At 44.9% G+C, this 144,179-nt stretch overlaps 2 protein-coding genes across 2 annotated transcripts; one reads left to right on the top strand and one right to left on the bottom strand.

Annotated features, from left to right (window-relative positions):
- Window positions 1–59,994: 59,994 nt before the first annotated feature.
- asnsd1 (asparagine synthetase domain containing 1) lies at window positions 59,995–143,632 on the top strand (the record flags this gene model as incomplete). Its single annotated transcript, XM_084311398.1, is given in 7 exon segments — window positions 59,995–60,216; window positions 62,891–63,769; window positions 63,772–63,882; window positions 63,884–63,890; window positions 64,155–64,354; window positions 66,242–66,423; window positions 143,303–143,632. Coding segments are annotated over 7 exon segments (1,848 nt in total). The 3' UTR covers window positions 143,550–143,632.
- Window positions 119,284–129,276, bottom strand: LOC311225078 (uncharacterized protein CXorf38 homolog; the record flags this gene model as incomplete). The annotated part of the gene is made up of 4 exons (XM_084310286.1): window positions 128,895–129,276; window positions 123,106–123,231; window positions 121,448–121,600; window positions 119,284–119,454 (listed from the first exon to the last, which is right to left on the bottom strand). Exons 1-4 carry the CDS (start codon window positions 129,129–129,131, stop codon window positions 119,284–119,286), a joined length of 687 nt encoding a protein of 228 aa, XP_084166412.1. The 5' UTR covers window positions 129,132–129,276.
- Window positions 143,633–144,179: the final 547 nt, after the last annotated feature.

The raw sequence follows: 144,179 nt of genomic DNA, 5'->3' as shown, positions 1-144,179 counted from the left end.
TGTGTAATAGTGTAATAGTGTAATAGTGTGTAATAGTGTAATAGTGTGTAATAGTGTAATAGTGTAATAGTGTAATAGTGTGTAATAGTGTAATAGTGTAATAGTGTGTAATAGTGTAATAGTGTGATAGTGTAATAGTGTGTAATAGTGTAATAGTGTGTAATAGTGTGTAATAGTGTAATAGTGTGTAATAGTGTAATAGTGTGTAATAGTGTAATAGTGTAATAGTGTGTAATAGTGTGCGTGTGTGTGTGTGCGTGTGTGTGTGTGTGTGTGCGCATGTGTGCGTGTGTGTGTGTGTGTGTGTGTGTCTCCACATTATGGCTGTAGTGACTGAGGCACTCTGTACTCTGGCTGCATCCAGGAAGGGATTAACGCAGTAAAGGTTTAGTGAGACAAAGAGTGAGACATAAAAAACGTAGAGGGCTCAGGAGCTAGAGCCGAGCGCTCGTCTGGTTAATCAGAAGATTCCCGGTTCGATTCCGGCTCCTCCCGGCGGCGTGTCCGAGTGTCCTTGAGCAAGACACTTAAGCCCTGCTCCTCCCGATGAGCAGATTGGCACTTGGCATGGTCGCCTCCGCCGTCGGTGTGTGAGTGAATGTGAGGCATAAATTGTAAAGCGCTTTGGATAAAAGAGCTATATAAATAGCTCCTTCTCCCCCTCTTCTCCCTCTCTCTCTCTCTCTATCCATCTTTCTCTCTCCCTCCCTCCCTCTCTCTCCCTTCTTCTCTCTCTTCCTCTCTCTCCCCCTTCTCTCTCTCCATCTCCCTCTATCCCCCTTCTCTCTCTCCATCTCCCTCTCTCCCCCTTCTCTCTCTCTCCATCTCCCCCCTCTCTCTCTCTCTCTCTCTCTATCCATCTTTCTCTCTCCCTCCCTCCCTCTCTCTCCCTTCTTCTCTCTCTATCTCCCCGTTCTCTCTCTCCCCCTTCTCTCTCTCCATCTCCCTCTATCCCCCTTCTCTCTCTCCATCTCCCTCTATCCCCCTTCTCTCTCTCGCCATCTCCCCCCTCTCTCTCTCTCTCTCTCTCTCTATCTCCCTCTATCCCCCTTCTCTCTCTCCATCTCCCCCCCTCTCTCTCTCTCTCTCTCTCTCTCTCTCTCTCTCTCTCCTCTCTCTCTCTCTCTCTCTCTCTCCCCCTCTCTCTCCCCCCCTGGTTGGTTTCCCTTGTTCCACAGCTCCTCCATCAAGATGCCATACAAGTTGGAATCCATCTTGAGTGCTAGAGACCCAGACACACACACACACACACGTACACACACACACACACACACGCACACGCGCACACACACGCCACACACACACACACACACACTATTACACACTATTACACTATTACACTATTACACTATTACACACTATTACACTATTACACACTATTACACTATTACACACTATTACACAAAATTACACTATTACACACTATTACACACTATTACACACTATTACACTATTACACACTATTACACTATTACACTATTACACACTATTACACTATTACACTAGCACACTATTACACTTTTACACACTATTACACACTATTACACACTATAGCACACTATTACACTTTTACACACTATTACACACTATTACACACTATTACACTATTACACACTATTACACTATTACACACTATTACACTATTACACACTATCACACTATTACACTATTACACTATTACACACTATTACACTATTACACACTATTACTACTATTACACTATTACACTATTACACACTATTTGGGGTACTTTGGGGTATTTTGGGGTCTTTTCTGGTATTTTCTGGTACTTTGGGGTATACTTTGGGGTATTTTGGGGTATTTTCTGGTACTTTGGGGTATACTTTGGGGTATTTTGGGGTACTTTGGGGTATTTTGGGGTATTTTACCTCTATCCCCCTTCTCTCTCTCTCCATCTCCCCCCCTCTCTCTCTCTCCATCTCCCTCTATCCCCCTTCTCTCTCTCCATCTCCCCCCTCTCTCTCTCTCTCTCTCTCTCTCTCTCTCTCTCTCTCTCTCTCTCTCTCTCTCTCTATCTCCCCCTCTCTCTCCCCCTCTGGTTGGTTTCCCTTGTTCCACAGCTCCTCCATCAAGATGCCATACAAGTTGGAATCCATCTTGAGTGCTAGAGACCCAGACACACACACACACACGTACACACACACACACACACACGCACACGCGCACACACACACGCACACACACACACTATTACATACTATTACACTATTACACTATTACACACTATTACACTATTACACTATTACACACTATTACACTATTACACACTATTACACTATTACACTATTACACACTATTACACAAAATTACACTATTACACTATTACACACTATTACACTATTACACACTATTACACTATTACACACTATTACACTATTACACACTATTACAATATTACACACTATTACACACTATTACACACTATTACACTATTACACACTATTACACTATTACACTATTACACACTATTACACTATTACACTAGCACACTATTACACTTTTACACACTATTACACACTATTACACACCATTACACTATTACACACTATTACACTATTACACTAGCACACTATTACACTATTACACACTATTACACACTATTACACTATTACACTATTACACACTATTACACTATTACACTATTACACACTATTACACACTATTACACTATTACACACTATTACACTATTACACACTATCACACTATTACACTATTACACTATTACACACTATTACACTATTACACAATATTACTACTATTACACTATTACACTATTACACACTATTTGGGGTACTTTGGGGTATTTTGGGGTCTTTTCTGGTATTTTCTGGTACTTTGGGGTATACTTTGGGGTATTTTGGGGTATTTTCTGGTATTTTCTGGTACTTTGGGGTATACTTTGGGGTATTTTAGGGTATTTTGGGGTAGTTTCTGGTATTTTGGGGTATACTTTGGGGTAGTTTCTGGTATTTTCTGGTATTTTCTGGTATTTCGGGGTAGTTTCTGGTATTTTGGGGTATACTTTGGGGTATTTTGGGGTAGTTTCTGGTAGTTTCTGGTATTTTGGGGTAGTTTCTGGTATTTTGGGGTATACTTTGGGGTATTTTGGGGTAGTTTCTGGTATTTTCTGGTATTTTGGGGTATTTTGGTGTAGTTTCTGGTATTTTGGGGTATACTTTGGGGTATTTTGGGGTAGTTTCTGGTATTTTGGGGTATACTTTGGGGTATTTTGGGGTAGTTTCTGGTATTTTGGGGTATTTTGGGGTAGTTTCTGGTATTTTGGGGTATACTTTGGGGTATTTTGGGGTAGTTTCTGGTATTTTGGGGTATACTTTGGGGTATTTTGGGGTAGTTTCTGGTATTTTCTGGTATTTTCTGGTATTTTGGGGTATTTTGGGGTAGTTTCTGGTATTTTGGGGTATACTTTGGGGTATTTTGGGGTATTTTCTGGTATTTTCTGGTATTTTCTGGTATTTTGGGGTATTTTGGGGTAGTTTCTGGTATTTTGGGGTATACTTTGGGGTATTTTGGGGTAGTTTCTGGTATTTTGGGGTATACTTTGGGGTATTTTGGGGTAGTTTCTGGTATTTTGGGGTATACTTTGGGGTATTTTGGGGTAGTTTCTGGTATTTTGGGGTATACTTTGGGGTATTTTGGGGTAGTTTCTGGTATTTTGGGGTATTTTGGGGTAGTTTCTGGTATTTTGGGGTATACTTTGGGGTAGTTTCTGGTATTTTCTGGTATTTTCTGGTATTTCGGGGTAGTTTCTGGTATTTTGGGGTATACTTTGGGGTATTTTGGGGTAGTTTCTGGTAGTTTCTGGTATTTTGGGGTAGTTTCTGGTATTTTGGGGTATACTTTGGGGTATTTTGGGGTAGTTTCTGGTATTTTCTGGTATTTTGGGGTATTTTGGTGTAGTTTCTGGTATTTTGGGGTATACTTTGGGGTATTTTGGGGTAGTTTCTGGTATTTTCTGGTATTTTGGGGTATTTTGGGGTAGTTTCTGGTATTTTGGGGTATACTTTGGGGTATTTTGGGGTAGTTTCTGGTATTTTGGGGTATTTTGGGGTAGTTTCTGGTATTTTGGGGTATACTTTGGGGTATTTTGGGGTAGTTTCTGGTATTTTGGGGTATACTTTGGGGTATTTTGGGGTAGTTTCTGGTATTTTCTGGTATTTTGGGGTATTTTGGGGTAGTTTCTGGTATTTTGGGGTATACTTTGGGGTATTTTGGGGTATTTTCTGGTATTTTCTGGTATTTTCTGGTATTTTGGGGTATTTTGGGGTAGTTTCTGGTATTTTGGGGTATACTTTGGGGTATTTTGGGGTAGTTTCTGGTATCTTCTGGTATTTTGGGGTATTTTGGGGTAGTTTCTGGTATTTTGGGGTATACTTTGGGGTATTTTGGGGTAGTTTCTGGTATTTTGGGGTATACTTTGGGGTATTTTGGGGTAGTTTCTGGTATTTTCTGGTATTTTCTGGTACTTTGGGGTGATTAGTAGGACCCCCCCCCCCATGCTGCTATGATGCCTGAATTTCCCCAAGGGGATCAATAAAGGAATATCTTATCTTATCTTATCTTATTTGATATCGTTCTCCTTCATTGTGTGAAGTATCACCAGGTTGCCGTGAATCAAACCCTGCCCGGTCAACTCTGATTGGGGTTCCTGACATGAGGTTGAAGTGGGCTTATAGTATTTTTGTCCACCCTTTTTATATAATAAATACTATTGTTTTTTTTGTTTTATCTACTTTTTCTCCCCATTTTTCTATTTTTCTCCCGTCCCCAATTTCGCATTGTCCAATTCTACCCTCCCCTGTCTCGAACGCTGTTGGCCATGCCTCCCACAAGCCGGCTGCAATGTGGACGAAGCCTTGCATCACGTGTCCCCTCCGGTACTCAAGGAGGCAGCCGTCGCATCTTTTCACCTGCACAGCGCGATCTCTCAGCGGCGAGGGTCTGCGTGGGAGGGACACGCCGCCCTCGTCGCTTCCTGATTTTACTGCGCAGGCACACCAACCGACCTGTAGGAGTCGCTGTCCACAACGTCCGATCCCCACCCACCAGCTTCCCACCCCCTAATACTGCCAATTGTATTAGTATGAACGACCAGCCAAGCTGGTAGCAACACCGAGAGCTGGGCTCGAACCTAATAAATACTATTGTTAAATTAACCTACACTCTGTGTCTTTCTTAAAGCTATAGGAACTTAGCGGGTGTAACATTTGTAACAAAACATTTCCTGGTGGGGGACCCCCCGCTTAAAAAGTGGCCTGACTGGGGCTATATTTCCGGGCCCGAATGATTTCCCCAGTCCGGCCCTGCTTGTGCCCTAAAGATAACGATAAGCGCTCAATGAAGAAACCCACTCCTGTTGCCAACAAAAGAGTTTAACATGCAGGTATTGCACGTGCCAATGCTACATTATCCTACCACATGGCCCCTAATAGCCCATAGCCTCAACGACCCACCATGTAGATAGATAGGCAGCAAGAGAGGGATAGAGAAGCCAGGGATTGAGAGGTTGAGAAAGATAACAGAACTTTGAGTTACATCACCGGAACAAGTCCTATTATCTGAATATGTACACATTTCAAAAGATGAAAACTTGAAACTTGAAACTTGTACATATTCAGACAATAGGAGTTGGAAGCGGCCTATAGCCTATAGCCTAAAACTCCTGGATAAGTGTTTTTGGCCAACAGCTAGGCTAGCTGATCCCTATCCGCTTCAATTAATTTGTTCTAAGCTAGGCTAGCTTGCAGTTAGCCTAGTGTGAGATATGCATAGCTTCATCGTTGCCCATTGACTAGCCGCAAGATGGGATGAAGTTGTTGAAGTTGGAATCCTGTTGCAGCTAATGAGGCTATTGTAGAAAACTGGGTTCCGACCAACACAGTACACTCAGAAACAAATCTTGATGCAAAACGCCACTCACAGTGGTCTTTATAGCTTGACACACCTGGGTAAATTACAGCCTTTCTTCAGTGAACTGACAACAGCGCAGGTAAGATAAACCTAAACAACTGGAAACATAAAGTCCATGTTTCATTGTCCAATGCTCCAGACTTTCACCTCTGTGAAAGTCAGCTACTGTATGTAACTACTACCATGACTTGGGTGTCTCTTAGGGCATTGTACCATCTTGGTCATGGGATTCAGATACAATAAGATAAGATATTCCTTTAATGATCCCCTTGGGGAAAATCTATTCAAACCTGTTTTGTGTTCAGCAGAATATAAAAAAAAACATATGACTGCATGACATCAGACTTTATAAATCATGGAGAAATCAAATTCACCAATAAGGGTGATTTGTTTTCTTTTATATTATGTAATGCTTTTCACCGTGATACTTGATTTACTCTGACATTGTTGATGTTTTCTTGCCTGTTTTCTTGTTTCTTAAAATAAAGTTTAGACTTTAGTCACCATAATTTACTGACTTATAATAATAATTAATAATGCAGGACCTGTTGCAGAGGTCTCTTTATTCGGCATGCAACGACACTCAATGTTTTAGTGGTACACACAGCGGTTAGTTTAGCACACACACCGGAACACACACGCATGCATTGTCTCTTTAGGATCGCAGATGCGATTTGTCTCTGCGATTAACCCATCCCATCGTCCTTCCCCCCCAAGGGCAGCCGGGAGCAGACAGGCGTCAACGTGAGCCGCGCCAGGGGACCAATCCAAGTGCTCCTGTCCGTCTTCGTCACGGACGCCACAGCGTTAGCGATCTGTTGTTGTGCATGTTTTTCCATTGGGTTTATCTTATCGGGGGGGAAACCCTTGCGAGCACGGGGAGAACATGCAAACTCCACACAGAAAGGCCTGGGAGATACCCCACCTGGGTACCTGGCATCGCGGAAACCTGGTCCCCAAGCGGGAATCGAACCATGGACCTTCTTGCTGTGAGGCGACAGTGTTAACCACTACACCACCGTGCCGACTTTATGTTGATATAAAGTGTAACCCACATGTTCTACCTAAACTGGCACAGATTTGGGCATTGATTGATTGAAAACTTTAATTAACAGATTGCAGAATGGGTACAGTACAGTACAACTAATACACACAATTGTTAAGGGGATGCAGACCAGAAAAATACTTTCGTCTTGTTTACATCAGGGTCCCCCATGGCATGCAAGATGGCCACAGACTTAACTTAACTTAAAGGGGACATATTATGGAACGTGGGTTTTACCTAATCTTTGTATGAATTTGGCAGTCTGAAATGTTATTTAGGCACTGGGGGGAAATTACATACATAGTTTATGTCGTTTAGCCAGGATTTGGAGTCTTTAGATTAACAGCCCAGACAAGCTGTTCAGAATTATTGCCGTTTATGATGTAATTTACGAGTTAGCTTTGTGCTTTTCTGAGCCAGGACCACTGCCTGCCTAGTTTGTAAAGGTATTATACTCTTAGGTGTGGGGTAGCCAGACAGTGAAGGAAATACCAGTAATTAATAAAACATTTGGTGTATCATCAAGGGAAGTTGCTGGAAAATAAATTATTTAAACTGGATTTAGACTAATTTCTTTGAAGATTCTTCTATAAGATACATCTAATGTAATTATTTTTTATTTTACCTTAACTTAACTTAAAGGGGACATATTATGGAAATGGGTTTTGCATAATCTTTGTATGAATTTGGCAGTCTGAAATGTTATTAAGGCGCTGGGGGTAAATTACATACATAGTTTGTGTCGTTTAGCCAGGATTTGGAGTCTTTAGATTAACAGCCCAAACAAGCTGGTGTCTCTGGGGTACTGCTGTGTAACATCTACATTCAGTGCACACACATCCACATGTCATGCACACACTCACTTTAACATTCACTTCAGACACTTTACCATATTTGTATCTATTATTAATTACTAAAAATATTTGTACTACCTCTCTACCTAATTTTAGCATTTTACATTTATTTTAGTTTTGCATTTTATACTTTAGTATACATATTGTATATTTTGTATAGTGTCTGGTCTTTATTCTTTGATTTTTTTTTATGAAGCACAATTTCAGGAGGGTCATACAGAACCAAGCATTTCACTATAATGTGCATGTACCTATATGTGACGAAAAAAAACTTGAAACTTGAAACTCGAAAGATCTACTCAAGAAGCCTACCACAGCAGCAAAACAATATAGTTGTAGTGCTTATCTTTAACCGATCGGGGGCAGCAGAATGGCAGGTCACGCACTGGTCAAGCTCGTCAAGCTCCGTTTATCCCTACGCGGCTGCGAAAAGAAATAACGCCACGCCGAACGCGTCTATTCGAATACCAACCGGTTCATGCTTCCGCATTCGCGTTTTGCGCTCTGATTGGCCACTGATGTTTCTGGTCGCACCAATCGTGTGACGGCAAGTTATTTCGCAGGTTAAGCGTAGGCACTCTTTCGAAGTTGGTTAAGGTTAGAGTTTGTAGCATGCAGAGGCCTTTAGAGCAGGGCGATAGAACGCCAGCCCTAATTCCAAACTCTAACCTTAACCAACTTCGAAAGAGTCGCCTAAGCTTAACCAGTGATAAACTAAGTTAGGCGTTAGGTAGTTTGCTGCTGGTCGAGGTAAAGCTGGGACCGAGGTTATGGTCGAGGCTAACCTCGTTCCCAGCTTTATCTCGGGTCGAGGCGGAAATGGGCGCGTCACGCGATTGGGCGCACATGTCACATGACCAGAAACGTCAGTGGCCAATCAGATTCGCAAAACGCGAACGCGGAAGCATGAACACACGTCATGTGGTGTTAGTAGCCACTAGCCAGCCAGCTAACTCAGCTTGGGCAAATTAAACTACACTATTACAAACTTTAACGCTACCTTTCCTTCCTTGCATCTAAAATGTCTTCAAAAGCCCAACGAGAGAGCGAACATGTTGTGGAAGGAGAGTCCACGCTTAAAGAAGAATTAAACAAAAAGGTTTGATTGATTGATTGAAACGTTTATTAACAGATTGCAGAATGGGTACAGTACAGTACAGCTCAATACATACAATTGTTAAGAGGATGTAGACCTGAGAAAGACTTTCGTCTTGTTTCCATCAGGGTCCTCCATAACATAGGGCAGCCCATTTATATGGCATAACGTTAGCGTTAGCCCTAGCCGATTTAGCAGCTAATAATAGTGAGCCAACGGCCAACCTCGTGTTAGGTTTGCGATATTTTAAAAGAAAAAATAATGCACTTATATTGTAAAGTACGGTCCGGGTTAGCAAATACTACCGTCTTTGGTCTTGCTTTTATTTACACTGGGATTCAACGGGCTGTGAACCAGCTGACACAGTTGACTCGTAATGTGATGAATGAATGAAAACTTTATTTAACAGATTGCAGAATGGGTACAATACAGTACGGCTCAATACACACAAGAAAGACTTTCGTCTTGTTTACATCAGGGTACATCAAGCAGTAACCAGACTCTGTTAGGGCCCGGGGGTGGGGTCGATCGTGGAGAGTTATCCACCGGCGACGAAGATAAGTTAGCTAGCGTCCACAGGTACCGGTAGCGAGAGGAGGGGAGGCTTACCCTCCTGGAGACAGATAGGGACGGGACATAGAGGGTACTGAGTTACATCGCTCCCAAAGACCTTATACTTGGCACGTCCTCGCGGACACCGAGTACGTTTACCAGGTTACAAATCAAACTGCAACCTGGAGGACCACCGTGTGCCGGAACATTCGCCCGGAGAGTTGGACGGGGTCCAAGCTTCGACCCTCGGGGGGGTCGCGCCGTGCGGCGAGTTAAATCCACTGTTACCCACATTTGCACTTATATAGGATGTTGTATTATGCTCTATTTTTATAAGCTGTATAGGCCTACTGTGTAAATTGATATTGTATTGTATATGGTATTATTATGGTATCCTATAGTTATGCTCTTTGTATTCTACCGTGCCTCTTAATTTTATCTGCATATAGGCTATTTCTTCCTATCCCCTATTTATGCCCTATTTATTGTATCGCCAAGCCGGTAGGATATTGAGTATGACCGATTGAGGAGGGACATGGGAAGACGAGAGGGGGGATTAATTATTGCCGGAAGAGTGTTCCTTCTTAACTATGGTTCAATGTGTTTTGCAAATGCCTCGTCGAGAGGGTGTCTAAAGTGCGTGGTTTATTAAGCCTTTTGTTCCAAGGGCTGTGCCTCTTACAGAGGGTGTTTAATGTGTGGGATTAAACACACCGTGGTGTGTGCAATTGCTGTGCCTCTTACCGAGGGTGTTTAATGCGTGGGATTAGACACACCGTGGTGTGCAGTTGCAGTGCCTCATATAAGAGGGTGTTGTACAATAGGAGCCCTACGGTACCCAATTGGTCCTCTTAATTAATAGATCCTGTGTCCTCGGTATAATCGCTTAGTATAGGTACTTGAATAAAATAAAGTTGTTACTTCTTGTACCCCGGTTGTGAAGTTGGTTATTTCAGGCCGGCATTAGGACAAATAGCAGTTTCCCTGCTAGATAGCAGTTTCTCCTGCTACTGGTATAACTCACATATTTATTACATTGGTGACAGCGGTGGGATATAGAATAAATATGCCTGGAGATAACCAACCGCCGGCTGAGGCTGGCCCAAGTCGATCAGACGCGTCTCCTTCCCCTAGTAGTAATCTGGCTATGTCCCGACCCATTTTTATGCCTGAGACTTTCACTGGTGCCGGCCGGGAATGGTCTGATTGGGCTGAACAGTTTGAAATGGCCGCTGGGGTTAATAATTGGAGCGAATCATTGAGACTAAAATGTATGAGTCTTCTCTTGTCAGGTCGAGCCCGAGAGGTATATGGTGGGTTATCTGCCGCAGCTAAAGCTAATTATGCCTTACTGAAAGAAGCAATGGGTAGATGCTTAGAACCATGTGATAGTGATGATTGGAGCAGGGCCACCTTCTCTTCTCGTAAGAGGCTACATAAGGAGAATATCCGAGAATTTGGTATTGCGCTTCGGAGGCTGGTTGTTAAAGCGTACCCCTCAGCGGACACCCACACCCAAGATTTATTGGCTAAGGATCATTTTATTTCCAATGTTGGGAATGGGGAATTGCGAGTTAGCCTTCGCAGTGCCAAACCTACAACCTTAGAGGATGCCATTAATCTTGCTGCAGAATTGGAGTTGATTAGGGAGTTGGAGGGTAGTAAATTGGCCTCTGATGCACAGGTGCGTGGAGTCACTGAGCAATCTGGGCGTGACAAACAAATGGATACGCTGCTTGGGGTCATAGAGGGCCTGCGGCAGGAAGTTAAGTCTCTGAAAACCACTGTACAGACTATAGCCAATTCAAGCCAATCTGTTCCTAAACCTACACCTACCGTGTCTGCTTCCCTTCCATACTCTGTTAGTGCCCCCATTCCCCCGACTAGACGTGAGGGAGAAAGAGAGAGGGGTTGCTGGGAATGTGGGTGTAATCGTCACTTCAGACGCGACTGTCCTTATTTACTGGAAAACTAGAGGGGGTGTGCACAGAGGGTCCAATGCCCACCCCCATTTCTGAGTCTACTGTGGCCCCTGACAGCTTGAAGGGTGGTTCGGGATATCTCCAAGCTAAGATAGGTGGGTTAGACTGTCATGTACTTGTAGATACTGGAGCTTCTAGCTCTGTCATTCCTAAACAACTGTGGCTCTCTGCTACAAAAGGGGGATGTGATCTGTTAGATTATGTTGGGCAGGCTACAGCAGCTAATGGGGGGGGGGGTGAGCATTCTGGGATGCTGGCAGACGGTATGTCAACTGGAGTCACTCGCGCTGGTAGCAACATTTTTGGTTGCTGACATTCCCTCTGATGAGATTTTGCTTGGATTTGATTTTCTTTCAACATATGGTGCGGTGGTTGATTTGGGAAAGAAACAATGTCAGATAATGGGCAGGAAATTTCCCCTGGTTGACCCTAACCCATCATTAGAGCCTCAGGCTGTGATAGTGCTGTCTGACACCCTGGTGCCCCCACGCAGTGAAATTATTATTTTGGGTCAGGTCCAGAGCAGATGGGGAGATTATGCAGCAGCAATGCTGGAACCCTCCACTTCCATTTCCAAACAGTGTGATGTTTTGGTAGCTCGGGTGGTATGTAGAGTCCAGCAGGGCATATTACCGGTGAGGGTTATTAATGTCACTAATGAGGATATTATGCTAAAGCGTGGCATGAAAGTAGGCACCCTATTCACTGATATTGAAATAGAGGAAGGGGGGGCGGAGCTGCATGACGAGAGGGAGGGGGGAAAAACCTTGCAGCCTTGGACAGTTGATACACTCATGCGTCAGTTTGGCGTGGGGGAGAGGGGTCTTGCCCCTGATGAGTTAAAGGCAGTCAGGGAGTTACTGCATAAGAAACCTCACTGTGTTTAGTCAGGGGGAGACTGACTTAGGCAGGACTCATCTGACCCCGCATGAGATTGATACGGGGGATGCAAAGCCAATAAAGATGCACACCAGAAGGGTCCCCCTCCATTTACAGCAAGAGGTGACGAGCCACTTGAAGCAAATGCTCGATAGTGGGATAGTTCGGCCATCTTGTAGTCCATGGGCGTCTCCCATTGTACTGGTAAAAAAGAAAGGGGGTGGGCTCCGGTTCTGTGTTGATTATAGGAAACTCAATGAGGTTACTAGAAAGGACGCATACCCCCTCCCTAGGATTGATGATGCCCTGGATAGCCTTTGTCATGCTTGTTGGTTTTCCACCCTGGATTTAGCGAGCGGCTATTGGCAGGTGGAAGTAGACCCGAAAGACCGCCATAAAACTGCATTCACCACCCGTCAGGGGCTATTTGAGTTCAATGTGATGAGTTTTGGCCTTTGCAATGCACCCAGCACTTTTCAGAGGTTGATGGACCTAATTCTGGCTGATCTGCAGTGGACTACCTGCTTAGTGTATTTGGATGATATAATTGTATTTGGGCGCACTTTCCATGAACATCTAACACGCCTGAGTGGTGTGCTGGAAAAACTTCAGCAGGCCAACCTTAAGGTTAAACCATCCAAGTGTGACTTGTTTTCAACGAGAGTCCAGTACCTCGGACATGTAATCTCTAGTGAGGGAGTGATGCCAGATGCTGCTAAAGTGGAGGCAGTCAGAGAGTGGCCTGTTCCTACCAGCCAGACTGAGGTTAAGAGTTTTTTTGGGACTAGCCTCATATTATAGGCGCTTTGTGAAGGGGTTTGCTGACATTGCCCGGCCTCTGCACCAGTTGACAGAAAAGGGGAGGCACTTTCGCTGGAGTGAGGACTGTCAGGGAGCCTTTGAGCAGCTCAAGTGTAGTTTGATTACCACCCCTGTTTTGGCTTATCCCGACCCCAGTAAACCATTTATCCTGGATACGGATGCAAGTGACGTGGGGATTGGGGCAGTATTGTCTCAAGAGGAGGGAGGACTCGAGAGAGTAATAGCATATGCTAGCAGGGCTCTTACAAAACAGGAACGTAAATATGCCACCACTAAGAAAGAACTTTTGAGTATGGTAGCGTTTACCAAATACTTCAAGCACTATTTGTTGGGTAGGGAGTTTGTGTTGCGAACTGACCACAATTCTCTCCGTTGGCTTCATAACTTTCAGGACTTGGAGGGGCAGTTGGCTCGTTGGCTTGAACAATTGGCCAATTTCCAGTATAAAATTGTGCATCGTCCAGGCAAGCTACACAGCAATGCTGATGCCCTTTCTAGGCTGCCGGCTTTTTTGGAAAAAGAAATATCTGACCAGAAGGCCTCTCAGGCAATAACAGACAGGGCTGCTGTAAGGATGTGCGCAGTACAGGAAGCTCTGCCTTCTGTAGTGTCCAGTGGGGAAAAAGAGACTGATGAGTTAGCCGATGCACAGATGGCCGATAGTGAGTTAAGACAAATAATTAACTTTAAAAATCAGGTTGGTTCTGGTTCAATACCGGTAGACGCTGGCCTGCAGAATTATGCTACTGTGTGGAGTCAGCTCCAGGTGCAGGGGGATAAGCTGGTGCGGATTCCTCCTGCAAATTCCGATGCAGCCTCTCGGGTACAGGTGGTGCTCCCTCAGTCAATGGTGCCTGGGGTTTTAGAGCAGCTGCACAATGTCTCCACCGGGGGGCACTTGGGGGTGCAGAAGCTGCAAGGGAAAGTTAAAGACCGGTTCTATTGGCCAGGCTGGTTTGGCGATGTCAAGAGATGGGTTAGAGAATGTGTCGATTGTGGTTCAAGGAAGAGTCAGGGGAAGCGGCCATGTGCACCCCTACAGACATCCAGGGTATCTAGGCCTTTTGAACGGGTGGCACTCGACATTCTTGGCCCCCTCCCCGAGACCCCTGGGAAAAATAAGTATATTTTGGTTGTGGGGGACTATTTTTCCAAGTGGACAGAGTCTTTTCCATTGCCTAACCAGGAAGCACGGACAATTGCCAAAGTCTTGACCGAGGAGTGGGTGTGTCGTTTTGGGGCGCCAAGGAGTATCCACTCCGACCAAGATCGTAACTTCGAGTCAAATCTATTCAGGGAGTTATGTAGGCTTCTGCACATGCAGAAAACAAGGACATCCCCCTACCACCCCCAGTCAGATGGCCTGGTGGAGCGCTTTAATCGAACCCTTTTGTCCATGTTGTCTCTCTTTGTGGAGGACAATCAGTTAAACTGGGACACACTGTTGCCTTATGTTATGTTGGCCTATCGTAGTAGTGTGCATGCTAGCACCTCCTTCACCCCATATAAAGTACTGTTTGGACAGGAAATTGTTCTGCCAGTAGATATTATGCTGAAGGTGGGCAATCAGGAGTCCTGTGACTTGGTGGACAATTATGTGTCTAGGTTGCGGGATACATTGTCCACGGTGGTGGAAGCAGTTAAAAGGCACCAGGCCAGGGCCTCGGAACAGCAGAAAAAGTCCTATGACTTTAGGGCCAATTTTCAATACTATTCCGAGGGGGAATTGGTTTGGGAGTGGGCCAAACCTGGCTAGCCGGCGTCAGTCCTCGGGGTCCCCGTTTGGTGCCAGTTGGGTCGGCCATCGATCTTCCAGCCGGGATGGCTCTGCGGGGGGGAGGCCACCACCGGAGGACCAGACAGGCGGTGATCGGGGGCCGGAGGACGCAGAAGGAGCACAGGTGGGGCCAGTGGACCGGATCGGCGGTGATCGTGGGCCGGAGGACGCAGAGGGTGGACCGGAGGACTCAGAAGGAGCACAGGAGGCCCCAGGAGACCAGACCGCCAGTGATCGTGGGCCGGAGGAGGCAGAGGGGACACAGGGGGCTCCCGCTGCGACGGAAGCTGCGCCCCAGTCGGAGGTGGTGGTGTCCAGTCCGGGGCTGCAGGAAGGTCGGCCTGCAGGGTCTGTCGAGGAGGGACGTCCAGTACGCCAGCGGAGGGCACCCTGTTGGTCTTTAGACTACGACATGTCGGCGTAGGACTCGAGGACGAGTCCTTTCTTTAAGGGGGGGGGGGGAAGTGTGATGTGAATGGGCCGAAGTAATGACGTCAGGAGCAGGGACTCAAGCGGCTTCATTATTGAACTCGGGTGTTGCTGATTGTGTGCGGGGATGAGACGCTGAGACTATTGATAAGCCGGTGGGACTCAGATATCGGGGTTGGAGCACGCAAGCAGTAACCAGACTCTGTTAGGGCCCGGGGGGTGGGGTCGATCGTGGAGAGTTATCCACCGGCGACGAAGATAAGTTAGCTAGCGTCCACAGGTACCGGTAGCGAGAGGAGGGGAGGCTTACCCTCCTGGAGACAGATAGGGACGGGACATAGAGGGTACTGAGTTACATCGCTCCCAAAGACCTTATACTTGGCACGTCCTCGCGGACACCGAGTACGTTTACCAGGTTACATTGATTTTAAGCTTTGATTGTACAGCACTTTGGTTGGCTCTTGTGCTTTTAAATGTGCTATATAAATAAATTACTTGACTTGACTTGACTTACAAATCAAACTGCAACCTGGAGGACCACCGTGTGCCGGAACATTCGCCCGGAGAGTTGGACGGGGTCCAAGCTTCGACCCTCAGGGGGGGTCGCGCCGTGCGGCGAGTTAAGTCCACTGTTACCCACATTTGCACTTATATAGGATGTTGTATTATGCTCTATTTTTATAAGCTGTATAGGCCTACTGTGTAAATTGATATTGTATTGTATATGGTATTATTATGGTATCCTATAGTTATGCTCTTTGTATTCTACCGTGCCTCTTAATTTTATCTGCATATAGGCTATTTCTTCCTATCCCCTATTTATGCCCTATTTATTGTATCGCCAAGCCGGTAGGATATTGAGTATGACCGATTGAGGAGGGACATGGGAAGACGAGAGGGGGGATTAATTATTGCCGGAAGAGTGTTCCTTAATTAACTATGGTTCAATGTGTTTTGCAAATGCCTCGTCGAGAGGGTGTCTAAAGTGCGTGGTTTATTAAGCCTTTTGTTCCAAGGGCTGTGCCTCTTACAGAGGGTGTTTAATGTGTGGGATTAAACACACCGTGGTGTGTGCAATTGCTGTGCCTCTTACCGAGGGTGTTTAATGCGTGGGATTAGACACACCGTGGTGTGCAGTTGCAGTGCCTCATATAAGAGGGTGTTTAATAGGTGGGATTAGACACACCGTGTTTTATAATTGCAGTGCCTCATATAAGAGGGTGTTGTACAATAGGAGCCCTAATACTTGAATAAAATAAAGTTGTTACTTCTTGTACCCCGGTTGTGAAGTTGGTTATTTCAGGGCATTAGGACAAATAGCAGTTTCCCTGCTAGATAGCAGTTTCTCCTGCTACTGGTATAACTCACGTATTTATTACAATATGATGGGGAGGGGACTGTACATTAATATACAAAGAAATATACAAACGGTGGGTTGAGAATATATACATACGGTGGGGTGGAGACTGTACATTAGGAGGGGGTGGGTGGGAGAGAAATATACATACGGTGGGGAGAGAATATATACATACGGAGGGGAGGAGACTGTCTATTAGGAGGCGGTGGGGGGGTTTGGACATTTACGGTGGCCAGTTTCGAATTGCAGCCTCCCGTAGGTGCTCTTTAAGAGCGGTTTTGAATGTGGGTAGGGATTTACATTCCTTTACAGCTTTGGATAGGGCGTTCCACATTGATGTGGCATAATTGCGAAACATGTTTAGTCCCTTGTTTGAGCCTAATCTGGGTTTAACATGATTTGTTGAGCTTCCTCTGGTGTTGTGGTCGTGGTATTCACTGACCTTTGGGAAGTATTTTGTACATGGGTACCTTAGTCGTATAGTGTATCTTGTAGACCAGGCCCATTGCAAGTTGCTGTACTCTGTCGTCTACTCTAAGCCATCCTAGGTTGTCAAAGTGGGCAGGGGTGAGGTGGGTTCTAGGGGTAAGGTCAAGTAGAAGTCTGACCAGTTTGTTTTGTGATGTTTGTAATCTTGTTTTTAGCGCCTTTGAGGTGCTTTGGTACCATGAGGTGCAAGCATAGTCGTAGTACCCTTGAATTAGTGCTCCTGCCAGGGTCTTCAGGGTATTCTTGTTTCTTATTCTTGAGGAGATCCAGTACAAGAATCTAGTTCGTTGGTTGACTTTTTTTATTACCTTGGATGCCATTTTGTCACAGGAAAGATTTGCCTCTAGGATGAAACCTAGGTGTAATTTCATCTTTCCTTGTGACAATATTGTCACCCACTCAGGGGAGGAAATTAGGCCCTTTTACTCGCCAAATGCGAGTATTCTTTGTTTGGCGAGTGATTCATGAAGAGCACTCGCCACACTGGCGAGTAGTAAACAAAACAAAAAAATCATTCTGCAATCTGCTGATTCGCTCACTGGCATAAGCCAAACTCTAACTCCCCCCTTATGATTCCTCCCATTTGCGCCTCATAATAATCCATAACCAATTAACATCATCGTTGCGCTCTAAGCTCCTCCAATGAACACTCGCTTTCTAGAAGATGCCGCCCATCTAGGGGAAGTGGATAGACCACTGCATGCGGACCTACAGACTCCTGTCACCGGCTTGACAACGTAGACAAACTTAGACAAAAACACATCAGTGGATGAAAATAATTGCATGTAGAGTCGTCACTTTCGGATATCAGTGCAGTCTGACATGGGGGCGAACAACAGCACGCAACGTGTCTCCTTCGAGTCGGATGAGAATGGCAAGTCAACCAGCATTGGCCGGCTAGCTACCTAGCATGTAACAAGCTACCATAACGCGCGTTCAACATAGTGGGCGACTATACTGAGCGGCTTTGCTTAAATGCACCCGAGTGACATTTTATTATTACCGAATTATTACCGGGTTTCCCCCCATATCACCCACTCGCCCATATGCCCTTCACAGCGGTGATGTTGTCATACTTGTCATTTAGAATACACCTGCTGAACCCCTAGCGTTGACATGAGATTCGATTCCAATGTATTGTCATCATATACAGCACAAGTACAGTACAACCAGAATACGTTTGGCATCCAACCAGAGTGCAAATGTAACAAGTCAAGTTCAAGTTGTTTCATTTAGCTATTACATTACAGTGAAATGCTTGGTTCTTTCACTGCCCAGTCCAGCCCAACCCAGTCCAACCTAGACCAGCCCAATTTTCCCTGCCCAGCCCAGTCCGGCCCGCGTGTAGCTTATTAACAGCGGAAGAGTGCGTCGCGTGCTTCCGCGTTTTCTCTGCCATGACGCCCATGTGACCGCGGCAGCGCGAGAGAGCTGCAGCGCGGAAATAGGCTGTCTATTGCCTCGCGCTGCAGCGCGGAAATAGGCTGTCTATTGCCATTCTCTAAGACAAACTCTAACCTTAACCAGCTCCTTAACAGCGCCTAAACTTAACCCTTCTAACCTTAACCAACTCCGAAACAATGCCTAACCTTAACCTTAACCATGCCTAACCTTAACCATAACCAACTCCGAAAGAATATTGCCATTCTCTAAGACAAACTCTAACCTTAACCAGCTCCTTAACAGCGCCTAAACTTAACCCTTCTAACCTTAACCAACTCCGAAACAATGCCTAACCTTAACCATAACCAACTCCGAAACAATGCTTAAAGTTAACATGCCTAAACTTAACCGGCGAAAGAATGCATGTTAAAAAAAAAAAATAAAATAAAAGAATTGAAGGGAATCGAACTTGTCACCAACAGCAGCACGGCAGCGCTGCCAGTTGAGCTAAGCGTCGAATGAAAAACATCAGGGATTACGGCTACATAATGCCGCAAGCTCTGCCGCTCCGCTCCGCGGCAGAGCTCCGCTCTGCGGCTGCCGCGCTGCCGCGGGGCGTGTCACAGCCAATCAGGGAAAACGCGGAAGCACTCGGCAGCACTCTTCCGCTGTTAATAAGCTATAGGCGTCCAGCCCAGCATCTTTCACTGCCCAGTGCCCAGTTCAGCCCAACCCAGTCCAGAATAGTTCCCTCTTTCATGTTAATATGTGATATCCTAATATTTTGAAGAGTAGAGACGGTGTGATTAATATGTTTTATGCTAATATTGTGAAGAGTAGAGACACTTATTAATGTTTTATGGTAATAAATATTTTAAAGAGTAGAGAGTAGACACGGTGTGATTATTACTATGATTGAAAATTAATTTAGACAAAGACATACAAAGAAGTAATCACAATTAGCGATTTATTTATGGCTGGTAAAAAAATCTGTTTGGCTGGTAAAGAAAATCATATACTTGTCAGTTGGCTGGTAAGCCAAAAAGTTAGTTTCCTCCCCTGCACCCACTGTAACTGATAAGCCGTCGGTCTTGCTGAGTTTGTTATTTGATCCGAAGAGAATGGACTCTGTTTACCCAGGTGTAATGATAGTTTGTTATCAGCGAGCCAGGTGCAGATTCTGCCGAGTTCAGAGCTGAGGGTTTTTTCAACCTGTAACTTGTTCTTGTCAGAGACCAGCAGGGCTGAGTCGTCCGCGAACAAGAACAAGTTGCAGTCACAAGCTGACGACATGTAATTTGCATAAATTAGGAACAGTAGCGGTCCTAGTATGCTTCCTTGTGGAACACCACAGCTCACTGTGAGAGGGGGGGGGTAGAGTACCGTTTACCTCCACCATCTGTTCTCTCCCCTCAAGGTAGGATTGCATCCAGCTCACTGATAAACTATCAAAACCAATTGCTTTTAGCTTGTCAATCAGAATGGAGTGATTGACAGTGTCGAAGGCCTTTTGTAGGTCCAGCATGACCATGCCGCAGTATTTGCCCGCGTCCACCTCGTTTGATGTGGTCGTTCAAATAGAGAAGGCACCTCCCTCAAACTGAACAGTGACATCTCCTTAGCAAATGATCTCAATTCCTTCTATGCGAGGTTTGAGGCTGTGAATTACAACACCAGCCTACAAACCACGGCAATGGGGGGGAGGGGGGGGGGTCTGCTGATGGAGACTCAGTGTTCAGGGTAACAGAGCATGAGGTGAGACGGATCTTTAAAAAAGTGAATATCAGGAAGGCAGCAGGACCGGACGGCATCCCCGGCCGCGTCCTAAAGGTCTGTGCCGACCAACTGGCCCCGGTATTCACTGACATCTTTAACCTGTCCTTGGAACAGGCTGTCATCCCCACCTGTCTGAGTTAAGTCCACTGTTACCCACATTTGCACTTATATAGGATGTTGTATTATGCTCTATTTTTATAAGCTGTATAGGCCTACTGTGTAAATTGATATTGTATTGTATATGGTATTATTATGGTATCCTATAGTTATGCTCTTTGTATTCTACCGTGCCTCTTAATTTTATCTGCATATAGGCTATTTCTTCCTATCCCCTATTTATGCCCTATTTATTGTATTGCCAAGCCGGTAGGATATTGAGTATGACCGATTGAGGAGGGACATGGGAAGACGAGAGGGGGGATTAATTATTGCCGGAAGAGTGTTCCTTAATTAACTATGGTTCAATGTGTTTTGCAAATGCCTCGTCGAGAGGGTGTCTAAAGTGCGTGGTTTATTAAGCCTTTTGTTCCAAGGGCTGTGCCTCTTACAGAGGGTGTTTAATGTGTGGGATTAAACACACCGTGGTGTGTGCAATTGCTGTGCCTCTTACCGAGGGTGTTTAATGCGTGGGATTAGACACACCGTGGTGTGCAGTTGCAGTGCCTCATATAAGAGGGTGTTTAATAGGTGGGATTAGACACACCGTGTTTTATAATTGCAGTGCCTCATATAAGAGGGTGTTGTACAATAGGAGCCCTAATACTTGAATAAAATAAAGTTGTTACTTCTTGTACCCCGGTTGTGAAGTTGGTTATTTCAGGGCATTAGGACAAATAGCAGTTTCCCTGCTAGATAGCAGTTTCTCCTGCTACTGGTATAACTCACGTATTTATTACAATATGATGGGGAGGGGACTGTACATTAATATACAAAGAAATATACAAACGGTGGGTTGAGAATATATACATACGGTGGGGTGGAGACTGTACATTAGGAGGGGGTGGGTGGGAGAGAAATATACATACGGTGGGGAGAGAATATATACATACGGAGGGGAGGAGACTGTCTATTAGGAGGGGGTGGGGGGGTTTGGACATTTACGGTGGCCAGTTTCGAATTGCAGCCTCCCGTAGGTGCTCTTTAAGAGCGGTTTTGAATGTGGGTAGGGATTCACATTCCTTTACAGCTTTGGATAGGGCGTTCCACATTGATGTGGCATAATTGCGAAACATGTTTAGTCCCTTGTTTGAGCCTAATCTGGGTTTAACATGATTTGTTGAGCTTCCTCTGGTGTTGTGGTCGTGGTATTCACTGACCTTTGGGAAGTATTTTGACATGTACATGGGTACCTTAGTCGTATAGTGTATCTTGTAGACCAGGCCCATTGCAAGTTGCTGTACTCTGTCGTCTACTCTAAGCCATCCTAGGTTGTCAAAGTGGGCAGGGGTGAGGTGGGTTCTAGGGGTAAGGTCAAGTAGAAGTCTGACCAGTTTGTTTTGTGATGTTTGTAATCTTGTTTTTAGCGCCTTTGAGGTGCTTTGGTACCATGAGGTGCAAGCATAGTCGTAGTACCCTTGAATTAGTGCTCCTGCCAGGGTCTTCAGGGTATTCTTGTTTCTTATTCTTGAGGAGATCCGGTACAAGAATCTAGTTCGTTGGTTGACTTTTTTTATTACCTTGGATGCCATTTTGTCACAGGAAAGATTTGCCTCTAGGATGAAACCTAGGTGTAATTTCATCTTTCCTTGTGACAATATTGTCACCCACTCAGGGGAGGAAATTAGGCCCTTTTACTCGCCAAATGCGAGTATTCTTTGTTTGGCGAGTGATTCATGAAGAGCACTCGCCACACTGGCGAGTAGTAAACAAAACAAAAAAATCATTCTGCAATCTGCTGATTCGCTCACTGGCATAAGCCGAACTCTAACTCCCCCCTTATGATTCCTCCCATTTGCGCCTCATAATAATCCATAACCAATTAACATCATCGTTGCGCTCTAAGCTCCTCCAATGAACACTCGCTTTCTAGAAGATGCCGCCCATCTAGGGGAAGTGGATAGACCACTGCGTGCGGACCTACAGACTCCTGTCACCGGCTTGACAACGTAGACAAACTTAGACAAAAACACATCAGTGGATGAAAATAATTGCATGTAGAGTCGTCACTTTCGGATATCAGTGCAGTCTGACATGGGGGCGAACAACAGCACGCAACGCGTCTCCTTCGAGTCGGATGAGAATGGCAAGTCAACCAGCATTGGCCGGCTAGCTACCTAGCATGTAACAAGCTACCATAACGCGCGTTCAACATAGTGGGCGACTATACTGAGCGGCTTTGCTTAAATGCAGCCGAGTGACATTTTATTATTACCGAATTATTACCGGGTTTCCCCCCATATCACCCACTCGCCCATATGCCCTTCACAGCGGTGATGTTGTCATACTTGTCATTTAGAATACACCTGCTGAACCCCTAGCGTTGACATGAGATTCGATTCCAATGTATTGTCATCATATACAGCACAAGTACAGTACAACCAGAATACGTTTGGCATCCAACCAGAGTGCAAATGTAACAAGTCAAGTTCAAGTTGTTTCATTTAGCTATTACATTACAGTGAAATGCTTGGTTCTTTCACTGCCCAGTCCAGCCCAACCCAGTCCAACCTAGACCAGCCCAACTTTCCCTGCCCAGCCCAGTCCGGCCCGCGTGTAGCTTATTAACAGCGGAAGAGTGCGTCGCGTGCTTCCGCGTTTTCTCTGCCATGACGCCCAGAGCGAGAGAGCTGCAGCGCGGAAATAGGCTGTCTATTGCCTCCGCGGAAATAGGCTGTCTATTGCCATTCTCTAAGACAAACTCTAACCTTAACCAGCTCCTTAACAGCGCCTAAACTTAACCCTTCTAACCTTAACCAACTCCGAAACAATGCCTAACCTTAACCTTAACCATGCCTAACCTTAATAACCAACTCCGAAAGAATATTGCCATTCTCTAAGACAAACTCTAACCTTAACCAGCTCCTTAACAGCGCCTAAACTTAACCCTTCTAACCTTAACCAACTCCGAAACAATGCCTAACCTTAACCATAACCAACTCCGAAACAATGCTTAAAGTTAACATGCCTAAACTTAACCGGCGAAAGAATGCACGTTAAAAAAAAAAATAAAAAAAAAAAGAATTGAAGGGAATCGAACTTGTCACCAACAGCAGCACGGCAGCGCTGCCAGTTGAGCTAAGCGTCGAATGAAAAACATCAGGGATTACGGCTACATAATGCCGCAAGCTCTGCCGCTCCGCTCCGCGGCAGAGCTCTGCTCTGCGGCTGCCGCGCTGCCGCGGGGCGTGTCACAGCCAATCAGGGAAAACGCGGAAGCACTCGGCAGCACTCTTCCGCTGTTAATAAGCTATAGGCGTCCAGCCCAGCATCTTTCACTGCCCAGTTCAGCCCAACCCAATCCAGAATAGTTCCCTCTTTCATGTTAATATGTGATATCCTAATATTTTGAAGAGTAGAGACGGTGTGATTAATATGTTTTATGCTAATATTGTGAAGAGTAGAGACACTTATTAATGTTTTATGGTAATAAATATTTTAAAGAGTAGAGAGTAGACACGGTGTGATTATTACTATGATTGAAAATTAATTTAGACAAAGACATACAAAGAAGTAATCACAATTAGCGATTTATTTATGGCTGGTAAAAAAATCTGTTTGGCTGGTAAAGAAAATCATATACTCGTCAGTTGGCTGGTAAGCCAAAAAGTTAGTTTCCTCCCCTGCACCCACTGTAACTGATAAGCCGTCGGTCTTGCTGAGTTTGTTATTTGATCCGAAGAGAATGGACTCTGTTTACCCAGGTGTAATGATAGTTTGTTATCAGCGAGCCAGGTGCAGATTCTGCCGAGTTCAGAGCTGAGGGTTTTTTCAACCTGTAACTTGTTCTTGTCAGAGACCAGCAGGGCTGAGTCGTCCGCGAACAAGAACAAGTTGCAGTCACAAGCTGACGACATGTAATTTGCATAAATTAGGAACAGTAGCGGTCCTAGTATGCTTCCTTGTGGAACACCACAGCTCACTGTGAGAGGGGGGGGTAGAGTACCGTTTACCTCCACCATCTGTTCTCTCCCCTCAAGGTAGGATTGCATCCAGCTCACTGATAAACTATCAAAACCAATTGCTTTTAGCTTGTCAATCAGAATGGAGTGATTGACAGTGTCGAAGGCCTTTTGTAGGTCCAGCATGACCATGCCGCAGTATTTGCCCGCGTCCACCTCGTTTGATGTGGTCGTTCAAATAGAGAAGGCACCTCCCTCAAACTGAACAGTGACATCTCCTTAGCAAATTATCTCAATTCCTTCTATGCGAGGTTTGAGGCTGTGAATTACAACACCAGCCTACAAACCACGGCAATGGGGGAGAGGGGGGGGGTCTGCTGATGGAGACTCAGTGTTCAGGGTAACAGAGCATGAGGTGAGACGGATCTTTAAAAAAGTGAATATCAGGAAGGCAGCAGGACCGGACGGCATCCCCGGCCGCGTCCTAAAGGTCTGTGCCGACCAACTGGCCCCGGTATTCACTGACATCTTTAACCTGTCCTTGGAACAGGCTGTCATCCCCACCTGTCTGAAGAAGTCCACCATCATCCCTGTACCCAAAAAATCGACGCCCGCTTGCCTCAACGACTACCGCCCTGTAGCCCTCACCTCCATAGCCATGAAGTGCTTTGAGAAGCTAGTGAAGGGCTACATCTGTTCCTCCCTCCCCATCAACCTGGACCCCCTGCAATTTGCATATCGCCCCAACAGGTCCACGGAGGACGCCATAGCCCATGTGCTGCACACAGCAGCATCACACCTGGACAAGAGGCAGGGGAACTATGTGAGAATGCTGTTCATCGACTACAGCTCAGCATTCAATACCATAGTCCCCTCCAAACTCATAGCCAAGCTCAGGGACCTGGGCTTGAACTATGACCTCTGCAAGTGGGTCTTGGACTTCCTGACGGGCAGACCCCAGGTGGTAAGAGCAGGCAACTGCACCTCCTCATCCATCACGCTCAACATAGGGGCCCCCCAGGGCTGTGTTCTGAACTCCCTGTACACACATGACTGCGTGGCACAGCGGAACAACAACACAATCATCAAATTTGCTGATGACACAGTAGTGGTGGGCCTGATCTCTGCCAACGACGAGAGGGGCCTACCTGGAAGAGGTAGAGAATCTGTCACAGTGGTGTCAGGAGAACTGCCTCTCCCTGAACGTCAGCAAAACAAAAGAGATGATTGTGGACTTCAGGAGGTCGGGGGTCAAGGACTACAGCCCCCTCAGCATCGACGGGGCACCGGTTGAGAGAGTGAACAGTTTCTTTTTTTTTTTTTACTTTGGCCATTCCGCTGGCTCTTTTTTGCGTTTATCGCATTTTCTCTGGTCAAGAATGACCGACAGAAACAGGTTTGAATGGGTACAGATGGGGGGAAGACACTCTGAGAAAGATACGGCTGCAGTCCGGGAATCGAACTCGCTAACCCCAGATCCGTGACGAGCACGGTTGTCCCCGGCGCCGAAATAGCGCTCGAGGTACGCGGTGAGCTACTGGAGCTCCCCTAGAGAGTGAACAGTTTCAAGTACCTCGGAGCCCACATATCCGAGGACTTGACATGGACCACACACATTGACAGTGTTGTGAAGAAGGCACGACAACGCCTCTACTTCCTCAGGCGCCTAAGGAAGTTCCAAGTTAGTCAGAAGATCCTTAGGAACTTCTACTCATGTACAATAGAGAGCATCCTCCTGACTGGCAACATCACCTCCTGGTTTGGGAATAGCACTGCACAAGACCGTAGCAGACTACAAAGAGTGACACGTTCAGCCGAACGCACAATTGGAGGGGGGCTTCCCACCCTCCAGAACATTTACAACAAGCGGTGCAGGGGGAAGGCGAAGAGAATCATCAAGGACTCCAGCCACCCGAACAACTGCCTCTTTGAACTGCTGCGGTCAGGCAAGCGATACCGGAGTCTTAAGGCGAGCACAGAAAGACTCAGAAGAAGCTTCTATCCCCAGGCCATCAGGCTGCTCAACGAACAATAAACACTATGCAACAACCATCAATTGCACATAGCACACACACCCACACGCACACACACTCACTTAAACAAACAACACACTGCAGCACCCACTCTCCACACTTTAGATCACACAAACACACTTTATATTTATTGATAAAGGATTTGCACTACAACTCGTACACCTACTGTAAATTGTACCTAAATTGTACCTCATCCCATTTCTGCTTTGCACTATATAGTATTGTATATTAGTACACTGCATAGTATATTGTTATATGGTAACTCAGTTACGTCTATTATGCATCGAACATTGTACATATGTCTATACTGAACACTGTGACCTCATTTTTTACTTCTAATTTACATGCTATACTATGTTATTTTATTTCATACTTATCTTGTCTTGCACAGTCTCTGGAGCGTAACAGTAAGAAGCATTTTGTATAAAAGTATTCTGTACTTCTGTATGACAACTATTAAAGAAACTTGAAAACTTGAAACTTGGCATGTGTCAGTGGAGTGGGATGTTCTGAAGCCAGATTGGAATTCGTAGATTCGATTTTTTTCCGCCAGGTACTTTTCGACCTGTTCGTAGACTATTTTCTCCATGACTTTCGAGATGGAGGTAAGAATAGAAACAGGGCGGTAGTTGCCTGGGTCTAATTTGCTGCCCTTTTTGTGCAGAGGGGTCACTCTAGCAATTTTGAAGTCCTTGGGTACGTGTCCCTGTTTTATGGAGAGGTTTATTATGTGTGTGATGACTGGGGTGATGGCGGCTGCTGAGTCTCTGAGGAATTTGGAGGGGATGTTGTCATGGCCAGTGGCCTTGTTAGGTTGGAGGGCGCTCAGTTTTTTGAGTACCTCATCGGTTGTTACCATTTCTAGTTTGAAGTCGTCTTTATGTGAGACGCAACTTTATTTCACTAAAGTGCTAATAAGTATAAACGAGACAATGTGCCCGTATCCGAAACTAAAATGTAATTGTTACTTTAGTTGCAGAATATCTGAGTGAAACTCGCCGACACATTCTCATTGCCAAATGACAAACTACACTTTATAAATCAAGTCATGTGATCACGCAGGTCAGCTTTTTATTCGACATCATTTTGAATCCAATGCCTTATGCCAACATAATGCTGTGAAAAATGGCTTCAAATTTGCAGGAATATTTCAAAAATGTTGGTAGTTTTGTCCTCTTTGGAGTCTGACTGCGCACAGGCACTGAGAAGTACATATTCTTACTCTGGGTTACCAGGTTGTGCCTAGGCTGGTAAAGCTATGCCTCCTAAAGTGTGAAAACGGAAGTACAGGAAGTACCGGCTACAGCAGGGGTGGCCAACCCGCGGCTCGCGAGCCGCATGCGGCTCTTTGCCTGTCAATGTGCGGCTCTTCCAAAAAATAAAAATAAAAAATATTATAATTTTTTTTTTTTTACTTTTTTTTTTTTTTTATGTCACTCATTCCACAAGGACGTAGTATAAACATTTAATTTCTTTTTTAAATGGTCCATTTGCATGTTCTTGGTATCTGAATCTAGGGAATTTCTCCACCATTTTTCATCATATTTTCATCACACCGTTTTTTGCAAGACGTTCACAGAAAGGTAGAGAAACGAACTGCGTTCTGTTTTATGGCAATAACGTTCAGGTTTGTGGGAGATAATCCCAAAAAATAAGAGAAATAAAAAAGTTAATCCAGAAGTCAGATGATTGACAGGGGCTGGTGTGAGCTGGGTAGGGTCGTTTTTCAAAATTTGAAAGCCCTGAGTCTCTTCCTTCAAAAGACTACACTCACTTTTGGATGTGCCACTTCCTCCTGTCAATATGCGCCGGTTTCCGACTCAATGCCCTGAGATTTCTATAATCTTATATTTCACTAATAACAGTTAAAATAATTGGTAAACAAACGTAATGCTGAAAATATACACTTTTACTGTATATCTCGGGCTTAAGAGGTTAACCCTGTGAGGCCCAAATTAAAAAGACATTAGCAACTTCAGAGGCCAGAGGGTGGGACATATAAACACATTTACTATCAAATAGCATTGTGAGGCTGAACAACAGGACCAATTGACTATACATGTGCTTAAATGGGAACTATCTTATAAATGGCCTTTTTCAGTGTTTACCATTGTTTCTTAGCTATGTGGATTTATATTAATAGGATCTATGTCTCTAATTCTCATATTGGCGCATTCTTCCAATTCTCCTCTCACAATATTCACCCTCACTGAACTGAGTCATCTGAAAATGTGCATATCTGTGATGTCAGAGATTTCTCAGCTGCATAATAATGTGGCAGTTGGCACCAGGCCACACAGTGGTTGGAGCCCAGCCTCAAAACGGCTTAAGATCTTGAGATAGAAAAATGCGGTTTTTTAGTACTTGATTAGAAATACAAACCGTACGTTAAATCTAGAGGAAGGAAGGATGTGGTACTTACCTCACCATTTGAAAAAAAAAACCTAGGTGTTCCATAGACTCACAGGAATTGTGTAAAAGTGCCCAAATAGTGAAAGAAATAGTAAAATAGTTCCCCTTTAACATTTTTTAAATAAGCATTCTTTTTTTAAATGGCTAAAAGTGATTTTGTAATTTTGCAACCGTGGGTCTCACAGGGTACTTTTAACCCTGTGAGGCCCAAATAAAAAAGACATTAGCAACTTCAGAGGCCAGAGGGTGAGACCTATAAACACATGAAGGGTGCCGTGACTGAAAAAAAAGGTTGAGAAACGCTGGTATATGGTGTGGCTCTTTGTGGTACCACAGTAATTTGTGTGGCTCTTAGTCTCTGACTGGTTGGCCACCCCTGGGCTACAGGCTTTCCGGTTTCGACAAAACAATTATAGAAACGTGTGAAGTGCACAATATTTCCTTGTTTAAGCCACTGCAACGGCTTTGCCTGAATAATTTACTACATGACCGGGACGTTCTAGCTTGTTTGCCGACAGGATTCGGGAAAAGTTTGGTCCGTTCAGAGGCAGCTTCCAGGGGAAGTACATACACCGGAAATTCTACTCTTACACACTTTCGGCCGTAGTGCTTTACCAGTCTTTATCTCACGGAGGAGATAAAACTGGGAACGAGGTTAGGTTGTGCCAGAACTTGAAGATTTAAGTGTAGTGTATGAAAGGGATACGTTGATTTCTCAATCTAATCTGGCAACACATATCGCCATACATGAATTTACAAATGTTGTGACATACTATAGTGTAGCGACCCTGGGATTTGGGTCGGGTGGGTCCGTTCAGCTGTCACTCAACACTCCGCCATTCCGGCGCTGGCGGACGCGCCAGCCACGGGTTGACAGAGTCGAGAGTGCACGGGCTGACTTGGGGAAGGTATAAGAGGGCGGGGCACACAGCGTGCGCTCGCTCTGGGGCATGGGAAATGGTAGCAATGAGTCTGAGTGATACCGCAACCTGTAATGGAGAACTGTTGTGAATAAAGACCTGCACTGAGAACTACCAACCTGCCTCGAGAGTCGTCTTATAACATTGGAAAGCACGAACGTTACATTGGTGTCTGAAGTGGGATTTGAGGCGAAGTATGGACATTAAACGTGTCGGTGGAGAATGAGCTAACGTGGGCTAGTGAGGGCTAACGGGAGCTAACGTCGGCAGCTAGTGAGCCTAGCTTAGCTTACAGTTAGCATCAGTAGCATTGGAAAAAGAGATTGGTCATGTGGCAGGGAGTGCTCCCTCTTCACCAGGACACAGCGGCGTGTCCTCACCCTTCACTGGGGTGCGACAGAGACTGACGGATGAACAAGACCCAGGGCCAGCGGTGAGACAGGGAGTGCTCCCTCTTCACCAGGACACAGCGGTGTGTCCTCACCCTTCGCTGGGGTGCGGCAGAGACTATGACTGATGAATGGGTTATACTGAATGAAAAAAAAAAAAGTAAAATCTTGTAATGGTGATTTCATTGAGGTGTGGGGTATTGTGTTGGGTACTGCGGGGATTTGAGTACTGGTTAGCGGGTATTGGAGTGGAGCTAGCAGTTAGCGTAGCGTCGGCCGGTGGTTAGGTGTAGCCACCGGTAGCGTCGTGTAGCTAGCTGCGCCTAGCATCGTAACCGGTGGATAGGCGACTGTCTCTGTTGTGAGAGGGCGTCTCTCTGTCGGCCTGGAACAGGAGGACGCGGGCAACCTGGAACCAAGGTATTTGTATGGGACTATGGGTAATTGGTGGTTGTTGTCTCCTGTGGCATGACTGAGAGGGTTGCAGCCCGTAACCAATAAGAGCGCTCACGGGCTAGCAGGAGCGTGGCGTCATAACCGGTGGTTAGGCCATAGCCACCGGAAGCGTCGCGTGGCTAGCTGCTGCCCTAGCTTTGCTGCGGGGGGGGGGGGGGGTAATCTTGTTGACTGTGGGTGAATTTGGTTCATCTCTCGGGGCGAGAGATTTAATAGGGAGGGGGTAGTGTAGCGACCCTGGGATTTGGGTCGGGTGGGTCCGTTCAGCTGTCACTCAACACTCCGCCATTCCGGCGCTGGCGGACGCGCCAGCCACGGGTTGACAGAGTCGAGAGTGCACGGGCTGACTTGGGGAAGGTATAAGAGGGCGGGGCACACAGCGTGCGCTCGCTCTGGGGCATGGGAAATGGTAGCAATGAGTCTGAGTGATACCGCAACCTGTAATGGAGAACTGTTGTGAATAAAGACCTGCACTGAGAACTACCAACCTGCCTCGAGAGTCGTCTTATAACGTTGGAAAGCACGAACGTTACAATATGTTTTCCAATTCACTGTCTGTAAATAATTATGCACTTGTGTCTACTGTCACCTTTAGCTGGTATCAAGCCTATGGTACCTTTCTAATGCATTTCTTATAATTATTCAGAACAAGGAGGAGAAAATTGTGGTGGATGAACTCTCCAATCTGAAGAAAAACAGGGTGAGTAATATGTCATAGCCCATAGGAACAAAATCTGGTAATACATTTATTTTGGATGTAGTATGCTATGTGAACGGCAGAGTCAACGTGAACATAATACACTTTTGTATCATTGTAGCAGGAAAGTGGAAATCTTATTTTTTTTATATATATTTTTTTTGTACTTTATTGTGTCAATAAACACTCTACATTTAGAGTACACACACACATAGTCACACATACATGTATGCATACATACCTGTACATACGTAAATATACACACAAATGTACATACGTATATTGTAAATCTTGACACTTTTACCCATCACCCATACAAAAACACATAGACAAAAGGGTGAGTGCCAGTATAGATGTTACTGACTGGACTGGTAAACCTATCCATCCATCCATAGTATCAGTGGTGCGTTATTGAAATCATCTGGGGTGACACGCACCACGTGCACGCGCGCTCCCGCGAATGCGCATTTAATGTCCCCTCGCTTGGGCACAGACTAAAGACAGTGCCTAATTGCCTCTACGAATGGAATGTAACACGTCTTCACAACAAGTTAGGTGTGAATGTGTCTGAGAACGTATTTAACACACCTGACTGTAATATTCATGCTTTGAATATATCTTTACTATATTATTCATGCTGTGAATATATCATTTACGACAGGCGCGCCAGGCGCACCTTGCTTATGTATACCTGACCAGGGGTCCTCACAGGCAGTTGGCTGCCAGCCGTGAATGGAGTTACACTCATGCTGAACGATGCTTACCTTTGAATAAACATATAAACGTTATCTCCTCGTCCTGAAGATTATTCTATTTAATCGAATACGACATGGTGTCAGAAGCAGGATGAACATGGATATCAACGGAGTCCCGTCGCCACGGATGAATTGGGATTCTCTGGACTTACCGGGAGAATGGAAGAAGTTCAGGCAGCACGCGGAGTTGATGTTTTCGGGCCCACTCAAGAAGAAAGGAGAGGACGAGAAATGTAGCTACCTGCTATTGTGGAGCGGAGAAAGAGGGAGAGACATTCACAACACATGGACTCTCAGTGCAGATGAAGCAAAGGTACTGAAGAGCTACTATGACAATTTCGAAGCATACGTACTTCCAAGGAGGAACACAATCTTCGCCAGGTACAAATTCCATGAGAAAACCCAGCAACCGAGCGAGTCATTCGAACAATTTGTCACTGCATTGAAACTACTGGTGAAAGACTGTGCATATGTGAACAATGATGAGATGGTTAGAGACCGCATAGTGTTTGGCATACACTCAGCAAAAGTAAGAGAGAAACTATTAAACGTAGGATCAGACTTGTCGTTAGACAACGCGATAGATATAGCTAGAGCCCACGAGCTAGCACAATCACAGATAAAGAGCTTTACTGGCGCCACGTGCAGCGCGCAGGAGCAGCTCGTGCACGAGGTGCACAGACATGAACAGAAGCATAGCGCTCAGAGATATCGCCCCAGAGCAGAGTGGACAGAGAGAGCGAACAGAGCGAGCGACACAGACACACGTAAGAACTGTGGATACTGTGGGGGTAGAGCTCACAAGGAAGGGGATAACTGTGTAGCTAGGGGAAAACAGTGCACGAAGTGTGGAAAATGGAACCACTTTGCCAAAGTCTGCAGGGCCGGTAGCTTCCAGAAAAAGTCAGTACACGAGATTAGCATGCGCTCTGAGTCAGGAGAAGAGTCAGACGAACTGTATGTAGACACCGTGACAGACAGACGGTTTGATGCAACAGAACAAGCGTTCGCAGACATACAAGTAGGAAAACAGGGCACAGAGCTTAAATTTAAGTTAGACACAGGTGCACAAGTAAATGTAATTCCTTTGAGAGAGTATCACAGTTTACAAGATAAACGCAAAATACAGCCTACCTCACGCAGACTGACAGGATATGGTGGAGAGAAGCTAGTGGTAAAGGGCACATGCACGTTAAAGTGTAAATACAAAGAGCGTGGCATGTTGTTAGACTTTTACATAGTAGACACTCAGGCACCCCCAGTTCTAGGTTTACAGGCATGCCTGAATATGGACCTCATTAAACTAGTATTGTCAGTGAATGCACACACAGATAAACAGTCCATCATGGAAGAATACCACGACGTGTTTAAAGGGATAGGACTATTCCCAGGAGAGTGTCACATCCATATAGACCCAGACGCCAAGCCAGTAGTCTGCCCACTGAGAAGGACACCGATCGCCCTGCGTGGCCGACTAAAGAAGGAGCTACAGAGTATGGAAGACACACAGATCATCGCTAGAATCATCGAACCAACGGAGTGGGTCAGTGCACTGGTCATTGTTGAGAAACCACGCACAGGCAAGCTCAGACTATGTTTGGATCCTAAGGAGCTAAACAAGGCTATCAAGCGCCCGCACTACCCTCTGCCGACACTAGAGGACATCACACCCAGACTAACAGGCGCACGCTATTTCAGCGTACTGGATGCAAGGTCGGGATACTGGTCCATCAAGCTCTCCACAGAATCATCGAAGCTGACGACGTTCAACACACCGTTTGGACGGTACAGATTCCTACGATTACCATTTGGGCTCGCTTCTGCCCAAGACGAGTTCCAACGAAAAATCGACGAGACATACGAGGGACTGAACGGAGTAGCAGCTATAGTAGACGACATCCTTGTATATGGCGCGACCAGAGAGGAACACGATAAGAACCTACATGCAATGATGGTGAGATCACGGGAGAGAGGCGTTCGGCTCAACGCAGACAAGTGCACCATAGGAGCCACCGAAGTGAGCTACTTCGGGCACATCCTTTCAGCTGACGGCATGAAGCCTGACCCAGGCAAGATAGCTGCCATCAAGGAGATGGAGGCGCCAAAGAGCCGTGCAGAACTGGAAACCGTGCTAGGTATGGTCAACTATCTGGCGAAATTCGCCCCGAGCCTCTCCGAGATCAACGCACCCATGAGACAGCTGCTTAAACAATCGAATGAATTCCTGTGGGACGCGCAGCACAACGCTGCATTCCAAAAGATGAAAGACATACTTACCAGTGAACCTGGGCCAGTCCTCATCTACTTTGACCCAGATAAGGAGCTCAGCTTACAAGTGGACGCATCAAAGTATGGTCTGGGTGCTGTGCTGATGCAGGAAGGAAGGCCCATTAGCTACGCATCCAGATCACTCACGGACAGCGAGGTCAACTACGCACAAATCGAAAAGGAGATGTACGCAGTCCTTTATGGATTCAAACGTTTCCACCAATATGCCTACGGTCGCCATGTTATGGTGCAATCTGACCACAAGCCCCTGGAGTCGATCATGAAGAAGCCGATCGCCGCAGCCCCACCGCGGTTACAGAGGATGATACTGCAACTACACAAGTATAACTTCACGATCGTGCACCGCCCTGGGAAAGACATCCCAGTAGCCGACACGCTGTCCAGGAAATCACTCACCTCTCACGACGACGGTCTCAGTGAAGGGATGGACCTTCAGGTACACATGGTGTACAACAGCTTACCTGTACACGACGACAGACTACAGGAGATCAGAGAAACGACAGACAATGACACACAGCTAAAGCTGCTCAGCCAGGCTATCCTGGAGGGATGGCCTGAGGAAAGAAAACAATGCCCCCAGAACATTACCGAATACTGGAATCACAGAGATGAACTATCCAAGACGAATGGAATAATTTTCAAGGGGGAGAAAATAGTCATCCCTACCAGCCTCAGAGGAGATATGCTGATCAAGATCCATGCAGGCCACATGGGAATGGAAAAATGCAAACTGAGAGCACGAGACATCATGTTCTGGCCTGGAATGGGTAGACATATAGAGCAAGTCGTGGAGAAGTGCTCAATATGCCAAGAGCGCCGCCCATCAAACACCAAGGAGCCCATGATGCCTCATCGTATCCCAGACCGCCCCTGGCAGGTTGTAGGGACAGATCTCTTTAACTGGAACAACCAGGACTATGTTGTGACCGTCGACTACTACAGCAGATTCTTCGAACTAGACAGACTTCACAGCACCACATCGGCAGCTGTTATCCACAAGCTAAAGGCAGCCTGTGCCAGGCATGGCGTCCCAGAGACCATAGTCTCGGACAACGGACCACAATACAAGTCTAAAGAGTTCGAGGCATTCGCCAAGTCGTGGGAGTTCACACACGTCACGTCAAGCCCACACTATCCGCAAAGCAACGGACTAGCGGAGAGAACCGTGAAGACGGCAAAATCACTCATGGACAAGGCTAAGGCAGACGGAAGAGACCCGTACCTAAGCCTCCTGGAGTATCGTAATACCCCAGTCGACAACTTCAAATCGCCGGCACAACTGTTGATGAGCCGCAGGCTACGCTCAACCCTCCCGAGCACCAACCAACAGCTGCGGCCAGGGGTAGTAAGCCAAAAAGATGGACATAACAAGCGAGGGCAAAGACAACAGCACCAGAAGAAATACTATGACAGGTCAGCTAGACCGCTGCCCCCACTACATTGTGGTGAATCTGTCAGGCTACAAGAACTTGGACGCTGGAGGCCAGCAGTAGTCATACAACCAGCTGACACTGCGCGGTCATACCACGTTCGCACCCAAGATGGACGCGAATACCGCCGCAACCGCAGGCACCTGAGGGACACGAAAGAGGAACACTTCCAGGACAGCGACGGTATGCCGAGTCCAGAGAGCGTCGATCAACCGCCGGAGACCAACGGCCCTGACCTGCCAGAGGACTCAGAAGAGAACTCAGCTTCATACTACACCAGATCCGGCCGAGCAGTGAAGCCTCTGGACATTTTAGACCTATAAATGTACAGGGTGCAGGCGGATCGCTGCCCTATTATAACACCATTTGCCCCATTGAAAAAAAAAAAAAAAAAAAAGGGGGTGGTGAAATGTAACAAATATTAATGTATGCTGAAATGATGACTTACTATATGTGTTGAATCTATGACCTACTTACCTTGCTTAATTGTCGATATATTCCCATTTTGTTAGCAAGCTACTTCTACAAATAAGAACTGCATATGGTAAGAGTGTTGAGACACGACCAAATAAGCCATGAATACATACCTTATTCACAGCTGAAGTATTCAAATATTAAAGCAGACTATCCAGAATAAGAGGGCACACAATACGAACTGTAATACCTTGATACATGAATCTTTATGTTTAACATATTAATCCTACCTGTTTACATTGCCTGGTCCTGACACAGGTAACGCACTTGTTATTGTTTACAAAGAAACTCTTACAGAGTATTGCACAACCATTCCTAATTTCAATTTTGTTCATAGCTTATTAAGCTTTCTCTAAAAGAAGGAGGATGTAATATTCATGCTTTGAATATATCTTTACTGTAACTGAGGGGTACAATTCCCTGACTGTATTGATAAGTATGGTATCATTAAACCACTACCGCTTTATGTACTTTAACTACTGGCCATACAGTACACGATATCTAAATATGATGAACACTTTCCACAATGAAATCGGTTCCAGTCAAAGGTAATAATCAAATATTTAATGGAGCAAAAGGTACATAGAATATTTATCTTACATTTATCATTTGAATGCACTTGTAAGGCAAATGAGTACTCGTAGGCAAATCAACACTGAATGTCCAATCTCTGGTTACGCAGGAAGCAAGTATACAACCTGGCTCTTAGGGAATTATATCTATGGTACACTTAATGATATAGCGGGATATTCTGGAGGGGGTCCTCCCGGTTGTAAGCCGGTAGGGGGGGTAGGAGAGCCGTCGGTAGTAGACCGTCTGGTCAACGATATCTATGGAGACTTCAAGTACAGAAGACAGTGCAATAGACTCTTGATCCGTAGATGAATACACCTTGGTTCTCTTGTAGGCTGTAGCTCCACAATGAAGAAGAAGCTAGGCGACCTCAGTCTCTCTGAGCGCCGACTCAACTTGACTCCTCTCGGGGGTAAATCCAACACTCACAGGCGTCGGCGATTATCCGCTCCACAAATCACAGTACCAAAGCAAATATATATTCCAGCCGCATAGGGCTCAGCAGTCGTCGGGTAGGTAATCCAGTGTACATGTCCCTCGGTCCTCGCCTAGATCTCCTCGGATGAAAGCGCCATGTGGTCGGCCCAACCTGGATAAGACTCTAGATAACACGAGGAAGCGTTGGAGATGCTGGTCACTTTAGAACTCTAACCGCACGATGCACCATACACGATAGACTATTATTACTTGATAGAAATACGTCGCACTCGACGGTACAGTGCCAAACTCTGACAATTCAGTTATTAATTCGCACGCGGTCTCAATGCTATTCTAAGGCCAAACAGGCCATACTTCACCGCACGTCGTATCGTGGGTGAGGCTTCACGTTCTGTTACTAAGTTGGGAAGAAGGTAAGGGACTTCTACATTTACTTGCGCCATATTTATATGCACAGTGAACAAATAGTGCCACTCTCATTTCGGTAGCCGTATCCCTGAGCGGAGCCGGGGCTAGTACGGACATGTCTCATCGGTACCTTTGAACTTGACGCCAGGGGCTGGTCCCCTGGCGCCTGGTCCTTTGTCCAATAAGAGAATGAACTATTATGGGCTATAGTAGGCTAAAGGGATATTCCGTGCATATGTACAAGGAATATACAAGGGATATCAAACGACATACAAATACTATTCAATATATACCCATAAATAAATATATATATTCGGTTTAATCTGATCCTTCGTAACATTTACTATATTATTCATGCTGTGAATATATCATTTACGACAGGCGCGCCAGGCGCACCTTGCTTATGTATACCTGACCAGGGGTCCTCACAGGCAGTTGGCTGCCAGCCGTGAATGGAGTTACACTCATGCTGAACGATGCTTACCTTTGAATAAACATATAAACGTTATCTCCTCGTCCTGAAGATTATTCTATTTAATCGAATACGACACTGACGACCGGCGCTATTGATATGCAAATAGCAAGTGAGCTTGCACACCGTGCTACCCCGTCCCATGAACAACGCATGCCTGCATAGTATACATCCAATATCCATCCCTACTCGTCCCCACATACATATACAAATAAAAGTTTAAAAAAAAATGTATAAAAAGGGAAAAAGGACTTGAATTATCATTATAGGTGTAGGCATATGGAATATTCCCCAACAATTGGGTAGTAGATCAAACTGCTACTACTACTCTAGTTTTCTATTACTGTTTCATGTTACTTCACTTCTCATCTCAACGCCTGATCTGTCTGTCATCTAATACCTTTCCATAGTTTAAATAAACTAGGGATGCACCGAAATTTCGGCCACCGAAAGTTTTCGGCCGAAAATGGCCAAAAATGGCCTTTCGGCTTTCGGCCGAAAGAGTTTTTTCACCGAAAATATATCACCGAAAAAGAAACAACCTGTAACCTAACGCGTGTTGTTGTGATGATGTCATCAAAACGCGGATTCAGTCAAGGCGGTTAGGTGGCCGAGCGGAGATTGCGTTCGTCACCAGCCCCGGAGCTGAGCTGGATTTGCCTGTTCGAATCCAGCTCACAGCTCCGGGGTTGTCACCAGCTTGGCTGGCCGTCTGCACTGATACAATTGGCTGTATCAGAGGGTGGGAGAAGCTGGCGGGGTGGGTCCGGGTCGTTGTAAACAGCGACTCCTACAGTTCGGTCGGGGCGCCTGCTAAGCGCGGATTGGACGTGAGGGGGATAGTGTGGTCCTCCCACACGCTACGCCCTCTCAATGAGAATCCGCGCTGCCAGGTGAAAAGAAGCGGTGATTGGCTGGACGTGTGTCGGAGGAAGCACGTGGTAGCCTCCACTCTCCCAGATGATCTGACTGTGGGGGGTAAGTGCGCAGCGACCAGGAAGGGACTGGGAATTGGCATACGACTAACATTGGGATGGGAGAAAATCGGAGGAAAAATGGAGAAAAAAAAAAAAAAAAAAAAAAAAAAAGGGAATTCAGTCGTTACATGCGCGCTGTGAGCTCTTCAGTCCTGCGTGTGATACTCCTCTTGGGACTCGGGAGTCGCGCTGTTTCTATGTAAACTCCGCGCGCAACGAGTCCAATAAATGCGTCTTTAACATGCTCATGCTTTATCCTTATTTACTATAATGCCCGTCGCGGTTAATCACTGAGTGATCTAATATGCATATTATTCAGAGCGAGAGAGGGAGGGATTGTGTTTCTCACATTGACCTGTCGCGCGTCTACTGTGCCAAAGTCAAGAGAGCGTGTTCATCTGGGGACTAGAAACATAGATATCTATAGAACACTAGATAGCTTAAGGCGGAGTCACCAGCGTCACTGAACCCCCGCCATCTTGCTCCAGTTAGCCTTGAGTGAGAGTGAGTGAGCTGCACAGACAAAAATACTCATAACTCGCTGAAATATTGACAGATTTACAAACGGGTAAATGTAGATGTAGTTATGATACTGCATACTTATAAAAAAAAAATTTAAAGATGTTTTTTTTACAAACCGCTTGAAATCATAGCCACGTTAATAATGCTTGTAATAAACCAAACCGTTTGTAAATCCGTCAATATTTCAGCGAGTTATGAGTATTTTTGTCTGTGCAGCTCACTCACTCTCACTCAAGGCTAACTGGAGCAAGATGGCGGCGGTTCAGTGACGTCGCTCTCCATTGGCCGGCAGCGCGGGCAAGCTATCTAGTGTTCTATATATATCTATGACTAGAAAGGTGCGCTCAGTAGAGCACAGACGTCCGCCTCTCTCTCGCTCTCGCTCTCGCTCTCGCTCTCTCTGATTGATTGATTGATTGATTGAAAACTTTATTAACAGATTGCAGAATGGGTACAATCAGGCTTGCGTTGTTAATATGGACTGAGCCGGCACGCAGGATAATGACGCCGCGCGCACGGGCGCGCGCACGCGCGACCCCGCGCGCATGCGCATATGTTCCCTCGCGCACATAATAATAATAATACACTTTGTTTGTATAGCCTTTCATACAGAAACTGCAGCTCAAAGTGCTTCACAACAGAAGAAAGACAGGCATAAAATGAGCACATAAAGTGCAGACATATAAAATCAGTTTTTCACATTAGGATCTAACATCCCAACAGGCAACCTTGTTTATGGTTTGATTCAGTTTTAATATAAATAATAAAAATAAAGAGAAGATTAATTAATTATCTACTCAGTCCCAAAGTTTGTGATGTAAATATGGAATGTCCCAAGTTGCTGCTGTTTACAGAGTGTATTGTTGTCCAAAGGTGAATGATGGTGAATGAAGGGTTAAATCAAAACAGTTGTCAATTCCAAACGGTGAGACACGTCCTCATACATCATTCACCTTTGGACAACAATACACTCTGTAAACAGCAGCAACTTGGGACATTCCATATTTACATCACAAAGAGTCCAGACGTGGTTGAAGACACCGGCCTAGCGGCTATTGTTATGATAATGCGAGGTAGCGCCGGGAGGCAGGTAAACACGACGAGCTGAGTCGAGCGCAGCGCGTTCTTGAGTGCACGCGCATGCGCGCACAACCATGCATGTGCGTGCACGCGCTTCTGCTCAAATCTTTAATACTCAGTGAGCTTGCACACCGTGCTACCCCGTCCCATGAACAACGCATGCCTGGATACAATACAGTAGGCTACAGCTCAATACACACAATTGTTAAGGGGATGCAGACCAGAGAAAGACTTTCGTCTTGTTTACATCAGGGTCCCCCATTTTCAATTAATCAGGACATATATGACATACATGACATACAGATAGACAGTACTGCTACATCTATACATTTATGACATACCAGATTTGCAAATACAGTACTGTTTGTGATACAAAAAGACCCATAATAGTGATTATTTATTATTTAAGTTAAGTTTTGCCATAATCATATATTTTTCCATAATCCATAATATAGCTGAACAACATTGGTAAAAAAATCCTATTCTATGAATCATTTTCGGCCTTTCGGCATTTGGTTTTCGGCCAACTGTTTCCTATTTTCGGTATCGGTTTCGGGCAAGAATTTCCCATTCGGTGCATCCCTAAAATAAACCCAATCTTTTTTCCAGCATATTTTCATTCTTATTAATTTTGTAAGTTACCTTTTCCATACTATATATGTCCTCTACAGTTTAGAAATATTTTTTAAAGGGGCATATTGTGAAATTGCCCTTTCTTGTGTGTGGCACTGGCATTGTTTTTACACAATGAGGGGTTGTCCCAAATTATAATTTATTTTATAAATATGTGCATTGTGCCTTTTCTGCAGTTCAGCTTTCACACGAACCCTCCCTCTTGAAACAAGCCATTCAGAATTGCAGCCACAATCACTGTAGTTAATAACATGCGTGATATGTTGATCAAATTGACCTAAAAATGTGTTTCTAACAACATTTTCTATGAACAAGAACATTTGCACTCTCAAGACGGGTCAGGTGCCCCCCAGGGCTGTGTTCTGAGCCTCCTCCTCTACTCGCTTTAAGGCCTCTACATGCTACAGAAACTTCAAAGCAACTGCAACACAACATCGACAAAGCAACGGTGTTGTAGACACTCTGCCTTTATGCTTCTGCAACATCGACGCGCAAAGTTAGTTTAACTAAAGTTAGTTTAGGTTCGTGTTAACGTTAGATAATGTACAAAATAAACGTATTTCCGGTGCTTTTAGACGTCGCTCTTTTATTTTGAAATCCCCCGACCGGAAGTGTTATAGTGTCTGTTGCTAGCAGCTTAACTTCTGTCGCCCGTTTCTGTGCTTTTCGAGCTAACGTTAACGTCATTCGTTTCCAATGGAGAGGAGAGAAAGACCTCGGCTCACATGCAGCTCAAACTACCTGTTGGAATAAATTAATTGATTGATGTTTAACTTGTCCCTGTGTGTGTCCAGTCATTTCGACTAGCAAACGTTGTATTTAACGTTACCTCAGGATACCATTTAGTTGGTTAGCTATGTAGCTAATGTGGATAGCATTTTGAATAGCACCAATGCTAGCTGGCTGGCTACAGCTTTATTTACTAAATTATGGAGGCTTTTTAATCGTCAAGGTAAGAGAGGATTTGTCATGATCAACTGAAGGCGTATGCTATGGAACAATATGTGCTTGGGTTTTCAGAAAAAGGCCAGCTATGTGACGCTAATTATTTAGCATCAACGCTGGCTGGCTACAACAATGGAGGATGGTATTCTCTGCGGGACCAATATTATTCTATGACAGCCCCGCCCCCATTCGCTAACCAACCAATCGCTGCTACGCAATATCAACGCAACGGTTGTTTAAATTAGATTTTGGAGACAGGTACGCAACGTCCTCGCAACACAGTCTACAAGACCCTCTGCAACAACCGCGCTGATGTTGTGTTGAAGTTGCTTTGAAGTTGCTGTAGCATGTAGAGGCCTTTACACACGCATGACTGTGTGGCAAAGCAAAACACCAACACAAGATTGCTATGCTATTGCTGGATTTTGAGTTATATTTGATCTGCAACATCTAGTTTGAAAGTTAGATCTGAATTTCATTTGATGGTACAGGCTCACGCACCACTGCTACAATAATTATCGCATTTGTACCATAACGGCAGCTCGATTGTTACAGGCACAGCCCATTGAGACTGAAACAGAGAGGTATAGACTTCTAGAATGCTTAATATGATTATTATCTTTTTTTGCAAAAAACTTCAAATACACATTGAAGGGGACCTCGAAGACCTATATTAACTTGTTGAAAAGGACTCAAATATGTCCCCTTTACAAAATGTAGAAAAATTAGTGCTGTCAATTGAATAGATTAAAAAAAATTAACTAATTAATCTCACAATTTTCTGAAATTAATCTAGATTAAAAATAGCATTTTTCTATTTAAGACCGAAGCTTGTAACAGATATTTACTTGAGTAAAATCATGGAATGAATGTAAAATCAACACAAAGAAAGTATATTTAGATTCAAAGACTATTTTAATCGCTTTCTTTGAATACAGTTTCTCTCCCAAAAAAATAACAACAAGCAAATATACTGCTGAAAGTTCAGAACATTGAAGATTTTTCACTCCATAGATTAATCTAGATTAATTTATTTTAATGCTTTAAATAATTTAAATTAATCTCCAACGTTAAAGCATTAACTTTGACAGCCCTAAGAAAAATATGAATAACCAGATATGGTATGAGTTCATTTTGGGTTGATTTTTCCTTTTAACCCTTTCACTGCCACACGACAGAAGGTTAACCCTTTACTATCACACAACCGACGGCGATGCTCATTAGCTCCGCGGTTGTGTGATAGTAAAGGGCTAACCTTCTGTATTGTCACAGTGAAAGGGTTAACCGGCTGTCGTGTGGCAGTGAAAGGGTTAATACTGTCTACTGAAGCCTTTTATTTAATTTTCTTTTTTTTTCCTCAGAGAGTTTATGTTCAACAGCGCAACAGTAACATATTCTTCCTGGCAGACAGAGGGCAGATGCTCGGTTCATGCAAAAGTAAGTTGAGTGCTCTAACTATTATGAGGCCTTCACTGTGGAAACACAGTTAAAGGCCAATAGACTTCTTCACTTCTAGAAGCCTGTTTTGTTTAGCATTAGCTGGTACATTTACATTTAGTCATTTAGCTGACGCTTTTATCCAAAGCGACTTACAAGTTCTGTACGACAAGCCATCAGGAAGGGCACAACTCTATCAGCTGAGCAACAATGTTCATCAAAGTGTTGAGTGCTACAGTGTAGGTTAGTTTATTAGGACAAGTGCATGACAGTACGGTTAGTTAGGGTTAGATTTTTTATTTTTTATTTTTTTTTGGTAGCAGCGGTAGCGGCTGCACAGCATCCTGCCGCAAGACCCTGCAGCGCACGGTCAGAACAGCTGAGAGGATTGTTGGTGCCCCCCTCCCCTCCCTCCAGGACATCTACAATACACGCCTGGCCCGCAAAGCACTAAGCATCGTGGGTGACATCACCCACCCCTCACAACGTTTTTTCACTCTCCTGCCCTCCGGGAGGAGAATGAGGAGTCTCCGAGCCAGGACCAGCAGACTGAAAGACAGCTTCATACACCAGGTTGTCAGGAAGCTGAACTCTCTCCCAGCTCTCCCCTCCGCTCTCACACTGCCACCACAGAACCTGGACTACCCCCCACTGACACACACAGACACAAACTCACTGCCACTTTACTGCCATTATTTATTTTAGTTTACTGCCATATCTATAATTTTACTGCCACTATTGTATTCTACTGCCATTATTTATCAGTTATACTTACTGTAACTGAGGGGTACAATTCCCTGACTGTATTAAATAAGTATGGTATCATTAAACCACTACTGCTTTATGTACATTACTACTGGCCATACAGTACACAGGTATATGAGATGAACACATCCACAATAACACGGTTTCACACAAATACTCTGGTTTAGAAGAATATTTATTAGCAGCACGAAGATTATCTTACATTACTTTACTTATCAAGATTGAGAATTGCGCTTGTAAGGCGAAGAATGTGCATGAATAGGTCAAGAGCGTAAGTCCATGAGCATATTACGCAGGAGATAATTAATACCACCTGTATCATAAGAATTATATATATGGTACACTAGTAGGGCAGCTGGAGATACTAATAAGGTCCCTCCGGTTGTAGGCCAGCAGGGGAGAGGATTTGTCGGTAACGAAAGTCTGGGTCAACGATGAATAAGGAGACTCCAGGTACAGGAGACAGTGCAATAATCTCTTGATCCGCTGACGAACAACAGCTATTCTCCGGTATGCAGTGCCGCATGGAAGAAAGCTAGCCAGCCTCAGGCGTCCTAGAGGCGGGCTCGACGTTGCTCCTCACAGGGTAAATCCCACACAATTGTGGGTGTAGACGATTCTCCGCTCCATCAGCTACAGGACCAAAGCAAATCTAATCCAGCCGAAAAGGGCTCTGTAGTCGCCGGTGTAGGTTATCCAGTGTACATATCCACACGGTTCTCGTCTAGGGCTCCTTGGATGACGGCACCAGGTTAAGCCGCCCAGCCTGGATAAGCACACTAGCTCGGTACGAGGAAGCGTTGGTAATGCTGGTCACTGTAGAACGGTAGCCGCACGATACACTATACATAATAGACTATTACTTAATAATAGAATAGGTCGAACTCGACGATCCAGCGTTAAACTCTGACACTTCAGCTATCAATTCGCACGCGGTCTCAAGGCTCTATTTCGGGGCAAACGGGCCCACTTCACAGCACGTTGTATCGTGGTGTGAGGCTTCAACTTATTGGTTAACATACTGCTGTATCCACCTGCGACGTATTTATACGTAAGGTGAACAATCTAGTACCAGCCTTATTTCTGTCTCGTATTCTTGCGCAGAACCGGGCATGTCCAGGCATGTCTTGGCGGTGACTTTGAACTAGACATTGGGGGTATGGCCGTGGCGCCTAGGGGATCGCTGTCCAATAGGAGAACGAAATATTATGGTCTGTACTAGGTAAAAGGGATATTCTGTGTATATGTACAAAGAATACACAAGGGATATCAGACGATATACAAAAACTATACAATATATCTCAAGTAATAAATATATATATTCGGTTTAATCTGACCCTTCGTAACAGCCGCCTCCTAATTAGTCCGCACCTAATTAGATAAGCAGAGACAGATTAACCGCACTGTCCACTACTCAATGTCCGTTGTGAGGAGTAGAGCAATTCACAAAGTCAGTGGGTCATGGTCGTCATTAAGCGAGTCGGGGAGCTTTGGCAACTCTATCAGCCTCGCCACGGGTCGGGTGTATGTCCGCCCCTGGACGAGCACTTCTGCCGCTCTGACCTTTCCGTCGGCACCAGTGATCACTTTGCTTACGCGGCCGGCCGGCCACGCAGCTCGGGGTAGTGACTGGTCTATGACCACGACGACTGTGTCCACTTTTAAGTTGTCCCCGTCCTTGACCCGCTTCTGACGGGCTGGAAGGGATGGTAGGGGGGTTAGGAGGAAGCGGGCCTGAGACTGCTTTGATCTGTGCTTGGCTGCGCCTCCACCTCCTCCGTCTGTTTCTCTTGTTTGCTCTGTACCCCGTCTGAGGAGGGGCCGGTTCCGGCCGCCCCATCAAGGAGTCGCTTGGGGTGCTGGGTTCGAGGTCAGCTACGTCTGGAGCGCAGCTGAGGGGGGTGGAGTTCCGAACTCCCTCTTGTGCCCACGGTTCTCTCACAGGCCTCTCGCCTAATGTCAATAGCCTCTCAACGGGCTGTATGGGAGAGTGGCCGGTGTCGCTCACCTTTGTGTGTAGGCAGCGTGTAGACGTGGGTTGACTGTCAAGTCCGTAGAGGGGGCCCTGGAGCGTCCACCCCAGTCGGGTCTGAACCGCGACTGGGCATCCTTTGGGTCCGATGTGGGCCGCCTCAATTGGGAGAATGAGGTCCGCGTGGTCGGAGCCGATGAGCAGGGTCGGTGTGGCGCCGTCGATAAGCGGTATAGGTAGTTGACGTAGGTGCACATACTTCGCCATCAGCTGTGGGATGGGGTAGGTGTACTGGGACAGGCCTATGTCGTGGCTGGTGAAGACGTTGGTAATACTATACTTGTAACTGAGGGGTACAATTCCCTGACTGTATTACTAGATATGATACTTACTACCACTACCTTTGTACTTAATATTCGGCCACCCAGTACTCGGCATAAATATATTATGATGAACACTGTCACGTAGATGAAACGGATCCAACACAAATGTACGAATTAGAAATAGGTCTTTATTTCTACACAGCGATGGTGTGTAGAGCAAGCACTTAATCAAATCAATCACATTTATGAATGGGAATTAGTATGCACTTTTATGGCAAGAGTATTCGTCGGTATATCAATAGAGAATGTCCAATCTCTGAAGGCGCAGGTGGTACATATACGACCTGGAATATTCAAGGAATAATAGCAATGATACTTCAATGATTATAGAACTGGATACACTAGGGGGAATTCCGGTCGCTTGTAAGACAACTGGAGAAGGGGGGGGGGGTAGAGTCTGGCTGTATCCGTCTGGCCGAGGGTATCCTGGGAGAACCCACGGTTGTGCGGCTCGGTGCCTCAGCGATCCTCGATCCACAGATGAAAGCAGTTGGACTCTCTGTGGGCCGGCTTCCTTCGGTCCACGATGGAGAGACGTGAAGCGACCTCGTCGTGTAGAGCGTCTCCTCACCTGTCGTCCTCTCCGGGGGGGGGGTTTCCAACACACGGCAGTGTTGGTCTTTATCCATAGAATAATCACTGTATACAAAGCATAATCCGTGCCTGGGAAGGCGGGCTGTCGTCGGTAGAATAATCCGGTATGCAGGTCCACTCGCTCGTCGGCTCTGGGGCTCCTCGGGTGCAACCTCACATGGGGTCGGCCACCCTGGATAAGCAGCCAGTTCTCTGCCCGAAACGATGGGGTACTGACTACGATAGTATTCTCACCGCACGAAGCACTACATATGAATAGACTATTATTAGCTTAATAGACTACGTCCAACTCGACGATATAGTGCCAAATATGACTATTCAAATATTAATATACACGATGTCTCAATACCGATGGTAGGCCGAACTTGGCCTTACTCCCACACGTGGCGTCGCGGGGAGGCTTTACGTCTGTCACTCTATTGGAGGGTAAGAAACTGGACTAAAAAGGAAGTCCTACTTTAGTAGCGCAGTATATATACGCACTATGAACAAATAGTACCGTTAGTGGTGCGGTAGCCAGATTCCTACGCGGAACTAGGACTTGTTCGTACATGTTGAGCGGTACGTTTGAACTGGGTCTGGGGGGTATGGCAGCCTGGCACCAAGGTCTCGACCAATAGTAGAATGGAGACTATTATGGGATGTTCAGTAGGCTAGAATGGATATTCAATGCATATTGTACAAGGAATATACAAGGGATATCAAGGAATATTAGAGAATATACAAATACAATTAAATATATATATATAATAAATATATATATTCGGTTTAATCTGGCCCTTCACAACAGCCACCCCCTGATTGGTCCCAGACCTAATCAGTTAAGCAGAGACAGATTAATCGCGTTGTCTATTTACACATAAGGGTTTGCTGTAGGGGTCAGTCAACTTCACAAAGTCATAGGGTTATAGGGTCATGGTCATCATCGATTGTGTCTGGGAGTCGGGGCAGTTCTATGAGCCTCGCCACGGGACGGGTGTAAGTGCGACCCTGGACAAGCACTTCAGCTGCTCGGACCTTGCCGTCGGCACCGGTGATCACTTTGCTTACGCGGCCGGCCGGCCACATAGCTCTGGGCAGTGATTGATCAATAATCATGACGACTGTTCCTTCTGTCAAATTGTCTCTCTCCTTTACCCACTTCTGGCGGGTCTGTAGAGACGGTAGGTAGTGCAGTAGGAATGTCCTTTGTTGTGCACTCTCTATGGTAGTGCAATCATCTATGTTGGGGTCTGCGGAGATAATAGTGCTCAATCCACAGAACACAGGCTTCTTATTCTCAGCCTCCTCCTGACTGGCTTCCCTCGGGATAGGCGTGGGCCACTCTCCTTCCGGGAGCTTTAGGAATGCTGGGCCGTCACTGTAGACATTGCGACGGGTGAGGTCATCTAGGGGGATTCCCCGGGTGATGACGTCAGCTGGGTTCTGTTTTGTATCAACGTAGCGCCACTCTGTTTCTCCGGTTAACTCTTCGGTTAAGTCTTGAATCTCGGTGACTCTGACTCCCACGAAGACTTTGTACTTGCATGAGTCCGATTTGATCCAGGCGAGTACTGTCGTGGAATCTGACCACAGGATTGTTCTAGACACCGGTATGGTGAGCTCACGTTGGATGAGCGTGGCTAGGTGCGCTCCGGCTAGGGCTGCGCAGAGCTCTAGGCGTGGGATAGATTGTTGCTTGCGTGGGGCTATTCTCGAGCGGGCGAGGACAAATGCTGTGTAGATCTCTCCCCCCTCTTCTTGGGCCCGCAAGTAGGCTACTGATCCGTATGCGACCTCTGAGGCGTCACTGAAGACGTGTAAGTCCATTTTACATGTCTCTGGCCTCACCGTGGGTGGGAAGTAGCTTCGGCGCATATTAACGCCTGGGAGTGAGTGGAGCTCCATCTCCCACTCTCTCCAGGTGGATGCAAGGTGTGCGGGAATGGGGTCGTCCCAGCCCTGGTCCTTGTCCCACAATGCTCGTACAATCATTTTTGCCCTGGTGGTGTACGGTAGAATACATCCTAGCGGGTCATATTGTCGGGCGAGTGTTGTGTACACACTCCGTCTGGTGGTCGGCGCCGCCGCCGGCCTTCCCTGCTCCGTAGTCAGGGGCTTGTGTCTGTAGTGAAGCGAATCTGTTTTGAATCGCCACACCAATCCCAGGGTCATCTCCTGGGCTTCTCCCGGGATTGTAGCCATCCAGGTCTCGCTGCTGGCTGCCTTGTCCTCGGAGGAGAGGCTGCGCAGTACTTGCGGATCGCTGCTGGCCCACTGCCTGAGATCAAAGCCGCCTTTGATCAATGAGGCGCGGAGTTTAATCAGGAGAGCCTCGGCTTCTTCCTGGGTTGAAAGGCTTTGTAGACAGTTGTCTACGTAGAAGCTGTTCTTTACGCTGTGTCGGACCTCTTCGTCCGCTGCTGGGTCCTCTGCTACATGTTTCTGTAGTGCAAATGTAGCACAGCAGGGGCTGCACGTCGTTCCGAAGGGGAGGACTTCCCATTGGTAGATGGCTGGGTGCTCATCTCCTGGCTTCTCTCTCCATAGGAACCGTAACAGGGGCTTGTCCTCCTCTACTAATCTCACCTGCAGGAACATTCCTTTAATGTCCCCGCTGATGGCCACCTTTTCCTGGCGGAAGCGGAGTAGAACACCGAGTAGGGAGGGGCCGAGTGTGGGACCGGGCAGTAACTCTTTATTCAGATTTTGGGATCCGATCTGGTAGCTGCAGTTAAATACTATGCGGTCTTTACCGTTGTGATGGACCTTGTGGTGAGGCACGTACCACGATTCAGTGGTCTGGTCAGCCTCTTTAATGTCCATCTTTGTGACGTGTCCCGCTGTGATGAGCTTCTCAATCTCAGCGCGGTATACACTCTCTTGGGCGGGGTTCTTGGCTAAGCGCCGCTCCGTGTTCAGCAGGTACCGTTCTGTGGCCTCTGTCTTGGCGTGGAAAGTAGGCATTCCTTCTCGCCGCAGGAGTGGCGTGGCGTATCTCAACACGCCGTTGACCGGGACTCTCTTGGTCCCTGTCTCGAGGAGGTGAATGGCGTAAATGTCATCTTTAGAGCGAATGTCTTTCTTTCCGTTCTTAAGGGGCATTTGTTCCAAGGTCCATAGCCGCTCTACGTGTTGCAGGAGTGCGGTTTCTCCCTCTGTGACTCGGGAGTGGAGACATCTAGTGGCTGTACTTCGGTTGAGAGATTTGGCGAGCGGGCCTTGGAGAGTCCATCCCAAACGGGTCTCGACTGCTGCAGGACAGCCTCGGGGTCCGGTATGAACCCGGTCTATCGGGACAATGAGGTCTGCATGGTCGGAGCCTATCAACAGGGTCGGCATAGCATTGTCTATGAGCGGGATCGGTAACTTGCGCAGATGTGCATATTTCTCCATCAGCTTGGCGACGGGGTATGTGTACCGCGACAGTCCTATTTCTTGGCTGGTGAAAGCGTCTGTAATCTGGTACCGTCGCTCGGGCTGGCCGCTTGCTGCGATAGAGAATGAGACATTCTCGCCCTTTATCGTCTTCAAATCTCGTCTTATTGTCCGAATTGTCATTTGGGTTTCGCTTCCCCGCAGCCCTAGCTGGGCCGCAGCGGAGGCGAGCAGAAGGGTCTTCTCTGACCCGTCATCGAGGACGGCGTAAGTGTCCAGGACTTTATTCTGGTAGCTTAGTGTCACACGCACTACTTTTAGGAGTACTCGGGCTCCACTGCTGCTGGCGGGATCGATGTACATGACGCTCGCTTTGCTGCTGGATGGTGCGGGTGAAGGGCGCCGTCTGTTACTGTCGTGAAGTATGTCCAGATGGGCTCCATCGCACTTGGTGCACCTTTTCTTTAAGCGGCATTCGGCTGCCATGTGTGAGCGCGCACAGCGAAAACAGCGCTTGTTGGACTTTATCCATTGACTTGCTTCCTCCGCGTTCAGCTTGGGGAAGGAGTCACATTGCGCTAGCCAGTGTTCTTTCTCACAGTAGGGGCACACTATCTTCCACTTCTCCGTTCTGGAGGGGGTACTGTGGCTCCTGCTGCTCGGTACTGACTCTGATTGGTGCATCACAGTCACCGATCTTCTTCCATCATTTAGTCGTCTGGTTCCTTCTCTGGAGCCAGGGGTGCTCCGTCCGAATGTATCTAGCCGTAGGCTGCTGACTTCTCTCGCCAGGAAGTCTGCTAGATCGAGGAGGTTCGGTTCGGGGCCATTCGGGTCTCGGTGGTCTCTCTGCCACCTAAAACGCTCCTGTCGAGCGGGCGGCAGCTTCTCCAAGATCCTTTCCACATTTGAGTTGGCGTAAAGTTCATGCCTCCCCTTCTCTCTCTGCGCTCCCAACATCCCTACCAGGGACTGCACTCTGATGGACAGGTCGTCCAGTGCTCGATTGTCTATTGCTGGGGGTAGGCGGTCGATGTGTCGGATCTCCTGGATCACGTAATCCCATATGCGCCCATACCTCTGGTCCAATGCTACCAGCGCTGCTGTGTATGGGGTGGTGGAAGTCGCGTAGGCGAGCGCTATATTATGTGCGCGGGGTACCTTTAAGTGCTTCAGTAGGATGGCGTATTTATGGCGTTCATCCAATACATCCACCAACATGGTCTCCAGACACATGCGGAGTTCTGTATACTGGGCCCGGTTCTCTTGGGTGAAGTCGGGTACCATAGGCGTGCCAATGTATGACGCTGACTGTGGATACATCGGCGAGCGTTGGGGGAGAGGCCTCCTAGGCGAGTCTCCTCCCGCTCCTTGGTATGGGCTGGTACCGGCAGTGTACCATGGCCCGCTTGTCCAGGTGCTGTTCCTCGGTGCGGGTCGTGCGTCGTGCTCACCCGGGTATAGAGTCGGGGGTCTGTAGCGCAGCTCCGCGGGAGTATAGCCTGGGCTGTACCGGACCTCCTGGTCCGGTAGAGTACTGTGCTGTCGTCGGGCGTGGTTCTCCTCCTCTTCCTCTTCGTCTTCAGTTAGGTCATCCAGTGCTTGTAGTCTCTGGTTTAGCCTCTCCACAGGATATGCTGCTCCTTCCCGGTTGCTAGGTCTCGCTTGGACCGGTGGGGGGAGGTGGTCTGTGGGGGGTATAGACCTCGTCTGTTCGTCAAGTTCAGGGTTGTTTACTCGGCTAGGGGATGCCGCCCTGGAGGTGTGTCTAGACGAGTTCCTGGAGCCTCTGGCGGAGGGAGAGGGTGTTGTCCGTCTGATCAGCTGTTCTATTAGTTGCGCTTGCTGTCTGTCGCGCTCTGCGTCCCGTAGAGCACCAGCAGCTGCTCGCTGGCTGTCTGCTCGGTCTCGGGCCACATTCTCTTCCCTCTGAATGCGTCTTATTTCTAGACGTATATGCTCTTCTTCGCTCCGCTGCTGGATCTGCAGTCGGTCGCGTTCAGCAGCGGCGTTCAGGCTGATGAGGAAGGCCTGCTGTAGGGTCCTCTCTGCCTCGCTGGGGGAAGGCGGTTGTATAGGGGAGCCTTCCCTTGGAGTACTCCTTGCGGAGCCTTGGAGCTCTATCTCCACGGTGCTCTCCCCGTCTTCTTCCGTGCCGAGTTCTCTCTCGGTAGCGTTGTATTCCTCCCGGGACTCATCGGGGACTACTTCTTCAGTACTGGCGGGGTGTGAAGTCATGTCTGGTTCCCACTGGTCCCCACCGTGAACTTGGTCAGTTACATTAGAACCCATAGGGGCCTCTATGGTCGGGGTAGTCTGGGCGTTGGGGTTAGACATACTTTTACTTTCTAGTTTTACCGCGTTTACTGTTAGTAGAAGACTAGGTTGTTGACTGACAGCGTAAGCCTCTAAGTACTGAGGGAGCCGTCGTTCGCGCTGCGGGCGTTGGTTAGGAGGATCGTTTCGTGGAGTGTTCATCATAGGCCATTTCAATATTAATAACACTATATTAATATTACACTAATTACCATCCGGCTCGAAGGACCAATTGTAACTGAGGGGTACAATTCCCTGACTGTATTACTAGATATGATACTTACTACCACTACCTTTGTACTTAATATTCGGCCACCCAGTACTCGGCATAAATATATTATGATGAACACTGTCACGTAGATGAAACGGATCCAACACAAATGTACGAATTAGAAATAGGTCTTTATTTCTACACAGCGATGGTGTGTAGAGCAAGCACTTAATCAAATCAATCACATTTATGAATGGGAATTAGTATGCACTTTTATGGCAAGAGTATTTGTCGGTATATCAATAGAGAATGTCCAATCTCTGAAGGCGCAGGTGGTACATATACGACCTGGAATATTCAAGGAATAATAGCAATGATACTTCAATGATTATAGAACTGGATACACTAGGGGGAATTCCGGTCGCTCGTAAGACAACTGGAGAAGGGGGGGGGGGGTAGAGTCTGGCTGTATCCGTCTGGCCGAGGGTATCCTGGGAGAACCCACGGTTGTGCGGCTCGGTGCCTCAGCGATCCTCGATCCACAGATGAAAGCAGTTGGACTCTCTGTGGACCGGCTTCCTTCGGTCCACGATGGAGAGACGTGAAGCGACCTCGTCGTGTAGAGCGTCTCCTCACCTGTCGTCCTCTCCGGGGGGGGGGTTTCCAACACACGGCAGTGTTGGTCTTTATCCATAGAATAATCACTGTATACAAAGCATAATCCGTGCCTGGGAAGGCGGGCTGTCGTCGGTAGAATAATCCGGTATGCAGGTCCACTCGCTCGTCGGCTCTGGGGCTCCTCGGGTGCAACCTCACATGGGGTCGGCCACCCTGGATAAGCAGCCAGTTCTCTGCCCGAAACGATGGGGTACTGACTACGATAGTATTCTCACCGCACGAAGCACTACATATGAATAGACTATTATTAGCTTAATAGACTACGTCCAACTCGACGATATAGTGCCAAATATGACTATTCAAATATTAATATACACGATGTCTCAATACCGATGTTAGGCCGAACTTGGCCTTACTCCCACACGTGGCGTCGCGGGGAGGCTTTACGTCTGTCACTCTATTGGAGGGTAAGAAACTGGACTAAAAAGGAAGTCCTACTTTAGTAGCGCAGTATATATACGCACTATGAACAAATAGTACCGTTAGTGGTGCGGTAGCCAGATTCCTACGCGGAACTAGGACTTGTTCGTACATGTTGAGCGGTACGTTTGAACTGGGTCTGGGGGGTATGGCAGCCTGGCACCAAGGTCTCGACCAATAGTAGAATGGAGACTATTATGGGATGTTCAGTAGGCTAGAATGGATATTCAATGCATATTGTACAAGGAATATACAAGGGATATCAAGGAATATTAGAGAATATACAAATACAATTAAATATATATATATAATAAATATATATATTCGGTTTAATCTGGCCCTTCACAACAATACTGCTTCTCGGGCTGGTCCACCGCTGCTATCTTGAAGGAGACCTTTTCACCCTTTATGGTCTTCTGGTCCCTTCTGATGGTGCGTATTGTCATGGTACCTTTGGCACCCCGCAGGCCCAACTGGGCTGCGGCGGAAGCGAGGAGGAGAGTCTTTTCAGACCCATCGTCCAGGACGGCGTAAGTGTCCAGGACCTTGTCCTCGTAGCTCAGGAGCACTCTGACCACTTTGATGAGCACTCGGGGGGTCCCGCTATGCTGGTCAATGTGGAGCACTCCTGTTGGTCGGTTGCTTTGGATCGTCTGGGGTGGTGCCGACTCGCGGTCGTCCGAGTAGCACCGTGACTCCCAGTGTCTGCTGTAGCAGTCGGTACACCAGGGAGCGGTCTGGTGGATCTTTGGTACTGGTGCCACCGCCTCGGCCTGGTACATTACCGTGACGGGCCCACTTTGTTGTCCTGGCGGACGCCTGTTGATGTCATGCAGGACCTCCAAGTGGGCGCCGCCGCACCTGCTGCACTTCTTCTTCAAGCGGCACTCAGCTGCCATATGGCTGCGCGCGCAGCGGAAGCAGCGGCGGTGGTCCTTGATCCACTGACTCACCTCGTCCGTGGTCAGCTTCCCGAAAGTGTCGCATTGATACAGCCGATGTTCCCCTTCACAGTACTGGCATTCAATCTTCCACTCCTCTTTCGTCGAGGGGGTGTTGTGGTTCTTGTGCTGCGGTACTGATTCGGCTTGGTGCATAACGGTCACCGACCGGCGGTTATCATTTGATCCCCGAGGTCCTGGTCTTGGGCTTGGTCCACTCCACACGAACGTGTCCAGTCGTAGGCTGCTGACCTCCCTGGCGAGGAACTCAGATAGGTCTAGGAGGGATGCCTCTGGGCCGTTGGGGTCGCGGTGGTCTCTCTGCCGCCGAAAACGCTCTTGTCGGGCGGGAGGGAGCTTCTCTAATATCCTTTCTACATTAGAGTTAGCGTACAGTTCGTATATCCCCTTTTCCTTTTGGGACCCCAGCATCCCTACCAGGGACTGTACCTTGATAGAGAGGTCATCCAATGCTCTGTTGTCTCTGGCTGGGGGGAGACGGTCGATGTCTCTTATCTCTTGTATCACGTAGTCCCATATGCGTCCATAACGTTGGTCGAGGGCTACTAGAGCCGCGGTGTATGGGGTACTTGAGTTGGAATATGCCAGCGCTATATTATGCGCTCTGGGCACCTTCAGGTGCTTGAGTAGGATAGCATACTTGTACGTCTCATCGGGGACATCGGACATCATTGTCTCTAAGCACATTCGTAGCTCTGTGTACTGTGCTCTGTTCTCGTGTGTGAAGTCCGGGAACGTCGGTGTGCCAAGGTACGATGCCATGGATGGCTGGCACATCGGTGAGCGTTGGGGGAGAGGCCTCCTGGGCGAGTCTCCCCGTACGTGTCGTCGTGGGCTGGTACTTGGTGGGTACCAAGGGTCGGGTACCCAGGTGCTGTTCCTCGGTGCTGACGGTGCGTCAAACTCACCCGTGAGTTGAGTCGGGGGTTTGTAGCGCAGTGCCTCGGGGCTGACGTCTGGGCTGTACTGGGCCTCCTGGTCCAGAGTACGTTGCTGCTGGTCGGGGCTGTACTGGGCCTCCTGGTCCAGAGTACGTTGCTGCTGGTCGGCTTGACATTCCTCCTCTTCCTCTTCCTCTTCCTCTGCTAGGTCCTGGAGTCTTCTGTTCAGTCTCTCGGCGTGGTCCGGTTCTTCCCGGTTGCTGGGTCTCGTATGGACCGGCCGGGGAGGGGGTTCGGAGACGTGGACAGGATCCTCCTGTTGGCGGGGTCCCGGGTCGCTTGGTCGGGTAGGGGAATGCGTCCTAGACCCTTGTCGTGATGATCTCCGGGAGCTCCGTGCGGAGAGAGGGGGTGTCGCCATGGCAATCAATTTATCCATCATCTGCGCCTGCAGCCGGTCGCGCTCTGCCTCGCGCTGGGCATGGGCGGCGTCGCGCACTGCTTCGCGCTGGGCATTGGCGGCGTCGCGCTGTGCATTGGCGCTGGCATGGACGGCGTCGCGCTGTGCATTGGCGGCGGCGCACTGTGCATCGGCGCAGCTTCTTTCAATGTTCTCTTCCGTCTGAAGGCGTCTGGTCTCCAGTCTTATGCGGTCGTCTTCACTCCTTTGTTGCGCCTGGAAGCGCTCTCGCTCGGTTGCAGAATGTTCGCGTTCACTGAGGGCTTGCGCTTGGAGTTGCGCGTGAAGGCGCTCTCGTCGGTCTGCAGCTTGTTCGCGCTCGCTCGTCTGTTGCGCTTGAAGTCGATCGCGTTCGGTGGAGGCTGCCAGGGTGGCGATGAATGCCTGCGCCAGCATCTTGTCTGCTTCGCTAGGGGAAGACACCGACGGAGGTGATCGGCTTCTGGCAGTGCTCGTTGGAGATCTGTTCTCTGGGCGCGCCTCGAGGTCCGTCTCCTGGGCGCGCTTCTCTTCTGGTAGTGGGTCGGGTTCTGTCCCTGGAGCGCTTTCTTTATCCTGGAGCTCTCCGGGGACCGTCCCGTTGACGCTGTCTGGGGGTGTAGTCATGTCATGTCCCCCCCGGTCCCCCCCGTGGGCTTGGTCAGTTTCGTTAGAACCCACTGGGGTCTCTACTGGCAGGGTCGCCTGGTCGGTAGGTTTTGACATGCTTTGACTATCCGCTTTATTTATTTTATCCGTATTTAACTTCTTTATAAAGCTAGGTAGTAGACTGGCAGCGTAGTCCTCTAGGTAAGGAGGTGGCTGCCGTCTGCGCGTCGGGCGTTCTAGCTTAGGAGAACCGTTTGTGGAGTGTTCACCGCTGGCCATGTCAATATTAATATTATATTAATATTACGCTAATTACCCTCCGGCTCGAAGGACCAATTGTAACTGAGGGGTACAATTCCCTGACTGTATTAAATAAGTATGGTATCATTAAACCACTACTGCTTTATGTACATTACTACTGGCCATACAGTACACAGGTATATGAGATGAACACATCCACAATAACACGGTTTCACACAAATACTCTGGTTTAGAAGAATATTTATTAGCAGCACGAAGATTATCTTACATTACTTTACTTATCAAGATTGAGAATTGCGCTTGTAAGGCGAAGAATGTGCATGAATAGGTCAAGAGCGTAAGTCCATGAGCATATTACGCAGGAGATAATTAATACCACCTGTATCATAAGAATTATATATATGGTACACTAGTAGGGCAGCTGGAGATACTAATAAGGTCCCTCCGGTTGTAGGCCAGCAGGGGAGAGGATTTGTCGGTAACGAAAGTCTGGGTCAACGATGAATAAGGAGACTCCAGGTACAGGAGAGTGCAATAATCTCTTGATCCGCAGACGAACAACAGCTATTCTCCGGTATGCAGTGCCGCATGGAAGAAAGCTAGCCAGCCTCAGGCGTCCTAGAGGCGGGCTCGACGTTGCTCCTCACAGGGTAAATCCCACACAATTGTGGGTGTAGACGATTCTCCGCTCCATCAGCTACAGGACCAAAGCAAATCTAATCCAGCCGAAAAGGGCTCTGTAGTCGCCGGTGTAGGTTATCCAGTGTACATATCCACACGGTTCTCGTCTAGGGCTCCTCGGATGACGGCACCAGGTTAAGCCGCCCAGCCTGGATAAGCACACTAGCTCGGTACGAGGAAGCGTTGGTAATGCTGGTCACTGTAGAACGGTAGCCGCACGATACACTATACATAATAGACTATTACTTAATAATAGAATAGGTCGAACTCGACGATCCAGTGTTAAACTCTGACACTTCAGCTATCAATTTGCACGCGGTCTCAAGGCTCTATTTCGGGGCAAACGGGCCCACTTCACAGCACGTTGTATCGTGGTGTGAGGCTTCAACTTATTGGTTAACATACTGCTGTATCCACCTGCGACGTATTTATACGTAAGGTGAACAATCTAGTACCAGCCTTATTTCTGTCTCGTATTCTTGCGCAGAACCGGGCATGTCCAGGCATGTCTTGGCGGTGACTTTGAACTAGACATTGGGGGTATGGCCGTGGCGCCTAGGGGATCGCTGTCCAATAGGAGAACGAAATATTATGGTCTGTACTAGGTAAAAGGGATATTCCGTGTATATGTACAAAGAATACACAAGGGATATCAGACGATATACAAAAACTATACAATATATCTCAAGTAATAAATATATATATTCGGTTTAATCTGACCCTTCGTAACACTTACTATGTACCACTGTTGCTAAAAAAAAGATTTGCACTAAGTTCTCTTTTACCTCCTATATTTATTTCAATCATACATACATTTTTAACCACTGTTTATACTATATAGTCCTGTATAGTGTATGTACATTGTGTCCCATATTACTTTACAGTGTTTCCCCTGAAAAATAATTCAGCAGCGGTGCTGTGCCTCTTGGGGGGTCCGGGGGCATGCTCCCCCGTAACTTTATTTTTTACATTTTAGTTAAATGCATCAATCTGGTGCACTTTGAGAGCAAAATAAAGAGGCTAGATCTATGATGAACTTTGTGCTCAAAATACAAAATCGACTAGACTGCAGTGCTTTCTCCCTGTAGCCTTTTCCTCAGGTCAGTTTTTTACATTAAGCAGCCCCCACAGCCCAAATGAAATGATAAACAAATTTTTGTTTTGTTTTTTATTAAGAAAAATGTAATAGTCTAGTTCATAGCAGCGGCGGTCCTAATTCAGCGCTGCGCCGCTGCTGAATGCATATAGGGGAAACACTGCTTTACTTTATGTTACTTTATGTTTATATTAGATCTTTTTTTTATACACCGTGGGAAAGGGGAAACAAAATTTCACTTCTCTGTATGTCTTGCACATTATGAGAAGCGACAATAAAGCTGACTTTGACTAGCAGCCCTCTGTTGGAATTCGTCAGCAATGCCAGTGCAAGTCAATGGAAGGCTGGATGAAGAGGAATGTTTTGAATCCCCATCGACTTGCATAGCTATTAACCACCTAAATTATAACAAACGCTGCTACACATTTCTCCACAATTGCAACAGTGATTGCTAAAAGACAAACAAAAATAAATCCTGTAATAATAAGTAACATTCTTTGGCCACAGAGGAACTGGACAACATGAAAAAGGACTTCCAGGACATGTAAAGTAAACTGCCTGGGAGACCTTCACCACAACCATGTGTGGCATCTTCTGTTTGCTGAGGCTGTCGTCCACTCAGCGTGTACTGGACAAGACAATTCAAGAACATTTGAAAAGAAGGGGGCCAGACTCAAGTCGGGCTCTCACTAAAATGTCCACAAATCCTTATTATGAGTGTGTGTTCTCTGCTCATGTTCTTCACATGAGGGGCTTCCTCACCCCTCAGCCAGTTCAAGACTCTTACCTGGGTTCCATCCTAGAGGCAAATCTTTCCTGTGACAAAATGGCATCCAATGTAATAAAAAAAAGTCAACCAACGAACTAGATTCTTGTACCGGATCTCCTCTCTGGTAAACAAGAATACCCTGAAGACTCTGGCAGGGGCACTCATTCAAGGGTACTATGACTATGCGTGCACCTCATGGTACCAAAGCACCTCAAAGGCGCTTAAAACAAAATTACAAACATCACAAAACAAACTGGTCAGACTACTACTTGACCTGAACCCCAGAACCCACCTCACCCCTGCCCACTTTGACAACCTAGGATGGCTTAGAGTAGATGACAGAGTACAGCAACTTGCAATGGGCCTGGTCTTCAAGATACACTATACGACCGGGGTGCCCATGTACATGTCAAAATACTTCCCAAAGGTCAGTGAATACCACAACCACTACACCAGAGGAAGCTCAACAAATCATGTTAAACCCAGATTCGGCTCAAACAAGGGACTAAACACGTTTCGCAATTATGCCACAACAATGTGGAACGCCCTACCCAAAGCTGTAAAGGAATGTGAATCCCTGCCCACATTCAAAACCGCTCTTAAAGAGCACCTACGGGAGGCTGCAATTCGAAACTGGCCACCGTAAATGCCCAAAACCCCCACCACCTCCTAATAGACAGTCTCCTCCCCACCGCATGTATATTTTCCCTCCCCGCCCATTCTGCAATCTGTTAAATAAAGTTTTCATTCATTCATTCATTCATTCATTCTTACGAAAATGTCCTGGGCCCTCATTCATCAATGTCTGCGTAGAACATGTTCTATTTCCACACGTAAGCACGGAATGTAGAACCAGTGTACGCACAGGGAAGTCGGGATTCATCACACGTGCGTACGCAGGCTCTATGCTCCTCCGTAGAACTTTGTTCTACCGTCAATGCTCGTGCATGATTATCCATATATGGTCATGAAAGTGAGGAAACACCCCCCATGGGATGTGAAATAATGGACTGACCCGAGCGGAACTCTGAGAAACTCCACGGAGAATTCACTGCTGTCGAACCAAGAAGACACTATCGCGTATTATGGGATAAATAAAAGGCGGATTTGTAAACGGTGATGTCAGATATCAACGGCTCCCTAAGACCATTGCTGCAATTCTGCCTGGACAGCTCAAAATACTAATAAAGACCGTTCGTTGACCACTGTTTGGCGTTGGTTGTGTGTCATTATAACCGTGCTGTAATATGAATGCCTTTATTAGTTGTGTTCGATTGGCTATATGATTTTTAGAGGCATCTATTTTGTTGTCGGCTAATAAAGACCGCGCTGGAATATGACTGCCTTTTCCCGTGTTGTTTGATTAATACCCAGGGATTAAAGTTCTCCTCAATTTGATTCCAAATCGCGATGGATCTCCCGTCAATTTTCTACCTGCTGCATATGATTTCTAGAGGCATACTACAATCTATTTTGATGTCAGTATTGGGTAGCCTACATAAACAATAATACGAGAGCATATACAAGAACAATGAATCTTACTGCCATGTATGATGTAGCAGATACGCCATGTGTAGCCTGCCTATATGTGATCAATACAAACATGAACTTGAATTCCATCATGTCTGTGTGCGGGTCACTGCGGGAACTCACAAGGCTGTTGTCACAATGTAAATAAGAACGTGCACTGAAAAGTTACAGTATGTAGTTGGTTGATTATTTGTATGACAGTCAGTAAACCCTTGCAAAAAGTATCCGTTTTATTTAATGAATTGAAAACATTCAGCATCGCCTTCCTCCTGGCATCCAGCAATAACATGTATCAGGCAAATGCGCATCGCAACATTGACTGAGTGGAATCCCTTTCTATTCACATAACTGCATTTGTGATGGAGCTTTGACAGCTACAGTAACAGTCTATTGCTCGATCCATCTCCAATATCACGATGGACCGTGCCGCGGTGGCAAAGACCCGAGGGTGGAGAGGATCTTGAATGAATTCCATCATCATATATATATGTTGTGTGTCTGTCCACTATGTTTGTTACTTTGTTATTCCCCCCCCCCCTATCTATGTAAAGCGACCTTGGGTCTCTTGAAAGGCGCTATATAAAATGAAGCTATTATTATTATTGTTATTATTATTATTATCATCACATCTGTGCGGGAGCTCACAAATAGACTGTTAGTCTCAGTGAAGTTTCAACGGAGGTCATCTATTCTAACCAACAAATTGAAGTAGAAAGCATTTCGTGACCAATCTTATTTGGAAACATGACACACAAAATAATTTGCTTTTTATTTGAAACAATATCTAATCGCGTTTGGAGGTTGGTGTTTTGCGTCTGCCCCCCCGTGCCAAACAAGCAGGCCAACCTCTTGTTCGCGTGTGAGCCCGTTATAATTACACTACTGTCGCTATTTTACAATGAACTATAATGAATTACGGGTCATACAGAAGTTGAACACTAATGCACGGAAGCTTATTTCCGCCTTGAAACTAATGCAGGACTGAGGAGTGCTTATGCGTAGTAACGATATGCTACCACTGGGCGCCAGGTACGCATGGTCTGACCTGTGCGTAGACGTAAGCACGGAGTCAAGTTCAAATCGAAATTGATGAATCCCACTCTTTGCTTAGAAATGATCGTACGCACAGGGTAAGCACAGATCTGTGCGTAGAACACGTTGATGAATGAGGGCCCAGGTTTGGAACGGGGAGGTTTTCGGAGGCTTGACAGTTGGAGCAGAGGAGAACGATACTGAGGTTCTCTGTCAGCACCTGTCGGGCTGTAATGACCCCTCTGAGATCCTGTCCATCCTGTCCACCTTACGAGGACCCTGGACGTTTGTCTACTATCAGCAGACTGGAGGCTATCTCTGGTTTGGCAGAGATTTCTTTGGGAGGCGAAGTTTGCTTTGGAAGTTTGATGTGGAGGAAAACGCCCTGACTCTGACATCCGTGGCTGGCCACGCCTCCGGTTGTGCTCAATCAATATGGCAAGAAGTCCCGGCTGTCGGCGTCTACAGGATTGATCTGAAAAGGCTCACAGAAACAGGCTCACTGACATTCAAGGTTTATCCCTGGGTTCACACAGGACCGGCAGATGATAATCTGTTTTCTGCTCATTGTGAAACTAAATGGGAGGGTCTCCCTAGTAACTGCACAGCAGTGATGAACCCGGCAGGTCTTGTCCTCACCTCACCAGTGTGCCCTCTTAATATGTCAGTCCCTACATTTTTTAATGAGGCAGAATTTCATCCAACAGAAGCAAGTTCACATGTATCTGTTGAGGGGCTGGAAACATTGCTAGCATCCAGAGAGAAAAAGAACGAGGTCAGTAGTCTTATTGATGTGCTTAGTGAAGCAGTACGACGTCGTGTTCAGTGTCTGCCTATTGGAAACAAAGATAATTCAACACCTAATGACCAAGCTACAGTTGCCATACTTTTTTCAGGGGGTATTGATTCAATGATCCTGGCTGCCTTGGCTGACCGCAATATACCGGCTCATCAACCCATAGATCTTCTTAATGTAGCATTTAAACTTCAGGCACCAAAGATGCAAAAAAAAAAAAAACGCAGAAAAATAAGCCCACAGATTCTGGGATTGATGCAGCTGCCTCCCACATCTCTAGTCCCTTCGATGTCCCAGACAGAATCACTGGAAGAGCGGGTCTTAAGGAACTTCAGGATTGGGAGCTCCAGTAGCTCACCACGTACCACGAGTGCTATTTCAGCGCCGTGGACAACCGCGCTCGCGCGGATCTGGGGCTGAGCGCGTTCGAATCCCGGACGGCAGCCGTGCCTTTCCCAGAGTGTCTTCCCCCCCATCTGAACCCTTTCAGCCTGCTTCTGTCGGTCGAACTTGACCAAGTATGAGTGCGATGAAAAAGCGATAAACGCTAAAAAGAACCAGCTGACTGGTCAAAGTAAAAAAAAAAAAAAGGAACTTCAGGATTTAAATTCAGAGAGAAAGTGGAATTTTGTTGAAATCAATGTCACACAAGAGGAGCTTCAGGAAATGCGCCATGACCGTATTTGCCATTTAGTGCACCCTTTGGACACAGTTCTTGATGACAGCATTGGATGTGCTGTGTGGTTTGCAGCCAGAGGGATCGGTTTCATTGTGGAGGACAAAGATCAGAGGCTCTTCACGTCACCAGCAAAGGTGGTGTACACTTACCAACGCTTCTAAAAACTAATAAAGATGTATAAAAACAAGCCTAGTTAAGCCAAACCCAGCCACGATATTCACGCATGCGAACCTGGGTCAGTTAGACATTTGCAATTGTGGGCCAGCCCTCCGGCACTGGCAAAATAAAACCACAAAGTGCCGTTATGGAAAATTATAACCTATTCCACAACTACTAGGCATTCATATATTGACAGGGTGTTGGGAGCAGGAGAAATTCACCAATACTAACAGCCATTTTTAACATGTCAAAGATTAAGCAAAATAGCTTGATTTATAAATAAATATTGGCATAATAGTAAAGCTCTCTAATGGAGAAAGACATTTATTATATTTCAACTAGGAATGTCCCAATCAAGTTTATTTTTTGCCCCTGATCTCTATCCGAGTCATTTTAATATTGAATAGGCTATCGGCCGATGCCAAGTCCCGATCTGACATTTGTATTTTCCTACATGATACAGCTGCGCACGGCACACTTGATATTAAAGTTAGTAAAACCAATCCAATGTAGGTAAGATATGCTTGACAGTTTAATAATACCTCTGTATTAAAGGTCCTGTGTCTTATAAATGGCCTTTTTCAGTGTTTAGCATTGTTTCCTAGCAATGGGGGTTTATATCAATGGGGTCTGTGTCTCTAATTCTCATTTGACTCATCAGTCTAGTCTCAAGTTCATGAGATCCTCACTCAACTAAGCCATTCTGATTTGACTGTTTTGCTGACGTGAGTATGGCACTGGTTGTAGTCACCGCCCACAATCAACAATTCGCTCAACAACAGAGCGAGTGGAATTACTTCCTCAAATGGGTTGACGACTTGACGTGCGCGGGTGCCGACAGACAGCAGAGAACGAGAGAGAGAGGGACACAAGCTTCTCTCTGGGAAACACGCATTTACACACACACACACACATCGTGCAGCGCGGGGATGGGGCTTCTCCACTCGCATATCATTGTCAAAAAATATCTTTGACTCGTGCCCGTATTCCGCTCCGTGCAATAATAATATTCACAGGGGTATATATTGTCATTTGAAACAAGTTACCAATGCATTGTCCCGTGGGATTATGCCCCTGCGGCGAAATTAATTAGTATCCCCCTCAATCTTTCTATATCTCTCTCTGTCTGACTGTCACTCAAAGCGCTTATGGGCGGAGCCCAGCCCAAAACAGCTTGAAATCTTGAAGTGGAAAAATGCTGCTTTAGAGTAATTGATTAAAAATACAAAACAAATGCCGGCTGGGTGGCGCAGCGGACATTGCCTCGTCACCAACACAGAGACAGCGGGTTCGAATCCGGCTGTGGGCGTTGCCTCCGGCTTGGCCGGCCGTCATACTAACTCAATTGGCAGAGTTAGCGGTGGGAAGTCGATGGGTGCTAATCTGGACGTTGTAAACGGTGACTCCTACAGGTCGGTTGGGGCGCCTGCACAGCAGAGACAGGAAAATGTCGGGGGCAGTGTGAGCCTCCTACACGTTACTCCTTGCCAAATGAGAGTCTGCGCTCTAAATTGGACACCAATTTACTCCAACATTACGGGGAAATGTCCTCCCCAGGAGTTTTTACTTCCTTTACGTAATTTGTGCTAAACTAGGCTACCTTGCAGCCTTTTCTACTGAAGGCACAGTTCAGTAGGAAATTGGTACCGATTTTATTGTCTGACTCTGGAGAAGATGGTAAGCACATTTCCCATAATGTTGGCATATTCCTTTGAAAGTTTTAGGCCCAGTATATTTCAGTGTTTTACATATTCAATTTTTTTTTTCCTAGGGTTCAGAATTTGTTTTGGCAGTGACCGAGATCCTTATCAACCGCCACATTCATTTGCATGCATGTCTGTTGTGTTACTTTATGACTGCAGGTGATCTTGACCGGCATTGGGGCAGATGAGCAACTGGCAGGTTACTCCAGACACAGAGTCCGGTTCAAGATGTCTGGACATGAGGGACTGGTCCAAGAACTAGCCATGGAACTGGGCAGAATCTCCTCCCGGAATCTGGGCAGAGATGACAGAATCATCGGAGACCATGGAAGGGAAGCTAGGTAGGCATGAAACTTGTTTCATATTCTACCTGTCCTTAAAGGGGCATTTCACCAAAAACTAAATCTCACACATCCAAAAACAGTTTTGCACACTGATTTAGTTTAGAAGAGTAAATTAGTTTGAATATGGCCACCAGTGATCTCATTGGAGACATTGAAATTTGAAAAACTGTTTAGTTTTTGGATGTGAGATTATGTGCAAAATAAATCGGCATTGTTTTTTTGATGAGGTGACCCTTTAACACAGGGGTGGCCAACCAGTCAGAGACTAAGAGCCACAAAAATTACTGTGGTACCACAAAGAGCCACACCATATACCAGCGTTTCTCAACCTTTTTTTTCAGTCACGGCACCCTTCATGTGTTTATAGGTCTCACCCTCTGGCCTCTGAAGTTGCTAATGTCTTTTTTATTTGGGCCTCACGGGGTTAAAAGTACCCTGTGAGACCCACGGTTGCAAAATTACAAAATCACTTTTAGCCATTTAAAAAAAGAATGTTTATTTAAAAAATGTTAAAGGGGAACTATTTGACTATTTCTTTCACTATTTGGGCACTTTTACACAATTCCTGTGAGTCTATGGAACACCTAGGTTTTTTTCAAATGGTGAGGTAAGTACCACGTCCTTCCTTCCTCTAGATTTAACGTACGGTTTGTATTTCTAATCAAGTACTCAAAAACCGCATTTTTCTATCTCAAGATCTTAAGCCGTTTTGAGGCTGGGCTCCAACCACTGTGTGGCCTGGTGCCAACTGCCACATCAACTGCCACATTATTATGCAGCTGAGAAATCTCTGACATCACAGATATGCACATTTTCAGATGACTCAGTTCAGTGAGGGTGAATATTGTGAGAGGAGAATTGGAAGAATGCGCCAATATGAGAATTAGAGACATAGATCCTATTAATATAAGTCCACATAGCTAAGAAACAATGGTAAACACTGAAAAAGGCCATTTATAAGATAGTTCCCATTTAAGCACATGTATAGTCAATTGGTCCTGTTGTTCAGCCTCACAATGCTATTTGATAGTAAATGTGTTTATATGTCCCACCCTCTGGCCTCTGAAGTTGCTAATGTCTTTTTAATTTGGGCCTCACAGGGTTAACCTCTTAAGCCCGAGATATACAGTAAAAGTGTATATTTTCAGCATTACGTTTGTTTACCAATTATTTTAACTGTTATTAGTGAAATATAAGATTATAGAAATCTCAGGGCATTGAGTCGGAAACCGGCGCATATTGACAGGAGGAAGTGGCACATCCAAAAGTGAGTGTAGTCTTTTGAAGGAAGAGACTCAGGGCTTTCAAATTTTGAAAAACGACCCTACCCAGCTCACACCAGCCCCTGTCAATCATCTGACTTCTGGATTAACTTTTTTATTTCTCTTATTTTTTGGGATTATCTCCCACAAACCTGAACGTTATTGCCATAAAACAGAACGCAGTTAGTTTCTCTACCTTTCTGTGAACGTCTTGCAAAAAACTGTGTTGCAATGATGAAAAATGGTGGAGAAATTCCCTAGATTCTGATACCAAGAACATGCAAATGGACCATTTAAAAAAGAAATTAAATGTTTATTCTACGTCCTTGTGGAATGAGTGACAAAAAAAAAAAAAAAAAAAGTAAAAAAAAAAATTATAATATTTTATTTTTTTTCTTTTGGATGGAAGAGCCGCACATTGACGGGCAAAGAGCCGCATGCGGCTCGCGAGCCGCGGGTTGGCCACCCCTGCTTTAACACATTGAGTGCCAACAACTAGATTAGTCGTGCTAACTCGCCATGCGTTGAGTGCCAATGACTTCATCTTTTAATCGTTATTTCTTTTATTAGCGATATCCATTCATTTTTCATCCATCCAGCCTGATGTTATCATTGTGAATGGGTCTGAGCTCGAAAAGGGCAAATACCGCCACCTATCGTTTCCCGGATGGTAATGCACATCATTGGATTGGATTGGCTGGGGTTGTGCATCAGGAAAAAAAGTCCGGTCCGGGGCTTTCCCATCTCGGGCAAGCAGTATTGTGTTACCAGATTGACTGAGGACCCTCAGAGCAGCGTCGATTATGTGTTTCGAACTATAACGTTGGATCAATAAACGCGATCAATATTTGGAATGGCGATTAGGAATTGGATGAATCTTTTTGCAGAACATCTGATGTGAGGAAAGGACTCTATTTTACCAGTATTGGTTTAATCAGATGTTTTTTTTCTCAGCCATCGCAGCGTGTCTGTGTGTGTGTATGACGTTAGCGCTGACCAGGTCATGGATAATAGATTTTTCAGCCCGCTTCTCTAGCGTGCATAAGTACACATATACTATCGATAATCGAGCGTTTATTTGAAAACGATTAATAAATCAGCCGAAAAATTACATGTTTTGTGTATTCCACTAAAGAGCTATTATCGCGGAATTTCTCTGGAATTACTAGAACTCTCCGAAACTATACTCGTATTCAAAACGGTATAAAACGGAAATGTACTGATGAACAAACAATCCGTTTCATACATGTTGACTGCAAGCAAGTCATTGATAAGCGAGGGGTGTTTTAGACCCATAGCCATAATTTAAGATATAGTTTAAAGGGGAGATGAAGCAGTGAACAATGTGATCCTAGTTTGTTTGTTGTGTACCTTGTGTAAGACAGGGTCCTATAATCAAATGTGAAATCTAGCTTATTTGTCTAAAAAATCAAATATAATATCCCTGTTTTCAACATGGGCGCCGCCATTTTGTTGCTGATGTCATGGGGCTGGTTGGGTCTGGCTCCTAGTTAGATGCCTATGGATTGTCGGGTCAGTCTGTAAATAAAATGTTGCCTACCAAACATCGGGACCGCGTGGTGCTTTTTGTATTGCTCCCGGCTGTTCGAACGAATTTTACCGCATGAAAGAGAGAGGAAAGGTGGTTCATTTCCACAAATTACCAGTGAAAAAAACACTTTTATTGGCGCGTTGGCTGGCTGCACTGAAGCGGCGCGATCCACCTGTTGGACAGTGGACGAAGATCTGCGGGCAACATTTCATTGCCTCGGATTATGTTGTTGAGGGGGGCTTTGAAGAGGATGGGAGGTTTGTCCAGAAGACCACTAATCAGCTGAAGCCTGATGCTGTTCCCTCGGTCTTCGACTTCAGTGGCTATAGTGCAGGAGAGACGGACAGACCAGCCCAGGTAGTTCAACCAGCGTCAGCCCTGCGCCGGAGACAGAGCTCAAAGACCCGCTTCTACCGCAACAGAGCGAGGGTATAATCAGGGTGTTGGATCAGTGTTTCGCATATAATCTTTGCAGACTGTCTATAGGGGCCTATTTAGACTAGCCACCTGTAGTGATATGCAGTAGGTACAATAACGTTAGCTTTCTGTATCATAACGCTAGTCATAAATGTCATTATGAATTGAAAATGGGGGACCCTGATGTAAACAATACGAAAGTCTAGTCTCACCTGATACCTTGCTCTGTATCAGAACGTTAGTCATAAATGTGATGACTCTATATACATGTGATGTGAATGGGCCGGGTAATGATAGGTTTTAATTCAGATCCTGTGTCCTCTGTATAATTGTTTGGCATAGGTACCTTTATGAAATAAAGTTGTTATTCCTTGTACCCCGGTTGTGCAGTTGGTTATTTCAGGGCATTTGGACAAATAACAGTTTCCCTGCTACATAGCAGTTTCTCCTGCTACTGGTATAACTCATGTATTTATTACATACAGTACAGAAGTTGTGATGACTATATACAGTAGTACAGAAGCTGTGATGACTCTATACAGTACAGAAGTTGTGATGACTATATACAGTACAGAAGCTGTGATGACTATATATCTGAAATAGACAAAAAACACTATCAAAAATAGGGCTTTACCCACATGTGTTTGACTTCGGTCGACCATTTTGAGGGTCAAACCAGTCTGGATTCATGTTGTAGTCTAAAAAAATGCCAGGAAATGCTTCTTCTTCTTCTTATTTGAATTTCCGGCAGAGTAGACGCATCGAGGCGTATTACTGCCCTCCGCAATTCTTTTTATGGGCTCTTCTTCTTCTCCTTCTTCTCCTTCTTTTTCTTCTTCTACTGGACCCCGTCATCACCTACATTGTCCATTGGAGTGCAGCTACTGCTGCTACTTCCTGTCTGAGCCCCCCTCCGCGGGATTTCTTATACTACACTAGTGGTGTTCCATCTTTAGGCCTCTTCAACTCACACTTTCTCCTTCTTCTCTGCTCCTCTTGCCTGTCCAATACTAATACATACACTAACGCTATATCCTCTGGTACAACTCTGAAGCATGCAGAAATGTCAGCACTGCCTCTGTGATCAACTGGTGGTTCTCATTATCCATGCCAAAGAATGATTTAAGAGAGAAGGAAGATACTCCCAGCTCTACCAGACTTTTATAAAAGATTTCCCTCTCTTTCCTATACCTTTCACATTTTAGGAAGAAATGCCCGACAGTTTCAGTCTCTCCACATTCACACACCCCATCTGGATGTTTGCCCACAATGAACAAGCTACTGTTCAACCCACAGTGCCCCAGCCTCAGTCTACACATCTTCACCCTATCACTCCTTGACCCATATCCCTCCACCTTGATCTTGACCCGAGGCTGCAGAGAGAAATAGTGCCTTCCCTTGGTCCCCCTTTCCCACTCATCCTGCCACTCAGCCTCAACTCCTTTCTTTATCTTATCTCTGAGTTCTACTCTTCCCATTGAAATACCTATCACTTCCTCCCTTCCCAGGCTCTGTTTGGCAAGGGAGTCAGCCATCTCATTCCCCGCAATCCCAGCGTGTCCCGGGACCCAACAAAACTCCACTGACCAGCCTGCCTTCGCAATCCTATATAAAACCAACATTATTTCCTGAATGAGATCAGGGCGAGCTTTAGACCCACCTGCACTCAGAGCCATCAGTGCAGCAGCCGAGTCAGAGCATATAATCACCTGGCTTGGTCCCACTTCCTCCACCCACCACAATGCCCAGAGGATGGCAAGCAACTCTGTCACAAATACTGAGCTGCCATCGGATATTCTTTGTCCCTTACCGATCCCTAACCAAGGCACCCACCACCCAAATCCTGCCCTCCCACTTTCAGGATCCACAGAGCCATCAGTGTACACCTCCAGAGCCCCTGATTCCAGAAGGAACCTCTCTATTTCCTCCACAATCTCGCCCTTATCCTCCTCCTTCAAGAACCTAAGTTCAATGACTCGATCAGGCAATAGCCAAAATGGCACTGATAGCCACCGAGTGTGCTCCGCCACTCCCCCCTGATGCAGTCTCAACTTCCTGGCCCACTGATCAATACTGGCCAAAAAAGGTTTATACTTATCCCCATCTCCTGAAAGTAAACACCTAGCTGGGAAGGACAGACTTGTCCCACTCAATTTTGCCCAGTACTGTAGCCCTAACTTTACTCTCCTCAGGTTTAGGGGCAACTCCCCCATTTCCACCAATAGTGCTGAAGCAGGGGTGGTCTTAAAAGCTCCACAGCAGATTATCAAAGCCTTGCACTGAAGCACATCCAGCTTTCGCAAATTAAACTTGGCCGCAGAGCCGTACACATAACAACCATAATCAATTGTTGACCTGATCATCGCCTGGTATATCATGCACGTGGTCTCTCTATCCGCTCCCCACCCACTCCCAGCCAAACTTCTCAGCACATTCACTATTCTTTCACACTTTGCCAGGATTTTCTCTATATGAACAGCCCAATTCAATCTTTCGTCAAACCAAACTCCCAAAAATTTAAACACCTTTACTCTCTCTAAGGGAGATCCATACATAACCAGCCTTCCCCTAGGCACCCTCTTTCTAAAACCAAAAATCATATAATTAGACTTAGAGGCGGATATTTTAAAACCCCACTTGTCTCCCCATTCCTCTACATCCCCCAGAGCTCTTTGTACCTGCTTTAAACAATACTCAACATTCTTCCCTCTTTTCCATATGGCCCCATCGTCCGCAAATAAAGACAACCCATATCCTTTTCCAATTTGCCCAAAAATGTCATTAATCATCACATCGAAGAGGACCGGGCTAATCACGCTTCCTTGCGGGGTGCCATTTTCTATTTTTACAGTTTTTGAGGTTTGCCCCCCCACACGTACTTGGATCGTCCTGTCTAATAGAAAATCCTTTATCCAATTAAACAATCTCCCTCTAACTCCTAGGTCATACAATTTCAAAAGCAGCCCCTCTTTCCACAAAGAGTCATACGCCTTCTCAATATCCAAAAATACACTTATCACTACTTCCTTATTGTCAAAAGCCTGTCTAATGTCCTGGTCTAGAACAGCTACTGATTCCATTGTAGACCTGCCATTTCTAAACCCATTCTGATACCCAACATAAAGATCCTTACTTTCTAAAAAGTAAACTAATCTATTAGTAATCATCCTTTCCATAATTTTACACAATACAGACGTAAAGGCTATGGGTCGGTAAGACCCTGGGTCAGCCGCTACTTTACCTGGCTTCAAAATAGGAATGATGACGGCATGCTTCCACTCCTTTGGCAAGCAGCCTTCTAGCCACACATTATTAAACAAACCCAGTATTTCAATCATTACAAATTCGTCCAAATTCTTAAATAATTCATAGGATAATCCATCTCTGCCAGGCGTCGTATTTGCACCAGCCTGGATAGCATCCCCTAACTCTTTCATTGTAAAGTACAAATTAATCAGATTATTATTTTCTGAGCTTCTTCTCAACTTCCACTCATTCTGCGATAGCAGTTCAGACCTCTTTCTCCCTCTCTCCTCCCCCAGACTCCCAGAGTTATGCACTGCCTGAAATGCCTCCACCAGCATGTCTGCCTTCTCTTTATTGGTTACTGCTTCTACCCCCCCCTTCTGAATCACTGGAATCAAGCTTTTTTTATATATTCCAGCCATTCTGTGTACGACTGCCCACATCTGCCTCACAGAAGTCTCAGGGCCTAGTGTTTCACAGAACTTCCTCCAACTACTCTTTTTAGCATCTTTAATAACTCTTCGTGCTACTCCCCTTAACCTCTTATATTCTACTGACTGGCACAACCCTGGATACTGTCTCACCCTCTTGTATGCTTTATTCCTATTCCTTACAGCTACGTCACATTCTTTATTCCACCAGGGAACCATCCTTCTAGCTCTGGGTTCCTCCTTCATAGGGATTGTGCCCTGCGCTGCCCTATGTATCATCTCACTAAGAGAAGCATTCCACTCGTCTACACTCCCCTCAGAGTCAATCTCTCCTACCCACTTTCGGGCCGCCTCCAAGAACTCTTCCCAATTAGCTTTAGAAAAATTATACCTGGGCACCCTCTCCTCGATTTCTATTATCAGATCCCTTCCAAATTTGCACAGAATAGGACAGTGGTCGCTTCCCATAGTATTACTATCCAGCGCTTCCCACTCTCCAACCCTAGCCAAACCCGAGGAGGCAAAACACAAATCTATGTGACTGCAAGTATTCCTTGTGACATCAAACCTAGTCGGTCTATCATCATTTATCATAACTAGCTCATGCTTATCCAGGATCTCCTCAACCACGACTCCATTACTGTCCTTACTATTGCTTCCCCACAATGGGTTACGAGCATTAAAATCACCGACCCATATAACTGGACCTCTCACCTTCTGCATAATTTCATCAAACTCAGGCAAAATAAGTTGTTTACACGGATTATATAAATTAAGCACCGTTATGGGACTATGGCTCTGATTACTCCAAACTTCCACTGCCACACACTCAAGGTTAGATGTTATGTCCAATGCCCTATACTGGATCCCTTCTCTAACGAAAGTTGCACACCCTCCGCCTCTTCTACCAACTCTGTCTTTTCTTAAACACTCATATCCTGGAATAACAAACTCAAGGCTAGGTTTCAGCCACGTCTCCTGAATGCAAATTAACTCAGGTTTCACTATGACTTCCTCCACAAATCTTTTTAACTCCTGTCCATTAGCGATCAGGCTCCGGGCATTCCACTGAAGAATACAGAACATCAGTGATCTAATCCTCTTTCTTCTTCCTCCATACTGCTGTCCCCCTCACTCTCCCTGTCTGTCGTCCGCCCCCTGCCTATCTGCCCACTTATCTTCCCCTTCTCCTTTGCCCCTAGTGCACACGACTGTTCACCCCCACTTTTCTTCTCATTCTCCTTCTTCTCCCTCTCCTTTGCCCCTCCACTCCTGCATTTCTGCCATTCAACCCCACTTTTCCTCTCCTTCCCCTTTGCCCCCAGTGCAGCACCCTTGCCCGGCCGCTGCCCACCCTCACCCAGCACCCCACTCTCCTTCAGTACAGTATGGATTTCTTCTGGCCTTATCCCTACCCCCAAAAACCTCTCAGCTGCATTAGCCACCGTTAGACAGACGTTAGACTTTGATTCACTGTCCTTCACTCCCGCCACCACCTCTACCATGAAAGCCAGAAACGCTGTCTTGGTCATTATCATCACCTCATCCTGAGACGCGGCTGGCAGACCAGGTCCAGACCGAGACGCATCGGAAATAATAGGAGGCGCGGCTGGCAGAGTTGGAGCAGATTGCTGACTCCCCTGCTGCACCCTGTTCACCCCCTGTCTCCTTTCCTTCTCTTTCACAGTCGCAACTGACTTAACTGCCTCGGCATATGACACCTTGTACTGATCCCTCACAGATTGCACTTCCTTGGCCTGAGCAACATATGCACACCCACGAAACGCTACATGGTGTTCCCCTCCACAGTTACAGCATTTGGGAACCTCTGCATTGCACTCCTTGATCTCATGACCCTCGCCACACTTCGCACACTTCTGTTTCGCCCTGCAAGCCCCTGCAATATGCCCGAACTTCTGGCACTTATAGCATCGCAGCGGTGGCCTTACATACTCTCTCACGGCGTACGACATGCTCCCTATATACACCCTGACTGGTAACACTGCGTCTGCAAATGTTACCACTACTGGCGCTCCTGAGCTCCCCTCCCTTGCCTTGAATCTATAGACACCACTGACAATTCCTCCCTTGATATGACCCTTAATGTCCTCCTCGGTCAACTCACCGCAAACCCCGTAAATGACTCCTTTTAGCCCCTGCTGTCTCTCTCCAGGGATAATTGTCTCCACCCCCACCTCCATCACCATTGTCAACTTCCCAGCTGCTTTAAACTGTACTGAATCCTTGCAGCATACTCTCAGCACGCCGTTTGACAATGTTTTTGTCTCATATCCTGGTCCTATCTGATCATCCAAACTTTTTTCTAGCTTTAATGGATGCAGTGCGGCCGCACCTGCATTAATTTTGAATCTCACCAAGACCTCAAACTCTTCACTGTGTGAGGTTTCTGTCCTTGCGCTCTCACTCGTTCTGTTCCTTTAACCACCCTCGCTTTGTTTTCATTCATTTTCTGTCAATTGGTTCTATCCCCTCGTTCACACGTTTCTCCCCGTTGACGTCATCTGAGACGTCGCTGATTGGTTCTCTCACTTCCCCACGCTTGTCAATCACATTCCCCAGCTGTCACTGCTTTTCAATCAATCGATCCCTCATTATTTATACCCCGTTTTCCCCACCCTAAGTTGTTGGTTCGTCTTGATTTGTCGCTGGATGTTTTTCCCCGTTGCTGCTGTTTCACTGTGCTATTCTCCAGGAATTCCTAGAAGCCTCCGCTTTCCTAGAAGCCTCCGCTTGGATACCTGCTCCGTGGCGCGCGCTCGCCTCCACTTTGTTCCTGTTCCTTTACGCAGCTCGTCTGGGTGAGTTTATCTAGATTGACTGTCTTGACCTATTTCCGATTTTCGTGTGTAACCTTTACACTGAAGTCTACCACCTTTTTGTCAGACAGTCACTCACCCAGCCATTAACGTTTTTGCTCTTTCCTTTATGGAATAATATTTTGGGATCTTCCACCTCCCACTGTGTATTTACACGAAGATATTGTTTCACATTTGGACTGTGTTGGATTTTTGCTCACTGTGTATTTACACGAAGATAGTATTTCACAATTGGACTGTGTTGGATTTTTGCTCACTGTGTATTTACACGAAGATAGTATTTCACAATTGGACGGTGTTTGGATTTTTGCTCACTGTGTGGTTACATGAAGATATTCACTTGGGCTGTTTTTGGAATATTGCTCATCACTGTGTTGTTTAACACGAAGAATATAACACCCTGTCCTCCAGCTCGTTTCAAGTCTGCTCTGTCACTGACCCGTTCCCTCTCTCCCTCTCTCGGTCTTGCACAACATCTGAGAGGTCCGCCGTGAGAGTCTGCAGAGCGGTACAGAGGTCTGCTCCTGCTTCCCAAGACTACCCTTCCGGGAGAAGCTGCAGAGCAGCAGAACTTTGCCCCTTGTTCATTGTACCTGTTTCTTGTTGACCTGCTTTCCCTGTTTCACTTATTCTAGTCACCAAATAAACAAGCCCTTGTATTTGGCAACTCTGAATCCAACTCTCTTGTGTCGTTGCGTTTGGGGTCGGTGTCAAACCATAACATTACGAACCAACCAATGACGACCCCAGCCGACACAGAGAGAGTAGTCACCTTGGGCATCGAGGGGGTGGTAAGGCGTGCCCTACGCTTCCATCGCGCTCCAGGCAATGTACCTGTTAACCGTCTCTTTGTCCCCAACTCAGTCCGGTCCCGGGTCCTCCAGTGGGGCCATACCAGCCGGTTCGCCTGCCACCCGGGCGTTCATCGCACGTTCTCCCTCCTGGCTCGTCGATTCTGGTGGCCCACCATGAGGAACGACGTCAAGGGGTTCGTACTGGCCTGCGCAGTCTGCGCCCGCAAGAGAGTCAGCACAGCAGCGGCAGTCCAGTTGGAGTCAGCCAAGGAACACGCCCTACAGCTGGATGCGGCTGCAGCTGCTGTACAGGGACTCCGAGAGCAGGTCCTGCTTGTTCAAGGTTCAATGGCCGCTTTGGCGGGACAACAGTCCGACATTCTCGCTCAGCTTCACTCACTGGGCGACACCGTTAATGCCTTTCACCTCTCACACCCTTCAGGAACATTCCCCGCAGCCCCAGCAGATCTCGCATCTCGGGAACCCCTTCTCTCCGTCCCACGGCTGTTCGACGGTAATCCCGAGGAGTGTGCCACATTCATCATGCAATGTGAGTTGGTTTTCCGTCATCAACCAAGCCGTTTTTCTGCTCGTGGGTCCCAAGTGGCTTATATAACCAACCTACTTTCAGGCCATGCTGCCCAGTGGGTCACTTCCTCCTGGGCAATGGAGGCAGATTTTTTGTTCTCCTACCCAGACTTCGTGGCGGAGCTCCGCAGAGTGTTCCACCATCCAGCCCGAGGTCTGGACCCTGGAGCCCGGTTGGGGACCTTCCGACAGGGGAGCGGCAGGGTGACGGACTATGTCATGGAGTTTCGACTGGCGGCGGTGGAGAGTGGATGGAACGAACCTGCTCTTCGCCTAACCTTCATGAGGGGGCTCTGTGACGCAGTCAGGGACCAGCTCGCGACCCAGGAGGAACCTGGTTCCCTCGAGGACCTGTTCAGCCTCGCCATCCGCGTCGACGGACGCCTCCAGGAGAGAAGACTTGAGAGAACCCGACGGGGACCCCCAGACGCACCCCCCGAGGACCACGACCTCGAGGAGGATTTCGGTACCCCAGACGTACCCCCCGAGGACCACGACCTCGAGGAGGTTTTCTTTACCCCAGACGTACCCCCCGAGTACTACGACCCCGAGGGGGTGTTCAGGGAGTCCAGGGCTCAGGTCTTTCCGCCTCGCCGGCCTTACGACTGTGCCGTCGACCGCCGCTCTGGGGCTCCCTTTCCCAGCGGCCGCCTCTACAGTGCTGTCCGTCCTGCCCCCTCCGTGACTGATGGGTTTGTTCCCTCCCGAGCCGTGACCAAGGAGGAACCCATGCAGCTGGGACGCAACCGCCTTAGCCCGGCCGAGCGGGAGTCCAGGCTCTTCTCCGGCCGTTGCCTCTACTGTGGCCGGGATGGACACCGTGTCTCCAATTGCCGTGCCCGGCCAAGAGGACCAGGCTCGCCAAGGCCCCGGGAGATCCTGGTGAGCCGTCTTTCCTGTCCCCCGCCCCGGAGGCCCGCTGGTGAGTCGCCTCCGGACCTCTCGTCCATACCCACCCGTGCACCACCCAACCGTCTGGCGGACGTCACCCTAGCCTGGGCGGACCAGCGGGCGACGGTGGGTGCACTCATGGACTCTGGTGCTGAGGGGAGTTTCATGGACGTTGGGTTTGCCACCCGGGCCGGCATTCCGCTTGAGGACCTCGAGAGGCCCTTGGAGGTCTTCGCAATGGATCATCGCCGCCTGGCTGACGTCACTCAACGCACCTGTCCAGTCCTTCTCACCGTTGCTGGTGACCACGTTGAGAGGCTCCAGTTTTTCGTCACCAGCTCTCCTCTTGTCCCTGTGGTCCTGGGCAGGCCCTGGCTCGCGCTGCACGAGCCCCACATCGCCTGGTCCTCCGGTGCCATCAAGGGGTGGAGCCCCTCCTGTCGTGCCCGGTGTCTTCGGGTGCCGTCCAGCCCCCTCACCGGGTCCCAGTCCTCGTCTCCGGCCTCCCTCGCCGGTTCTCTGTCCCTGTGCCCGGCCTCCGCTGTCGGGTCCCAGTCCCCGTCTCCGGCCTCCCTCGCCGGTCCTCTGTCCACGTCTCCGGTCCCCCTCTCCGGGCCTCTGTCTTTGTCCCCCTCTCCAGTGCCCCTGATCGCCGGCTTCCTTGGGTCCCGTCCGGGCAGGCCGGGGCCGTGTGGGTCGCCGGGTGCTGTAAGGTTTGGCTCTTTCCCCACCACGGGCTTCTTGAAGTACTGTGATGATTGGTCCGCTGCTCCAGACGTCTGAGCGCGCCTGTCGTGGTGCCGACCGGCGCCGGGTTCCTGCGCCGACTTACCGCCCTGGGCAGAGGGTGTGGCTCTCCGCAAGGGACCTCCCGCTACGGTCCTCGGCCAGGAGGCTCAAACCCCGTTTCGTCGGACCTTTCGAGGTCCTGAAGGTACTCAGTCCGGCGGCCCTGCGCCTGAAGCTTCCTGCATCCATGCACATCCGCCCCGTGTTCCATGTCTCCCGGGTTAAGCCCGTCTCCCTCAGTCCCCTTTTGCCTCCAGCTCCTGATCCGGCGCCTCCCGTGTTGGTGGATGATCGCTGACTTCCATCGAGCCCATCCTGACGGGCCGGGTCGGCCTGGTCGCCGGGTGGCTCCCTTGGAGGGGGGGGTACTGTGAGGTTTCTGTCCTTGCGCTCTCACTCGTTCTGTTCCTTTAACCACCCTCGCTTTGTTTTCATTCATTTTCTGTCAATTGGTTCTATCCCCTCGTTCACACGTTTCTCCCCGTTGACGTCATCTGAGACGTCGCTGATTGGTTCTCTCACTTCCCCACGCTTGTCAATCACATTCCCCAGCTGTCACTGCTTTTCAATCAATCGATCCCTCATTATTTATACCCCGTTTTCCCCACCCTAAGTTGTTGGTTCGTCTTGATTTGTCGCTGGATGTTTTTCCCCGTTGCTGCTGTTTCACTGTGCTATTCTCCAGGAATTCCTAGAAGCCTCCGCTTTCCTAGAAGCCTCCGCTTGGATACCTGCTCCGTGGCGCGCGCTCGCCTCCACTTTGTTCCTGTTCCTTTATGCAGCTCGTCTGGGTGAGTTTATCTAGATTGACTGTCTTGACCTATTTCCGATTTTCGTGTGTAACCTTTACACTGAAGTCTACCACCTTTTTGTCAGACAGTCACTCACCCAGCCATTAACGTTTTTGCTCTTTCCTTTATGGAATAATATTTTGGGATCTTCCACCTCCCACTGTGTATTTACACGAAGATATTGTTTCACATTTGGACTGTGTTGGATTTTTGCTCACTGTGTATTTACACGAAGATAGTATTTCACAATTGGACTGTGTTGGATTTTTGCTCACTGTGTATTTACACGAAGATAGTATTTCACAATTGGACGGTGTTTGGATTTTTGCTCACTGTGTGGTTACATGAAGATATTCACTTGGGCTGTTTTTGGAATATTGCTCATCACTGTGTTGTTTAACACGAAGAATATAACACCCTGTCCTCCAGCTCGTTTCAAGTCTGCTCTGTCACTGACCCGTTCCCTCTCTCCCTCTCTCGGTCTTGCACAACATCTGAGAGGTCCGCCGTGAGAGTCTGCAGAGCGGTACAGAGGTCTGCTCCTGCTTCCCAAGACTACCCTTCCGGGAGAAGCTGCAGAGCAGCAGAACTTTGCCCCTTGTTCATTGTACCTGTTTCTTGTTGACCTGCTTTCCCTGTTTCACTTATTCTAGTCACCAAATAAACAAGCCCTTGTATTTGGCAACTCTGAATCCAACTCTCTTGTGTCGTTGCGTTTGGGGTCGGTGTCAAACCATAACACACTGCTACCCATTTTGCCAATTTTAACCCCCCCTTCCCCCTCTGGTGACCTGACTCTCTTCCTACTCCCTGTATCCATAGATCTTTCCACAGCAAAACGGTCCTTTCCACAGCAAAACGGTCGGCAAGGTCCTTTCCACAGCAAAACGGTCGGCAAGGTCCTTTCCACAGCTTCTGCCAGGAAATGCTGAGAGAATTGTTGAATATATATATAGAACACAAATGTTCTAGAATGTTCGATTATGACATCATACTGTGACATCACAAATGTTCTAGAATATTTGATTATGACATCATATGGTGACAATCTTCAGGCATGTTGTTATTTTCTCCATCGTCGTCCGGCTCGACAGGAGGAGCACGTCTCACTGGTGTCGCTCTAATAGGCTCAAATGCATATGCAATTGGGTTTCTGAAAACCTCTGTCTGTCCACCTCGTCCAGATCCATTGCGAACTACAGCCTCTGGAGGTCAGTGTGCTACTGCGTGCAATTCTCCTGAGGTGGTCAGTAGAATGCAGGGAGCTGCAGTGTTGCAGACAGCCACACCACCCCCATGACGTCAGCAACAAAATGGCCGCGCCCATAATGATAAATGCTTCAAAAAAGCACATAACAAATCGTTTTTTCTTAGAAACTGCTTATTTTTATAACGTGATTTTTTTCTGTGGCTTATCTAAATACTAATGTGATGCTATGAATATGTATTTATCGCTATGCTTCATCTCCACTTTAAGCCTTTGCAAATTTCCCCGACCTCTCATTGACATCAGCGCTGGCACTCTAGCCCATATATGGTCAAAGGGGCGTGGCACTCAATGTGTTAAGCACTGGCATGAAGTGAAAATTGCATTTGCTAATTTTCCTACTATTGCTGTAATGACTTTAAAGTATGAATCAAGTGTTGTGCTTAACTCATTCAGCGCCAATCACGAGAAAAGTCGGGTTTTAATCGTTATTTCTTTTATTAGCTATATCCATTCATTTTTCATCCATCCAGCCTGATCGAAGCTATCTGTGTGGACTGTGTTGTGCTTTTTACCGTTGGTGGCAGTGGGGGGGAGGATAATAACGATAATCTAGCGTTGATTTCAGGAAGATTCGATAATCAGGCGAAAAATTACAACGTGATAAGTGGATTTCACTAAAGGGCTATTATCGTGTCTTTTCCTGGGATTATTAAAAATCACCCAAACTATACTCATATTCAAAACGGTATAAAACGGAAATGTACGGATGAAAAAACAATAAGATATATTTTAAGCACTCGCAAGTTTCGCCGTCTCCCCATTGACTTACAGTGATGGCGTTCTAGCCAGAAGGTAGACAGCGACCCCTGGCGCTGAATGAGTTAATATAATATACTGTAAACAAAAGGTAATGGCAGTTTGCTGAAGGTTGAAACAGTGACCCATATGGACAGGAAGTCACAGGTACAAATTCCTATGTTGGCTGTGATACAGGTAGTACAGCGGATAGCAAAACAAGTGTGCACTTTTTCATAAAAGCATGAAACTTCTACCATAGTAAGTTTATACCATGAGGTTTATTTTCAGATGTGGAGGGAAGTCAGATTTGACCTCTGAGGCCCGGGAGAGGTCAAATCCAAGATGGCCGTCCAAAATATTCAAAAATTCATAACTTTGGAACGGAACACAGTAGAAAAACACTTAAGGTATCATTTCCTACCAACTTCAGGGTGCCCATTCTGTTGGTGATACCTTTGAGACCAATAGCATTCAAGAAAATGCATTTAGATCAATGTGGAGGTCAAATTATGCAGACAAAGGGAGGTAAACAGTGCAAAAAGGTAGTTTATTTCCAAAATAATAACAGTAATAATGATGCTAATAATGATTATAACAACAATAATGGCAATAATAATAATAATTATCATAAGTTATTTAAACTAATTTATTATTTAACTTTTTAATATGTTTTTATTTTGAGATTCCGGTGCCGTGGAAGGAATCTTTGGCTGTTGCAGAACGTGGATTATGGTCTATGTTGTCCACAGCTCCTGTTGTGAACAGTCCATGACGCAACTTTGGTGGGCACACAACATCTTCCATCCTAAATCGCTGGCATACACCATTGGCAATGTCTGATGTGATTTGCAGCAGCCTGTCATAGGAAACACACAATCCCAGATTGAAAAGTGTGTCAACTAGCCCCCTACTTCTTGTAACTGCATGGATCTTGAGGGACAAATATAGAGGGAGTGGAGTTTCTCAGGTGTGCCTTGTACGTGCTGAGCTTGGTGAATTCTTGTTCCGTGCAAAAGAGAAGGATGAATTAAAGATCTCTTTGCGCACTACTTGTGCTGCTCGCATTAAGTGCATGGCATCACTGTCAGTTTGACAGGCTTTCATCAGAGCTGGTCCAATGTCCGTCTCAAAACTTAGTAGTGTGTCTCTTCCTTGTGCATGTGCCCTCACAGGGACGTGCACAGGACTTTAGAGGGGCAGGTGCTCCAAGGCTGAAAAGGGCACTATAGGCCCTACCTGTGTGTTTTAACCGAGCATGCATAGCGTGCAAGCCCGATTTTTAAGGGCCCTTTTCAGGGGGGGGGGGGGGGGGGGGGGCTTTTTATGTTTTTTGGGGGTTTTTGTTGATCAAATATTGAATATTGAACTATAATAATCAGTGCAGGAGCTCACTTATCCTTGAAAGACACTTTTATCACTGACTTAAAAGGCCCATACATCTCCATAAATGTTCAGGGGGGAGGAAATAAGTTCTTACCCTACAGACCCCAAGAAGTACCCTATATTCTGTATTGTTTAATATAAATGCATTTTTTATTCCAATCCCGATTTGTATTTGAGATTCCCAAATCCCATCGGACTTGACTTCTTCGTGTCCCTCAATGAGTGTAATACCAGCATTCAACTGTATGCGCCACAGCGGTTTCTATTAGGGATGTCCCGATCATGTTTTTTTGCTTATCTACCGATACCGATATTTCCCGATCCGATTTTAATTTTTTTTACTTTTTTTTTTTTATTCAACAAACATGACCATGTTCACGTCTTAAACTCATACTGAGGCCTTAGTTTTGGTTTTAAATTGCATATCATCATTAATTTATTTATTGTCACACAGAACAGAAGAATTCTGCCAAAACAAACCAATAGTATCCAGCTGCAGAACGGCAGACCAGCCACACTCTCAGACCCAAACGCATTTCCTTTGATTTAATTATACATCAAATGATTTATGTCAAGGATTGCAATGCCTCGCTTGAATGAAGTTAACTTTTCACCTGGATAACGTCAACATTCAGGGTGAATGTAATGTGAGAAATTGGGATTAAAAAAAAATTATAATAAAATTATTTGGGTCTGAGAGTGTGGCTGGTCTACCGTTCTGCAGCTGGATACTATTGATTTGTTTTGCAAAATTCTTCTGCTCTGTGTGACAATAAATAAATGAATTATGATATGCAATTTAAAACCAAAACGAATGCCTCAGTATGAGTTTAAGACGTGAACATGGTCATGTTTGTTGAATAAAAAAAAGAAAGTTACAAAAAGATAAAATAAAAGAAATTCCGGATTTTTTTATTAATTTTTTGCCAATCCCGATCTTCGGAAAATCACGTGATCGGCCCCGATCCCGATCACGTGATCGGATCAGGACATCCCTAGTTTCTATCATCATCATCATCACCACCCACGCTATGCATAAAATATATAGGTCCGCGGAGAGGCATGCTGAGGAGGCCGTGCAAACTGCAATGGAATATGGGGCATCTCTCTCTCTTTACCTAATATTTTTATTCTATCCTGAAATTTTTCAGTTGGAAGGGCAGTCTATATGCGTAACGGTAAACATTTAAATAAAAAAAATATATAGAAAATATTTTTCTTTTTCAAAAAGGGCACTTTTTTTACGAGGCTCAAAAAGGCAGGTGCTCAAGCACCCCTTGAGCTCTATGTGTGCATGTGCCTGATAGATAGGGTGGTAAGATCAGCTCTGGCACGGGAGCCTGATCCCGGTGGGGGTCCTCCGGGACGGATGTATGTGCCCAAGGCTGCGCGCTCGCGACTGCTGCAGTGGGCACATACTGTACCTCTTCACTCACCGGCCACCCTGGGGCCGCCAGGACCCTGGAGTTTATCCGTAGGAGGTTCTGGTGGCCTACAGAGGTGGGGGATACGCGTTCCTTCATGGCGGCCTGTCCGGTGTGCGTAGTAAGACCTCTCGCCATGCACCGGCGGGTCTCCTCAGACCGCTTCCTTTTTTATTTTCAGTTTCTTGATTTACAAACAAACATCCACATACAACAATACAATTGGCGGTCAAAATTATAAACAACAGTACAATACAATTCGACAGATAAGAACTAAAAGATATAGCTGATAGTAGAAAATAATATCAAAATCGAATGAAGAGTTTACCTAAAATAAATTCACTAAAGGGAAAAGGGAAAACAAAACAAAAAACAAAAACAAAGAAAAGAGATACAAAAAAAAAATTATAATAATAATAAAGTGACATGGGTTCTTTTTTTTTAAAACTTTATTTTTTAGCGTTTATCGCTTTCCTGGTCAAGCATGACCGACAGTTGCAGGGTGAAACGGGAGAGAGAGCAGGGGGAGACATTCGGCAAATGACGGCGAGTCCGGGAATCGAACTCGGAGTCAACCAGATCCGTGACGCAGCACGGAGTCCCGCGCGAGCGCGGTAACATGGTGTGCTACTGGAGCACCCCCTGACATGGGTTCTTTGGTACCTTCATAGTTTATTTTCATTTCGATTTCTCTTCTTGTCTCCTTTTCACTCTCCTGTGATGTCGTTTCTTTTCTTCCTATACTCTTCCCACTTCTCCCATTTTGACTCAAACTTCTCGTCTTGTAGCCTCAGCCTATGTGTGATTCTCTCCATTTCCTGTATCCCACCCACTATCTCAATTGCTTGCTGTGTGAGAGAGAGAGAGAGAGAGAGAGAGAGAGAGAGAGAGAGAGAGAGAGAGAGAGAGAGAGAGAGATAGAATTAAGTACATTTGCTGAAATACAGTTGTTCTTAATTTTCTCACTTGCTATGTGAGAATGTTAGTTATTATGTTCTCAATGCCCCTTGCATTGTATGAGTTGTATGGAAGCGTTTGCTAGTTCTAGTGCTAACCCTTTGTACATTGTGGCTGTGTCTGACAAAAGTTAACAATAAATAATGGTATTAGGAATACATTTGCCTTCTGCGTGAACTGTGCATAGCTGAATAGACTGTATTTTAACGCCGGTCATATGGTGGTTCTCAGGTGGTACTTGGTGTAAAAAGTTTGAGAACCACTGGTCTAGACTGTCCAGATCGGTCTCCACTGGGTACAGAGCTGAAAACTCACACAGTGGGGAGGAGTCGAAGTTGATGGACTGGATGTGCGGTAGGTTCTCCAGACCGTAGTCATTCAGAGGGCTGTCAGCAGGAAATTGACTGGCTGCACTAAACCCTCCTGATGAAGCAGATATAGCTTGGGAGGACTGCAATGGTTCCAAGGAGTACTGCTGGCTGTATTTAGGCATGGAGTGGGCAGAGCTACTGTCGTTCAGCATCAGAGGGATCTTTCTCTTCATGGCCAGTTTCAGACTGGCAATTTCCCTCCTCAAAGCCTCGTTCTCGTGTTTAATAGAGATGTAATAGGCTTGGATGTTCTCCTGTTTTTCCTTCATCAGCTGAACATCACTGAGGATCTTAGACACCTCCTCAGGAAACACCTTCAGCTCATCCTGCTTCAGATTGTACACATTGGTGACTTTGCGTTTGATGTTCTTCAGCAGCTTGCTGAAGGTGACTTTGCGTTCGGTGACTTTGCGTTTGATTTTCTTCAGCAGCTGATCTCCTCCTCTGATGAAATGAGGATGTTGGAACTCTGTGTCGTCTAACTCCTGTTTCACAAGAACCCCATGCTCGTGGACCACCTTACGGAATCCATATATGTTGAGTTGTCGTATGAAGCTGACCATGTTGTTGTGCTTGAAAAACTTTGGAAGAACCTCCTTGGAGAAGCGACCCTGGTCAAATACATGAAAACTATTTCCATTTGGGCTCCAGCAGATGAGAGGGTCAATTTCTGGGTCTTCCACCAGTGTCCTAAGTTTGGTCAGAAAAGCTGGAACTCTGCTGCGGCTAACGTCCACACCTCCAGATCCATCGCTGTGAAACTCCATGCTCCCAAAACGACAAGGATTCAAACAAAGCCACCGTTCACAAGTCAACAGTCTGAGTTAGTTAGTAGATGAAGAATGAGATCTTATGAGAGAATTGTTTAATATATATAGAACACAATTGTAACTGAGGGGTTACAAGTTCAAGTTTCAAGTTTCTTTAATAGTTGTCATACAGAAGTACAGAATACTTTTATACAAAATGCTTCTTACTGTTACGCTCCAGAGACTGTGCAAGACAAGATAAGTATGAAATAAAATAACATAGTATAGCATGTAAATTAGAAGTAAAAAAAATGAGGTCACAGTGTTCAGTATAGACATATGTACAATGTTCAATGCAGAGTAGACGTAACTGAGTTACCATATAATATACAATACTGTGTAGTGTACTAATATACAATACTATATAGTGCAAGGCAGAAATAGGATGAGGTGCAATTTAGGTACAATTTACAGTAGGTGTACGAGTTGTAGTGCAAATCCTTTATCAATAAATATAAAGTGTGTTTGTGTGATCTAAAGTGTGGAGAGTGGGTGCTGCAGTGTGTTGTTTGTTTAAGTGAGTGTGTGCGTGTGGGTGTGTGTGCTGTGTGCATTTGATGGTTGTTGCATAGTGTTTATTGTTCGTTTAGCAGCCTGATGGCCTGGGGATAGAAGCTTCTTCTGAGTCTTTCTGTGCTCGCCTTAAGACTCCGGTATCGCTTGCCTGACCGCAGCAGTTCAAAGAGGCAGTTGTTCGGGTGGCTCGAGTCCTTAATAATTCTCTTAGCCTTCCCCTTGCACCGCTTGTTGTAAATGTTCTGGAGGGTGGGAAGCCCCCCTCCAATTGTGCGTTCGGCTGAACGTGTCACTCTTTGTAGTCTGCTACGGTCTTGTGCAGTGCTATTCCCAAACCAGGAGGTGATGTTGCCAGTCAGGATGCTCTCTATTGTACATGAGTAGAAGTTCCTAAGGATCTTCTGACTGACTTGGAACTTCCTTAGGCGCCTGAGGAAGTAGAGGCGTTGTCGTGCCTTCTTCACAACACTGTCAATGTGTGTGGTCCATGTCAAATCCTCGGATATGTGGGCTCTGAGGTACTTGAAACTGTTCACTCTCTCAACCGGTGCCCCGTCGATGCTGAGGGGGCTGTAGTCCTTGACCCCCGACCTCCTGAAGTCCACAATCATCTCTTTTGTTTTGCTGACGTTCAGGGAGAGGCAGTTCTCCTGACACCACTGTGACAGGTTCTCTACCTCTTCCAGGTAGGCCCTTTCGTCGTTGGCAGAGATCAGGCCCACCACTACTGTGTCATCAGCAAATTTGATGATGGTGTTGTTGTTCCGCTGTGCTACGCAGTCATGTGTGTACAGGGAGTAGAGGAGGGGGCTCAGAACACAGCCCTGGGGGGTAGGGGTGGACGGTATGGTCTAAAATTTATATCACGGTATAATTTGAAGCATAGACGGTAACGGTATATATCACGGTATCATCGTTTTTGATAAAAAAAAATTTTATTTTATTTTATATAATTTTTTTTTCTTTTTATAAAATATATATATTATATAATTAGACTTGTACTTGTATTATCTGCGAGACATCGCCACCACGCAACAAGCTCCACTGTCTGTGTGTACTCTAGTAGCCTCCAGCTACGGCCAGGATTCGCCGGAGCTGCACCTGGACCTATACTCGAGTAGCCTCGAGCAGAGCTACGGCCAGGATTCTCCGGCGCTGCACCTGGACCCTATTGGCATAACGTTACTTAACTGTGCTCAGCAAGCCCTCAGCTCGAATACGCATCGAATCAGTGTTATAAGACATTGATATCAGAAGCTATCTGTAGCTACTGCTAGCCGGATATATAACGTTAATACAACGCCTCAGTGAATTATTTAGTTCAATGGGACATTTCGTTTTGAACGGTGAACTAACTTGCGCTAACGTGAGCTAACAGGTAGCATACACGTCTACTCTCTACTAGACTTTGTGGAGCGTTTGTTGATGTCAGGAGCTATCGGTAGCTGGCCGACTAGATACCGTTCGGTTAGACAATGCCTCATCATGTATTAAACTAAAAGTGAATAGTTGACTGGGTCATTTTGTAACGGTAGCTAAGCTAACGTTAGCTCAGGGAGACGCCGCCGTCCTCCCACTAGACTACTAGATCCGTGTTTACATGCGTGCGGTAGGGGCTGGCACGCCCACTGCGCGAAGCCTCCTAAATAACTTTTTCCAGTTCGCACAATCTATTATCTATGACTAATTCTATCTATTTTTAGGGGCAAATGTGAGTGAAATAGTCGCGCTGTGGTTACATGACGTCATTGCTATTTTAGAGCTGCCATACCGGTTACACGGTATAGTCAAAATCCATACCGTAGAGCAAATTCATACCGTTTATACCGTATACCGTTTATACCGTCCACCCCTACTGGGGGGCCCCTATGTTGAGCGTGATGGATGAGGAGGTGCAGTTGCCTGCTCTTACCACCTGGGGTCTGCCCGTCAGGAAGTCCAAGACCCTGACTGTATTAAAGATTGTGATAGATTAAACCACTGCTAGTTATGTACTTAGTATTACTTGCCAGACAGTACAACTAATTATGGCAGACACTCATAATAACACGGCACGGGGACAAAGAAATATCATTGAGGGTATTTATTATTATGCAGCAAATTGTACAGATATGAGAATTAGGGTCGCGCTTGTATGGCGAAGAATATGCATAAGTCAGTCAGTAGCAAAAGTCAGTGGGAATAGAATAATTCCTACGATGGGGTACTAGGCTAACGCCGCCTGGCGTAGGATGGCAATTATAGGGGGAAACGCTGGTACCGCTGGAGACAAGGGGTTTCCTCCCAGAGATGTAAGCTCTGGAGGAGAGAGGAATGTTCGGATACTCAGTCTGATCAATTGAAGAAGAAGGGGGTTCACGTACAGAATCCAGTCCTTGTAATCCAAAGCTCAGCCACAAGCAATAACTGTAATCCAATTGCACGATAGCAATGATGATAGCCAGCTAGCCTCGGTCCACGAAGCCAGCCCGAAGTAGATCCTCACGGTGGTTAAATCCAAACGACAGTGGGTATTAACGATGCTCTTCTCCAAGGGTAGTACGTTCCACAATCACTATAATCCAACCAATACTGGTTCTGCAATCGCCGCCGTCGGTTCCAATATGCACATGTCCAGTAGGTTCTCCGACTAGGCCCTCCTCGTGTACTGGCACCAATGTATTTAGTCCACGCACACTGGCTAAGGTTCCACTAGCTAAACGAACGAACTGCTGGGTAATGCTGCACACGAACGAACTGTTGTTGGCACGATACACAATAAATTAACGACTCTTTACTTCACATTAAGCTAAGTCGAACTTGACGTTACTGCATTAAATCTGACACTTTTACTATTCACTTCGCACGTGGTTCTCAACGCTCTGTTAGACGAACTGCTTCTCACTACATTAGAATCACACTGAACTTGATGAACAGCTACTGTTCGCACCTGCCGCCGTATATATACTTAAGTGGCTTTCTAGTGCCGAACCTCAGTTCTCGTCTCGAATCAATGCGCCGTCTCCAGGCATGTTGCAACATGCCCGGACTCGCCTTTGAACCTGACTTTAGGGGCTCGCCGTCTGGCGCCGATAGCGTTATCCAATAAGGAAAGCGAATATTACTAGGATTCAAACACAGGCTTAAAGGGATATAACGTGTATATATAAGTAATATACAAGGCATATAAAACAACAAACGTAGATTCTCAACTTTAACACTTTGGGTGCCAGGAAACGTCTTTTAACATCTTTCCCGGCCATGCTCAAGGTGCCGAAGACGCTTTACAGCGTCTTCGATCTGTTTACATCTTTTTTCAATTTTCCCCGTCTGAACTTCACCGCCGAGCTTTTGGCAGAAAATTTTAACCGGAAACTGCATTTCCTCTCAAATTTCACTAGGTGGCAGTGTCCCCCTATTTTCTAACACTATCACAATAGGGGGAATATTGTACCCCACAATGAATCTGGCATTTGATTGGCCAGCATACCTGGCCAATGTAACCACAGGTATAAAACGTTAGCGCGATCCCAGAATCGACGAGGTTTTGGAGGAGAGAGAGAGAGAGAGATAGATAGAGCGATAGAGAGAGAGAGATTGAGAGAGATATTTGAATTGAGATCAGCCTATAGTCTATATTTATAGTGTTATACAGTATAGTGGTAGTATCAGACTAATTGTAAGGTTTCAGCTGTGCTTTAGAAAGTACTTAGTCGTGCTAAGTAGTAGTACTATTCGAGGGATTAGTGTGTAGTCTAGGTAGTCTATTTCAGTAGTAGTAATAGTAGTTTGATCAGTTAGTAGTTTCATTTAGATTATTAGATCAGTATGAAGAGACGTAGTGTAGGTAAGCGAGGGGACAATCCGGCGGCGGGTCGCTTTGTTCAGACGAAGCTGGCGTTTGGACCCGCGGTTGTTCGAGCAGCAGCAGCACCAACGACTTTGGTAGCTCCGATCGGAGAGAGCCGTGAGACCGTTGCTGGGCCCAGTAACGCGTCTCGCCCCGGGACCGGGAGCGGCTCTCCCCGACGCAGTTCGAGGAAGAGGAAGGCTGCCGCTGTGGTCATAGCTTCTTCATCCGAGTCAGGGGACAGCGATTCGACCGCCCACGAATCTGATGGGAGCGCCGATTGGGAACCACCAGGTAATTACACGGTCTTATATATATATATATATGTGTGTGTGTGAAACGTGTATTTGATGATTTACATACTGTGACTATGTAACGTTAGTTCGCCAAACCAACGCCGATATGCATGTGATTGTGTGTGTGTGTGTGAAACGTGTATTTGATGATTTACATACTGTGACTATGTAACGTTAGTTCGCCAAACCAACGCCGATATGCATGTGATTGTGTGTGTGTGTGTGAAACGTGTATTTGATGATTTACCTAACGCTTATTCTGTGACTATGTAACGTTAGTTCGCCAAACCAACGCTGATATGTATTTATTATATTCTAGCTCCGGAATCATCTGACGATGATCTCGGCTTGGGTCGGAGGTGTTATGGGTCTGATTCATCGCACGAGTCAGACGTGGGACGCGGTGGTGGTCGACGGGGCAATGGTACGTCATGTTTACTAATGCAATGTGAATATTGTTTTACGTGCATGTTCAAATCGATAGTTGAATGATATAGGATATAGGCATGTACAGGCCACCATGTGCTACACGTTAGGTTGCAATGGTCTTGTGTGTGTGTGTGTGTGTGTGGGTGCACGCACTTTGATGTGTGTAGCTATCAATGTAAGTGATAATAGTTGCATGCTGTGCAGGACACCATGTGCTAAGTTGGGGTGCACATCCTTTGTTGTGTGTGTGCATGTGCACGCCCTTTGAAGTGTGTAGCTATCAATGTAAGTGATAATAGTTGCATGCTGGACATGGGACGACGTGGTGGTGGTCGACGTGGTATCATGTTGCAATGTGAATATTGTTTTATGTTCAAATCGATATAGTTGATGGCCATGTGCTGCTACACGTTGGGTTGCATGGATGTGTGTGTGTGTGTGTGTGTAGATGCCAGCCCTTTGAAGTTGTCTACCTTTAGGTTACATGGATGTGTGTGTGTGTGTGTAGATGCAGGCCTCACCATGTGCCCATGCCATTTGATGTGTGTGTATGTGTGTGTGTGTGTGTGTGTGTGCAGTGTGTGTACACACACACACACAAGATCAAAAGGCATGAATCCTCTCCAACACATTTGAACTTCGCAGTACATGGTGAGGCCTCTATATGCAAATTCCATTGATTACAGCACACACATACACACACACACAATGGCATGGGCACATGGTGAGGCCTATATTTAAATGCATGGTTTAAGTTGCATGGATGTGTGTGTGTGTGTGTGTGTAGATGCCAGCCCTTTGAAGTTGTCTACATTTAGGTTACATGGATGTGTGTGTGTGTGTGTAGATGCAGGCCTCACCATGTGTCCATGCCCTTTGATGTGTGTGTATGTGTGTGTGTGTGTGTGTGTGTGTGCAGTTCGCACACACACAAGATCAAAAGGCATGAATCCTCTCCAACACCTTTGAACTTCGCAGTACATGGTGAGGCCTCTATATGCAAATTCCATTGATTACAGCACACACATACACACACACACACAATGGCATGGGCACATGGTGAGGCCTATATTTAAATGCATGGTTGTGTAGCATATGTAAAATTCCATTGATTACAACACACACATGTACATGCTTTGATGTACAATGGCTGCTGATTTATTTTGTGTTCATACAGGCTCCGAAACCGAATCCGGGGCCAATACACCAACATGCTTGGGTATGTACTAACTACATTTATGTATGTGTAAATGTATTACTATTGTGTTTTATGAGACTTACTTACTGAATGAATTTAATCCAATTCAGATTCTGGCGCAGACCCTGCAGATAGTGACGCTGAGACTGGCAATGACATAGGATCACATTCTACTCCTGCAGGTAATTGTACATGGTGGTGACTGGCTGCTGCTAGAGCCTGGGCCTGGTGGTAGCTGGCTGCTGCTAGAGCCTGGGCCTGGTGGTGATTGGCTGCTGCTAGAGCCTGGGCCTGGTGGTAACTGGCTGCTGCAGGGCCTGGGCCTGGTGGTGACTGGCTGCTGCAGGGCCTGGGCCTGGTGGTGACTGGCTGCTGCAGGGCCTGGTCTGGTGGTGATGGTGGTAAATACAATGACAATACGTTGCCCTAGTGTAATGTATTACATCATGTGATTCTAGAACTGGATGCTAGTCTGGACATGCCGGAACCCGTTGCAGGGCGGAAACGCACATCTAAGAGCGGTAAGTTGGCCTCACTCTGCACACCACTTCCAGCTCTGACCTCTGACCCCCACACCACGTCCAGCTCTGACATCTGAACCCCACACACACTCACTCATTCACTCACACAGTTTGTAACTACGTGGCATATGAATGTCTACAGTAGGGGTGTTATAGTATATTTGTATAATTGACAGGTCGTGGCGTGCGACGCGGAGGAGCGAAGAGCAGGGCTGCGATCCGCCAGGAAGAGGAGAATGCCTGGTCTCGTGAGGGCTGGGTGCCTCAAAGGATCCCCTTCACAGCCCAACCGGGGTTGCTCCAGGACGCCAAGGCACTCAAATCTTACCGGCCTGCGAAATGGATGGATCTGTTCCTGACAGATGCTTTTCTGAACTCTATTGTTGCCCAGTCCAACCTCTACGCTGAGCAGTCCATTGCCCGGCTGGACCCCACGCTAACCAGTAGCAGGGCACTGCTTTGGAAGCCCCTCACATTGAAGGAGCTGAAGAAGTTCCTCGGACTCAATTTCCTTAGCAGTGTCCTGCGGAAGCCTCGCGTGGACCAGATGTGGACCACTGACGACATGATGTACACACCGTACTACTCTGATACCATGCCACGCAACAGGTTTCAATTGATCTGGCGATTCCTCCACTTTGCGGACAATACTTCCCTGGAAGTTAGAGACAAATTGTGCAAAGTACGCAGTGTTGTTGACCATGTAAACGCGAGGTGCAAGGAGCTGTACCAGCCTGAACGCGAGCTCGCCATTGACGAGGGGGTGATGGCATGGCGAGGCCGCCTAACCTTCCGGGTCTACAACCCAAACAAGCCCACCCACTATGGTATCAAGTCTTACTTCCTGTGCGAATCTCGCACAGGATATTGCTTTTCATTTAAGCCATATTGTCGGGAAGGCTCGCTCCTGGGGGACACGGTCGTCGGTCTGCTTGGACGTCTGTCTGGGGCCGGCTATACGCTCTTTATGGACAACTTCTACAACTCGGTACGTATGTCCGCCAGGCTCCGACAGTTGAGGACCGACGTCTGTGGTACCCTCAGGAAGCACCGGGGCGAGCCAGCCATCATCAAGAACATGACCAAACGTGACATCGGTGTGGGGGAGCGCATTGCGGTCAACAACAAGGAGGTCCTGATCGTGGCATGGCGCGATAAAAGAATCGTGAAGACCATCAGCAGCTTCCACGAGGACACCATGGAAAAGGCGATGGTGTGGCAGAAGCAGAAGAAGGGCAAAGCGCTGAGGGTGGAGATGCTCAAGCCATCATCAATCATGGAGTACAATAAATTCATGAACGGCGTCGATCAGCTGGATCAGAATATATCGTACTATCTGGTTACACGTAAGACTGGAAAGTGGACCAAAAAGTTTGTGATGTATCTGATCCAAATATGTATCTTCAACGCTTTTGTCTTGTACAAAAAAAAGCACCCACAAGGGCATTACTACAACCTCTTCCGGTTCACCAGGGCTGTGGCGCGGACCTACACAGACGGTAAGGAGAAGAAGATTCCTGGGGTGACAGCGGAGATGGAGGCGGAGGCGGAGGCAGGGGAGGAGGCAGGGGAGGAGGCAGGGGAGGAGGCAGGGGATGGGGATGAGGAGGAGGCAGGGGCTGAGCAGGTGGGGCGTGTCGACCCTAGGGTCCCACTGGGGGACCCGCAGAGCAGATTAGTGGGTGGCTTTGTGAAGCATGTAATGGTTGCATACAAAGCCACCCCCAAGAAAAAGCTACCGTGTAGGAAATGTCGTGTCTGCAGTAGGCGTGGCATCAGGAGTGAGACCAGATATTTTTGCACATCGTGCAAAGTCCCCCTGCATCGTGACAAATGCTTCACTCTGTACCACACAAAGAGGGATTTCTCTAAATAGTTTCTTTATTAGTTGTCATACAGAAGTACAGACTACTTCTAAATAATCCGGCACACAGAAGTACAGATTACTTCTAAATAATCCATCATTGTGTGATACAGACAGAACCATGTGTACGGGTACATAGTATAGCTAGCTGAGTGTAGTATAGTATAGTGTAGTATAGTATAGTATAGTATATTGTAGTATAGTATAGTATAGTATAGTATAGTGTATGGGTAGTTGCACTGTTTTCTGTACAAGACAAATGCGTTGAACACATGTATTTGGGCCACGGTTGTCGATATTGCATAGGCATGTTTGGACCACTTGCAGATGAGACGTTATGTTAGCGATCTAGCTGTATCGACTCCATTCATAATTTGCATTGTGTGTGTATATAGTTTTTTTTTTTATTTATCTTTTTCCCCCCTCATTTTTACCGTTTGCACAGAACCAATGGTTGCTGACAGTCACCCAGTTTATAAAAGTATATACTGTAGGTAACATACCACACTTTTCTAATGCAGTCCATTGGCCTATTATTTATATACTTTGGAAGCATGTATTGGATATTTTTTGGTCCACAGATCATCTGGCGCTTCATCCATTTATCAATGGACAATGCAGTCATCGATGCGAGAGACCAAGTAAGATATGCCCTGTAGTTCATGTGACGTGAATGTTACCAGCAAACTTCTAAATGCACTGAAACAATGGTTGGTTATCCTCCAGTGTTCACTTTTTATAAGGTATTGTCTTGGTAAATTACCATAATCCTATACTGTGAATGTTACCAACAAACTCCTAAATGCACTGACACAATGGTTGGTTATCATCAGCCAGTGTTCACTTTTTATAAGGTATTGTCTTGGTAAATTACCATAATCCTATACTGTGAATGTTACCAACAAACTCCTAAATGCACTGAAACAATGGTTGATTATCCTCCAGTGTTCACTTTTTATAAGGTATTGTCTTGGTAAATTACCATAATCCTATACTGTGAATGTTACCAACAAACTCCTAAATGCACTGAAACAATGGTTGATTATCCTCCAGTGTTCACTTTTTATAAGGTATTGTATTGGTAAATTACCATAATCCTATACTGTGAATGTTACCAACAAACTCCTAAATGCACTGAAACAATGGTTGATTATCCTCCAGTGTTCACTTTTTATAAGGTATTGTCTTGGTAAATTACCATAATCCTATACTGTGAATGTTACCAACAAACTCCTAAATGCACTGAAACAATGGTTGGTTATCATCACAGTGTTCACTTTTTATAAGGTATTGTCTTGGTAAATTACCATAATCCTATACTGTGAATGTTACCAACAAACTCCTAAATGCACTGAAACAATGGTTGGTTATCATCACAGTGTTCACTTTTTATAAGGTATTGTCTTGGTAAATTACCATAATCCTATACTGTGAATGTTACCAACAAACTCCTAAATGCACTGAAACAATGGTTGGTTATCATCACAGTGTTCACTTTTTATAAGGTATTGTCTTGGTAAATTACCATAATCCTATACTGTGAATGTTACCAACAAACTCCTAAATGCACTGAAACAATGGTTGGTTATCATCACAGTGTTCACTTTTTATAAGGTATTGTCTTGGTAAATTACCATAATCCTATACTGTGAATGTTACCAACAAACTCCTAAATGCACTGAAACAATGGTTGGTTATCATCACAGTGTTCACTTCCGGGTCTACAACCCAAACAAGCCCACCCGCTATGGTATCAAGTCTTACTTCCTGTGCGAATCTCGCACAGGATATTGCTTTTCATTTAAGCCATATTGTCGGGAAGGCTCGCTCCTGGGGGACACGGTCGTCGGTCTGCTTGGACGTCTGTCTGGGGCCGGCTATACGCTCTTTATGGACAACTTCTACAACTCGGTACGTATGTCCGCCAGGCTCCGACAGTTGAGGACCGACGTCTGTGGTACCCTCAGGAAGCACCGGGGCGAGCCAGCCATCATCAAGAACATGACCAAACGTGACATCGGTGTGGGGGAGCGCATTGCGGTCAACAACAAGGAGGTCCTGATCGTGGCATGGCGCGATAAAAGAATCGTGAAGACCATCAGCAGCTTCCACGAGGACACCATGGAAAAGGCGATGGTGTGGCAGAAGCAGAAGAAGGGCAAAGCGCTGAGGGTGGAGATGCTCAAGCCATCATCAATCATGGAGTACAATAAATTCATGAACGGCGTCGATCAGCTGGATCAGAATATATCGTACTATCCGGTTACACGTAAGACTGGAAAGTGGACCAAAAAGTTTGTGATGTATCTGATCCAAATATGTATCTTCAACGCTTTTGTCTTGTACAAAAAAAAGCACCCACAAGGGCATTACTACAACCTCTTCCGGTTCACCAGGGCTGTGGCGCGGACCTACACAGACGGTAAGGAGAAGAAGATTCCTGGGGTGACAGCGGAGATGGAGGCGGAGGCGGAGGCAGGGGAGGAGGCAGGGGAGGAGGCAGGGGGTGGGGATGAGGAGGAGGCAGGGGCTGAGCAGGTGGGGCGTGTCGACCCTAGGGCCCCACTGGGGGACCCGCAGAGCAGATTAGTGGGTGGCTTTGTGAAGCATGTAATGGTTGCATACAAAGCCACCCCCAAGAAAAAGCTACCGTGTAGGAAATGTCGTGTCTGCAGTAGGCGTGGCATCAGGAGTGAGACCAGATATTTTTGCACATCGTGCAAAGTCCCCCTGCATCGTGACAAATGCTTCACTCTGTACCACACAAAGAGGGATTTCTCTAAATAGTTTCTTTATTAGTTGTCATACAGAAGTACAGACTACTTCTAAATAATCCGGCACACAGAAGTACAGATTACTTCTAAATAATCCATCATTGTGTGATACAGACAGAACCATGTGTACCGGTACATAGTATAGCTAGCTGAGTGTAGTATAGTATAGTGTAGTATAGTATAGTATAGTATAGTATATTGTAGTATAGTATAGTATAGTATAGTGTATGGGTAGTTGCACTGTTTTCTGTACAAGACAAATGCGTTGAACACATGTATTTGGGCCACGGTTGTCGATATTGCATAGGCATGTTTGGACCACTTGCAGATGAGACGTTATGTTAGCGATCTAGCTGTATCGACTCCATTCATAATTTGCATTGTGTGTGTATATAGTTTTTTTTTTTTTTTTATCTTTTTCCCCCCTCATTTTTACCGTTTGCACAGAACCAATGGTTGCTGACAGTCACCCAGTTTATAAAAGTATATACTGTAGGTAACATACCACACTTTTCTAATGCAGTCCATTGGCCTATTATTTATATACTTTGGAAGCATGTATTGGATATTTTTTGGTCCACAGATCATCTGGCGCTTCATCCATTTATCAATGGACAATGCAGTCATCGATGCGAGAGACCAAGTAAGATATGCCCTGTAGTTCATGTGACGTGAATGTTACCAGCAAACTTCTAAATGCACTGAAACAATGGTTGGTTATCCTCCAGTGTTCACTTTTTATAAGGTATTGTCTTGGTAAATTACCATAATCCTATACTGTGAATGTTACCAACAAACTCCTAAATGCACTGACACAATGGTTGGTTATCATCAGCCAGTGTTTACTTTTTATAAGGTATTGTCTTGGTAAATTACCATAATCCTATACTGTGAATGTTACCAACAAACTCCTAAATGCACTGAAACAATGGTTGATTATCCTCCAGTGTTCACTTTTTATAAGGTATTGTCTTGGTAAATTACCATAATCCTATACTGTGAATGTTACCAACAAACTCCTAAATGCACTGAAACAATGGTTGATTATCCTCCAGTGTTCACTTTTTATAAGGTATTGTATTGGTAAATTACCATAATCCTATACTGTGAATGTTACCAACAAACTCCTAAATGCACTGAAACAATGGTTGATTATCCTCCAGTGTTCACTTTTTATAAGGTATTGTCTTGGTAAATTACCATAATCCTATACTGTGAATGTTACCAACAAACTCCTAAATGCACTGAAACAATGGTTGGTTATCATCACAGTGTTCACTTTTTATAAGGTATTGTCTTGGTAAATTACCATAATCCTATACTGTGAATGTTACCAACAAACTCCTAAATGCACTGAAACAATGGTTGGTTATCATCACAGTGTTCACTTTTTATAAGGTATTGTCTTGGTAAATTACCATAATCCTATACTGTGAATGTTACCAACAAACTCCTAAATGCACTGAAACAATGGTTGGTTATCATCACAGTGTTCACTTTTTATAAGGTATTGTCTTGGTAAATTACCATAATCCTATACTGTGAATGTTACCAACAAACTCCTAAATGCACTGAAACAATGGTTGGTTATCATCACAGTGTTCACTTTTTATAAGGTATTGTCTTGGTAAATTACCATAATTTTATACTGTGAATGTTACCAGCATATAATGCACAGCAACAATGGTTGGTACTGATGACTTGTCACCCAGTTTATTGAACATATTTTACAATAAAAATGTTCATGGCATCAAAGTTTCAAGTTTTTTGCATTGTAAAGTATTCTGTATTTTATAATAATGTTTTCTGGACCTACACCAGTAGTTATAACTTACTTGTTCATTAGCGCCAGGCATGGTGGTTGATGAGGTAGTAGTATTTCCAGGTGAAACTAATTGATATATTATCAATACAAGATATTATTACTTTATGAATGTGTTTATCATGTATGGACGAATAAATTGGAAAACAGGTAGGTACAGAGCAACACAGTGTCTACAACACAGGAGCAGATTATGCACAGTACATGAATGAGAAACAGTCAAAATGTTTTTTTGTTTAGTTTATTGCATGCACATGATCTATAATACCTGATCGGTACAATATCTACTAACCTGATCAATACAATATATTCTCACCTGATCGATATAATAGTATTACTGCATTTCAAGTTTGTCAGTCAGTCGGACTGTCAATCAATCAATCAATCAATCAAACAATCTATGAATCAAACTATCAATAAAACAATCAAACATTCTATCAATCAAACGACCAACAAATAAATCAATCAATCAAACAAATCAATCTATGAATCAAACGATCAACAAAACAGTCAAACATTCTATCAAGCAAACGACCAACAAAACAATCAATCAAACCAATCAATCAATCAATCAAACAATCTATGAATCAAACGACCAACAAAACAATCAAACATTCTATCAATCAAACGACCAACAAATCAATCAATCAATCAAACAAATCAATCTATGAATCAAACGATCAACAAAACAATCAAACATTCTATCAATCAAACGACCAACAAAGTAATCAATCAATCAAACAAATCAATCTATGAATCAAACGATCAACAAAACAATCAAACATTCTATCAATCAAACGACCAACAAAGTAATCAATCAATCAAACAAATCAATCTATGAATCAAACGATCAACAAAACAATCAAACATTCTATCAATCAAACGACCAACAAAGTAATCAATCAATCAAACAAATCAATCTATGAATCAAACGATCAACAAAACAATCAAACATTCTATCAATCAAACGACCAACAAAGTAATCAATCAATCAAACAAATCAATCTATGAATCAAACGATCAACAAAACAATCAAACATTCTATCAAGCAAATGACCAACAAAACAATCAAACATTCTATCAATCAAACGACCAACAAATCAATCAATCAATCAAACAAATCAATCTATGAATCAAACGACCAACAAAACAATCAAACATTCTATCAATCAAACGACCAACAAAATTAATCAATCAATCAAACAAATCAATCTATGAATCAAACGATCAACAAAACAATAAAACATTCTATCAATCAAACCAATAAAACAATCTGTCAAACAATCAATCAATCAAACCATCCATCCATCCATCCCAGTCTAAATTGCTTTATAACACGTTCAGTACCTATTATCACCCCGCCGGCACACCGTTCATAAAAGTGCCTGTAACTCCTGTTCTAAATAATTTACCTCTACTTTTATCTTTTGTTGACGTTTTTTTACTTGTAATTGTGAACGAACGAAGACATGCAGAAACAAACGTTTTTTTGCATTGTGTACATCAACTTGTCGTCTTCAAATGAGCCCAACCATTTCCCCATAGTTATAATATAAAATATAGAAATAGCTCCGCTAAGATCATGAGATATGCTAGAATCGTCCAGGAATCCTGGCAACCCACAGTCATTTTCCGGATTTTTGGCCGGCACCCAAAGTGTTAATCTGGCCCTTCCCAACAACAATGTTCTAGAATGTTCTATGACATCATACTGTGACATCACAAATATTCTAGAATGTTCTATATGACATCATACTGTGACATCACGAATGTTCTATATGTAAAAATAAGTAAAAGAAAATACTATGACATCATCTTTTTTTTTTTATAAATTTCTTTATTGCAGGAAAAGTAATTTGTACAACAACATCATTCATTTTCCATATTTTTTTCCTTTCTTCCCCTTTCATTTCCCCTTCCCCTCCCTCATACCCACCCCATCCCCCCCCACACCGGAGTTGTTGAAAACACATCTGCAAAACATCCAAACATACAGCATAGATGCTACTGGGAAAGAAAAACTAAAAACTAAAAAACAATAATAATATCAATCAGACCCATCTGTATTATGCACAAACATTTAGATAAAAAGAAGTAAAGAAAGAACTAAAACACAGAAAGAAAACTCTAGCACGGCTGTGGCTGTGGAAGAAAGTCATCAATGAGATTATTTCACTCTTTCCCTCACCCGTCTATAGTATTGTGGTCATTCTTGGGTAGTTTGACCTTCTGCAGCTGCGTCTCCCGTTCCCCTCTCCCTCCCCCAGTTAAGGGCCCTTTTCGGGCGGGGGGGGGGGGCTTTTTATGTTTTTTGGGGGGTTTTGTTGATCAAATATTGAATATTGAACTATAATAATCAGTGCAGGAGCTCACTTATCCTTGAAAGACACTTTTATCACTGACTTAAAAGGCCCATACATCTCCATAAATGTTCAGGGGGGAGGAAATAAGTTCTTACCCTACAGACCCCAAGAAGTACCCTATATTCTGTATTGTTTAATATAAATGCATTTTTAATTCCAATCCCGATTTGTATTTGAGATTCCCAAATCCCATCGGACTTGACTTCTTCGTGTCCCTCAATGAGTGTAATACCAGCATTCAACTGTATGCGCCACAGCGGTTTCTATTAGGGATGTCCCGATCATGTTTTTTTGCTTATCTACCGATACCGATATTTCCCGATCCGATTTTAATTTTTTTTACCTTTTTTTTTTTTATTCAACAAACATGACCATGTTCACGTCTTAAACTCATACTGAGGCCTTAGTTTTGGTTTTAAATTGCATATCATCATTCATTTATTTATTGTCACACAGAACAGAAGAATTCTGCCAAAACAAACCAATAGTATCCAGCTGCAGAACGGCAGACCAGCCACACTCTCAGACCCAAACGCATTTCCTTTGATTTAATTATACATCAAATGATTTATGTCAAGGATTGCAATGCCTCGCTTGAATGAAGTTAACTTTTCACCTGGATAACGTCAACATTCAGGGTGAATGTAATGTGAGAAATTGGGATTAAAAAAAAATTATAATAAAATTATTTGGGTCTGAGAGTGTGGCTGGTCTGCCGTTCTGCAGCTGGATACTATTGATTTGTTTTGGCAAAATTCTTCTGCTCTGTGTGACAATAAATAAATGAATGATGATATGCAATTTAAAACCAAAACGAATGCCTCAGTATGAGTTTAAGATGTGAACATGGTCATGTTTGTTGAATAAAAAAAAAGAAAGGTAAAAAAAAAAAAAAAAAAAAAAAAAATCCAGATTTTGTTATTTATTTTTTGCCAAACAAACATCCACATACAACAATACAATTGGCGGTCAAAATTATAAACGACAGTACAATACAATTCGACAGATAAGAACTAAAAGATATAGCTGATAGTAGAAAATAATATCAAAATCGAATGAAGAGTTTACCTAAAATAAATTCACTAAAGGGAAAAGGGAAAACAAAACAAAAAACAAAAACAAAGAAAAGAGATACAAAAAAAAATTATAATAATAATAAAGTGACATGGGTTCTTTGGTACCTTCATAGTTTATTTTCATTTTGATTTCTCTTCTTGTCTCCTTTTCACTCTCCTGTGATGTCGTTTCTTTTCTTCCTATACTCTTCCCACTTCTCCCATTTTGACTCAAACTTCTCGTCTTGTAGCCTCAGCCTATGTGTGATTCTCTCCATTTCCTGTATCCCACCCACTATCTCAATTGCTTGCTGTGTGAGAGAGAGAGAGAGAGAGAGAGAGAGAGAGAGAGAGAGAGAGAGAGAGAGAGAGAGAGAGAGAGAGTGAGTGAGAGAGAGAGAGAGAGAGAGAGAGAGAGAGAGATAGAATTAAGTACATTTGCTGAAATACAGTTGTTCTTAATTTTCTCACTTGCTATGTGAGAATGTTAGTTATTATGTTCTCAATAAGTCAATAAGTGTATGAGTTGTATGGAAGCGTTTGCTAGTTCTAGTGCTAACCCTTTGTACATTGTGGCTGTGTCTGACAAAAGTTAACAATAAATAATGGTATTAGGAATACATTTGCCTTCTGCGTGAACTGTGCATAGCTGAATAGACTGTATTTTAACGCCGGTCATATGGTGGTACTTGGAGAGCCAGCTATGTTCTCAGGTGGTACTTGGTGTAAAAAGTTTGAGAACCACTGGTCTAGACTGTCCAGATCGGTCTCCACTGGGTACAGAGCTGAAAACTCACACAGTGGGGAGGAGTCGAAGTTGATGGACTGGATGTGCGGTAGGTTCTCCAGACCGTAGTCATTCAGAGGGCTGTCAGCAGGAAATTGACTGGCTGCACTAAACCCTCCTGATGAAGCAGATATAGCTTGGGAGGACTGCAATGGTTCCAAGGAGTACTGCTGGCTGTATTTAGGCATGGAGTGGGCAGAGCTACTGTCGCTCAGCATCAGATTCAGACTGGCAATTTCCCTCCTCAAAGCCTCGTTCTCGTGTTTAATAGAGATGTAATAGGCTTGGATGTTCTCCTGTTTTTCCTTCATCAGCTGAACATCACTGAGGATCTTAGACACCTCCTCAGGAAACACCTTCAGCTCATCCTGCTTCAGATTGGACACATTGGTGACTTTGCGTTTGATGTTCTTCAGCAGCTTGCTGAAGGTGACTTTCTACTTTGATTTAATTATACATCAAATGATTTATGTCAAGGATTGCAATGCCTCGCTTGAATGAAGTTAACTTTTCACCTGGATAACGTCAACATTCAGGGTGAATGTAATGTGAGAAATTGGGATTAAAAAAAAATTATAATAAAATTATTTGGGTCTGAGAGTGTGGCTGGTCTGCCGTTCTGCAGCTGGATACTATTGATTTGTTTTGGCAAAATTCTTCTGCTCTGTGTGACAATAAATAAATGAATGATGATATGCAATTTAAAACCAAAACGAATGCCTCAGTATGAGTTTAAGATGTGAACATGGTCATGTTTGTTGAATAAAAAAAAGAAAGTAAAAAAAAAAAAAAAAAATCCAGATTTTGTTATTTATTTTTTGCCAAACAAACATCCACATACAACAATACAATTGGCGGTCAAAATTATAAACGACAGTACAATACAATTTGACAGATAAGAACTAAAAGATATAGCTGATAGTAGAAAATAATATCAAAATCGAATGAAGAGTTTACCTAAAATAAATTCACTAAAGGGAAAAGGGAAAACAAAACAAAAAACAAAAACAAAGAAAAGAGATACAAAAAAAAATTATAATAATAATAAAGTGACATGGGTTCTTTGGTACCTTCATAGTTTATTTTCATTTTGATTTCTCTTCTTGTCTCCTTTTCACTCTCCTGTGATGTCGTTTCTTTTCTTCCTATACTCTTCCCACTTCTCCCATTTTGACTCAAACTTCTCGTCTTGTAGCCTCAGCCTATGTGTGATTCTCTCCATTTCCTGTATCCCACCCACTATCTCAATTGCTTGCTGTGTGAGAGAGAGAGAGAGAGAGAGAGAGAGAGTGAGTGAGAGAGAGAGAGAGAGAGAGAGATAGAATTAAGTACATTTGCTGAAATACAGTTGTTCTTAATTTTCTCACTTGCTATGTGAGAATGTTAGTTATTATGTTCTCAATAAGTCAATAAGTGTATGAGTTGTATGGAAGCGTTTGCTAGTTCTAGTGCTAACCCTTTGTACATTGTGGCTGTGTCTGACAAAAGTTAACAATAAATAATGGTATTAGGAATACATTTGCCTTCTGCGTGAACTGTGCATAGCTGAATAGACTGTATTTTAACGCCGGTCATATGGTGGTACTTGGAGAGCCAGCTATGTTCTCAGGTGGTACTTGGTGTAAAAAGTTTGAGAACCACTGGTCTAGACTGTCCAGATCGGTCTCCACTGGGTACAGAGCTGAAAACTCACACAGTGGGGAGGAGTCGAAGTTGATGGACTGGATGTGCGGTAGGTTCTCCAGACCGTAGTCATTCAGAGGGCTGTCAGCAGGAAATTGACTGGCTGCACTAAACCCTCCTGATGAAGCAGATATAGCTTGGGAGGACTGCAATGGTTCCAAGGAGTACTGCTGGCTGTATTTAGGCATGGAGTGGGCAGAGCTACTGTCGCTCAGCATCAGATTCAGACTGGCAATTTCCCTCCTCAAAGCCTCGTTCTCGTGTTTAATAGAGATGTAATAGGCTTGGATGTTCTCCTGTTTTTCCTTCATCAGCTGAACATCACTGAGGATCTTAGACACCTCCTCAGGAAACACCTTCAGCTCATCCTGCTTCAGATTGGACACATTGGTGACTTTGCGTTTGATGTTCTTCAGCAGCTTGCTGAAGGTGACTTTGCGTTCGGTGACTTTGCGTTTGATTTTCTTCAGCAGCTGATCTTCTCCTCTGATGAAATGACGATGTTGGAACTCTGTGTCGTCTAACTCCTGTTTCACAAGAGCCCCGTGCTTGTGGACCACCTTACGGAATCCATATATGTTGAGTTGTCGTATGAAGCTGACCATGTTGTTGTGCTTGAAAAACTTTGGAAGAACCTCCTTGGAGAAGCGACCCTGGTCAAATACATGAAAACTATTTCCATTTGGGCTCCAGCAGATGAGAGGGTCAATTTCTGGGTCCTCCACCATTGTCTTAAGTTTGGTCAGAAAAGCTGGAACTCTGCTGCGGCTATCGTCCACACTTCCAGATCCATCGCTGTGAAACTCCATGCTCCCAAAACGACAAGGATTCAAACAAACAAAGCCACCGTTCACAAGTCAACAGTCTGAGTTAGTTAGTAGATGAAGAATGAGATCTTATGAGAGAATTGTTTAATATATATAGAACACAATGTTCTAGAATGTTCTATATGACATCATACTGTGACATCACAAATATTCTAGAATGTACTATATGACATCATACTGTGACATCACAAATGTTCTAGAATGTTCTATATGTAAAAATAAGTAAAAGAAAATACTATGACATCAATCATCTCTTTTTTTTTAATAAATTTCTTTATTGCAGGAAAAGTAATTTGTACATTTACAATTGACAACAACATCATTCATTTTCCATATTTTTTTCCTTTCTTCCCCTTCCCCTCCCTCATACCCACCCCCCCCCCCCCCCCCCCCCCCCCCCCTCACTGGAGTTGTTGAAAACACATCTGCAAAACATCCAAACATACAGCATAGATGCTACTGGGAAAGAAAAACAAAAAACAAAAAAACAATAATAATATCAATCAGACCCATCTGTATTATGCACAAACATTTAGATAAAAAGAAGTAAAGAAAGAACTAAAACACAGAAAGAAAACTCTCTAGCACGGCTGTGGCTGTGGAAGAAAGTCATCAATGAGATTATTTCACTCTTTCCCTCACCCCTGTCTATAGTATTGTGGTCATTCTTGGGTAGTTTGACCTTCTGCAGCTGCGTCTCCCGTTCCCCTCTCCCTCCCCCAGTTAAGGGCCCTTTTCGGGCGCGGGGGGGCTTTTTATGTTTTTTGGGGGGTTTTGTTGATCAAATATTGAATATTGAACTATAATAATCAGTGCAGGAGCTCACTTATCCTTGAAAGACACTTTTATCACTGACTTAAAAGGCCCATACATCTCCATAAATGTTCAGGGGGGAGGAAATAAGTTCTTACCCTACAGACCCCAAGAAGTACCCTATATTCTGTATTGTTTAATATAAATGCATTTTTAATTCCAATCCCGATTTGTATTTGAGATTCCCAAATCCCATCGGACTTGACTTCTTCGTGTCCCTCAATGAGTGTAATACCAGCATTCAACTGTATGCGCCACAGCGGTTTCTATTAGGGATGTCCCGATCATGTTTTTTTGCTTATCTACCGATACCGATATTTCCCGATCCGATTTTAATTTTTTTTACCTTTTTTTTTTTTATTCAACAAACATGACCATGTTCACGTCCTAAACTCATACTGAGGCCTTAGTTTTGGTTTTAAATTGCATATCATCATTCATTTATTTATTGTCACACAGAACAGAAGAATTCTGCCAAAACAAACCAATAGTATCCAGCTGCAGAACGGCAGACCAGCCACACTCTCAGACCCAAACGCATTTCCTTTGATTTAATTATACATCAAATGATTTATGTCAAGGATTGCAATGCCTCGCTTGAATGAAGTTAACTTTTCACCTGGATGACGTCAACATTCAGGGTGAATGTAATGTGAGAAATTGGGATTAAAAAAAAAATTAATAAAATTATTTGGGTCTGAGAGTGTGGCTGGTCTGCCGTTCTGCAGCTGGATACTATTGATTTGTTTTGGCAAAATTCTTCTGCTCTGTGTGACAATAAATAAATGAATGATGATATGCAATTTAAAACCAAAACGAATGCCTCAGTATGAGTTTAAGACGTGAACATGGTCATGTTTGTTGAATAAAAAAAATAAAGTTACAAAAAGATAAAATAAAAGAAATTCCAGATTTTGTTATTTATTTTTTGCCAATCCCGATCTTCGGAAAATCACGTGATCGGCCCCGATCCCGATCACGTGATCGGATCAGGACATCCCTAGTTTCTATCATCATCATCATCACCACCCACGCTATGCATAAAATATATAGGTCCGCGGAGAGGCATGCTGAGGAGGCCGTGCAAACTGCAATGGAATATGGGGCATCTCTCTCTCTTTACCTAATATTTTTATTCTATCCTGAAATTTTTCAGTTGGAAGGGCAGTCTATATGCGTAACGGTAAAAATTTTAATAAAAAAAATATATAAAAAATATTTTTCTTTTTCAAAAAGGGCACTTTTTTTACGAGGCTCAAAAAGGCAGGTGCTCAAGCACCCCTTGAGCTCTATGTGTGCACGTGCCTGTGCCCTCAGATGGGGAAGCTCAGAAAGCAGTCGTTCTTTCAGTCTGGTAGTGTGGATACGTTCCTTCACAGTCAGACCAAGTTGTTCTAGCCTGGTCTTGTATAACTGAGCGATGTCTGTCAATTTGAAGACATGGGCACTGTTCTCATCACTGCTCATGTCTTCCAGGTATGCCACTAACTGTGCAAAGGCTATGCCAGGCCAGACTCATTTCCATCATTGCGTTTAGATGTAGCCTGTTTAGATGTAGCTCTGTTATACAATGATGACAGACAGAGAGTATGGTACTTGGCCTCTAGGGCAATCATGTCACCCTCTGCAAGCTTGGCCAACAGAGCAGTGTCCTCGAGCTCAAGAGCACACTTCCTCACATTTCTGTCAATGTTGTAGGTTGATGCATTGTGTAAACCTGAAGAGCCTGCTGCAGGCTCATTGCAAAAGAAGCAAGTAGGTTCTGTGGACTGTGAATGGCTGTGGGCAGACAGTGTGTGTACAGATGAGGTACTGTCCTGTTGTGCTGTAGTTAATTTCCCCCGACTTTGCTCATCATATGCTTTTTTGTTGAATTTAAGCGTACATTTCTTGTGCCACTCAGCATTGTGTCTCTTCAAAGTGGACACTACTGTATGCCATCTCCATCATCTAGTACAGTGTTTCCCAACCGGGGGTACGTGGGTGGTCCCCAGGGGGTACATGAAAAGATAAAAAAAAAAAAAAAAAAAAATTATATAATAAACAAGTTCAGAGGAAAGAGACATTCACATCAGCATTTCATATTAATTCCCACAGTGGCATAAAAAAGTGTCTTTTCAGTATATAGATTGTCCGTCAGTATAGTCATATACTGTGTAGCCTGCCTGCTTGCAGTTGTGATTTTTAGAGATGAATCATCGTTTAATAATATAATGTGTGGCAAACAAGGTATGTTTATCTCCGTTATATTAGTGAGAAATAATGCAACCGTGGCCCAAAAAGCTAGTACTCCTGGACATTCCCACATCATATGTATGTTCCTATGACTTTTTGCGGACATAAAGCACATAGGGGACTTTGTAAAATTTTGATTTTACAGAGTTTCCTGGGTAACAGAAAAAAATCTTTATCAGTTTGTAATGAGTTAATTGATTTCCTACTGTAAAAAATAAAATAAAAAATGTATGTACAGGAAAACTGTACCCAAATAAAGAATAATGCATGCCAAAATTGGGGGAATTCAAATTAAGTAATAATTTGATGGATATAATATTATTATTGGCTATACTTGTTCTATCGCGCAACGTTCAGCTTCCCACCGGACTGGCAGGTGTTACACCGAGCATCATCATTGTAGTGTTACTGTGTGTAACAGAGCGGCTTTAACCTGCCTGGTAAAAGTGCGCCTGTCCCTTTATGGCTGTCAATTACGGATGCGCTCATCTGGGATCTGATGGCGGATAAGAGGTGAGACGTCAGACGGTGGTGGGTTGGCCTTGTGAGACGTGAGACGGGAGACGTGAGAAGTCATGACGCGGAAGTGAGAGCGGCGAGTTTGAATGTTGTTTCAAGGCAACTAGGCAGCAACAATCTCAAACACATGAAAACCCTGAAAGAAGTCAAACCATCAGCTGATCACCGGCACAGGTCCTCATCCATGTTGGGAGCACTGCATGATGAATTTTCAAGGCGTTTTCAAGATTTCAAAAAGGTTGAGGATGAAATGCAGCTGGTTTCCTCTCCCTTTACCTGCAGTGTTGATAGTGCACCTACTGATGTTCAGCTTGAACTCATTGACCTGCAGTCTGATTCACTACTGAAAGAGCACTTTAAGTCAGCATCACTGCTAGAGTTCTACTCTGCTCTCAAGGAGGAGAACTTTCCAAAACATGAGAAGACATGCTCAGAAGATGTTGGTTCTCTTTGGATCCATGTGAACAGACATTCTCAGTCATGACGTTTACCAAGTCCAGGTACAGATCCTCTCTCACTGATGAACATCTGGCAGCTGTGCTTCGCATCTCCACCTCAGACATGCAACCTGACTTTGATGATTGATTGATTGATTGAAAACTTTATTAACAGATTGCAGAATGGGTACAATACAGTACAGCTCAATACACACAATTGTTAAGGGGATGCAGACCAGAGAAAGACTTTCGTCTTGTTTACATCAGGGTCCCCCTGATGTAAACACAGGGTCCCTCTGTTGTTAAAGCTCAACAGAGACTGGATTTATCACACTGAATGAAAAAAAAAGAGCTGAAGAACACTAAAATGTGGAAATATAACAAGTGAAATGAGACACTTGATATTTTTTCTTTCTTTTTTTTGCACAGTTCTGAAAACATTAAATGTTTAATATAGGCATGTAAAGTAAAAAAGGCTACTGGGACACCTTTCTTTACACAGTTCAGTGACATGTCTTGTTTATTTTTGCTATAAGATGATGTGATGTCTTTAGAAAGCTAAGAAAATCCTTGTTTCAATAGTATATGAAACTCAAAATAATAACTTTATTTGTATAGCACTTTTTCATACATGCCCTTTGTTATTAATGTTTCACATTTTGTTTATCATTTTGGAAATAAATTCTATTTGAATAAATGATATTTTTGAAAGCTAACCTCACATTTTAATTGCCAAATAATAACATACACTATTACCAGGGGTTAAAACAATGCCATTTACTGCTTTTTATATAGAAATAAAATGTATATTATGCAAAATTGAGTTTGGAATTTTGGCCCGGCCCTCCAACATATTTTCAGTTGCTCATTCGGCCCCCCAGGAAAAATAATTGCCCACCCCTGCTCCAGACTATTAAGGATGACATCAACAGATGGATAGACTTACCATTGTCTCTATGAAAATAGGCTAACTTTTTATAATGAAACACAAGATACCTGTACCCTAATGATAAGGAACAGCGCTAAATGAAGAAACCCAAATGTGATATGTGTATGTGATTGAAAACTTTATTAACAGATTGCAGAATGGGTACAATACAGTACAGCTCAATACAAACAACTGCTAAGAGGATGAAGACCAGAAAAATACTTTGGTCTTGTTTACATAAGGGTCCTCCATTTTCAATTCATCAAGACATTAACTCAATCCCCACCAACAACGTTTATATACGTTATTTGATAGTTTTTCCTTTTTTTCGATATTTTTATTCATTATTCATCCGGGGACCTCTGTGTTACCATAGGGAATGAGTCCGAGATCGCCAAAGTGCAATACCAGCCGCATCCAGCTAGAGGGTGGTATCGAGCACCCTTTGAGACCTTGTTTCTTGGCCTGAGCAACGGTCAAATGTCACTGGGCTCACTTTTCTTTGTCGGGCGAATGGAGCGGTTCTCCCGGTTCCATTGAAGCACGTCAAATATCCCTGATCCATATGTTGTGGTGGTTATGCCGTGGACCAAATGGACATCGGATGTACCAGATGGCGATCAAACAATTGGAATATTATTTTTGGAATACTCCCGATCACAGGTAAGGACTATATGACGTAAATTTTAGCTTGATCGTGCAATGCTTTCATACCGATCGGGCTGATAAGCGTTTTTACTGTTCAATACGAATACCGTTATTGGCAATCAAATAATCAGAAACGACCCCCCGCCCCCCTTTCATGCATTCATGATGGAACATAATACCTGATATAGATTTGATTTGGGAATAATAGCGTGTACAGGCAAGAAACGGCAAAGTTTATAGTAGAATTGACGTATAAGCCTATTACTCAGCCTTTCGGGAATTACCCCAGACCACGCTATAATGATACTTATATTCACCAGGGTATAACACAGGAACGTATGGATGGAACATATTGAACGATAGATAGGTGATGTCAAATGGGCCATAGTATTGTATCCATAGCTATAATATAGAATATAGTTTCAAACAAGGTGATGTACTCCTATCTTTTAAAGCGTGGCAGTGCTAGAACGGGCCTGACTAATTCCCGACGGTCAATGAGTTAATGACATACAAGACATACAAATATAAGGTTACTGTGTAAGAAAGAGAGAACATCATAAAAAAATAGAAACCCGAGGGGGAAGAAACTGTTATAGAGGGGGTTGGGTGGGGTAGTGGGGGGGAAATGTTGACATTTACCGGGGCCAGTTTCTAATTGCAGCCACCTGTAGGTGCTCTTTGAGAGCGGTTTTGAAGGCGGGTAGGGATTCACATTCCTTTATGGCGGTGGGTAGGGCTTTCCACATTATTGTGGCATAATTGCTAAACGTGTTTAGTCCCTTGTTTGAGCCAAATCTGGGTTGAACGTGATTTGTGGAACTCCCTCTGGTGTTGTGGTTGTGGACTTCACTGACCTTTAGGAAGAATTTAGACCGGTACATGGGTATCTTTGAGGTGTAGTGTATATTATAGACCAGGCCCATTGCAAGTTGCTGTACTCTGTCGTCTACCCTAAGCCATCCTAGATTGTCAAAATGGGCAGGGGTAAGGTGGGTTTTAAGAGTAAGGCCAAGCAGTAGTCTGACCAGTTTGTTTTGTGATGTTTGGAGCCTTGTTTTTAGGGCCTTTGAGGTGCTTTGGTACCATGAGGTGCAAGCATAGTCGTAGAAACCTTGAATGAGTGCTCCTGTTAGTCTTCAAGGTATTCTTATTTACCAGAGAGGAGATCCTGTACAAAAATCTTGTTTGTTGGTTGACTTTTTTTATTAGATTGGTTGCCATTTTGTCACAGGAAAGATTTGCCTCTAGGATGGAACCCAGGTAGGTAATTTAATCTTTCCTTGTGACAATATTGTCACCCACTGTAACAGAGAAGCCGTTGGCTTTGCTGAGTTTGTTATTTGATCCAAAGAGAATGGATTCCGTTTTACCCAGGGCCCCATTCCCCGTACCTGGTTCAACTAAGTCGATCAAGACGTCATTATCCAGCTTCAGTTAACCCGATGTTTGAAGCCGGGATTTTCCTGTTCCTCGAAGGTGGATTCAGTCTCGTTAACTCAAGCCAGACTTGCGACCCAGGCTAAATGCGCGCGGCCGCTTCAGTTGAAAAGCCAGCACGTATCGATAGCAGAGAATCTGATTCTCTAGCGGCATTGATTGATTAATTGATTTAGAACTTTATTAACATATTGCAGTACGGCTCAATCGCCTCGCCGACAAGTTAAATGCGTTATCTATAGGCTAATTTCAAGTCCCTCATTACCTCAATCAATCAGATTATATTTCTTTAAACTTGCCTGCTGGATTGAATAATCAAATGAGATCTTGCTAGCGAAAATAATTAGTAAAACTGTTATACAGAATAATGATACGGCTCCCTTACCCATTGATTGATGTATGGTCGATCTTTTACTTATCTTCTCTGTGGTCTAACGGGTTGTTCTTTTGACTTTCACGCAGACGACCGGGGTTCGAGACCCAGTCGTCTCCTTCTTTTTGCAATATAGGAATAATTCAATTTGGTGCACGTTGAGAGCTATATAAAGAATGACATCCTCAATGCATGTAGATTTATAATATTTTAACTTAAAACTATGCTACCTTTGCGTATAATCATTAATATTATATTCCAAAAATTTATATTGGAAAGACGGGGTTTCGAACCCCGGTCGCCGGGTTGCCAGGATTGAGCACTACCGCTGAGCCACTGTGCCAGATGGGATAAATTCATTGTTTATACATTAATGAACGAGAGACCCGTGTTTAGAATATTCTTTGTTTTGAATGAAGTTTATCTCTTTATCCTCATTCATTAATGTGACGTCAACGGCTCATTCAATTTCTCAAATCCGTCAAACAGTGCATCTCATCAGACATCTTAATCCCAGTTACAATTAAAATAACCACATAATGTGTACATCGCACGAGCGAGCGCCACGGTATATATAACGTGCATTATTTAGGACAAAGTGAATTTAGTATCAGCATTTTGGGTCTATTTTACATTTCAAAAGCCCCCTCTGGAAGAATGGAGCACAAAAACGTAATTCAGAATGGTATAATGCAGATCGTAGACTGTGGGAATAATTTCAGGAAACGGGCTGTCACTTCTTTGCGGGGGCGTGGCGATGGTTCAGGCTAACTTGAACTTAAACTCTGCTTTCGACCAGGCTCAAACTTTTGGATCTGTTGTCATGGTGATTTGGAAAATCCAGGTACGGGGAACCGGAAAGTCCGGCTAACTCAGTTATCCAGTTAAAGTTATCCGGCTAACTCAGTTATCCAGGTACGGGGAACGGGGCCCAGGTGTAATGAGTTTGTTGTTATCAGCGAGCCAGGTGCAGATTCTACCGAGTTCAGAGCCGAGGGCTTTTTCAACCTGCAACTTGTCCCTGTCAGAGACCAGCAGGGCAGTCGTCCGCGAACAGTAACAAGTTGCAGTCACAAGCTGATGACATGTCATTTGCATAAATTAGGAACAGTAAAGGTCCTAATATGCTTCCTTGTGGAACACTACAGCTCACTGGGAGGGGGGGGGGGGGGGGGGGACAGTGTACCGTTCACCTCCACCATCTGTTCTCTCCCCTCCAGGTAGGATTGCATCCAGCTCACTGATGAACTATCAAAACCAATTGATATCAATCAATCAGAATGGAGTGATTGACGGTGTCGAAAGCCTTTTGGAGGTCCAGCATGACCATGCCGCAGTATTTGCCCGCGTCCACCTCGTGTTTGATGTGGTCGTTTAAATAGAGAAGGCATGCGTCAGTGGAATGGGATGTTCTGAAGCCAGATTGGAATTCGTAGATTAGCTTTTTCCCGGCAAGGTACTTTTCGACCTGTTTGTAGACAATTTTTTCCATAACTTTCGAGATGGAGGTAAGAATAGAAACAGGGCGGTAGTTGCCTGGGTCTAATTTGCTGCCTTTTCTTGTGCAGGGGGGTCACTCTCGCAATTCTGAAATCTTTGGGGACGTGTCCCTGTTTTATGGAGAGGTTTATTATGTGGGTGATGATTGGGGTGATGGTGGCTGCTGAGTCTCTGAGGAATTTGGAGCGGATATTGTCATGGCCAGTGGCCTTGTTAGGTTGGAGGGCGCTACATTTTTTGAACACCTCATCAGTTGTTACCATTACAAGTTTAAAATCATCTTTGCGAACACCTAGATTTTTGTAGAAGGCTAGGATGTGTTCTACACCAAAATGCCCAGAGTGGGAGGGTAGTTTGTTAACCAGTGTGTTGTGGCTATGTTTGTAAAGAAGATGTTTGAGTAATTGGCCACATCCAGCTTGTCTGTGATGAGAGTGTCGTCTGTCTTAATGTTGAATGTTGTAAATCTGGTTCAGTTTCTTACTGCAGCCTAGTTGGTTGTTGAGTCATTTCCAAAGCTCACAGGGTTTGTTTTTGTTTCTCAGTTTTATCATTGACAACGTTTTTTTGTGTGCAGATTTGATCATGGTATTTACATCGTTTCTTAGTCTATTTCGTTGTTGTCTGAGTCTAACCATGTGAGCTTGGAGATCACTGTTGAAGCTTTCGTTAAGCTTTGACTGACTTCTATGAAGTTCAGAGCATTTTTTGTTTCTGGTTTTCATAGCGGTCAGTATGTCCGAATGCATCCATGGCTCAGCACGATTTTTAACCCTGGTGGTTCTCAGGGCAGCCATGTTGTTAAGTATTGATGAGAATTTGGTTTTGAAGCCAAGCCATGTTTCTTCATCGGACCAGTCCAGGCTCTCCAGTTCTTGGTTAAAGGCCTCACTAGAGTAGGTTTTAAGGTCCCTAGATGTGACTGTTTTGTGACAGACTGCCTTTTGTTTTATTTTTTTTGCAGGTACAGAATATCATTGAGTGTGTGTGTGTGTGTGTGTGTGTGTGTGTGTGTAGAGGGGGAATTAGGATATGAATCTTACCGGATACTTACCTGTCTAGGGTATAAGGGGTGTAGGGGTAGGGAGTAGGATTCAAACCCGGTTCAAGGTAAGGGGTGTGGGTACAGGAAGAAATGGTTCAAATGTGAGCTCCAGGTATTGACAATGACGATGCTACATACCCTACCACATGGCCCCCACAACCCAACGTTTAGATACAGTATAGGCGGCGAGAGCCAACATATCACCAGGGTTATCAAGTGGGCACCTGCCTTCACTGGTGTTTCGTCAAGTTAGGCCCTCGACACCTCGTGAAGGCTCAACAGTTAGTTCCAGAGTCCCAGAACCACCCCCAAAAATAAAACAATTCCTGATACCAATATCACACATGAAACAGCAACAACAGGTTGCAACTCTCTGCCGGTGAGTGACTCTAGCTGCTGTCCCTGCTGCTCCTGCACCTTCTTCAGCCTCCTCTACTCCGTCATCAGGCTCCATCGGAGGTCCCAGTTGCCCTCAAGGAAGCCCTTCACACACACACACACACACACACATACACATACACACATACACACAGACACACAGATCTTAGAATGAGAGCTCTCGAAAATGTGAGTGACTACTACTAGTCTGTGTTTGATTACCACATTGCCTTATTGAGTGTGAGTGTGTGTGTGTGTGTGTGTGTGTGTGTGTGTGTGTGTGTGTGTGTGTGTGTGTGTGTGTGTGTGTGTGTGTGTGTGTACCGTCCTGAATTTCAACCGCATATGTGTAGGTGACCAATGTGAGGAACCAGGTCATGCATTCTGTGGCTGGTCCAACGTGGCCCTGGAGTGGGTGGGGCCGGACTCAGACGCTGTTAATGTTTCTGAGGAGATCATCTCTGACCCTACCATCTCCGTGAAGGCCACCATTGACATCTGTGGAAGGTGGCATGAACTGCCACTTACCAATGCCCGTGGCCATCTCATGTCGGCACAACAACAACGCCAACGTCAACACTGGACTGAGCTTAAACTGCAAGGGTAGCTTGCCTGTCTCCCTGCCGCTGACCACTCGCACAGACTTTTTAAAAATTTAGCTATTGATGAGAGCATCATCATTTTCACTTTAAAAGCTAGGCTACAGGTTTTACCATCGATGCTCAACCTTTCCATCTGGTTCCCTGGCCGTCATAGGTAGCCCACACTGCATACATCATGGTCACGAACAGACAACAGAAACCATGTCTCACATACTCAATGGCTGTCATGCATACAAAGGGCTCTACATTTGTAGGCATGATAGGATCGTGGATCTGATTGCAGACAGTGTCAGTTCCACACTCGGGTCACCTGCAACATATAAGCTGTATAAGCACACCAGTGTGAAGTCATGCTCAATCTGTGTAGGGACAATTCACTGTTCTCTGATATTTCAGCAAACACCCCTGATGTTGTTGTTGTTAATGAGAATAACAGAGAGGTTCTCATCCTAGAACTTGGCTGCACGTTTGACTACAGAGGAAGCCTTTACAACCAAAATGTTAAAATATCAACTGTTAGACCATACCATAACACAACTCGGCTACAACTGTAAACTTTTAGTCTTCTATTTTTGGAAGCCTGGGTCATGTCCATAAGATGGGTGTTAGAGGCCTTCAGATGGCCGGTCTTCCGAAGAGAAGAGCCAAACAATTAGCAAGATATTGCTCAGTGTCAGCAATTATTGGCAGCCGGGCAATTTGGAGAAGACGCTGCTATCTGTATCCATGAGCTGTGTGTTGATTGTCAGGTTCATCATCCATGTGTGTGTGTAACTTTGGTTGCCATTGTCAATTTGGGCACGATTGTATCAGAATAACCCACAATGTACAAGTGCACTGATAATATTTGTGTCCTTTAAACATTTTCTTTATGTGGACATAAATAAAGATTCTAAATGTGTGGTGTGCATAGGTATACATTTAGGGGGGGGGGGGTTGCAGGGGTCATGTCCCCCTCAATATTGAGAAGAGGTACATTTGTCCCCCTCAAAAGATATAGCTAATATGAAAGACAACCAGCTCCTCAAAAGAGGTAAAAGATAAGGGGGTCAAAACATGTATATATCCGTCTTACCTGTAACTGTATATTAACCAACTATTTCAGAGCCTTGCTGCATTATACTACATTATATTTGTCTCACCGGGTTCCTGAATGTTGTCTTTTCCTTTACATAAATAAAGACATTTCCACCATAAATTGATGCAGAAAAGGCACAAACTGGTGCATAAAGGTTCACCAGAATGCAGCAAATTAATCAACATTTCCTGGGAGAGGACCACCAGACCCTTCCCCCCCCAATGTTGAAACTAAGCCTACGCCCTTGCGTGTGTGCGTGGGGGGGGGGGGTGTACACGTGCGCATGCGTCTTACCGTAAGGACGTTCTCTCCGTCTCCATGTTGAGCCAGACACTCCATTTTATCCTTCATGATGTCGAGCTCCATACTGAGGAACTCTTCGACACTCGTGAGGGATTCCACATTGGCATATTGGAGGCTTTGGAGCCTGGCAGAATGTAACACAGTCCGTGGTGTTGTAACACAGTCCGTGGTGTTGTAACACCGCGCCACATCAGGTCGAAATCATTGTTCTGGAGCTGAGACCAGACAAAGTGCACACCAAAGAGAGAAATTAAGCTGCGCCTATGACACTGGCCCAAGGAACAGCCGAGTTATTGTGAGGGAAGTGACCTATCTAAAACCAACATGACCTACCTAAAACCAACATGGAACTTGTTAAACGACTCGCTGTCCATTCATCTGACGAGCAGTTGAGAGGTCAAGTCCTGCTGGGGGTCGCACAGGACATTAAGAGCGCGACGGATCGAATTTGAGTCAAGAACGGTGCTTTTAGGGGTCATTGTCTCCTACTTGCACCCCCCCCCCCCCCCCCTCAAGTCTGTGTGAAACTGTGGGATGCCAAGGTCTGCCTGTCTCGCGGCCTCGAAGAAGGGAGTCAGACGAGATAACAACTGGAATGCGGCGCCTCCCTCCCCAATACCTCACCTCCCCCCTCCAGATCTGGCCTCGACACTCCCCCCCCCACCCCCCAACCCACACCCAGACCTCCTCCCCTCACGTGTTTACGCCGAGCGCTGTAAGGACTGACCTGGACGGCTGCCACGTATGCCCGTTGTAGGAGTGGATCCTAAGACTGTCCCCCGCCTGTCCATCCATCCCTCCCTCCCCCACCTGGCGCAACAACACTTTGTTTAACTACCCTGTTGTTGATGCAGCCTGACTATCGCATATGGCGTCTCAGGCATTCTGTAGATGACATGTGTCAACAAATGTACATGTCTGTTTGAATTTATGCTGTGCCATTGTTACTGTAAAAATGTAATGATTGTGATTGTTATAATTATTAATGAGACGATGTGCTGTATGCGTGTGTTGCTGGAATTTCCCCAAGGGGATTAATAAAGGAATATCTTATCTTATCTTATCTCAAACCCCAGCCTCTTTTCTTAATCCCCCTATCACAACTGTTACTTGAGGCAAGCAATCATTCTGATTGGAGGATTAAGAAAAGAGGGTGGGGTTTGAGATAGGTCAATTCCCTCACAATAAGGGTGCTCCCATAGTCGAGCAGACTGTACACAGAGCAGACTCCGCGGAGGTCCGCGCAGCTCTTTGAGCTTTCATAGTCGAGCAGATCTCAGCGGACGTCCGCGGTCTATTTCCTACATTTCTCGCACCAGTTTTACTACATTTCCCACAATTCTGTCTGTTCTACTGTACTGGCAGATCAGAGGGAACATTATCAGCGAGAGAGAGAGAGAGAGAGAGAGAGAGAGAGAAGAGCTTCACGGGCTCATCTCTCTCCTCGCGCCACCAATCACTCGCGCAGTGTCACATTTAATGCAGTTCGATGTCAACCAAAACGCTGAGCAGCGTTTTGTGTGACACCAAGTCAGCGGCGCGGATGTCCGCGCGTCAGGAAATAGGAGCTTCGCACCTGTGGGTCTGCTGTCCGCTGAGATCAAAGCTCAAATAGCCGCACGGACCTCCGCGGAGTCTGCTCTGTGTACAGTCTGCTCGACTATGGGAGCACCTTAACTCAACTGTTCCTTGGGCCAGTGTCATAGACACAGCTTAATTAATCACAGACTAGGACATATGGGACACAGATAAATCCTGTATAGCCAAAATACATTTGGTAACTTTTCAATTACAGCCCGGTCATTTGTGGTGAAATTAAGACGGTAACAGAACATGTTAAATTATGATTTTTTTTCTTTTAAGAAAGACTATTTTTCTGATGGTGTGAACAAATCAAGGTCAGGTGAATTGATTTATCTCAAGCCCGCCCTCTTTTCTTGATCCTCCAATCACAACCGTTGCTTTGTTTGTCTGAGGGAAGTAACAGTTGTGATTGGAGGATCAATAAAAGAGGGCGGGCTTGAGATAGGTCAATTATAGACATATTGGTCGACCATGAGTGGAACAGTATTATCTTTGTCAAATATTGTTACCTTTTGATATTACACTGCAATTATACATATAATGCTGTTACCAATTCAATGGACGGACTGACTGACCGCAGGAGTGGTGATATAGTAAGACACAGCGACAGACACTGAGACGCACCTTATCTATCTCTTTGGCCAGAGCCTGGAGCTCCAGGGAATGTTTTCCCAGCTCCTCACCCAGACCTCTGATGCGATCCAGGTAACCATTTAGATCCTCCGCCTCCACCCGGAAGGCTGCAGAATGCATGACCTTGTTCCTCACATTGGTCACCTACACATATGCGGTTGAAATTCACACACACACACACACACACACACACACACACACACACACACACACACACACACACACACACACACACACACACACACACACACACACACACACACACACACACACACACACACACACACACACACACACACACACACACACACACACACACACACACACACACACACACACACACACACACACACACACACACACACACACACACACACACACACACACACACACACACACACACACACACACACACACACACACACACACACACACACACACACACACACACACACACACACACACACACACACACACACACACACACACACACACACACACACACACACACACACACACACACACACACACACACACACACACACACACACACACACACACACACACACACACACACACACACACACACACACACACACACACACACACACACACACACACACACACACACACACACACACACACACACACACACACACACACACACACACACACACACACACACACACACACACACACACACACACACACACACACACACACACACACACACACACACACACACACACACACACACACACACACACACACACACACACACACACACACACACACACACACACACACACACACACACACACACACACACACACACACACACACACACACACACACACACACACACACACACACACACACACACACACACACACACACACACACACACACACACACACACACACACACACACACACACACACACACACACACACACACACACACACACACACACACACACACACACACACACACACACACACACACACACACACACACACACACACACACACACACACACACACACACACACACACACACACACACACACACACACACACACACACACACACACACACACACACGTCATTCTTCCCATACTTGTTAAACGTGAATTTCTAAACCGCCAACTCTATCCATCAATCATCTTATCCAATGGTGTGGACCCTCAAGTAGACTTAGGGTGCTTTCTCACTCACCATTCGGGGTCGAATCAGAGCCGGATCGCACCAGAAAAGGGTGTGTCATTCATTCATTCTACTGAGAACGCTCCCCCCTCCCGTCCCCCGGGACACTGATTCTGATTGCGTGCCAGTGGGAGCGGGGGGCGTGGTGTACGAGCTTCTACCAAAACACGGGAGAGGCTTCTGTATCAACTTGCTGACACACACAACGTCGTTACTGTAATGCTTTTATGCTTGCTTGAATTTTGGGCAGATAAAAACATACAGCAACAACTGGACAATACCCACAAAAACGATATTTATGGGCAATTAATAAATATTCCACCTCACGGCTCAGTGGATGAAAACATGAAGCCACGTTACAAAGCACAAGACTTCCCTGGCTTGCATTAGGCCTGGCCTGGTTTCTTGTTCGAATGCATTTATTTCTATTAGACCAGTGGTTACCTTTGTTAGCAAATTGTTGTTCACAAATTGCTTGAAGTGCTTGCAGTTGGTCATTAGGTTGAGGAAGGCAGAGATGTCAAAGTCACCAACGGTCTTGTGGTTTGTATTGCCACGTGCCATGTACACCTGTAAAAATCACACACGTTTGTTTTGTTGTGCTTTATTAATAAGACCCCCATTTGCTGACGCCTTAGCGAAGTAAGCGCTATAGTCTTCCTGGGGTCCAGGATCACTTGTGCGAATAATCAATAACATCGTAATACGTGAACAAGTCGGCTAACACCAGAGTGGACCTACCTTCGCCACCTCCCATTTCTCGCTGGGCCACAGGTAGGGCAGGGCTGTACGTTAACTTTTTTTGCACATAGCACTGGTGCTACAGAGGTTGATAGTTTTGTAGCACAGGCCAAAATCTTGTAGCACGAGTATAAAACGTCTCTAAAATCTCTAAAAACAACCACAAGTAGTGCAGTTCATTACTTAAATAGGTATGTGACTGGCAAGGGACATGAAACTTGCATACAGGGCACACAAAATCCAAACTTTAACAAGAAATGCTTTTAGACAAATTCTTTCTTTATTTGCCCATAATGTAAAACAAAAAGAACAAGGACATAACCATATAACCGATATGAAGCAGTCCGAGACCAGGCAGTGCTGGTGTGGACTCAGATTACAGGGAAAGCTAGAAACCAACCTAGAAACACCTATAAACCAACATAACAAATAGATATAATGCATACAAACACCTGTACATATTTGTGGAACCAAATAAATAAATGTATTATTATTATTATTATTATTATTATTATAATTATTCGTGTGTGTGTGTGCGTGCGTGTGTGTGTGTGCACTGCACACGTGTCACAGTTCCAGCATCATGTCTGCTGGCCACTTTTTCAGATCCACACACACACACACACACACACACACACACTATTGCATTAATCAGAACTAAGTACAAGGAACTCTGCATGAATGAAAAGGGCTTTATAAATTAAATTAATTATTATTATTATTATTACCTTATTTGCATATTGTCTCGTTATTAGATAGATAGATTGATTGATAGATAGATAATTAATACTTTATTGATCCCGGAGGGGAATTTTAAGTAGCCATACGGTGGAGTTCTTTTTACAGAGTAAAATTAGCGGCTTAAATTTAGTGAACAGCATTTCTTCCTTGGCGATGCAATATGTCACATTCATCTTAAACTTTACCTCACGGAGATCAGCATCATCCGCTCTGGTCGTGTTTAGTCAGCTAGTGCAAGAGGGTGCCGGCCCGCTCAGGAGTTTATTTAGCGTTGAAGGCATCCCGGGCAAGAACGTGTCGATGGGACGTATTGTGTTTATTAATGTTATCCCTTTTTAGGATATTGTTACCCGCGACATAGGGATTCTCTGATCGGATCTTTTCCGGAGTCTCCCGGCACCAGTGACAGAATAATAATAGCTGTGCTTCCTCATTAAAAAATATCCACGGAAAATCATTTTCCCACTCTGCGTTATATCTGTACATCTTGTTAATCTTCTCCTTTTGTCTCGTTTCTATTAACGGTGGTCCCTCTCGGGCTCGTTTGGGGTTTTGATCTTGTACTTCTTTTGTTGGATTTAATACCTTAAAAAAGCGCTTCATCTTGTCGAAGTCACCCAGTCAGTGTACATTGAGCTCGCAATTTAGTCGCGGGGATATTGTTCGCTAGGGATTATGGAATTTGGTGTTTGATTATGGACTCTACGCGAGACGGGACATTGTTTTTAATCGCACGAGACTACAAGTACCAAGTGGATAGCGTGGCGCTGTGGTCCATTCAATTTACCGTCACACTTTCTTTTTTTTTGCTTGCGCCACGGGCCATCGCACCAGTGCTACTAAAGTCAATTCATTCATCGCACAGACTGACGTCAGTGTCGCACGTGCGATATATATGTCGCACTGTACAGGCCTGAGGTAGGGGGTCGAGTTATTCCAAATAATATTCGCACCTTTCAACAAGTGGTTGGCCGAGATCGCGTCTCTCCATGGTACACACGCTGGACACGTTGGAGGAACCTGTAACGTTAATTACCAGACCGTACAGTATAATTAGTATTGTTAGTAGGGGTGTAACGGTACACAAAATCCACGGTTCGGTACGTACCTCGGTTTTGAAGTCACGGTTCGGTATTTTTTCGGTACAGTAGGGGGGGGGGGGGGGGGGGGGGGGGGGGCGATACCAGTGCATACATTAAAAAAATTAAATTAAAAAAAAATTATATAAATTATACTTTTTTTTTTATTTATATATATATATATATATATTAGTGCTGTCAGGCGATTAAAAAAATTAATCTAATTAATTACAGGATTTGTAATTAATTAATCTAATTAATCGCATTTTAATCGCATAACCATTTTATACCATTTTATTCTATATTCTATAATCATATTTCAAATTGCATGTGTCCGGATGGCAGAATTCAGTACTGTATCTACAAAACCTTCTGTTTAATCATCTTCCATCTATTAATTTGCTTAGATTTTTCAGGTCTGGTCAATTTGAGCATAGTGTTATTCACAGTCAAAGATACAAAAAAAATGTTTATTGATATTCTCATTTGGGTCATTACAATTTACTCAAGCCTAGTAACAGACACAGTATTTCTGACACTGGGAATACATTCCCTGAGATCCATAGATGTCCCTAGAATCAGATACCAAGAACATGCAAATGGACCATATAAGAAAAAGTCTGTAATGTGTATTCTACGTTCTTATAGAATGAATGAGATAAAAAAAAAAAAAATTATATAAAAAAAAAAAAAAAAAAAAAAAAATTGTAATTAATTTTGAGTTAATTTTCATAACGCGATAATTTGCTGTGTAATTAATTAATCTAATTAACGCGATAAACTGACAGCCCTAATATATATATATATATATATATATATATATATATTAGTGCTGTCAAACGATTAAAATATTTAACTCGATTATCGCATGATTGTCCATAGTTAACTCGTGATTAATCGCAAATTAATCGCATTTTTATTTTTTTTACCTAAAAACAGATCTTTTTCAAGTTCCAAGTTTTAATACTCTTATCAACATGCGAGTCAACAAATGCTTGCTTTGTGCAACCATTTAACACAAAAGGATGACCCTCATGCATTGCAAATTTGCATCAAATTCAAAACAGAGTGATGCACAAAATAACTTAAAAGAAAATAATAATTTAAAACAATGAATAAAGTGTGCATGAAATAATAGGGGAAAGAAAACGTTAGGAACTTGTTACATTCACACACACAAGGGCTGATTAATCACACACCCCCCTCTCTCCCTCACACACACACCCTCCCAGCTCTCTTTCTCTCTAGCCCCTTCCTCATCTCTCTCACCCCCCTCTCTCTCTATATCTCACACACACACACACACACACACACACACACACACACACACACACACACACACACACACACACACACTTCAGAAACAAACATAGTATCAATGAGAGCATCAATAATACACCTGAGTGAAGTCTAGTTAAAAAAAAAAAAAAAAAAAAAAAAATGTTAGTTAATCTTGAGTTAAAAAAATTAGTGGCATTAATAGAATCGGGAGTTAACGCGATATTAACGCGATATATTTGACAACCTTAATATATATATATATATATATATATATATATATATATACAGCTTCTGTTTTATATATACTGTTTTTTTAGTAATAACAAGAAAGTAATGGTATTTATTCAACAACAGGTGATTGATTAATGATACTGTATTATGGGGCTGCAGCACTGCAGATGTACCCTACTCCAATGATCCACTCAGTCACTTTGCACTCGCTACCCAGTGGCTCTGCAGATATACCCTACTCAGTCTACAATGCTGGCTCCGGTGAAGTAGCAGAGGATCTGTTGTGATTTTTGCACAATAAATATTCAACATTCTCTTTTGAGACTCCGCCTCAGACTCTTATCATTTGGCACTAAAAGCTAAACATTGTCACCGATATGGCTGTCCGCAACATGTCATTAATTGTGTGCGAGAGGTCGATCAGTGATGACTCTAACGTGAGCTAGGTTAGCTAGCATTAGCTAACGTTAGATGGAAACAAGACAATATAACGTTACTGGTGAAAAAGTGATTTACCTTGGAATACTCCTGTGCCAACTTGCTGTACTTTGCTTGCAGGTCTGCAGCCATTATTGCTGGATTATGAATAGCCCCAACTTTAGCCAAGGTAATGTTAAAGCTAAAACTAGCTTTTCGGTTAGCTCTTCAGCTAATGCTAATAACACCAGCAAGCGAACCCATCTGAGCTCCCCATCAACACCGCTCTGTCGGGAGGATGGCATTTAAGAAAGTATCTGCTGTTAAAATGACAAAGAGCATTGACACTTTAATTCACGTCGGTTAAACACACGTTTGTTTTATAATGCTCACAGCAGACCGCAGTGTTGTTGAAATTACGGGGGCCGGGGGATTTAAGTTCCGCAAAAAAAGGTTGACCATACCGTTGCAATCGTACGGTGCACAGCCCGTACTGTACCGGAGGACCACATTGACGCGGTACAGTACGTATCCGCGTACCGTTACACCCCTAATTGTTAGATATTAAAATATAAGCTGAACAGAAATTTGAGACATGAGTCAAGGGTGGAATTCAACAATGGTTTACTTGTTGTACTGTAGCCGGTACTACTCTGAACATGCCATGAGTGGGACTCGAACCCCGGGCGACATCACAGACCTCTGTACCAAGAGGTGAATTCACTTCTAAGCACTCAGTCTGGATGCCTCAGGGGAGTGAGTTTTACTTCCTGGTACCACTACCGTGCCACAGTCACTTCACAACGTCCGAAGTTCTTCGTGACTGGGCTTCGCGGTACCATCCGTTACACTAGCACACGAGAAGCAATACAGTCCTTGACCAGAGCCCTGACGGACTAAGGTCCTCATCAACAGAAACAGACAAGGTTATATACATTTGGGAGTCCCATTTTTAGAGAGGATGACGGACTGGTTTGATGACTGATGATCCGACAGGCCTGGTCTTAGATGGTCTGGGGCTGAATATGATATTATATTCAGGTTTGCCCCTCCTCACTGGCCAGAGGCGCCATTGCATGCACCGGTCGTTAGGTCACAGGTTATCAGGTCAAATGTAGTCTAGTCCCTGAGTGCATGGTTTGGGAATTTGTTTGGACAGAGTGTATCTTTTTGATTGGGGAGAATATTGCATGATTCTGTGGTTCTGTGTAAGATATTAATTAAATATGATATACCAATGAAGCAATCTATAGGGCCAGTCTAAATAATGTATGTTCATCTTATGATGAATTGAAAATGGGGGACCCTGATGTAAACAAGACGAAAGTATTTCTCTGGTCTGCATCCCCTTAACAATTGTGTGTATTGAGCTGTACTGTAATGTACCCATTCTGCAATCTGTTAATAAAATGTACAATCAATCAATGTTTGTAGAATTATCTTAGATAAATTGGAGAGCCTGTACCTATTGGTCAAGATCTATTTGTAGCTTGGACACTGGAGCCACAGACACATTCCAGAGTGAGACGATGCAGAGGAGCTGGATGGAAGGTTTTGTAATCCTTCAGTGATATATTAATGAAATATTATCACAGTATGAAAACTTGAAAAGCAACAGGCATCAGATGCTGTGTGTTTCTAAATCAATCGAGGTCTACTCTGAATGAATGTGGCAGTGAAAAGGCATCACACAATAATGCATCGTTATTTAGCACAGCACATGACAATAAAAAATGTATTCACCTTCAAGTTGTGACTGGGAGTCCACTTCTTTAAATCACCTTTTTTGAAATCGCATTTCGTTTGACACTCTTGTCTATTATGTCCATCGGTGTCTATTGTATTTCGCAGTGACTGGTGGTAGGTTTCGGTTTCGTTTTCCAGGAAACATCCCAGGCGCACTTTGAGAAACTGCAGACCCATAGTGGTTTTGATCCAGTTTTTATACCCGTCATCTTGAAACCTCTGAAAGGAGTCCATCGCGGTTGTATTGTCCACTTGTCGTCAAACGGTAGATTTTCTTCGCTCAGACCTGTATCGCCCGTGGGGAGCGTCCTGTCCGGTGACTAGCGCATTCGCTCTGCCGAGTCTGCAACCTCCAGCCCAAGCCAAACCTCTCTCTCTCTACCCCTCCAGCCCAAGCCAAACATCTCTCTCTACCCCCTCCAGCCCAAGCCAAACATCTCTCTCTACCCCTCCAACGCCCCTCTCTTTCCCCTGCTCTCGCATCATATGAGGTATCACACACCCACACGCACACACACACACACACATTTTCTTTAGAGACTTTCTATTTTTTCGTTCATTCACACAGTTGCGTTGTGGTCATCACGAACTCTGACAGTTGGAACTATTGGCAACTGCCTACCTGTTCACCCAATGCACTGAACTGCGTGAACGGACTGGTCTGAAAATGATATTAATAATATAATTAATTAACAATCCAATACATGGACATTTTGACTGAATTGAGCATGACTCCTGAGTGTTTCTTTGTTATCAAACTAACCTAGTATTTAGCTTGGCCATTAGTCCAGAGTAGACCTACTATTAATCAAATTATTATATTATTTGTCTATTATGTGGTACAGTCTTATGCCGGAGCTATAGGCCTAATTAATCAAATCAAAAAGGTAATTTTATCTTCATTGGCAGGGGTTAGACCTGTCTGGCGCCCAACGGTAAATGGCACTATAAGTGGACACCGCTACATAAAATGGCGCCCAACGTGGGGCTGATGGCCTAACTGAACCAAGGTTTAAAGGTACTGTGTTAAAAGAATATATACATATTATGTTACTTTGTTATTTTCTTTAAAGGTACATTACCCTATTTTGTTTAAAGGTGCATGGCACTATTTTCTTTAAAGGTACATTACCCTATTTTGTTTAAAGGTGCATGGCACTATCTTCTTTAAAGGTGCATTATGCTATTTTGTTTAAAGGTGCATGGCACTGTTTTCTTTAAAGGTGCATTATGCTATTTTGGTTATAGGTGCATGGCACTATTTTCTTTAAAGGTGCATTACGCTGTTTTGTTTAAAGGTGCATGGCACTATTTTCTTTAAAGGTGCAGTTGGCAACTTTTGAAAGGTGAAACAAATTATATTGTGAAGGTTTGAAGCATTGCTCGACTGTGGGTTCATTAATGTGCTGTGTGCTGCTCTAAATAATTGATTTTGGGTTTATAACCTTACATAAAGCACATTCCACCCACTGATTTCACAATGTCTAATGGCGCAGAGGCTGCACCTGCACCAAGCAGCCCGCCTCCAAACCCACCAGACCTAGACACAAAAACAGAAGGTCTAGGGTGGGATCTAAAGGGACCAGACCCTCCTGATGTTGATACCCCCTTAAGGTCTGATACGGAGAGACCTGACCAAAGGGGTATTATACAAATGAGATTTGAGAATTTTCAGCATCGAAAGGGGGAGGAGTCTCCAATGCATTTCCCGGCGACAAAGCCTAAAGATGGTGTGCATTTTCAGGAACCACTAATCGACCTCCAAACGGACCTTGCTTTGCTAACAGAGGAAACAAATGTTCTTCTGCAACCTGGAAAATTCTCAATTGACTCTGGAGAACACAAGGCTGCCTCTTCAGACTCCATATCCTCCCCAAACTCCGACACCTTGTCCCCAATTGATTTATCAGGAGTCATGGCTACCCCGGCAAGGGATTTGAACCAACTGGCTTACCAAACTCAGGGAAATTGGTTACAGTTGTGTCAGACAATGAATCAGCAGAAATTGACAATGCAACAATTTACCAAATATGTGCAGGACTTCAATACCCGCTCTGACCTAAGAATCCAAGCTATTGGAAATCAGTCAGTGGCAAACTATAATCATCTCAAGACATGCATCGTCACACTCCAAGATAATGTGTTAAAGGAAATGGATAATCTGGCCAAAACCACCAAAATCATAATGGCTGATGAGAATCAGGCATCTGAACAAACTCTCACCCAGCAGATTAATTTCATGGTGGTACAGTCCCAAGTAGGAGTTCAGAAGGAAATCAAAGAGGTGAAACAAGTCACACAGGAAGGAGTGGATAGGATATCCAAAGGAGTGGAATACTGTATTACACAGGTGACTCGGGTAAACAGCCAACTGGAGGAGATGAGAGTAAAGATGAAGGAGCAATCGAATAGCCACGAGAGCAAAGTTCTCTCTATGGAAAAGAAACTGGATGCTCTCGATCTAAAACTCACTAACATTCCTCCCACCTCACTGTTTCATCCCCCAACTTTGCCTACAGGCTCTATTTTCACACAACCTTCAGCATTCAGTACAGGTTCTCCGCTGGCAACGGCCAGCTCAAGAACTGTACCAACCACGGTACCAACCACTGCTCCAACCACATTATCTACAAGATCAGTCATCACCAAGAGTATCAAGCTGACTTTTCCAACCTATGGAAAGCTGGATGATGACCCTGATCCACTGAATTATCTGACCAAATGCCATGATTTTCTGGCTCTACAGCCCTTATCCGACTGGGACCTCCTGGCAACGTTCAGAACCGTGCTTCATGGTACAGCTCGTGACTGGTGGGAGATTGCCAGATCCTCTGTAACTACATGGAGCCAATTTGAAACTGCTTTTATGTCTGCTTATCTAACTGATGATTATGAAGATGAGTTAGCAGACCGAATCAGAACAAAAATCCAAGGAGAGAAGGAAACTATAAGAGACTTCGCTTTCTCTTATAGGGCTCTTTGTAAAAAGTGGAAACCCTCTCTCACTGAAGAGCTCATAGTAAAAATGATTTTGAAAAACATCAAACCGTATCTTGCAAGTCAACTCCGAGGGCGAGTTCAGACCACAGAGGAGTTGGTGCGTCTGGGAATCCAACTTGAAAGGGATCACGAGCTCCAACTTGAGTATGACAAGAGGACCAATTTAAGAGCTCAAACTCAGAATAGGACGCCCAGCGTTCCAAATCGAGTCCAGGATGGACCGCCTGTGATGTGTTGGAGATGTAAGGGACAACATCCTCCTGGATCTTGTCCCCAATATACACCTCCTGACCACTCCAAATCTTTCAATCGACAACAAAAAACCTATTCTGCGCCGAAAGGTCAACACCCAAGTAACAGCTTGGTGTCCACAGCTGTCACCTCAAAACGACGTGACAAGTCAGCACAACCTTCCGTGGAGAACCTCTCTCCGAGTACTTCAAAACAAAGTTCTCCTTGTGGCCCACCTACCCTATTGGTGGTACCCATCACTCTGGGAGCCTGGCGGGGAAAGGCTGTCTTGGATACAGGTGCAAGTTACACCCTTCTCCATGAGTATCTATGGGCGGAGCTCAACAGAACCAAAGAAGAGCTTACTCCCTGGGAAGATGGACCTTTGTATCTTGCTAATGGACAGGCACAAGTTCCACTTGGGTGGGGGAAGCTGGAAATCGACCTTCACGGGAAACTCTTCACCTTACCAGTAGTCGTGCTGGATCAGAGAGGCCTGGCTTTTGGAGTTGTCCTGGGGTTGGACTTCATTTCTCTCAGTGGGCTACAAATCAACGTGGCAGACGGGGAATATAGTTTCAAATCTAACCCTGCCGAAGTATTTCCATTTCAACCAGGTAGTGCAAATGGTCCTAGGAAGGAGAAACGACACTATCCCAGGAAATTATGCCTGATAAGTGCTCTTCCTCCTCCTGTGTTGACGCTGGAACCTGTACGCCTGGATGCGAAGGAGTATATCCACAATGCTGTCACACAAGCGCAACTGCAAGATGATGAAAAGGAGCAGTTAAGAGGAATTCTTGAGTCGTACCCCAAAGTGTGCACAAATGAGGCGGGGAGAACTGATGTGCTACTTCACAAGATATACCCCACCACCAATGTGCCGATCAAACAAAGGCCTTACAGGATGTCTCCGGGAAAGCAAGCCATTGTGGAGGAACAACTGAAAGATATGCTAAGTGCGGGGATCATCGAACCATCATACTCAGGATGGGCCTCCCCAGTGGTGCTGCCTCCAAAGAAGGATGGAGGTCACCGTTTTTGTGTGGACTTCAGACGGGTCAACGCGGTGACCGAAACTGATGCGTATCCGCTACCCAACATCAACGAGATCCTGGAATCACTCTCTGGATCAGTGATCTTCTCTACGATTGATCTCAACAGCGGCTATTGGCAAGTGCCCATGGATCCAGAGAGCAAGTCAAAAACTGCATTCATCACATCTCGTGGGTTGTACCACTTCAACGTAATGCCTTTTGGACTGAAAAATGCTCCTGCGACATTCCAAAGACTAATGGAGACTGTCTTGAGAGATCTCCGTGGTCATATCTGTCTCGTCTACCTCAATGATATCATTGTTTATTCTACGTCTGTGACCGAACATTTCCAGCATCTACAGCAAGTCATAGAGAGGCTTGCAAAAGCAAATCTGACCATCAACCTGAAGAAGTCCAAGTTCTGCCTCCAGGAAATAAAGTTTCTTGGACACATCGTCAGTGCCAAGGGAGTTTGTGCAGACCCTGACAAGGTTGAGGCCATCCAAACCTATCCAGTTCCGAAGAATATCAAAGAGGTTCAGCGGTTCCTGGGGTTTGCCGGATGGTACCACAGATTCGTTCCAGGATTCTCCAAGATTGCTGAGCCGATAAATGATCTAAAAAAGAAAGGGCGACCATTCATATGGAGTCCTGAGTGCCAGAATGCATTCAACAAACTGAGGGAATGTTTGTCATCTCCTCCTATCTTGGGTCATCCCAACCCAGATCATCCTTTTCTTGTGTACACTGATGCAAGTGATACTGGTCTTGGAGCCATACTGACACAGAAGAAGGAAGGTGGTACTGAAGAAGTGCTGGCGTACGCAAGTCGGACATTAAACCGAGCAGAAAACAACTATTCTGCAACAGAGAGAGTGCCTTGCAATCATTTGGGCTCTGGAGAAATGGCAGCACTATCTGGAACCACGACTCTTCACTGTCATCACTGATCACTGCCTTACAGTGGGTCCTGAGATCCACGAAGACTACAAGTCGTTTGATCAGGTGGGCTCTGCGACTTCAGCGATTCGACTTCATCATTGAATATCGAAAAGGAAAACTGAATAGTGCTCCAGATGCACTTTCCAGGATTCCAACAGGTGCTGGATGCAACCTGTATTCCGGCAAGAAGGATTCTGGAACACTTCCGATATCCCTTGCACAGATATGGGAGGAACAACACAAAGATGCCAAAATTGAGACTATCTTTAAGGCTCTGGCTGAGGAAGGAAGTTCTGTGAAAAATGACTACGCAGTCCTGGAAGATAAGGTGTACCGAAAAACACAAGGACAAGATGGACAGTGTCATTATCGGGTCTATGTCCCAGCAACCCTGATTCTGCAAGTCCTCCAGGCTTACCATGAGAACCCGCTATGTGGACATGGGGGTATCTTCAAAACCTACAAGAGGCTTCAGGAAGTGGCATTCTGGCCAGGAATGTGGACCGATGTCAAGGCACATGTTAAATGCTGTGTGAAGTGTCAGAGCCTGAAGTCCGACAACAGGAAGCCTGCAGGAATGATTCAGCAACATTCAGTAAAGGGACCAAATGAGTTGCTAGGAGTGGATATAATGGGACCCCTTCCACGCAGTCCAGAACGAAATGAATATCTTCTTGTCCTAGTGGACTATTTCACGAAATGGGTGGAATTCTTCCCCATGCGACAAGCAAACTCACAGACAATCGCCCGCATACTGAAGAAAGAAATCTTTACGAGATGGGGTGTGCCAGATTTTATATTGTCAGAGGATCACAGTTTGTGTCGTCTTTATTCAAAGAGCTCTGCGAGAAATGGACAGTGACACCCAAACTTACGACAGCCTATCACCCACAGACGAACATGACAGAACGGGTGAATCGCACTCTGAAGTGTATGATCTCCTCCTACGTGGAAGACAACCACCGGAAGTGGGATCAGTACTTACCAGAGTTCAGATTTGCCTTGAATTCGGCAGTTCAAGAAACCACAGGAGTTACCCCTGCAGAGTTACAGCTTGGAAGGAAACTGAACAGTCCAATGGACAAAGTCCTGAGAGGCAAGACTCTTCCTCCTGATGCTCAAGCGTATGATGTGGTTCATCAGCTGAAGACTCTCCACGCCAAAGCCGAGGAAAGTAGCAAGAAGGCTCGTGTGAGACAGCTACGGAATTATAACAAGAACAGGAGGGATGTCAGTTTCAAGTTCCAAGAAAGGGTGTGGGTAAGGAACTTTCCACAGTCCAGTGCAGCCAAGAACTTTACTGCCAAACTGGCCAGCAAGTGGAAAGGACCCTATCGCGTAATAAAACAAACTGGTCCCGTCAACTACCAAGTTGTACGAGAGGACACTGGTGGAGATGTGAGAACAGTACATGTCTGTAACCTCAAACCTTTCTACCCTACAGCGGAGGATTTGGACGAACAGGAAAAGAAGGAAGTCCTGGAGATACTGAATGAAGATAGCTCAGAAGACGAGTTCCTAGGTTTCGAGTGACTGGTGTTCACCACCAAAGGTGGTTTTTCACAATGGGGGGAGAGTGTAACAGAGCGGCTTTAACCTGCCTGGTAAAAGTGCGCCTGTCCCTTTATGGCTGTCAATTACGGATGCGCTCATCTGGGATCTGATAGCGGATAAGAGGTGAGACGTCAGACGGTGGTGGGTTGGCCTTGTGAGACGTGAGACGGGAGACGTGAGAAGTCATGACGCGGAAGTGAGAGCGGCGAGTTTGAATGTTGTTTCACTGAAGGAAGACGTGCAGCCGAACTAAAGAGCAAGGAGAACGTGAACCGTAGTTAGATAAGTTGAAAACGCGCAAGTAAACATTACCTGACACGGGATGGATGACCAACGTGGATAGTCCGGACGTCTACGACCTGATCATCTTCACCCAACGCGGACTTCGGTGCGGTAGGGTACACGCTGCACTGTTAGTTGCGCTCCTGTTCCGAGGCTGTGACGCAAGCGTCTCCGACTCAAACATTCCCCTCTCCAAGCTTCCAAACGACGGCGACACATAGCCCAGGCCAAACGCGCCTCTATATCTCTCTCTGCAACCTCCAGCCCAAGCCAAACCTCTCTCTCTCTACCCCTCCAGCCCAAGCCAAACATCTCTCTACCCCCTCCAGCCCAAGCCAAACATCTCTCTCTACCCCTCCAGCCCAAGTCCAACGCCCCTCTCTTTCCCCTGCTCTCGCATCACACACCCACACACACACACGCACACACACACACACACATTTTCTTTAGAGACTTTCTATTTTTTCGTTCATTCACACAGTTGCGTTGTGGTCATCACAAACTCTGACAGTTGGAACTATTGGCAACTGCCTATACCTGTTCACCCAATGCACTGAACTGCGTGAACGGACTGGTCTGAAAATGAATTGTTTTGTGTTTAAAATGTTTTCTTATGATTTTGACTAATATCCAATACATGGACATTTTGACTGAATTGAGCATGACTCCTGAGTGTTTCTTTGTTATCAAACTAACCTAGTATTTAGCTTGGCCATTAGTCCAGACCTACTATTAATCAAATTATTATATTATTTGTCTATGTGGTACAGTCTTATGCCGGAGCTATAGGCCTAATTAATAAAATCAAAAAGGTAATTTTATCTTCATTGGCAGGGGTTAGACCTGTCTGGCGCCCAACGGTAAATGTTATAGGCACTATAAGTGGACACCGCTACAAGTGTAGCTAGTTAGCAAAATATCAAGCCTCTTTCAAAATGTCTGTTATTATGGATCAATGGCTGAGTTGAGCTGGTTCATCCAGCAACAACAGCACAGGTGATACTGCTGAATCAGGAGAACCCATTCAGAAGAAAAATAAAACGGAGAAAGTGAAGAATTGTCAGTTTGGTGAACATTATGTGCTCTCTGGATTTACTGTCACAACTACAGAGCAACCACAGCCAATGTGTTTCCTCTGTGGCGACATGCTTTCGAATAATAGCATGAAACCATCCCATTTACATATTTTTATATTCAGATCTAATTCTATTGCCTATATTTATGTCTTTCTGCTATTACCCTGCCCATACCTATACCCTCCCCCATGCTGCTATGACACCCACATTTACCCAAGGGGATCAATAAAGGAATATCTCATCTGAACTAAAACTTTACTTCAATAAACTGCCAACCTGTGTGACCATGTGACTTTATCCAGGTCATCCACTCACTCACACACACATACACACAGCCGGTCTGCCACAATATATAGACTATTAATTATATCCTGGGGATCACCACCATTGATTGCATAGTAGGGGGTACTTTAGGTTGGTTTGAAATGCTTTGGGGGTACAGTACTCAAAAAAGGTTGCGAACCACTGATCTAGTAGCTCCAGGTTGAGGTCCATTGGTGTGTGCTGAAGGGTACGGAACCGGAGAAGGTCTTCTGCCAGGGACACATAGCCACTACCAACAGACTGTTTTGTTTTGTTTCGGAGTGGGCACTGTCAAAGGTTCATTTGTAACCAGGGGTGCAGTCGTGCACACACGCGGTTACACGGCGTGTTATTAGTAGTCACTCAGGGCAGAAGTGCGCGCAATGATAAGTACCCGGCCGTTGTAGAAAGCTACCCGGCCGGCGGCCGGCACTTGTCACCTAGACTTTGCATAATAATAAGAACCTACGAGAAGGTGGGGGGCTGCTTGATCTCCATTGTTATGCATAATAATCATCTGTTCTGTGCAACTGAGGGAACATGTATGCGCGTGCGCGGGAGCGCGCGTGCACGTGGCGTGTAACCAGTTCCCATATTACGACTGCACCACTGTTCGTAACTACTTGACAGAGGACACAAAGGTCCCAGTTAGTGCTGGGAGGAGGCTTGGTTTGCTTGGATGAAGGGGTCTGGGTAGAGTCCATCAAGCTGTGACGCTTTGACCTGATTGTGATCAGAATCACCAGCAAGTCAACATGGAAATCTAAAAGGATAACAATTGAACATTGTTTAGCATTGTTCAAGTATTTTTTAATAGTACCCATAATGTGCTAGCTAACGTTAGCTGACATTGCTGCAACTAGCCAGAGATCGTTTTGGCTAGCTAACACACATCAAAAAGTTCACAATAACTTGTAGTTAATCACCAGGTATATCTTTTTTAATGTAGGCCTAGGTTGAATAATTTGTATAGGAAAACGTATACGGACAACTGAAAGGAAAATCTTTCTTACCTGCTTGTCAGTTGATTGACAGTTGTGACAGTAGGTGCTGTGCGTGTGAACATATGGGAGAATGACAGGTGGGTTATATCATGGCATGTAATTCACTTCAGATAGCCAAGGTAGACTACTGTATATAAGTAGGCTACATAACTAAAGTCTCACCAACTAAATAACGTTGTTGGGCTTGGGAATTTCAAACTGAGTGAAAATGAAGTGAAAATCTTGAAATTCTGGTTCCTCCAGAGGGTCCATGAAAATGGTCTAGGGGGTCCACAGTGATAATTATGTGCTTGGAAGGAATACAATTTGTCACACATCCCAGGAAATAATAACTAATAACTGAATAATACAAAGATTACCATATTTTAGGGTACATAAAACATTTATATTTTGATGTGTTTTTGTCTTGACTTTAACATAAATCTATTTTCTTGAATTCTATTGGTCTCAAAGGTATCACCAACAGAATGGGCACCCTAAAGTTATTGGGAAATGACACCTTAAGTGGGTGCGCTGGGCAGCTCCAGCAGAGTGAATGTGTGTGATGCTGTGCCATGCTGTAAAGGTTCATGTATGCTCACGTCAGCCTGCCCTGTATTTTATTTTTTTTATATATACATTTATTTATTAGTCGTCAAAGGTACAGTGGAATACAGTACACATTGAATGGCAAATTTTATATTTTCGCCCTTTCCCCCCCTCCCTCCAGGGTTCCCACAGACATTGCAAAATAAAATTCTAGGACTTTCTCAAAAAAAGAAAAAAAAGAAGGATACAGTTAACTTTAACACATTGGTTGCCAGCCAGATATGACGATTTATCGCTTGGATGCCACCACGTTAATCAATGGGAGGACGAGCACATTTGCGAGCGATTAAACTATCTTAAATTATGGCTATGTGTCTAATACACCCGTCGCTTATCAATGACTTGCTTGCAGTCAACAGGATTGTTTTATCATCAGTACATTTCGGTTTAATGCCGTTTTGAATACGAGTATAGTTTTGGAGAGTTCTAGTAATTTCAGAGAAATTCCACGAAAATAGCCATTTACTGAAATACACAAAACACGTAATTTTCCGGCTGATTTATGAATCGTTTTCAAATAAACGCTAGATTATCAAGAGTATTTGTGTTCTTATGCACGATACAAAAGTGGGCTGAAAAATCATTTATTCGTGCCGCGCTCAGCGCCTAACGCCACACACACACACGTTGTGAAATCTGTGAAAAACAACTCTGATTAAACCAAAACTGGTAACATAGATTCCTTACCTCAGATCAGATGTTCTGCAAAAAGATGAATTAAATTCCTGATCGCCATTCCAAATATTGATCGCGTTTATTGATCCAACGTTATAGTCCGAAATGCATAATCAAAAGCTGCTCCGAGCCTCGGCAGGGAATCTGGTAACAGACACTGCTTGCCAGAGATGGGAAAACCCTGGACCGGAGTTTTTCTCTGATTTCTGATCTCTTTTTTACTCAATCCAATCCAATGATGTGCAATACCATCCGGGAGACGATAGGCGGCGGTATTTGCCCTTTGCGAGCTCAGACCCATTCTCAATGATAACGTCAGGCTGGATGGATGGATGAAAAATGAATGGATATCGCTAATAAAAGAAATAACGATTAAAACCTGACTATACTCGTGATTGGCACGGAACGCATGGCAAGTTAACCCGACTATACTCGTGGTTGGCACGGAATTAGTTAATGTGGTCGATTTGAATTTCAAGGACTTTCCAAGCACCTTGTCCAGGCCTTGATCTCTTTTTTTGTCTGTCAAAAACAAGCACTAAGCACTTCAAGGACCTTGTGCGAACCCTCCCCCCCCTCCCTCCCCTGTCCTACCCAATCCTACAAATACACAACAGAAAACATAGAACATACAAACGCATATCTCTCTCACTCATCCTTCCTTCTCATTGTCCTAGTGTCTTTAGCTTGGCTATATAACCAATAAAAGGGCCCCATACTACTTCGAACTTTTCACTAGACCCCCTTAGGTTGTATTTAATTTTCTCCAGATTTAAAAAGAACATGAGATCTTTGAGCCATAGGGATGCTTTGGGGGCTGCTGGTGATTTCCACTCTAGCAAAATCCTTCTGCGTGCTAGTAGGGATGCAAAGACAATTCTATATATTGTTCTTCTCCTAACCCTTTGGTGATCCGGTCTTGGTAAGACTCCAAAGATGGCTATTTCTGCACTGGGAGTTAGCTCCATGTCGAGTTTAGAGTTTGTGAAATGGATGCGATGGACCACCTTAAATTGCATCAGATTGAGCCTGGAACAAGATGTACTATAATTTACTCTGGCCAATACTCCATTCCAAATATTCTCACCTATAGCATCGCCCCATTCCGTTTCCCAATCCTCTTTGATTTTTATCAAGAAATGTTTCTGTGTTACGGGAGATCAGGGTGTAAATGTAAATCCTTGATATAAGACCTTTTTGATTTGTGGGGATGTCCAGAATTGTGTCAATTACTGAGTTGGAGATATTAGGGAAGGAGGTATTATGTTGTTTAACCCAGTTTCGAACTTGAAAGAATCGGAATAAATGAGATCTCGGGAGGCCAAATTTTTCACACAGATCGCTAAAACTACAGAAAACCTTATTGGTGTATATCAGGGAGGGGCAACTGGCGGCCCGCGGGCCGCATGCGGCCCTTACCGACGTTCCATGCGGCCCCAGGCCAACATTAAAAAAAAAAAAAAAACAAAAAAAAAAAAAATTATAATATTTTTTTTTTTTTTTTTTTTATTGTATTCGACTAAGAAGAGTTGGCAGTCAACTATGACTCCTTTCGATCGATTAGTCGACTATTTGACTAATAGGGGTCAGCCCTAGTGTGCACATATTCAACGCTGTTGAAAGTGCCGTGCAGCAATATGGGGGTTTTGATAAACTGTCGGCTGTTGTTACCGATGGATTCGCCGGGCTTCTAAGGCAGAGTGGCGTTGAGTGTCCAATGCTGCACTGCATTATACATCAGGTAAGTTCGCTAACATAATTTCCATCTATTGTGCGTCACTATAATGACCATGCGAGTCGAGTGTAGTCAAATTATATGCGAGAGTCGTTAAATCGTTTTTCTTTTTTTTTATCTGATATAGGAGGCTCTCTGTGCCAAGAAGCTTGAATACAGCCATGTTATGGATTTGGTTACCATTACAAGGTTACCAATCTAATTCGTGGAGGCAACAGGTCACTAAACCATAGAAAGTTTGTCTCCTTTTTGGAAGAGATGGACACTGATTATGGCGACTTGCAGCTACACACAGAAATCCGATGGCTGAGCCGTCGGAAAGTACAGGAGCGACATTGAAACACTGCAAATGCAATTCAATGATCGGTTTGAAGATTTCAACGGCATGCAGTCACGGATAGCGCTGTTTGCCGGCCCCCTCACCGCTACGGTGTCAGAGCAGCCCCCACCGTTGCAGCTTGAACTGTGCGAGCTACAGTCAGATCCTTTTTTTCAAGCAAAGAGAAATGAGAGGGGAATTTCGTTTTGGAAACTGCTACCTGAGCCCCGCTTCCCACTCCTCAGGGACTTTGCCCTCTCTATGGCCAGTATGTTTGGGAGCACATACATACGTGAGAGCAATTTCTCAAACATGAAGCACATCAAGTCAAAGGAGAGAAACAGGCTGTCGGATGAAACATTATTTCATCTGATACAGATTGCATGCACAAACATTGAAGTTGACATTCCTGCTATTGTGCGCCAAATGGAGAGACCACAAGTGTCTCATTAAAGACAGGGGGGGGAGGAGATGATGAAGAGGTGTAGAGGGGGGGAAGGAGATGATGAAGAGGTGTAGAGAGGGGGGGGAGAGATGATGAAGAGGTGTAGAGAGGGGGGGGGGATGATGGAGAGGTGTAGAGAGGGGACCATTATTATTATTATTATTATAACCATTATTGACCCACTGTGGGGCGAGGGTGAATGTCATGCCAGTTTGATTAAGGGTCAATGGGAGGCATGTAGTATTGCACTTTACTTTACTTGCACTTTACTTGTTTACTTTTGTAGTGTTCAGATAACACTAATAACACAAACACAAAGCAGCATTTCTGCTGCATTTCACTACAACAGTAAATCAAAAGTGCAATAATAAATGATTTTGTTAAATGTATAAACTTGTATCCTGCTACTAAACAAAACATTCCTGAGTGCTTCATATCCATAACATGCATTTCAGTGTTATAATGTTTTGTTTAGTAGCAGGATAAAAGTTTATACATTTAACAAAATCATTTATTATTGCACTTTTGATTTACTGTTGTAGTGAAATGCAGCAGGAATGCTGCTTTGTGTTTGTTGAGCAGTGGGCTTTAAGTTCATACATTTATTTTATTATAAGCCTTAATTATTTATAATTGATCATTTTTGTATATATTTGGGGTTACAGCAATACTTTTAAATTCAGCTGTTTATAAATTCATAAAGTTGAAATTGCATTACTAAATGCATTTGAAATGGAATAAAAACAAAGTTACAACAAATTATAATTGTTTATATACCTTATTTATCACATCTGTGACTATTATGGGCTATTTGAGTGATGGGGTACTACTGGCGGGACTGCCGATAAACAATGCGGCCCCCCAGATTGATTGTGGACATTTTGTGGCCCTCACCATATACAAAGTTGCCCACCCCTGGTGTATATAATAGGTCCCTCACTCTAACTAGGCCTGACCTTTGCCAGGTCAAAAAGTCTGCGTCAGTGTGGGGAGGGATAAAGAGGTGGTTGTTGCAAATGGGGCTGTGGGCCTGCCCTGTATATAAAGGCTAAACTAAATCCCACATGACAAAAGTATGCTTTTAGCTACCCATATTATTTTGCTCCTAACTAGTTAGGATGGGTTAAATGCAGAAGACACACTTTGAGTATATGTAAAAAAAAATTACTTGACAATAAAGATATTCTACTTCATAGATGTTATTTATTTCCTAGGTTTCCCTACTTGGATGAGGATGTGGTGAGCTACCTGAATGCCCTGCCTGTGTGGGAGAAGGCAGACTTGTCCCTGCCAAGAGGGGTTGGGGAAAAGCTTCTTCTGAGACTGACCGCAAAGCAGCTGGGCCTGGGCTCTTCTGCTGTGTTGCCTAAAAGAGCCATGCAGTTTGGCTCCCGGATCGCCAAGCTAGAGAATTGCCACGAAAAGGCCTCTGACAAGTGCAAGAGACTTCTCACGGGATAAACCATTTATTCATTTGAATAGAAAGTGTAATAAGGGTCAAATGTGTTCCCTCACCAAGATTTACATGCAATCTAGTTTCATAACATATCTTAGGGTGACCAAACGTCCTCGTTTGCCCGGACATGTCCTCTTTTCACGCCCTGTCCGGGGGGGGGGGGGCTTATAAATTCATGAAAATGGCCGGGTTTTTAAGTTTCAGTTTCACTGCATTTTGCGAGCATCTGAAGGCTCGGGCTGCATTTCTCGCCGAACATATAAATTACCGAATTAAAGCACTATTTGTTGCCGTTCGAATGCCATCTCAAAATCCATTCATCGGTTCGGTTCTCGAGTTACATGCCTATCTCAGGCGAGCGTCTTTTTACGCCAGATTATCACCCCGGACTCCCGAGGCTCCAGAAGTCAATCATCCGCCGATTGCGAAAATGATTGGTCAGCGTTGTCATTTGTAGTCAACAATGAGTGTATAGCTTTCCAGTGATATCCCACGTTGGGGTGTGCGAATCAGGGATCTACTGTAGGTGAAAATTCACAAACGAAGACGGGATCAAGTGATACAAATTCCGAATGAATTTACTTGGATCAGGAAATGGAGAGATGGAGAGCTTTTTTCTTGGCACACGGTTTTCC

The sequence above is a fragment of the Notolepis coatsorum genome (genome assembly GCF_963971535.1).
Source record: "Notolepis coatsorum genome assembly, chromosome: 3".
Lineage (NCBI taxonomy): Eukaryota > Metazoa > Chordata > Actinopteri > Aulopiformes > Paralepididae > Notolepis > Notolepis coatsorum.
This window is presented reverse-complemented; position numbering and strand designations above follow the sequence as displayed.